General features: G+C 32.0%; 3 protein-coding genes and 1 long non-coding RNA gene across 5 annotated transcripts; 1 reads left to right on the top strand and 3 right to left on the bottom strand.

The window, feature by feature from the left end:
• Positions 1 to 11,614: 11,614 nt before the first annotated feature.
• LOC132758104 (uncharacterized) lies at positions 11,615 to 15,754 on the bottom strand (the record flags this gene model as incomplete). Its single annotated transcript, XM_060749613.1, has 2 exons — positions 15,659 to 15,754; positions 11,615 to 11,908 (listed from the first exon to the last, which is right to left on the bottom strand). Coding segments are annotated over exons 1-2 (312 nt in total), but the record flags the coding sequence as incomplete, so codon positions are not given.
• Positions 15,755 to 22,261: 6,507 nt separating this feature from the next.
• Positions 22,262 to 62,679, bottom strand: LOC132758106 (chitin synthase chs-2-like). Of its 2 annotated transcripts, XM_060749614.1 has the most exons (23): positions 62,575 to 62,679; positions 60,591 to 60,651; positions 37,584 to 37,703; positions 36,742 to 36,929; positions 36,035 to 36,488; positions 34,579 to 35,631; positions 34,085 to 34,254; positions 33,665 to 33,744; positions 33,056 to 33,164; positions 32,746 to 32,899; positions 32,178 to 32,388; positions 31,551 to 31,751; positions 30,857 to 31,021; positions 29,650 to 29,882; positions 28,935 to 29,099; positions 28,208 to 28,393; positions 27,579 to 27,747; positions 26,721 to 26,891; positions 26,040 to 26,320; positions 25,005 to 25,251; positions 24,494 to 24,603; positions 23,881 to 24,070; positions 22,262 to 23,445 (listed from the first exon to the last, which is right to left on the bottom strand). In XM_060749614.1, the coding sequence occupies exons 1-23, from the start codon at positions 62,589 to 62,591 to the stop codon at positions 22,643 to 22,645; spliced, it is 5,538 nt and encodes a 1,845-aa protein (XP_060605597.1). In that variant the 5' UTR covers positions 62,592 to 62,679; the 3' UTR covers positions 22,262 to 22,642. The 2 variants fall into 2 exon arrangements, with proteins under 2 accessions (XP_060605597.1, XP_060605598.1); XM_060749615.1 differs by lacking the exons at positions 60,591 to 60,651; positions 62,575 to 62,679 and adding an exon at positions 46,818 to 47,054.
• Positions 62,680 to 77,711: 15,032 nt separating this feature from the next.
• LOC132758103 (uncharacterized) lies at positions 77,712 to 92,407 on the bottom strand. The gene is made up of 14 exons (XM_060749612.1): positions 91,937 to 92,407; positions 91,317 to 91,460; positions 90,126 to 90,227; positions 89,033 to 89,590; positions 88,213 to 88,392; positions 86,458 to 86,583; positions 85,988 to 86,104; positions 82,700 to 82,930; positions 82,088 to 82,231; positions 80,775 to 80,876; positions 79,625 to 80,182; positions 78,806 to 78,985; positions 78,189 to 78,314; positions 77,712 to 77,839 (listed from the first exon to the last, which is right to left on the bottom strand). Exons 1-14 carry the CDS (start codon positions 92,139 to 92,141, stop codon positions 77,712 to 77,714), a joined length of 2,901 nt encoding a protein of 966 aa, XP_060605595.1. The 5' UTR covers positions 92,142 to 92,407.
• A 15,309-nt stretch (positions 92,408 to 107,716) lies between these two features.
• On the top strand, positions 107,717 to 108,469 carry LOC132758107 (uncharacterized). Its single transcript, XR_009629536.1, has 2 exons — positions 107,717 to 107,820; positions 108,267 to 108,469. It is a non-coding gene; the product is annotated as an uncharacterized LOC132758107 (long non-coding RNA).
• The last annotated feature ends 34,947 nt before the right edge of the window (positions 108,470 to 143,416 follow it).

The raw sequence follows: 143,416 nt of genomic DNA, 5'->3' as shown, positions 1-143,416 counted from the left end.
TTATTGAAAATAACGGGAATTACAATCAGCCCGAGCTTTAAGGTATTTTTGTATTTTGTATTTTTATTTCACTCACTATTCTTGCAAAGTATGTATAGAGCTACATGATCACATTTCTTAGATCAAAAGAGAAATCTGAGGAAAAAAGAATGAAGAAGAATGTCAGACTGGGTTGATGCAAAACTGTTGCAATGAATGAGCTGTTTATATTAAATCTAAATAATTTACTTAAAAATACTTTTTATTTATCAACACAACAATAAAGGTACTTTGGTTGCATTTGTACAATGGGTGATACAAAAAAAATCCCGACACGACGTTTACACACTGCAAAATGGTATGTGTTTTCAAAAATAAAGTGTTTTCAGAAACAAAATACTCAAACAATTAAATATCTATTCTTTATACTTGAATTTATTGTGTTTTTTATTGATTTATTGATGAATTTACTGATTGAGATCCTTTTTGCAACCGATTTAGAATGTTAATTCACAAGCTCATGATTTGAATGTCAAGATGTTAATCTCAGATCATAATTCATACTTATCTATTATCACTTATGATCAAAAAAGATTTTTGTTTAACATCAAAGCATGAACAGTAGCATGAATTTGATCGTTTGCAATGATATCATTAGACCACCTAGAACACTTGGATAATTATAAATTACATCATGTAAATGAACTTTAAATATCATTTACAAACACATTAAACCAAGGAGAGAAGGGACTTCTCAGAGTAAATGAGTCTCAGAGCTTTAAAAGCGTACCAGTTAACGATATACATACCCCACACCGACCAAGAAAACTATTTGACGGTACTTAAAACTGAATATGTATTAAAACTGATTTTAATAAATCGCTCAAATGTTGGCGAAATAGGATTGTAAGAATTAATATCAGGGAAGTTAGTACTACGCTTCATTTATTTAATTGGGTTATTACCCTCGAACGTATGCTTATTGCTTGTTGTTTACCAGTGTATTGAAGTTGTTTTGGACAATGATATAAATGGAAATGCTGAGGATAACATAAATTATGATGCAGATGTTAAAGGATGGTACTTATGACAAAATTCTTAGAAATTTCAATTTTAAAAGGTGTATATTCCGTAATTCCTTTACCTATATCTCCAAATTTATCCAAATACAATATTATAAACTTAAAACGATTGTGATTTAAGACCAACCCTCCAAACGAACTCCAAAATAATTGTTAATGTTTCGTAACCTGTTTCACGATAGATATTGTAAAAACCATACACCTTACAGGAAGCTCTGGGAATGCTTTAAACAGGTGTTTACAAGAATATTCATGATGGTGGTTTAACTCGTTAAATCGTTTAGTTCAAGAGTGTGTGATACTGATCAATTTAGAAATGTTAATAAGTGGACCATGATGGTAATTCACCAGTATTAATACGAAAATTTAGATAAAAAATAAATTGAAAATTTTAACTATTTCATCATTTAATCATTTCTATGATGATACTGGTATATACTTAATCCGACCAGAAGTTGTAATATCGAGATGATGAGTATAGGAAAACGTTCATCAACCAATAACTGTCATGTTTTATGACTAATTGGATTTATTTGAACAATTTCGGTAAATGGTTTCTTAAAATGTCATTTCTAGTAATTGATATTGAAATCAGCAAAGAGAAGTTTTGCAAGTTATTCCTTAAAATTATCAAAATCGAACCAACAGTTTTGAAAAGAAGATGTGTTTTTCTTTTAAAAATGAGAAAGCAATATACTTTTACAACGTTGAAAGTAAAGTACCTAATATATCCAAAATGTTTAGATTTCAAAAAAAGAAAAACAACAGTTATACTGTAAACAAAATGTTCGTTGCTGTTTTATACTCTTAATTTAAAAAAAAATTACCTACGTTTTACACAAGAATATGTATCGTTTCTATACTTTTCAAATCAGTTGTTGTTTACATTTCAAATTAATTACAATGTACTATATGTTTATCATAACGTTTTATCCACCAATAAAGATTTCCACATCAAAGAAAGAATAGTTAGATCTTTTGTAATGATATTAGCAGACCACCTTGAACATACTTTACACATCACTACCTTTGGCCGCGAGTATTACTTGCGTCATATCTACATCTAAAGGTAAATGAACTGACGAGCGTTTCACAATCATTCCGTAAGTTTTACGTGCCTTTTACGTGAATTTGAACTTAGGCAAAACTGTTGCGTTTCACTAAGCAGAACGCATCGTAGACAATTTACGGTAACCGACTCTTAAATAGGAGGTAAAAATCGCTCCCGGATGTTTTAAATTAAGTCGTTTGTTAAAGCTGTCAGAATGGAAGAGAATTGGACAAAGGGTTAGGCCAAGGCTTTACTAAATGGCTATAACAAGCATTTTGCCGATATAGAAAGCAAGTTGTGATTCAGCTTTGTCACCATGTCAGCCATGTTTGTTTTCACTGAGTCGATCCAAAATGAAAGGAGGCAAAAATTCATATAGCAACAAAGCTCACAATATAAAGTGATGAACAATTTGCAAATACACATCCAGGTCTATGTTTTAAGGATTATAAACAAAAATAAAAATGTAAACAATAAGAATATTTACGTTGAATGTGCTTATTTTCTGAAGACCAAGAAAAATCTTTTGCAAAGTTTTATGCGCATTACATGAATGGCAAAATCCAGTTTAATGTCTGTTAATGCTATTTGTTGCAGCAAATACGAAAAAAACTTGCAAATACTTAAAAACATGTAATCAGGCACTAGGCAAATTGGAAGTAAGCATAATATCAAGTCACATTTTGACAACGGGCGGCGCTGTATTCAAGAAGTTGTATTTTTTCTTAATTTGCATAATTAATTGTCGGAAAAAATACCGAAAATATCCAACTTTTAAAAACCTATATATAATCTATGTATAAAGAACTAACAATAGTTACTTCCACTTTTTAAATTTACGATTTGTCTTGGTGGCCACAAGGAACATTTTATTTATCAACAGGGTATTGAAAAAACAAGCAAACAAACAAAAACACTTCACCCTTCAAGACACTTCACCCCTCAAGCAAGACACTTCACCCCCTCAAGCAGGACACTTCACCCCTCAAGACACTTCATCCCCTCAATATTAGTAAGACACTTCATCTCTCAACCCTTATTAATTCTATAGTAAATATTTCAATAACAAATATGCCTTTCATAATTATGTTAACTTTCTTTACTTTTTTAATCTGGCAATTTTAAGTATATTAATAACATTTAAACATAATTATAACACGAAAGACAATTTGTTACATGCATTTTACAATATGAAACTTTTAATTGATAACAACATGAAAGACAATTTGAAGATCATAGACGAGGGTTGATCTACATGTATATATTCGCGGACACACTCAAAATTTTTTTTTTCGCATGCGGCGTTTGTACGGCATAGGGTTGCTATGGCGATAATATAATCAACAAAATGAAAAATATAAAAATCACAATATATTTGTAATTGTATTAAATTCGTCTCCTTAATAGCGAAAATTTTTAATAATATCTTGATTAATTATTGAGTTATTATTAGCGTCCGCGAATAAATTAATCAACCCTCGTACATATGGAGACAACAAATGAATAAACATATAGACCTTGCTCTATATAACTGATATATAAATACTAGTATATGTGACTTTAAACATGAACAGTTAACTATATCAAGGGACAACTTGTCAAATAAAGAACAAAGGAAGTATAAAAAGAATTAAAATATCATCACACATATAATACATGTAATTGTATATATATCATGTAAGCTTGTATATGACTCTTTTGAGAGTTAATTTGAAAAATAAAGATTCTTCTTCTTCTATATCTTGGAAAAAGTATACCTTTAAATGAGTTATAAAATTATTTATTAAGTAGTATTATTATATCATTGTTTTAAACAGTAATCCTTTCGTTGCAATTTTAGAATTATGATAACAAAAATAGTTTTGCAAACAAATGTACATTTAATAATGACCACATTGATGTACTCTTTCAAAAACACCATTGTGGTAGCCCTTTGTAAGAAAAATTAAAAACAACAACAATATTTCTTTTTTATTAGGTCTACCTAAATATATATCTATAATAGTTATACATATGTATAATCAAAAATATATTAAAACAATGAATGTTTTGATCACCATTGATTACAAACACAAAATCAAAAGATTAGGGGTGAAGCGTTTCAATCAGATTTCATAAAGAGGAGTGAAGTGTCTGAGGGGTGAACTGTCTGTTAATCTGTGTAACAAAGGGAAACAACTGACGGAAAATAACACGGATAAATTAATGTCGGTATAGTGCCGGAGTTTCCGTAATCATTCGTGAAAAGACCCAAAGTATCAAAATATGACGTTGACAAATTATGCGTACTTACAACTTGTTTACTGTCATGCTGTGTTGTCACATTGTATTTTTTTCTGCGATAATTGTATAGGCAAGTCGCATGTTATTGTTATGAAATCTATTAATAGTAACAAATTGCTGATAACACATACATGTAACTTTCGGGCGGTTGGCAAAAAATATGGCGGCTAGTAAAATGCAAAATATAGTAATTTTATATTTATAATAAGAAACTTATTTTTTATGAAACAGCTTAGTATTTTAAATCATTAGAAAGGTCATTTCACTCATAATTTATAAATTAAAAAATAAATTTACCAAACTCATTCATATTTTCTCGGTAAAGAGTTAAACTTGGTTATAGAAAACTATGGAAATAACAGTTGAAAAAAAGCTGAGCTTTCTTCTTTAAAAGCAAAAAATGAAAACTCGCTTATATTTCAAAAATATGAATGTAAATTACTTTCAAATGATATAAGAATCTAAAAAATCAATCCACAAATAAAAAAGTTATTAGAATTTAAAAATTCTGCGGCTTTATAATACATATAACTATTGGTTCTTCTTGCCAACCAGTATATCTGCTAAATTCTGGTAGCAGGTGCTTGTGATGTCATCAGTCAACTTGCCTATAGGGCCCGAGCATTTAAAATTTTAAACAGGAGTGTCATGGAGTAAATTGTAACAGTCATCAGGCACTGTGTAATTTTTATCTAAATAACATTCAATAGTTATCACTGTATTGAGCTTTTAATGAACCGTGCATCAACAAATTATTGCTATACAATCAATAGTATGCGGTAACTATCCGAAATTTTGACAGTTCTTTCGGATGATGATATTATTAATTAATAAGCAATATTATCATCATAATATCATCATAAAATATGCGATAAAAACATATTTTATCTACTTCCCGTAATAATCCTTCTTGTCTAGCTTGCTTAATAGCCGCTAGTAAAATAAGTAGCATTCTTGAAGTCACCTGACCAATCTACAAGGGAAACAACTACAGAAAAACGGCGGAAAAATCAAGCTAGATTTGTCGCCCTATTGTATCTATGATAATACCGATTGTACAAATTATTCGCGTTATAGGCGGCACAGGGAAACTTCTATTTGAAAATGAGATGATATCATCTTCAAAATAATAAAAAAATAGATCACGATCTAAATAAAAAAATAAATAATTACATGAATAATAATAATAATAATAATAATAATAATAATAATAATAATAAAATTAAAAATTAAAAATAATACATGTAATAATAATAAACAACTGTAAAGAATGACTTTGTGATATGCCGTTCCCTAACTAGATGTGTCGCCTTGTGAACAGTATAGCTGTCACTTATGTATTTTCGTCTTAAATATAGGTTATTCCTGAATGTTCAGGATTAATTAAACTGTTATATAATAAAATCAAATACCATGGAAAAGTTTTACACTGACAGATCAAATGTAGGACTCTGTGATGGATTCTTAAACTCAATGAAAAAAGCTTACAGACCAAATTTGAAGTCAATCAAACTTTTAGTGATCAAGTTATACTTGGCTAAGCCAATTAAGTAAGAAAATTAACATTGAAAGAAGCATGCATACCAAGTTTGGAGTCAATCCAACTTATAGTGACTGAATTATGCTTCGGACAAGCCTTAGGAGACGCCGACGACGACAAAAGTAACCCCTATACGTCGCCTTTTTCAAGGCGACACAATAAACCGTGTGCTAATCAATAAAAATTCATTTCACATAATTTCAAAATAATTCATAAAAACAAAGAAATACATTAACTTTACAATTCATGCTTAACTTTACCGTTTGACTTATTCACTTTTCTGTTTCCAAAGAAGAACACATGAAGTGTATCCAAAAAAGAAAATATTAAGTTGTAAACATCGTATCAATACGTCATACAAAAGAAACCCACACAGAACCAGTAATAACTGGCTTGTTCTACCGGATGATGTTATTATTCATTTAATGGATACATGCTTACAACAATATTATTATAATAATATCATCATTATATATACGATCAAAACATATTTTATCTACTTCCCTCAATAATCCTTTAAGTCATGCTTGCTAAATAATATAATCGCTATTAAATAAATCTAAAATGAATTTGTAGCGTCCTTGAACTTAGTTTGTTGTATTACAAGGGAAACAACTAAAGAAAAACGCCGGAAATATCAAGCTAGATTTGTCGCCTTCTTGTATCTATTATGGTATTTGTGTTTACAATTTTCTTTGTTTTATCATTTAATCCTTGAGTTTCTATTTACTACTATCGGAAACAAGATTACGAAAATATCTTCTAGATTTTCATTACGTTATGTAATCTGAAGTAGCATAGAGATCGGCAATCACGATTCGCTTCATAAACATTTGCTGCGAGTCGTTGATTCACAACAGTTGGTTTAAGTGCTTTATTTAACTAGATTTATTTTTTACCTTTTGATTTTGTTTTCAGTTAAAGGCACATTATTCCTTAAAAAGTGCATTATTCCTAAAAAAGTGCTTTCATTTTTATTTCTGAAATATTGTTTTGTTTTTCGGTAATTTGTTACAGTTTCAAAATAAATAAATAAATAAATAAATAAATAAATAAACAAACAAACAAACAAACAACAAACAAAAATACTCATTTGCTTCTTTTGCTCTGTTTGCAATTTGTATAACTGCAGTGAATTAGTATTTTGTCTTGAAGTCAAAATACTACTTTTGTTATAGTTTGCTCATTTAACGACACATTATTGCATGTTTTGCCTGCTTTCTTCAGTTGTTAAACTACAAACATGCTCTAAATGTATTAATTAAACAATATCAAGCACATATTTGAGATTTCTAAGATATGGATTACAGAGGAATAACGAGCCTTTAATAGGATGAAAGCATAATAAGTCGGAATGATATATAGAAATATGAAGTATAAAACATACTAGGGCATATGCTGAAACGTACACTTAATAAACTTTGTGTGCAGTTTTGTACTGCATACAAATATGTTAGGTAAAAAAATACATGTGCTACGTAAAAATTAACATTTTCAAGGTATTTATATACTAACAACATCTTTCTCATCAATTTTAAGGGTTCATAAAAAATGTCGTATTTTTTAATATCTACTGGATAGTCAAGTGTGAAGAATTCAACCTTATTTCTTAATTAATACGAGTATTAAGACTGATACTAGGATTATTTCACCAGCTAACGATACACAATAGGTTAAACTTATCAATGAGCGAACAAAAACCTCATAGTAGCTCATTTCCTTATAGATACAATAATTAAGGTTAAGAAAAATGATCTCCGTAATAGAAATAATTAGAAAATGTTCACCTTTTACTTTCTATAATGAAAACTTATACTTGGCCTTAGTGTAATGCTAATTACAGATATCTGACGGGATATAATAACTTTTTGACGGGCTCTCTCTCATATATTTATGATAAATATAATATCATTATAAATGTTCAGTTATAACAATGATTATGCACCGATATGTAGACTATGATCCTATATGTAGAAATTAGGGGTGTGATATACAGAACACTGAAATTATTTATACATACATATGGGTTTCCTTCCAACACTTTTTATTTTTTAAAACAGAATTTGTTATTTTTATACAACAATTTTTTTATATACATGATAAATAAGTTTAAAAATAATACAAATATTTTTTTTTAAACATTATCCAAAACATTATCAGAAATATATTTCTAAAAAACATCCAGTTATGTACATGAACTGTTAAATTCGGTCGTATATTTTTAAGGAATTCGTTTTGTAACTTAAAATATTGATACTTCTTCATTTGTACAACACACTATATAATTTATCTTATAAGACCGTAAGATTTTACGTACATGTCCTTAAATTGTAGGTCATAAATAGCTAATTAGAAGCAATTTTAAAACGGGATGGTTATAACATTATATATCTAAAGCATGTTAGGAACTGACTTAAAAATAATTCATGGATAATGATAACGAATTGACCTTTTAAAGTAAATGACCTGTGTGCAGGAGTTATCTGGCAAGTTATCCTTCATGAGCACATTTGTTTTGCGCAGAGCTACGAAAGACCGGTAGGGCCATTTCATCTTTATGAGTTCCCGATATCATCTTCAAGAATTCACAATTTTAACTTCGTGAAATCACGTTTTCAATATAAGGAATTCACGAACTCACGGTTTCAGCTTCAGGAATTCCCGATTTCAACTTCACGAATTCACGATTTTAACTTTAAGAATTTATGATTTCAACTACAAGAATTCACGATTTCAACTTCATGATTTTACGATTTAAACTGCATGAAATGAAGATGAAATCAGGAATTCATGAAGATGAAATCGGGAAGTCATGAAGTTGGAATGTCCCCACCGGTCTTTCGTATGGAGCTTATTGATTATTGGCATACAGAACCTTTGTTAAAGGCGGCACAGGGAAATGAGATGATACCATCTTTTATCAGATTGTACAAATCTAAAATTATTCCTCTTTATGGGCGATACCGTTCTATCACAAATTATGTAGCAAAACTATCCGTTCACGAAATATTCGTGGCAGAGGCGGGCGTCTCTTACAGTCGAACAATAATACGGCAACCATATTTACGTACTGCACGTGCAATTAACGCCAGCGTAAGTGAGCGTAACTTTACGTTAAAACTTACGCAAATGCGTAACTAAGAAAGTTTAGTGAAACGCAAATAAATACGTAAGTTCTACTAACGAAAAAAGTTACGTTCAAACTCAAGTTACTATATCACGTTACTGCGATTATAGTGAAACGCTCGCCATTTATTATACTGTCTTAAACAGAAGAAACAGATATCTCTTGAACTGTTGATAAACAACATATTGGACCAAACATGATTAATATAGATCTTAGGAAATTAAGAATATAATGGTTAATTGTCTTAAACTGTAAATGTGTTGAAAGTTTCTGGCTTGTAACATTGTATGAGGGTTGTGCGAGACTGTGGCTATATCTAAAATAGTAATGAAAATCAATATAATAATAATAATAATAATAATAATAATAATAATAATAATAATAATAATAATAGAAAATAATAATAATAATAATAAACAGCTCTAAGAAAGACTTTGTGATGTGCCGTTCCCCACCCATTTTTATGAACTGTTGTTTAAAATAAACTGTGTGCTAATCATTAAAATCTCATAAAGATAACTTTTAATTCATGTGTAACTAAACTGTTAGATTAATTCATTTTTCTGTATCCAGAGAAGAACATATTAAGTTGTAAACATTGTATCAATAGGGCACACGTAAGTTGCAATCGCAACTTTTCGGCCTTTTCTGTAAGTCTTCGGATAAAGACCTCGAACACAATAGTATGAATGCACAGAACGAATACGGTATTTCGGTCTAACCTACACTAAAAACCTAAACATGTAAACAAATATTAATTTAATGCTACGAGTTGTTGACAAGTTTATTTTTGATATATCAAGCAAAAGTCCACCTAAAATATATGTAATTGAATTCATAGATACAAAAGCAAACAATACATTTGCATTATTTATGTATTTATTATTATGGTGGTAGAAACCGAAAGTACAAAAAGCCAACGTGTTGACATTTAGCCGGATTTGTTTAAAATTGTACATCAGTGAGCATATTTGAATAAAAAAATTGTTGCCATTTTTCTATCATATGTGTACCGAAACAGACACTACATTTCCATTGGATGTCAAATAAATTCATTCGATTTACATAATCGAAGATTACACTCTCATCTACTTTCAATCAAAATTCAAGTTTTTTCAAGTTTCAAGTTCTTTTTTTTCAACTAGGCCCATATGTGCATCAGTGTTTTCACAAACAAATGAGCATTAACAACAAAATAATACAAATGTGTAAAAACAGCTTGTAGACAAGCTAATTTGCATGATAAATACGAAAATAAGACTAGAGATACTTTATGTATGACTTATAGAGATAAGAGACTAGATAGGGATAAAATACTAGTAACATAATGCAACAGCAACATGAAAATTCCTGACCAAAAACACAACTGAAGTGACAAGGTACCATGGTGTAACCACAACATGGGGCCCATGAAACCCCATATTGTAACCACGCCATGCCCGTATAATTAGTTCCATCGACATTTAAGTGCTTACTTTGCAGTACTTTTTTCATGAGTAGTCTATATCAGATATGCCTGTTAGGAGCATACAGTGTTGGGCCCTATGAGTAGTTTGGTTTTTACTTATGCATAAACTTTACAGATAACCCTAGTAACATAAGAAAGTGGCTATAACTGTAAATATGATTGAGCTATGATGATAATAATGATAATGATGTTGTTGCTGTTGTTGTTGTTGTCGGCGGTGATAATAATGATGATGATGTTGTTATTGTTGTTGTTTTTGATGATGATGATGATGATGATGATGATGATAATGCTGCTGCTCCTGCTGCTGATGATGATGAAGATGATGATGATGAAGATGATGATGATGATGATGATGATGATGATAATGATGATGTTGATGATGATAACGACGATGAAAGAAGAAAAAGATGACGATGATTGTAGATTTTATGGCCAAGGTTATTATGTTTTGAATAATATTTTAGTTCAATTTTTATATTATAGCACCTGTACATACATGTACACACTACAAATGTATTTTAATTGACCCAATATCAGCCATGTTTACATATAAATACATTTTTTCATAGTAAAGAGACTTTACTATTGAAAACGTGTCAGAGTTAAATCAATAAATTAAAATTGCACAGTGGAGTACAAACTGGAGTACAGGTATTAGTTACCCGCACTCATTGTCTGTCTAGAGCATGCTCGTTGATTGGCTCATTAATTTTGAAGTTTACTTATTGCGACGACAGAGCGAGAGATAACGAAAGAAAAGTCATATTCAGATGCTCGTATATTGATCAGACTTTTCTGGAGTTTAATATTATGACGACAGGGAACGTGTTTTCATTTTTCCTCGAACAAATCAGATAGCCTCGTGCTTCGATGCTCTTTCTATTACTAAAAAACCCGCCAACGAACTCGTGTGTTCATACCGTATATTTGTTACAAAAACTCCATTATAATGACGACGTGATAACAAAGATCTTTACAGCAATGTATCTTTTATATTTGATGTAACGGAATAAATAGTAGCATATCAATATTAGGGACACTTTATTCCATTGGTTATAAAAAAAATAAAAAAATAACTCACATGAATATCTCTGATCCTTTCATCAAGTCTTTTCATTTCGGCCACCACTTTATTATACTCTTCTTCAGTTCGCAGTATTCTATCATCTTTCGACACAAATTGCGATGGTAACACTTTTGATGACGAAACATTTGTATCACTTCCAACGATGCTTTTAGAAAGCTGTTTTGAATCACCATTTCTTCTGCCATGACAACATCTATATACCGAATTTGTAGGCAAGGTAGGCGGGTATCTTACATTACGGTGACTTGCCGCACGAAGTAGGTATCGAACCTGAGTCCGTGATGCCGCCTGAAAAACAATATTTTAAAAAATACTATATTTTTTATAGATTTCCTTCTATTGTGCTTTCCTCGATGGGCAATTCGATCAGCAGACTTAAGCCGGTGCTAGGGGGTGCGTGAACGGTAATTTGCACTACCCAATACCGTCCATGAACAGGCTCAATCAAACCGAGCCTGCAACATTTTAAATTTTCAATTTTGTCGTTTCGTACGTTCTTTATGTATACTTTATTTCTCTCTATTTTTTAAAAAAAACTTTATGTGTTATTTATTTGAACAACTGTTTTACATACAACAAACCGTTTTATAAAATTGTACTTTAAATGTGAATTGGTCTATAATGGAAGATCTGTTATACCATGAATAATTACTGCAAAATAATCATACATTGAAGTGCTTGGCAAGTGTGAGACGCATGATTCGATATTTCATATATTCATATAGCAAATAATAGAATATTCTAGAACAAAATATTATTACTAGTATTCATCATATTGTAGACATACCAGAACGAATCAAACATCAACACTAGTGTAACGCATTTTCCTAGAACCATAGATACATTATAATCAAGCTATATATCAGTTGCAAAAGATGTTGTTTGAATTCAAATAATAAATAGAAATAAATAAGAAAGAAAAAAATACTTCAAAAATACTAGTATGGGATCTATGTAGTAGCAACTTGAATGAAAAGTGAATTACTAATGAACGAAGTCATTGCTAAATGGATAAAAATCAACTTAATATTGCAGGTTCCGAATATTGTTGAATTCTGTTTACATACACTATTTATGTGTGTTGAATAACACAGACATTCTATGTTACAACTCTTAAGAAGAAACATTATGGAAACAATGTAAATGTGTTGTTGATAAATTAAAAAAATAGATTTTTATGTTAAAGCTTTTTATCCTTCAAGAATGAATACTTTAAATTAAAAGAATAGCAACAAAATGTTGACATTTTCATTAATTAAAATTGACAATATGCCGATCCAAGGATGCAAAGATGTTGAAAAAGCGAAAGTAAAAAACAAAACTAAAAAGTTTCCTTTCAATTTTATAATTTACTTCGCGAGAATGATAAAAAACTTTCGTGGCCCAATAAAATTTAAGTAAATATCTATTGGAGTTTGCCTGTAACGTTCAATTCATTAAAGTATGGGGCAGTCTTTTTATATTTTAGGCTTATTTATTTTTTATCCTTAACATTTTCCAATCTTAACTGTTAGTCAATCACCATTTTTACAGTCAATCTTTAACAATTTATAGTCGGCTCAGCTAAAACTGACAATGAAATTGGCATGAGCATAATGTTGCGTTTACAATAATTGTTGTATTATGTAATATTTGATTACTTAGAAAAATCATTAATATATTTGCTACGTGAATCGAAAAATCATTTTCAAACATACTGTATCTTACTTGAGATTTAAATCATGATCTAAATTTTTCAACAGTTGACTTTCCAGGATGCGGCTCTTGGATTTTTCAAGCAATATAACCACTCGCCATTGTTTAAGCTCTTGAAATATGTGTAGAAACTGAACACATATATATTATAGATTATATAGATATCATTTACATATGCTATGATTTTTAAAAATAATAGTGTGAAGATATATACATGTACATGTATAATATAAATGTATAAAAAACGATAACTTTACGATACTTCGATTATGCATAAATAGACTTCCGTTTTAAACTATCCTGTAACAGAGATAATTGGCCAAATTTTCTTTTATATTTTCATCACATGAGTGGTTCAAAGTGAAGGATTTTAACATACCTTTTGATAACATACACTTGTTTCATAGTTGCTATTTCATTTCATAGATATCAATTATTTCATACGGATGATTTGAAATATTAAAGTGATATAATGCTCATTTTTTCACTGTCAAGTAGAGCTGAATTCACATATTTTTAAAGATTGGCTGTTATTAAAAACAATCAAATTTAAACAAATTTAAAACATTATTATCTTGCACCCAGAGTAGCATTTTTAACAAAACCTCAAGATTTATATATTTAGCTAATGTTTAAAGTGTTAAAAGCCATATGTAATGATCTTATTGCATTTGTATCATTTTTAATGAGTTAAATTTATTATTATAGCTTATTAACTAATTCCTGTATTGTGCTGATACTGAGAAATAATCTAAATGAATTGTATATGACTAATATCATTTATTTCCGTATCAGTTATTAAATGCATGTACATGTATTGTCTACAACTGTAACTTTGTAATAAAATACTTTTCTCAATTGTATATTCAATCCGCCATACAGTAGTGTATTGGCAATGAACATTGTACATGATGCCAAATAAAATATTGAAATTGTTATAATGGTGAATGACCCACAGTTTATATTGGAAACTGTTTGGAATAGAATATAAATCTGGCTTTTAATTAAAATGATTGCCCCACTATTTTTTATAAACTGAACATTAGCAGTAAATTCCGATGGATAATTACAGCAATGTCCCTGGCCCACGTGAGCTATTTATCTTTCGCGCGGAGTGCTTTATAAGATTGAAAGGAATAATGTTAAAATGTAAACTTATTTTGACTTTCATCTGGTCACTTACTTTATACCCTTGAATGGGCACAATACTTTAACAATAGTTCTGTTCACTATTTTCATAACAGTTATTTATCACCAATAGAAAAAGTAGGGGTAAATCTATGACTATTTTGGTAAGCAACATTTGTCTATTTTAAACAATTTCATAACATCATGTACAAATAAAAATAATCACAATAAATTCATGAACAAATTTGATTGGGTTTATAAATGTCTTCCCCTATAAGTCTACATTTATTCCAACGTCAGTACTTTCAAATCTTTTCAGCTAAAATTACCTATGAACAAAAAAAAAAAACAAAAAAAAAACAGTGACACAAGTTTGCATATAAAAGTTTTTAAATAAAATAAAAGTTAAACACTCATACTTAACTCAAGATAAAATTGTATTAATAAAATGTAAATATCAGCATTAAAAACATTATCAATACAATATCTTATAATAAAATAAGCTTTAGACAAGTTTGGCGACGTGCTTGTCTAGTATGTGTGTTTCGATGAAATTATTTTTTTACTGTACTTATTCTCAAGTATTGAATTATGCTTCTTCAATATGTTCAATCATAAAAAGATGCGTCATTTCTCTTCCCAAATCAAACGGCAAACATTTAAACTATATTTTATGCTACATTTTTTGTTTGTATGACAGATCAAATGTCTAAAAAAAAATCCGTTTTTATCAGATCGATTTAAAAATGAATAATGTATGAATTTGACAATATTCTCACTTAATATTTTCTTCCATATCTAAGGTTACACAGATTAAGTCTAAAGAGGGATATTTCTTTCAGGGGTCTTTTTATCTTTTACTGTGATATTTATGAAATTAATCTCAAGTATTATACAGTATGTTTAAAAATGATTTTGATTCACCTGACAAAATATTTAAGATTAAACATTATCAAAGTTAAAACATTGAAATGAAATTGAATTGTCTTAACACCAGGTATCGATTTTTTCCATCATTTATTTATTTATCTATCTATTTATTTATTTATTTATCTATTTATTTATTTATTCAATTATTTATTCATATAAACTTAACGCAAACTATAGTATATTAATATTCCATTTTATCGTTAGAAAAGTGTAAGACTATTTTTTCATTATATAATTATTTCATTTTATTGTGTATATTTAATCATAATTATATAAACGACAAACCTTAAAGAATTTATCCATTTCTAACGTTTACAGTCATAACTTCTCTTTTCCTAAACTTTCTGCTTCCTTTTATAGGTAGAAGCCGAACATGCATTGTTGACAAAAGAAAAAAACCAACAAAAAACAATTAAAACAAAAATGGAAATTACCTCATACTTTTCAAACAATTTGATTCGTTTTTTTTAAACAATTACCCTTCCCGACAACCTGATAACATTGACATATGTTCGATATCTTTATTAAAGTAGGTTTAACATTTATTGTGACCATAAATAGAGGATATTGAATGAAGTTCAATACTGAATTTATTGCACGAGTTGAATAAAATTATATTATGCGAGCCTCTGGCTCTCATAAGATTATTCTATTCAAAGAGTTCAATAAATTCAGTAATGACCTTACACGGATTTAATATTCTTTTTATCACACACCCAAAATAAAGACCGTTTAAAAAGTGAAATAAGAGTCATTTGTCATTGACGAACCTATTGTATAGCGCGTCTTTACAACGGTAATGACGTCAGGTCAAAATATATGCACTGCCGTGCAATACCATTTTTACGGAGTCGCAAAATCGGCAGGGGAGTGTACAATTAATACACGTACATGATGAAACAGAATACATTTAGCTAGCTTTTAATGAACTCATACCAGAAATTAATATAATGGTTCACATTAGAATAAAGTCATTAAAAAAGTAATCGGATTAATGAAAGCCTTACAACACATCGCATCGATACATTTAGACTTCCTTAGCTTAGTATTAAAACAAAAAAGAAGAATTTTATCTTTCACAAATATATCACTAGATTAAAACAAACACGATGGTTATGGAAGACAATAGCTACAATTTCTTCATTTACATCAAACTTGTTACCTTCATAAGGTATATTGTGCTACCTTAAACTGATATTCGCTTTTCAAAGCCACAGCCCCTTAGCAGTGGGTGTCTATAAAGAAAAGTAGATTTATCATTCGTTAAAGGATGCTAATATAATAATATACTACGTCCATCAAAACGTAACAATAAACCAGAATACTAATTCGGTTTCGACATTTAATTGGAGACATTTGTTGTTGTTGCACCATAAATGTGCTAACATAAAAGCGAACGATGCAGATCCGATATAATCGAACATGTTTATGAACAGAAAAGTCACAACTCATTCCATAATGAAACATTGGTTTAAAATTTGTATATAAGTTTTGCAAAAAGCTAATAAAATTGCTTAATTAAAATAACTACATTTGTTTTCAACCTATCATTTTTATAATAAACACGGGTATACGTTTTCATATGTTTATATGTTTAACGCTTTAATTGCTTATCTAAATGCTTTAATCTACATTAACCGACAAAGATGCACTCGGAGGTCTCTATCGCATGAAGTGCAAATCATATTGTCTGGCAGGATGCCGAGAGCATTGCACTGTTACCCGGAGAGCCACGGGCCCGTATCTAGCAGATTATTTTATTACATCGAGATAAGTACATATTAAATTAAAAGCTGACCTCAGCTACCAAAAATGTAAGCTTGTTTTTATAAATGTTCAAAGTCATCAGACGCACCTAGATGAAATTTTAATTCTTGAATAAATAAACTTAATTTAAATATCTGTTTTTTATTATATTAATTGGACAATAACTTCATATTATCATATCAAAACAAAATATTATAGATATGATTTCAAATTATACAACAAATGTATCAGTTATTACGTTTTTTATCATCATTATTATTAATGTTTTGATATATTTAACAACCTTGATATCGTCACCTTAGTGCAATAACTTGGTTACTCCTATTAAATTCAGAGGGACTTAACCTGTTACAGCGCTAAAGTGACGAATTATGTGGTATAATATGCGTTGTACAGAATCGAATTTTTAACCAATGTTTTTCAAAGCTATAAATAGACCATAACGTGATAATGAAGCTAAATTCTAAATTTGGAACTCTGTAAAATGTTTATAAAATTAATACTTATCAGTTGAACTTTCAACTTCGTAATATTTATTAACTAATGTTATACCAGCTATATAGTTAATTGAGTACGTGTATTATCATTAAGCAATGTCGTCCGTGTCCGGGTGGTTAAGGTCGTTAACTTCAGGTCCCATAGCTCTTAGTGCACTCGGTTCGAATCTCAACAGGAACCTAGAAATATTTCATGCGAAGAAACTATCCGGCTAGCTTACAGATCGTCGATGGTTCTTTTCAGGTGCGTTCTCCTGCGTGTCGGAAAGACGGGCACTTATGGACTTCCTCCGCTAGAAAAGCTGAAAAGATCAAGAGAATGTCTGTATCACTTAAAACACAAAAAGAAAGAAGGGTTTCGTGGCTATCCCGGCATTTGTGATCAACTGTATTTTTGCTAACTTTTCTTTTACCTGTGATATCAAAATAATCATGACCACGCAAGTAATATTTTAAACCTTTCCTAAGTGTTATGTTTTACTTGTTAATATTTAACACATATGCTGTAACTATTTTTTAAAAGAATGAAATTACATTTATTTGCTGATATTTTTACATGGCATACGATAGTAATGTATGTGAAAGTACTCAATTTATGTAAAACTTTCTATGTAATTAATTGTAATGTTCTTATGTAAACTTTTTTCACAAAATCATTTTATTTTTCATGAAGACATTGAGCCTTTGGTTACATGGCAGGTTTGTTGAAACTTGAGTACAGCTCAAGTCGGTGCTAGGCGACGGGAGACGTGTTACCGTATTTCATTAACTCTGTGCAGAATCAATCTAACCGAGTCTGCAGGATTTATGTAAATTTGTTGTGATAAATGCTTCCGAGAGATCACCCTTTTCCCAGATTATTTTAACGTCTCAACCTTATTTTGTGTGTGCATCTTTACAGGGAAAGAAACACTTCGACAAAAAATTCCAATATCATCATATACGTACTTATATCATCATACTAAGACACATACACATGGACTGCGTTTCACAAAAGTCTTAATTTATTAAGATTGGTGGCGGCTGTAAAAAGTCTCCCCGTACATTAAATCAAAGATATTATATTTTCGATCCTTGAAGAATGTCTAGCACGACATTGTTGTTGTATATATATGTTATGCAATAATTTTAGTTTCTTCTATATGGCCTACTTCAACTTGGGTGGTTCCAGTATTCTTACTTGAATACTGTATAATCACCCTTAGGATATGTTGCCTGCTTTTTAAATTTGTCTTTTGACGTCTTCTCTGTGATATGCAGGCTTCATAGCCTCAGATCCCCTCTCCAAATTCCATTTTATTTAGTTCCGCCCATTGTTTTCTCGTTTAGGAGACACACATTCTTTAACTTGGGGACCATATCATGGAATGGTACTACTGTGTCACATTGAAGGTTCGATGATAACCGTCGTATGTTTCTAAATTTGAAATTTCACCATTTTCGTGTTTAAAAGTTGAATTCTGCTTAAGCCGGTGCTAGGAGGTATGGACGGTAGCTTGCCTTTTCCATTACCGTCCATGAACAAGCTCAATCAAACCGAGCCTGCAACATTCTCAATTTTGCCGTGTTTGGCTTTCTTTAGGGATTCTGTTTTTCCCTATTTTTTAAGTGAATCCCAGTCCTCGGACAGAAAACTTTAGGACTTATTTAAGCCAATTTCAATCAATGTTTTTTACCTTCAGTCAAATACTAGTACTGTAGACTATACTTATATGCATGTATAATTCACTTCATTTTCTCAAACAAATTAAGAAATTCAATAACATACCATTTTTTTCTTAATATGTTATTGGTCACCTGTATTGCTATTCAGAATAAAAAAAGTTATAAAATAAGAGTGAAAAGTTAAGACGTTTTCTTTGGAACGCAAAATTGTCTTACTTCAGACTTTGTATAACATGCAGCTCTGTTTTATCTTCGCATAACTGTTACACAATGACCATTTGACGATGCATAATACTCTTTTGTACCATATATGATTAATTGTTTATTGATTGCACCAGCATACTTTTTCGATTTTGTTTTGTTATTATTATTTATTTGCTTTCTTGCCCTATGTAAGCTGTGGAAATCGGCATCAAAAAGGTAAGGATATTAAGATAAATCTCTCTCTTATTTGGTCATATGCTAATGGTGGCCCCGACAGTTTAGTCTGGCATTAATGCCGTCATATTCTTTAGTTTACTCGGTAAACATATTTATTTCCCGAATATATACAATATTAATACATAATACAATTATAATACAAGTCAAAGGAAAGGATAAAAATGAAAAGATATAGTCATATAAAGAGTCTGTGCCATGTTCTGTGGATGGAGATTTGTGCACATTTAAATCATATTCGAAGCATTTTGTACATACATACTCGAATATTTTAACAAAACAGCATTAGCTTCAAGTGCTGTGTAGCAGCTGTAAAATGTTGCCCCGCACTTCACTTCAGTGTCGTTATATTTTTTTCTGGTCCTTCGGGATCATTGATGCAATCACCAATAAGTGTTGAGAATTGAGTACCGCTCAAGGCGGTGCTAGGGGGCGTGAGGGTTGTTGCACGTATTCATTATCACTCATGTACACACTCAAGAAAACCGAGTCTACAATTTTCATGATATTTTGTTGTGATTAATGCTTCCGAGGGATCACTTTGTTTCCAGATTTTTAGATTGAAAGAAAACAAACAAAACTTAATATAATAAATTTAATATGATATCAATTAATATAACAGGTGTCTTTACAAACATATATTATTTGTTATAAGCTGAAAAAAAGTTTTCTTATGAAATATTCGTTACTGAAGGCAAGTACATGTACTTCTTATTATATAATATATCTTATTAATCATAAGAAAGGAAATAACGATATAAAAGTTAAAAGCTTATTCTTTCAAAGTGTGAACCAACCATTTTCATCAAGTATAACAATATTCAAAGTTTCAAATGTTCTTTTAAACGGCAAGCATTCTGTCTTTCCTAAAAAGCAGATATCTATATATATTAGCGGAATTAACATCAATCTGTTTCATTGATAATATAAATATGCTTAGCCTCTCTATAGTTATATTATATGCAAACATAATTTTTAGTTTCCAGATAACTTTTCAATCTTTCGAAGCATTTTATGTCTATCTACAATGTAGTTACAAAATGTTCTTGAAAATCTTGAAAAAAGCACATACATAATTATGTTCTCATCTCAACATATTCCTGACCCCTGACTTACGTAAATAATTGAGCAGAAATTAATGTGTTAATCATATCTGGTATAATTCTAATAAAACTCCAAAATATACTCGTATTTCTGTCATAAAGACACCACTCAGTCTGTTTTCTTTTCATTCTTCCTTTTTCATAAAATGTATCTTTTTCTAGTAGCAAATGCATATCGACACATAAGTGCATTAATTTGTAAACTCTTATTGTTTCAAAAGCAGGAGAAACTCCGTTAATGCACTAATGTGACGATAAATTAAGTTCAAGCAGAAAGAATTTCAGAAAATGTCTTAAACAATGATCAATTTAAAAAAACACATCAGGAAATTATGATATTGCTAAGAAATGGATTTGCATACAGTATTATTTGTCATAAATTTAATAGTGTGACGGACTATACATACACAGTTCATCACAGTTTTTTTTCAAGTAACAAACAACAACAATAATTGAACACTTATTTTGTACAGTAATATCAACAGCATCCCGATCAGTTTAACTAAATTCTATAATCTATACATAATTAGTGCATAACTTTATTATTTTAAGAAGCCATAAAAATATAAACAAAAAATATACATAATAAAAACTCTCCTCATACGTGAAGAAGTATCTAATATAGTTTTGTGAATGAAATGTTTGAACAAGTACGGTTTCCAGTTACTACTAATTGTTCTTATTGATAAATTAATTGCATATGGATAATCATATTATAATTGATCAAGATGCATTTTACAATGCTGTTAAAAAAATATTCATCAAAATTGGAAATCGCATTCCGGTTTTTTTCAATCTTTTAAAATCGTAATTTGTTTAATATATCCAAAGAGTGTTCTAAAGATTCACATTTATTTTGAAAATCATTTTGAATTATGAACCATTTCAACTTATTTGGCACCAATATATCAAAAAGTAATTGTATTATCCCCCCTTTTTTAAAGGTAACTCTTGTCCTTTTTGTACTTCTATACTCTCTATTTCATAAATGTAAAGGAAAGCAATTGCATTGTTGACATCAATAGAAAACGAAGTTTATATACATATGGTTACCCTGTAATTTATTTACAAATATAACAGTTAATATAAATAATAACATCAATAAAATAAACATCAGTGGTTTGATACACTTCTAGTTCAAGCGAAATTATGCCAATTTTTTCATGGGCAATTTGAGCTGAATTGACTATATCTTTCAAAAGATTGTTATAATATTAATTGACCAACAGTTGATGTTGGAAAATGTTTAGGCTAACATATATATCTGATGATTGTCTCTCTCTTTTTTATAATCTGAACGTTACCGGTAAATTCCAATATATATTTACAGAAATTATCTAGGGACACATGTGTAAGTTATCGTTCATACGAAGTAAACTGTAACATCTTATTTTGACTTTCATCTGTCCACCCGCTATATACCCTTGGATGGGCATAAAATCACTTAAAGTAAGTTTTCGAAATAAATACATGAAGATCACAATTCCATGTACTCGATATGTACAGCACTGGCACTAAATGTTTCAGTCACCCAGATGAAAATCATCGATTTTATACCGTTTTGTTCAGTCAAGACTAGATCACACATAATAAAATCGTTCACAGATGCAACCAAAACGATATTTTCTCTTTCTTGCCAATCATATTCATAATCAGTATTGAGCAATGAATAAGATCACATGCATTCATATTGCAAAACAGAAAAACCACATGTTCATCTCAAACACTGACCTGCAGCAGATAAAATGACGTCTTCTTATAATTCAGTCTAAAAATTGGAAAAATACAACGGTTTGTTATCAACTACTTTCATTCACAATGAAAACGTCATCCGGCGCAGGCACGCTTCTACTCCCTGCCTCTCGGAAATTTGTACCTATATATTCATGATTGTTGCTGAAGGTAACCGAAGCTGCCCGAGATGTCGAACCTGCCTCAGACGGGTCAGAAATATCTGACTCCGATTCTATAGAGTTTGCACGTGCATCTTCCTCGCTAATTCTTGGCGTTATTGAAGAATGAGGTCTATTAAATTCAGGGGCCTTTGGAATTTGCAACAATGGTTCTGACCTTCTCGACAGGTTATTTGTACTCATGTCTGACTTGTGACGCATTTGCACAGTATTATCATAAACATCCACTGGAATGTTTGTTTGATTGACTCTCTTCTTTGGGTTGATTATAATTTCGTCTTCCTCATCATCGGCAATTATATTAAGCTGTGAAGCACCAGCAAAACTTGCTCGTTTCGGTAAACTCCGGACTTTGACTTCATCTTGAGTCACCGTCTCAAAGGAACTGGCCCTGCTTAATCTATTTCTCCATGGAAGTGAACTGCGCTTGTCTTCTTCACCAATAGTGTTTAGACTGGTTCTAGATTGTGTCAGCACGTCCCTTACAAGATGGAGCCAAGAATCCACTTTATTCATAGAGTTGTCTCCCCCGTTTCGATTGCTGCGGGAAATCTTCTGCCATTTTGTTTCAATGGCTTCAGCTTTTTTCAGAACCTTATCTTTATCATGCTGGATAGAATTAATGGCTCGCATTGCCCTCTTACTCTTTCGTTTGTTACCACTACTTCCTTGTCTTCTTGCAAGCCTCCCTGTAAACATATTCAATTAAATTAATTATTTAGTGCATTCTGTAGTTTGTTTTAATAATGTCATTTTACAATATTGAGAAAACAATGACTGACACTTTTTTCTTTTATTTTAAAAGTAAGCCACATTAATGGGAGGAAATGTTAGAAGTTTTGATTGGGTGAATATCTACTAGGAAGACCAACTTGTTAAACAATGTTACACCATTTTAAAATTTCGCTTAAAACTTACCAAATTCTTTTGCTTTTGCAAAGAAAGACATGCCAATAAAAAAAGCATATTCGATAGTTTAAATCAATGCACTTAGTCAATGAACATAAAATGAATTTAAAAAAAATTGACGTTTGTTAATAATATATTTTTAGCAGATTCTGTCTTATTTGCGTACGTTTTAATCATTGTGCTGAAAATATTCAATGTTGAAAACGTCTACTTACCATGGCTATGAGAACTGCTTTCACTGACTCTCTCTTTCCGTAAGTCGTTGGCAAGGTCCATAAAATTCTTCATAAACTTACTGCCAAGATTACCACCAGCTGGGACTTCACCTTGATGCTGTTGCTGCTGCCGCTTACGTTTTGTTATCCTTATCACAGTTTTTCGTCTCTTCATCTTTGGTGAGTCGTCCTTTGAAAAATAATTGTTATCATTAGCAATACATTCTCATTGTAAACTGTGCGTTTGTATATTGATATTATGTCACTGGTCACTTATGTTTATGCAAATCAGCTCTTTCATGAAATCTGTTTAGTCGAGGCAAATTCTGTAAATTACGAGTATGTCGATATTTTCGATCCTACTTTTTAGTTGATAAAGTTCCTCCATTTTCAGGAGATTCTTTTACACTTCTAGTAAGGCGTTTGCATAACTAATTAAAGTAGAGTAGATCGTTTCGCATATGTAAAGCATGAGACTATCAAATTATCTGTAAATATGTCGGAAAAAACTTGTTACTCATGTATCCCATGAATCTATTCAAAGTATGCATTCGAAATCACCTTAAATCGTCCAAGAAAAGGTTAGATTATGTGTGTAATTAACGGCAAGTACCTGCGTTATACTGCTATCTTCATCAACATCACTACTGGCTGTGGTAGTTACAGACATTTTATCATCTTCGTCATCCATTTGTTGCATCTCTTTTACAAGAGCTATTTTACCTGTTACGTTAGAATAAATATCTTAAATATGGACAACTTTACAAAATGACTTGTATATGACGCTTTTGTACATAAATGACGGGAGTGTACAGCTTCCATGTTAAGCATCAACATACCTTGCAGTTTTGTTTTTTTGTATTTGTTTTCTTATGCGTTTATCGATGATTGAGAAGGAGATAATATTGATGAGAAATATTGATAGAGTTTGAATTAATCTTCTTAAAATAAGATGCAATACTTAATGTGTATAAATTATGTCTCCAGATTTATCATTAATCTCCCCTATAAATTGAATTTTAAAACAAGTTGGTGGTTTACTTTGTCACTTTCGAATCTTCTCGATAAATACATTAAAATAATGAGTTTCATGTTAAAATGTCAAATGTAGTTAAAGTACTAACTTGCTATGTCCATGGAATTTATTTCACTTGTATTTGGTTTCATACAGTTAATTTCTGTAGAACTGATAATATGTAGAGCCGTTCCCAGACGATGGAAGAACATTGACACAAATTGTATCACCAAAACTATCCCATAGAAGAACATGAAGAGCAGGGAGATGGGTTCTAATGTCAACTGGCGACCGTTTGTAGCTTTGCATGGCAGCGGTATGCTCAGACCGTGTCCTTCTTTTACTGCGTTTGTATACTGAAATAATTCATATATATAATAAATGAATGTGTATCAAGAATGATTTTCTTTTCAGAGTAAGTTATAAAAATGAAAGAAAATGCATTCGTTGTTTTAAATTTTGCAAAAGATTCAATATTTCACAATGTATAAGTGTAAGAGTTAAAAGACTCAGTCAAACCGAGTCTGCAATTTTCAAGTAATTTCGTTGTGATTAATGCTTCCGAAGGAATCACTTTGTTTCCAGATTTTTATATGCCTCAATTTCAGTTTATGTGAAGACATGGTTTGTTTAAATCTAGTTTTGACTCTAGCAGTATAAACTTTTGTATAATATTCAGTAATTGTTTTACAAATGAATATAAAAATTAAAAATGGCTATTTTTAAACATGCAAATATGTTAACTAAAACATACAAATGTACTTTTGATATGAAAGGAAATGTACATAACTGTAAGAAGTATCAAGTCGGACATATATACTGGTCGGATTTAAAAAAAGAGTGAAACTTAAAAGTAGTGTTGGGGCACCAAAGTATATACTGTATTACGGTATATACTGAACAAGGCGCGCGCTTAAATGATTAAATGCTAAAAATCTCCACTTTTCATTTCCCGAAATGCAGTTGAAGACTTCTTACACATCTCTTCACACCAATATATATACAATCTGAATGAAAGATGTAAGAATCGGAGAAAAAAGCGACAATTTTGTACTTTGTTATCACGATTTCGGCAAGCGCTTGGAGGTACTGCTCCAACATTGTAGTGAGTTAAATCTTTTAAAATATTGTTTCAAACACGTACCTGGAGTGTAAATATTATCACAATAAACAATCCATTCAGCATGAAAAACATTAGACTCATTTTGTTACGGAGCTCTATCAAATCGTGTTGCACTTTCTTCTGTTGTGCTTCGTTTTTCTCGAGCGGAAGCAGGTACTTCTTAATCAAATCCTTCCAGAATGTTTTCTCGTCGTTACCAATGTAACGTGTTCGGCCTTTACCGAGGTCAGCGTCATCCAACCATTTAGGTGTATTTTCATCTTCGTGTGATACCAGCGTTGGTTTGTATAATGGGTTTGTTACTGAAAATATGAAAATCAAATGTTCTTTTTAAAATGGAAAAATGAAACAATATACTAATCTTATACTTGTAAATCAGTCTTTTCATATGTTCTACGTATCTTACAAAAGTAAAATGAAGAAAAATTGCGACTTTGAGACAAACCATACAATTATTTTAAAAGCAGAAGCAACCATTATTCTATTACTATTTGTCTTGTTCATTTACATATTTTATTGCTGAAATTATTTGTAAGGTGAAAAGCTTGACTCTTTCAATTCGGGTAGTGGTATTTAAAGTGCTATTAACCTATTTACTGTACAGGAATGTTATTGAATAATTCCAATTCTATACATGATTGTATGGACAAGACTTTCCATGTGACTTCAAAATAGAAATTGAGATCCGAACTTCAACTATACCTTCATATTCGTTTCCAACAGCAATATCCTTTTCACTCTTTGAACTCTCTTTTCTTCTTCTTAGACCATCAGTGTTATCTTCTTTTATTGTTTCGAAGGTTACACTCACCCCTTCATCACCTGACACATCTTTTTCACAATAAGTTTGGACATCTAAACCATCCTGTGGACCTTTGAAACAGAAAAAAATCAATATGTAAAAGTTATTTTTTTAATAACTCGAAAGGATGTTAAGAATTTCGATAAACGAACTATTCCATAGGGCTAAAACTTATTTTATTTGATGCTTTCCGATTAAAATTCTTTACTTTCTTTTCAATCTCGTGTCAAGTATGGTCAGTTCATATTATGACCTTAGTAGAAGACTAAACAGTATATTACTCATCCATTATCTCACAATATCACAAGCTATATATTTTTGGCCCAAGCCCATCTAAAATCAGTTTGAATTCCTGTAAAACTTACAGGAAAGAACTGAATATTATTAGAATTTTCATTGGCCATTTAAAATTACAAATTGAAATCTGGGAATCTCATTGGTCATTCTAAACTAATATGTATAGTTCTTGCCATTCTAAAATAAGATATTAAGGATAGTTCTTAAATAAAATGTGTACATGATAGTTTTTGCCATTCTAAAAAATGTTAAGAATAGTTTTAGAATAAAACGTACAGGTATTCCAGTTAACTAGTTTTAGTTCGATCGAGTATCTTACTTAAAGATATTTCAAGTTATCAAATAAAGATATTATACAAATATGGATTTTTAAGCTAGTGAATATGATGCCATTTCAAAGCTAGATTATATCATAAAAGATTATATATCATTAATATCTCGTTAACACAATATGTATTTACCAGTCACTGCTCGTTCGATCGTCTCTAATTTTTCAAGAACCATTTCAAACTTCTTCTCGTTGACGTCTTGTTTGGGTTTTGGACAACATATACAACGGAACAGGTTCCCGAAAGAAAATCCATAATCGCTATCTAGCTCTTCATCTCTGGTGAACTTCTGGAGGAGTGACTGAAGGAGAAGAGAACATTTGGTTACATTCTCTGATATTTCTCTCTAAAGAACTTACAGTTATAATTGCCCTTATGTTTCAACATCAGACGATAAAGTAAATGTAAAGCATTGTATAAGACAATATGCCTATAAAATTATACTAAGAATAAGTACGAATTTTCAATATCAATTTAAGAATGCTAAATTTTATGCAGATATTCGATATTATTATGCTAGACATGTTTAAATTTTCGATACTGGTTCAAATACTTAATTTCTTGCAGCTTACTGGAAAAAAATCTGTCATTTGTGTCTTAACCTTTCAAAATTTAAATTTTTATATAAAACTTTCGGTAAAATTTTCGTAAATAAATGCTTCCGGAAATAAAAACATGGCCGTTGAAACTTGGGACATATAACTTCAAAAATCGTTGTAACCATTATCATATAGTGACGATACGATCTGACAATATCTAACCTGTATTTTACTATCCGGTTTCTTGGCAGCTGGTGCTGGTTTCTCGTTCGGGTTTGCGGCTGTTGCAGACTCTCTGGTTCCCCAGGAAACCACATGCATGTTGCAAATGGAATAAATCATCAGTAACATTGACATGCTTGGAACAGCCAGGAAGTACAGGGCGCCATGAAGTAAGCAGTAAAACTCCTATGAAAATGCATTTGTGTTTATTTATAGAACATGGAACAAAGAACAAGTGCATATATGTGTGAAAACAAGATACACAGCAGTTATCATAATAATTATCCGGATTCAGTACACACGTTTATATTGACATAAGGCTAACAGTGAAGAAAATGACGATTTGGAAAAAGAGAATATTGAATTAAATAGAAATTGTGTGATATAAAAGAAATTATGCCGGTTAAAATTAAAGCTGCGAAAAGTATATTATAATACTAATATTGCTCTTCTTTACATTAACTTTCATAGGATATTCATAATGTTTTCCTATTCTTGATAAATCAGTTCAAGACTCTTATTACTCTATTTAATATTTATTTTTCTTTCTCAAAACAAAGGGACCTCGTGGTATTATGCATTCATTATACGATTTGGAAAGGTTATATGGAAGATTATTACAGTTGTAGCCTTTGTCTAGCGACTTACACTCGTTAATACCAAGTCTAATAAATTGCACAAATCTTTATAACTTTTATAACTAACAATAAACTTGAGATCAACTGACCTGTGGATGAAGGATTGCTGAGATGATGAATACACCTAGTAAGAAGAACAAGAATATAGCAGTAGGTGAGCAGAGACCTTCTAGAATCATGTTTAGCCCAAGACCTACCACCACAATCATCATACATAGGGCATAAGCGACGGATAATATTTCTGCAAACCGTAACTGAAATGAAACAAAATCAAATGTGTTACCAAAGTGACTGTTAATATATTAGTTATTCGATTGTTGATATTTGAATTGCAACCACGTTAGCACTGACAGAGGAAGATTAAATTAGTGAAATAAAATTTAATGAGTTGCAGCTTTACGTTAGTCCAGTAACTTAAGAATTGCTAGCCGCGTGGGTTCAAATCAAGCAAGGGACAAATCGTTGTTAGCTTAAGTAAGGAATTTTACACTTCATGCTCAGTATTGGTGGGATCGAGGAACGAGTCCTATTGTGTTTCTATAAGCTACACAATCTGACTAAGGATTTCTGTATATAATGGTGGCTGATTTGTGCCATGCCGTACTTTCGCTATTGCTACTTGAGGCAAGGGAGGTAAAAATTTAAACAAATCGATAACTATCTATACCGTTACATTCTGCTGTCAACAGCAAATGGACAATTTTAATTAAGCATCTCTTTGAAGCCTCGGAGGTCATTTTATTTTTATTACTTTGTCGGTAAAATTGAAAAGAACAAATTTAGATTTCCGTTGTGAAAACATACCTGCCATTTTGAATCACAGAAGAAACAGGCAAGGAGAAATAACGCTATTGGTACAGTGTTAATCGCCAGTGACGCCATCAAATCAAGTGCCGGGAACGCTGTGTTAAGCGCCCCGGTGATCAGGAGGAAAATGGTGGCCGGAGTGAGCAGAGATGAGCAGAAAAGAAGCATCTGGTAGGCAATATATAGCAGCGAGATGTTTTCATTAAGTTTTACAACGTTTCTCCAGTCACCTACAAGAAAAGACACAAGAAAGTTAGAAATTTTAAAAAATAAATGCATTTGCAATGGATATATATTATGTGCAAAATTCTATTATATTCAAATTATATCATGTAAAGGAGTGTTCATTATTCATTTAAAACTTAGATATGATGATTTCACATATAGTGTATATGCGTGTTAAGTTAAAGGTAAAGTTTTATATATTTTTTCATATTTTTTCAGGTCGATAGCGCTGGAAGGTATAAGCTTATAGAAACAATTTCAAATCCGTTTCTTGATCCAAAAACAAACTAGTGTTAAGCAATAAGTGTGAAAATATTCTGGAAACAAAGTGATCCCTCGGAAGCATTAATCACAACAAAATTACATAAGAATTGCAGACTCGGTTTGATTGAGTCTGTACATGAGAGATAATGAATAAGTGCAACATCCCTCACGCCCCCTAGCACCGGCTTGAGCGGTACTCAATTCTCAACACTTAATAATGCTGGCATCAATGATCCCGAAGGACCAGAAAATATAACAACACTGAAGTGAAGTACAGGGCAACTTTTTTACAGCTGCCACACGGCACTTGACACCTGCTGTTGTGAAGTACAAAATTCTGGAAACAAAGTGATCCCTCGGAAGCATTAATCACAACAAAATTACATAAAAATTGCAGATTCGGTTTGATTGAGTCTGTACATGAGAGATAATGAATAAGTGCAACATCCCTCACGCCCCCTAGCACCGGCTTGAGCGGTACTCAATTCTCAACACTTAATTATGCTGGCATCAATGATCCCGAAGGACCAGAAAATATAACAACATTTGCTTAACGAAACAAAGACTTGTCAAAGATAGTGTTTTACTACAAGTTAGGTTACTAGTTCGACGCGTTAACCACTCAGCTAAGCCGCCGTATCTTATCAATTGTTCATTCTCTGATGCTAGTTAGTTCAAATATGTTATTACAAATAATGGCCTTAAATTATATTACCAAGAAGATCCATTATGTTTGCCATTGTGGAAGGTGACCATCGCCGACGTTGATTATAAAACTCTTCGAAACCTTCCGGGGCATAGGTCAAAGCATCGGCAGCGGCACAGTACTCTACACGGTATCCTTGTTGTAGTAGAAGTGTACACAGCCATCTGTCCTCACCTTTATAAATCATACAGTTTTAACAATTTAAATACTGTGAAAAATAAATGGTCTATCTCTGCGTATTTAATAGGCAAATATCTCATACACAATTGTCAATATCTTTATATAAGAAATGTGTCAGTATTTAAATTCAATCAGTTAATAGTTTTTAAAATATATGTCAGTATTTTATAAAAATGAAATGATATTTAAGTTCCTCAACAACAAATAAAAAGAGCTGACAATGTCTTGTGAGAATCGGTCAATATTTTATAAAGAAATCCAAAAATAGTTGTGACTTTTCTGCCTGTCATTATATATTTTTAGAGCAAAAAGTGTAAAGTGTCAATCATAACATAAGTATCTTAATTTACTTAAGCCTTAAGGATTTCAAATATACTGGTTGATCTTTAAAAGGTACAGTTTTTGTATGTAGCTGAAATATAATTATGCTGAAGCTTTCTTATATCTACCGATGTAGTTCTATAATGGACCATTTTTATAGATTATAGAAAACATTTTTCAACCGAAATAACATTTTAATTACCTTGATCATACTGCACATAATGTTTCGCTTGCGATGACATAGTTGCATATTTTCCCATTACATTGTCGTCCATGAGTGAAGAACCGCGGAATAAACTGAAACATCCGGGACTGCAAAGTACGCAGCCAATCATGTGTTCCGTTGCTTTTTGTAACCAATGGCTGATAGCGTATTCAAATTTCTGGTACCAAATCATCGGACCTATTGAATATGCAAAAAATGTTTCATTTCATGCTCTGTAATAACAGTGTAACGCCTGTCCTCCCATTCACGATCAGCGAAAATATTATTTATAGATAAAATGGTAATTTTTTTTTCACCGGTGGATAATATACAGAAGAGAATGTCTTTAAGACAATCGTCTTTCCAAATTTCCCTTTAAAATTTCAGGCATTATTTTGTTGGTTGGTTTTTACGTCTCAAGAACACAGTAGAGGTCATATTGGCGACTTTCCACCTTTCCCGGTGGAGGAAGACCTACGTAAATTATTATTTCCGTAAGCCCGCTACATAGCTTCCTCACATGATGGGATTCAAACCTTAATTATTCGGCAACTGAGGCTTATTTATTATCAATTGATTGGTAATGAACAACAGTAACTGTCGACATGACATCATTTTACTTACCCATTCCGATTGGATGAATACGTCCACAAGCCGCGCCAACTTTATCATTCCTTTTCATTCTGTCGACAAGGACCTGTACTGCCGACGGTTTAAAGTCAACATCACCGTCAAGTGTAAGGATGAATGTATTGTCAGCAAGTGCTTGTTTTCTACGGGCATCTAAGTTCTGACCGACAAGTCTGTGGCCGAGAAGGTAGTACATGTACATAACCTACAAAAACAACAAGAAGACTGAATTAGAAATTTCAGTACCATCTGTTTTTTTATATTTAATTACTTAATTAAAGATTTTTTTCTATTGTTTTGCTTCTGTTTTGTAACCCTAAATATACTTTTCTTAATATACTAAATGAATTTAACAGACTTGAACTTTCAATCTGGACAGAACCATTTATCATTTTCGGGGAATTTCAAAAACTGTTCTGACTGAAAAGCGAAAAGTTATAGGCCGTAATACGATGAAATGGATGTGTTGGCTAATCTTGGTCACATTTTGTCGCTTGTAAAGAATCAGTTTCTACCAGCAAACTTAGGGTTAGATGACATAAAGGTTTTAAATGGTTCATACCTGGCTCCATCGTTTCTTGATTCGAATCTTTGTTTTGTCTTTCAGATGAGCGACAAGCTTGTTACCACCAAGCAAGGTCCACTCCAGTCTACCTCCATATGGGGTCGGATAACGTGTAGGCGGGGCTATTCGCATCGGTACTCGGTGAACCTTACTGTAAAAAGCATTCAAAATTGACTTCGTAATAAGTTAAAACTCGTTAAAAGATTCATATATTTATGTGTTTATTGTACTTCATATGTGAAGGAAATCTGAAGAAATTGAAATCGTAAGAAATAAATAGAAATGGTGGAGACTTCAAAATGGTTACCTAGCAGCTTTATCGATTGTTATGACGAGTTGTTTGACGAAACTGTTGACGTAATACTCGTATGTCTCCTCGTCGTGAGGCTCGTAGGCGTCGTCGAAAAACACGTGCGCTAAAATTTTAAATTTAGAAATTTGATTTCATATGATTGATATATATGACCATTAAAAAACATTGAAAATGCATGTATTTCACAAAGCAGAGTATATCTTTAATAGAAATGTTACATGGATATTTAAAATATATGTAATAATAAATTTACTATAAGCAGCCATTATAGTTTATATTTATATTAAAAGTTAATGTACATGTTAAAAGTAATCATTGTTGCAAAAAAATTTTTTGTTAAGGGCTTAATCTAATGTTGCTAGAACTTGTTGCCCAACACATTTACTTTTTGATATATACTTGTCATATGTATAATATTTGACATGTATTTGATGCAATAAAATATGTTTAAACTAAAAAGCCACTTTGGCGCACTAATAGCATCAGGTCACTTATTTAAATGTTGAATGTGATATTGATAACTTTTAGAAAGAAATCTGATCTCGGATTAAGCATATAGGGACTGAAACGGAAAGTTTGTTATATTACAGATTTTTTATTTACCCTCAAATTCGTAGTAATCTGGATCTACCACATCGAAAAATCTCTGAGCGTTCTTTCTGGCACACTGATCGTCATCCATTCTGATTACGAAATAAAAATTAAACATAAATAAAATATAGACTTATTTAAATAAAAATATAGACTTTTCGATGTTGTTTATTTGTTTGAAATTTATTCAGCTATTAAAAATGGTACACAACATGTATAAAAACGAACATAGTACAAGCCAATCTTGCAAAGTAGGCCTTATTTTACAAAATAATTGTTTATAAGTTATCGTAAGCAAATTAAAAAGTTCCAAAAAAAGCTCGTCAATCAGAAACTTCTACTCTTTTCAAAGTACACTTTACACGGTTTTAATTTTATTACTAAAATCGCGCAATTTGTCTAGGCTTTTGTGATTTTCATTAAAACTAATACCTGAAAATAGACGTCAGCATTTGTAACATTTCTTTTTCAGTCTCGTGCCACATTGTTGCACATACATAAATCATCGGAGCTGGTTCCCGCCTCTCCGGGTCACGTGGGGTCATCGGTAGGTGGGTGGGGTACGGACCATTCAACTTCGCAAATTCCGCAGCTTTGCGTTTCTAGAAAATTTCGATTGATTATTTACATAATGATAGATACATTCATCATCGTAGAAACCAAATGGTGTCGTTATGAACAACAGAAAAAGCAGAAAGTTCCCGCAGAAAAAACGGAATATCAAAAACTTTCTTGGCATACGAATTATGTCTGTAACATCAGCACATGTCCCTTTAATTTCAGTGCGCAATTTTTCACCAAACAAACAGACATAGTTATTACATACCTTATGATAGATAGAAACGTTAGAAATGGAAACAATTGACAGTTGTCAATCATACAAATAGAGCCATACAAAAATTCTAAAAATAAGTTTTCATTCTTACTTTATCTATACTCAGCCCACGGCCTCTGTCATGATCGTCACGGCGCCTGTTTAGCATCATTGACTGTTCCAACATCACCCCACAGTACAAGGGCTGGACAAACAGCCTTTCGGTCTGTACAAGTCTCTCTACACGTGGCATCCAAATATGGAAAGTGACCCACATAAAGGACAGCCACCATAGAAACGAAACCGGAAGAAAGTAGCCAGAATACAGCGTTTCGAGGAAACCTCGCGAAATCCCGTTAATGTCACATGTCCAGTATAAATATGGCGGCAAAAATGGGTTTGTTGATTGATCAACGTTCCAAGCTTCGCAATTGGCAATAAATAGACCAGCTATTACTGGAGCAGCAATCATTAATGGAAGCGAAAAGCTGACGACCTGGAGCATGACTTTGCATGCAATTTTCGAAAACTGGTAGCACATTAAACACGAAACAATTTGAATAAGTGCGATCCAATATGGCTCTGTGTGAAAGGCGTCTGAATCCACGTTATTTCCAGATGGGTTTACAAGATGAGGGCAATCCTGTGCGAAATCGATATCAAAGTACAACACACTTAGACACGATTTATTTCCTGCTGTCATCATTACGGTCATCAAAGCAAGTGTCAAAATTATTTTCCATATGCTAGCAAAAATGTATATCTTAGTGCGCATGCGTCGAACTTTATGTTTGAATTCCCTTAGTCTCATTCCAAGAGTTCCCATCTTCGTGAAACGATTTATATAATTTTCCCACCATCCTACCGATATCAGCAATAAAGAAGCTGGAATTGTCCATGTAAGATCCGAATTGTCATGGTCGATTAAATTCTTGATAGGCCAAAGAACGAGAATCGATATTTGAACTACGAGCGCCATGACGTCAGCAGCGACGACATAGAATTTACGACCTTCTTCTCTCTGCGTATCAAACATTTTAAGCAATGCTGGAATCACGCCCACGCCAAATGTAAGAACTAGTCCACGCAGTGGATCTATTGCCGGCAGCACGTAGAACGCGAACATGCTCATCCCGGCTGTGTGAAGTGTTTCTATGGCAAGAACCTGGAATTATAGTTTAAAGAATCCCGTCCGTTATTCATAAAAAGTTAAATAAATAAATAAATAAACTACGTATGTCACTTCAAAATATATTCAAATTTTACATGTATATAGCTTATATACACAGATAGATTTCCTTTAATGTACAAAGACTATATAATTCCACTTAAAAATTATTTTCTTATAGGGACAAACTATTAACGCAATTTTGATGTTTTTTTATGTTTTTCTTTGTTGTGTTTCTTTGACAACAATAGGCGATATGTTTGAGTTTTGTTATAGGTGTATTGCACACTAATTGAATAATGTGTTTCTAGCTATTATTAAGGGAAAACATTCATCCATTTGCAACGCCGAAACTATGGATATAATTAACTATATACTGTTTGAAAAGCAACAATCTTACCAGAAACATAACTCTTGGCGTTGGATTTCGAGTTTTCTTGAAACACATTCTCCAGAAGCATTTTCCAAACGTAAATAGATGCGGAGAACACACTACTAAAAATAGCGCCCACAGCCATCTCGCTTGAACGCTTGGAGACGGGTGAAAAGCCTCTGTCTTAACACGATCAGCAGGTACCCGCCTGCATGACGTCACACCCGTTTCCGACATAAACGTACAGTCTAAAGTCACATTTGAATACACATTTGAAGTGATAAGAAATAGTGTACTTTTGCTGAGCATTGTGAAAGCAAGAATTGAGAGTGTTAAGAACATGCTCACTACAATTTTGATTGATTTAAGGCAAACATTATAACGTTCATCATTTATTCCGCGATGCTTGGTTCTGTTTACAACTCTAAACACATCCCAGGACTTCAAGGTGGCTGTCTTATCCGAGTCTGAAGGGATGTTGCTATCGAAAAGAAAATATAAAGAAGAATAAGAAAAATCTCAAACCTAATATTAATTTCTTTCAGCATTTTAAAACATGAAAAAACAATGTTCTTGTAAGATAAATGATATTTGTTTCCATAGTTTATTTTCTAATTTATTAATTTGTTTTTGATTTTTATTTGAGGTTTGAATGAGGTTTTTATTTTTCGACGTATTTCAAAATCTACACATTAGATGACACCATACATTACAAACTTTAAAAACAAACGAACCTCTTATCGCCACGGTCCTGCTTTCGTGGCATTCTGGGTATACTGTCAGTGATGTCATAGCTACTTCTTTTCTTGCTATTTATAGTATCATCTTTATTATTGTCGCTACTGGTTTCACTCCACGTGTTACCGTTTACCTGTAGTCTGTCTATTGTGTCAAAGGCGGGATTTGTAACACCTTCTTCCATCTAGAATTACATTCAATAATATCGATATTAATTATATACTTTTTAATGAAATATTGAGAAATATTGATGAAATAAAATGAGTATTTTCATTTTCTGTATTTTCACTGTAAAAATTTATTTTTCTGCAGTAAAACATATTTTCGGTGTTTTCACTGGTGTCCAGCCGGACTACTTTCTTCTAGATTCAGCCAATACACAAAAGTTAAAGGGACGTCTTTCAAATTGTAATGTCAAAAATAGATAAATGTATGTAATTATAGAAAATTCAAGATTTTTTTCTATAAATACATAATTTATTTTCGTCTGTGCGAATTATCAAATCAAGTCCAATACTCTTCAAGAAATTCTAACAAGGTTGATTTGAGTTTTGTTTAGTACAAAGTATAAACCTATGAAGAATTTATTCATTGGTTATGAAGAATTTTGACAAGTTTTATGCGCATAGTAGCCGTGCATAGTAGATAAAAGAATCTGGAAACAAAGTGATCCCTCGGAACATTAATCACAACAAAATTACAAGAGAACTTACAAGAAATTACAAGAGTCACAATTATTCAACAATAATCGAAGTTTTAACTTATTACGCAATATCTTTCGCATCTTCTCGGCTCTTTCCGACAAACTTCGGATAAGATCGACGAAATATATACTTACAGCGATATTGTCCCTATAGCCGTCCTTCAATATAGGGTCGGTCTCACCCACGCTTATAACCGGAAGTGGAATCATACGTTTTACTGTAGGTGGCGAAAGGTTTGTGTCCGGTAACTTGTCCTGGAAAATAAATAAATAATGATTTTGACTTTTATGCTGTAAAATATTAAATATTGTTATATGCCATGTTGTTTTACAATTGTATAACCTGATGAAAAATAATAAAGATTTATCTATTTATCTACTTCAGAAGAAGGATATTCATTTCATTGGTTTAACGTGTCTTTTTTTATATTTTTTATTCTGTTTCCTTTTCCCCCGCTATTACATTTTATATTGTATTTGTATTAATGTAAACTAATATTTTCCCCCGAAAAATGCATCTTTTATCTTTATTATTCTTAGTAATTGACAGATTCCGCAATGATGGTAATGTATCTGATTGTGTCAGTTTCTATAGCGTTTATTTCTTTATTTCTTTTCTTTTTATTCCCTGTTATCGCTACTGCCACTCGTGAAATATTTATTTTCATACCACTCGATTTAAATAGATATTGTATTTATAGAAATAAAACTTGCATTTTATGTTTATTGTATACATTTTTTTCTTCTTTTTTTTGACATTACAATTTGAAAGACTTCCCTTAAATTGTGGGTATTCACTGAATTTAGAAGCAAAACGTCAGTTAAAATACGGAAGATGTGTTTCACTGCAGTGAAAAATATTTTTTATTTACAAATTTTACAGTGAAAATACGGAAATGAAAATACGCATTTTACTTCATCAATATTTCCTAATATTTCATTTTCAAGTATAGACCTAATTGATTTGATTTAGTGGCATAACAGAGAGCAGGAATACTTTTGATATTTTGCTAACAGCCGTCTATACCAGACTTTACATCCAGTATAATATCTTTGTATATTGTAATATTGCAATATGTACATATATAACGTAACATAAAATATAACTTAAATAATAACTTGCGTTATGATATGTATATCATATAAAATTAATTGAAATTGATCTATATCATTTTAAAGCAATCTTAATATAGATAAACATTGACTAGGTTTTGGTTTTGGGTGTCTTGGGGAGGCGGGGCGCCGGGGCAGTAAGGGGCACCGTGAATTTGAAAGAATCTTCTTCCGTAATGAAAATTGGCTCTTGTCACATGCAAAGTCTATATTTGCAGTAAAAAAATGTTAATATGTCACAAAAGAGATAAATATAGCCGGTTATTTTATGTCTAGACATCTTAATGAATCTCACTTATGACTTCTTGTTCATTTTTACATATGAAACTTTCCCTTCTTGACGGCAAAAATTGGAAAAAGAAACTTCCCTTGTTTGAACAACGAGTATCAGCGCGGTCACATTCCACAGTATCTAAATTAATTAATTTGTGCTAATCCAAAAATAATGCTAGCGAGCCTGATAAAGATGCGAGTTTAAAGGGGTCGTCACGATAGGTTACCAGATAAAACGACAAGGTACATTTATTTCCCAACACGCCTATACTTAAAACAATGCAATTAAGATACCAGCCATTTTGAAATTGGCCTCTTATATGAAAAATAACATGGCGGATGTTTTAAAAATCCATTTACATCTATGATATTCTTTTTTGTGCATGTACATAATTATTTTGTAAATCAAAACTTGACTTTGTTAATATTATTGTAACTACCTTTATTGTGTTGTATTGAATAAAATATGCATACCACACACTGGGTTTATCTTGTTAGGTGTAACCAACAAAACAATCGCACCTAACTTCGTGTGAGCCAACATTATCCCTGATTTACCAATCACTGTTTCACATAGTAAGTATAATAATATAATATACGAATGTTATAATATGTTGATAATGAATCATTTTATGTTATCAATATCCGTCATTGTATTGTATTATATTGTATTGTATTGTATCGTATTGTATCGTATCGTATCGTATCGAATCGTATCGTATCGTATCGTATTGTATCGTATTGTTCTGTACTGTAATGTACTTGAGACGTTGTGATTATATTTTGTGTCAGATCAAGGATGTATTATCCTTAACCATACTGTTTTTTATATGTGGATTTGGAAATAGAATAACCTACTTCTTTTTTTTATATTATATTAAAATAAATCTAATCAGACCACACGTTGAATGAATTTATATCTACATTATTTTATTTAAACCTATTGAATAAGTAACTGCCAATCCATTTGAGTCACTCTCCCCACCCACCCCGCAACTCTCACAACCCACCCTAAATCTTAGTCACAGTCCCCAGTAACCAACCCCTTTTTTAGTCTCTCTCCCTTCCTGCCTAATTTTTAAGTTAATACATCACAATAGTTGCCAATAATGCTATCCGATTCAATCAAGAACAATATTTCGTTTTCAACGTACACGTCGCAAATAAGAAATAACAGTTCTTTGTTTGTTTTGGTTATATGGCGCCGAAACAGGATAGATGATTTTGGCTAACCTCGGGTGTTACATACTTAAAGCAACACCATGGGTCAAAACTACCTCACCTGCTGAAGAGACTCCAATAATTCGAAACCTAGTTAAACAGCTGCTGCAATTCTGATGCCTCAACCCTTAAAGGCAAACCCTCAAGCCAAATGTGTAAAGAAAAAATAGTGGATAAACATTAAATAAAATAAAAGATATCAACTTACGAAACTGTAAAAATCTTCCATTTCCATTTCAAAAGCCATTATATAATTATTACTTTTATTTAAAATACACAAAATGTCTTCGCTTTATAACATCATATGCCGGTAGTACATATATTTGCTTTTATGTCTTAAGTCCAAAATGTTTAATCAAATGTAATTATTTATGATAAGCTGAAACACTTGACTTAATCTGTCATTAATTTTTAATTCCGAAAACCTTTTATACAAATCGACTTCTTTTTCCTGTAACGCCCCCGTTTTTTTCATTAACTAGTTACCCTTTATCAGTATGTATAATGACGTCATCAATCTATCAAGGCGTAAAATAATTCAACAACCAAACCCCCACCCCCCCCCCCGTCCCCCCACCTCCCCCCCGTTCCCCCCCGCCCGGTATCCCCCACCCTACCGCATGTACCCCGCACCCCCCCCTCCCCCCACCACCGCCCACCTCCCCCCCCCCCCAGCCCCCCCCACCCCCCCCCCCCCCCCACACACCCCCCGTATACCCGGAGTCCCGCCCCCCGTTCAACCCCCCCCCCCCCCGTTACCAGCCCACCCACCCACCCCCCCCCCCCAGTCCTTCACCCGCCCTCCGCCGCCCCCACCCACCCCGCAACACCACCCCCGGTCCGCTCCCCCCACCCCCGTATCCCCTCCGCCCCCCCTACCCCATCCACCGTCGCCCACCCCCCCCTCAACCACCCCCGCTACCACCCCCCCCCCCCCACCCCCCCCACCCAACCCCCCCCCCCCCGCTCCCGCCCACCACCCACGATTCCCCACCTCCCACCCACCCACGTCCACGTATAGTTATGCAATTTGTTTTAGGGTATGTCCTGTGTAAATAAAGTGATTCTGCATTACTATTTATATTCACTTTTGTTTAAAGTACATAACATTTTTATTTTCTGTTGAAATATTTTGTCATATTTTTTTAAAAATAAAAAATGATCACACGGGGATCACAAGCTCAGTTTACATGAACTTATATGTATAGTTGAGACCTACCGTTACAGCTAGAAATATTTATATAAAAATGTTTTAAAATGAGAACACTTCTGCAGGTGTTTTTTTTTAAAGTTTCACAACTTCCATATTTAATGTTAAATTCAGCTTAACCGGTGCTTGGGGCTTGAACGGCACGTTGAAGGCGTTCGTGAGATAGATATTTATTTATTTATTCCAGTCTCATCTATATACAATATAATATAAAATACATGTATATAGCCATTCTATAAGAATTATAAGAGACTAAACATCTAAAACACTATATCATACATGGTAAAACCAATATTAAGATTATACATTACCAGTGTTAGACAGCTTAAAATATTAAAATCATGTTTGTACAAATGATAGCCAAATGGTAACATAGTATTTTGAGTGACACTAAAATAACATGCTAGCTAACATTAAAACGTCAAACACTGGAATATTTCATCTGTACAATTTTAAAAATTGTATGTCATGTAATATAATTGTTGCAATTACTAATATTTTTTACTATCATAATGGTAAAACCAATATTAAAGATTAAACATTACCAGTGTTAGACAGCCTAAAATATTAAAATCATGTTTTGTATAAATGATAGCCAAATGGTGACATAGTACTTTTGAGTGACTCCAAATAACATGCTAGCCAACATTAAAACGTAAAACACTGAAATATTTCATCTGTACATTTTTAAAATTGTTGTCATATAATAAAATTGTTGCAATTACTAAATATTATTACAGTTTAAAATTTTACTATATAAAATATTATTTCTAATTTTTAATATATCACAGCAGGATTTTTGCGAGGATTCTAACCATGTCTGGGTGAGAGAACATGAATACAAATTTATCATTATCGGACATATCATAAAAACTATTGTCTACAGATTGAGCTTTTTCATAAATGACATCACGTATTTGATTATATAGCGGGCCACTGTAATAAAACATGCATTTCAATAAACTCTTCACAAAATGGACATACTCTTTCAGCTACTGGCATGTTAGTATAACGCCCAGTTTCAATTCTTAGCGGCGCAACACCACACCTGAATTTGGATAGCGCAGACCTATGACAATATGGTAATTGCAGTTTACAATATAGCTCAGTATCATAGCTACTCTTAAACAATCTGTATGTCCTTAGCTTATTGTGGTTAGTGCCATTTACGCCTGTATATCTATTCAAATCAGTTTGCCATTGAACAATATGACTATTCATCAATGCAGTGCATACATCATTCAACATCTTATTTTTATCAAAAGGAAGCATAGTATACATATCTAAATCTATTGAACACAATTTATCTCTTACAATGAATGGCCAATTTTTACATCTATTATTACCTTTATTAACTGACCAATTAAAAATTTTCTTATTAATCCTACAATCATTATATAATAAACATCTATGCCAATGGTTACATACAGATTTCCACTGGTCAATAATAATTGGTTTCCAACCCATGTCACCTTGGACTGCAACAATAGGTGTGTATTTACCAGTACCAAGAAAGAACCTCATTGCTCTGTGATGAACGGCATTGACACAAGAAAAAGATTTAGTACCCCATACTGCTGAAGCATACGTGATGACTGGTACCACACAAGAATAGTACAACTTTGTATAAACATCATAAGGTAGTCCACCAAACGATTTGTACTTAGCAATGAGGAGCCCAAGGGCACGTCCAGCACATTGAGCAACTATTTTAGATGTTATGTTATAATCTAGGTGCTCGGTTAAAGCTAAACCAAGGTACATATATCTAGAAGCATATTCAATTTTACAGTTTCCACAGTTAAAAACAAAACATGACTTAGGAATTGAATTTGGTCTAAAGTGTACAACTTTACTTTTACTAACATTGATAGATGTGTCTTTTTGTGATTTTTTCGGACATATGAGAAATAAAAGAATGTTTGTATTTTTTAAAATTAATATAACGCTTTACCTATCAAACGTACGTAATGACAGAATTGGATAGTTTTTATCATCATCGGGAAACGTTGTAGTCTCAGTTATTTTAACAATTATTTACATGTACGGATCTCTTAAGAATCTTTTCTTAATCATCAAAAGGAATTTATAGATTCTATACTTTAACAGCAATAGATACAGTTACAAACGTATTTACATTATATAAAGATATAAAAATAATTTGCATCTGAATTGTTGATTCTTTGAATTTGTTTAATAAAATCAACGCATCATAGTCACGGAAGATAAAAAACACGCTGAAGATTACAAATGGAATCTTACTCGACCCGAATGTACCTTGACATGCGACTTAAAGTGTCGGTAATATTACCAACATCCTGCTCTTTTCCCACCCTTTACAGTCCTAATACCTCTCTAACTATAATATATGCATGTGACGTTAATTTGTTACTTATATACGGAAATGATTGTAATGCTTATTTTAAATCATTTGGGTTTTTTTTGTTAACAATGTCTGATATAGACAATCCAAACATATCTAACATAGATTTGAAACAACAAAAAAAAATCAAAGTTCTGTTTTAAAACTAAATTATTTAGGGTCATTTAGTTAATGTCAAGGAATACACGCCGTTTAAATTTTTTCCTTCGCCGACAGTTGTAACATATAACTTTATTTCAAACGCTCACCCATTTCTGCTTTGTTAACATGCATCCTTGTAGCCAAAGGAATTTAGTATTTAAATAAATGAATAAATAAACTTTGAATAAACTTTCCTATCTTATTAAAACAGACCCATATGTGTTTTTCCTCGTTTGACACAAGGACTTTGGAACTTTTATGTTTTGCATTTTGCAAAGTTATCTAAAGTAAAAAAAAATCTTTGTCCAAGAACAGATTCACTTTTATATTAAAAAAGAGAAAATTGAGATCTGCTGACATGCTTTTTAACCGATAGTTCTATGTTTTCCATTTGTATGTATGGGCTTGAATCCGGCTACTTACGACGGGGTTAAATTCTTCTTTACTGTATGGAGACAAAAAAAAAACAACACAAAAATCAAAAAACTTATTTATCAAAGTTAGGCAAAAGAGTACGAAACATACGAACACGTACGGCAGAGAACCTGACCCATTTGGTTCATTTAAAAATAAAATAGCCATTCGACAATTTTGAAAGTTGACATCTTTTTACTTTCTTGTTAAATTGTTGCATATATACGAAAACCACTGTCCCCATCTGTTTGTTTCTTATATTACTGTCATATAGATATAATCATTCTGTTTTATATTTTAACAAACGTATAGCGCATAGCATAGAGACATAATAACGCAGCAATTTTAAAACATGAAATATACCCTAACTTGTATAATCGCATAATTCTAAATCTATCTCTTTTTGTATAAGATCAAAGATTTTCACATTTACAGTTTATTGTAAATGACTGAAACGGATAACGCTCACATATTTCAAGGTACGAAATATTGTATAGTTAATTATTTTGGTAATTCCACTTCTAAGGCATCGGCATTTCAACAGACATTACGGCTTTGTCTTTGTGCATCGGGCTCCTGATATAAATGTATTGTCTCCCTTGATAGTTATTTCATCTGGCTATTTAACATCGCGTATAATAGCGCCGGGGATAGTGCTCGTTCAAATTCCAATGACGTAAAGAATTGGAATCACTTGATTTAGAAAATCAGAAACGTCAAAAATAGAATTGGAAGCAAAATTTTGATTATAAGGCACACTTGCTTCAATTATTTTATTTTCGTATGGTCATATTTTCAATAGCGATGTCGAAACGCAATTTTATTTTAACCCATACCCCTTCGTTTCTAATGAAATTATTTTTATTTTGTTTATTCTGGCGTCTATCAAAATATATTTTGATTAAAATTTGCATGTTCACCTGTGTAAAACACGGATATAAAACATGAACAAGCGTATTCAAAAGGGAAGCAACGCCTTAATTTGTTTAAGTATCTTTGTCACGGACACGTTTTCTGCATGACATGCATTTATAAACAGATAAATGTACGTGTCATTTTCCAATAACTACTTAAAGTAACATTATGCCTATCTTAGGGAATGGAGTGAGTGAACAGGTGAAGGTCAAAACAAGTTTACAATTTGCCATAATTCCTTTCAACTCTATAATTTACTTCACAAAAATATTAATAACTCATGTGACCCAAGAAGATTTGGGCAGTCTTTTTTATATTTTAGGCAGATTTATATTTTATCCTAAACATTTCCCAATATTAACAGTTGATCAGTCCCCTTCATAACAGCATGAAGTCAATTCAGCTCTTGAAAGTTGACAGTAAAAAAATGAGCATTATGTCATTTTAAATGGGTATACAACTACGATTATGAACATTTTTATACCAAGATGAATTAGCAATTGATAATGAACATTTTCATATCACAACACTTGCACATGATTTTAAGTTTCTGGCAAGTTTAAAGAAGGAAGGGATATATCAATGAAATGCGATATTACGAAAATCATATAGATATACAATAATGTATTACAATTAATTTATATACTAAAGAAGAGAAAGCGCACGTTTTAACACTGGACGTTATCATTTTTACAGTTTTTATCATTTTTTGCTTCGTTTGTTTTAATATAATTTTTAAAATTACAATGTAAATAAAAGCAAAAAAACAATACATTTTATACCTGATGTATTGACATTTTTTCTTCAAATATAAGCGAAACTTTTGTTTTAATAAAACGATGTTTTTTTGCTTTTCAATGGATGCTAAAATTGCAATGAAATATCCATTATGCCTATATTTTTGCCATGCAAGCTAACGATCCCAAATACACTCTAAACAGTTATATAAATGATTTGAATGTATTATTTATTGATGAAAAATCTTTGCATGATCGTATATTTGTCGAATCGTATATATTCGGTTTCTTTTATATCGACATTCATTTGTTATTGATACATATAAACACAAACTAATTACATATAACGGACGCAATGCCGTGAATATAAATATAATATATAAAGTATATAATATATAAAGTATATAATAAAGAAACAACATGCAATTGTGAGTATACAACGTTTGCGGCTAATGATGTTTTGCAAACGAACTAATAAAATCTTTGTAAGAATATATTCGTTTTATTCTGTCTTTTTCACCCTTCCTTAACTTGTTGAAGATTGCAAGAAACTTTTGCATTTTCCAATACAATCTGTTATTATTTTAAATATCGGTACACAATTTCAAATTATGAAACGTATCGGTCAACTTTTGTTCGCATTAATCATATCTGAATATTGATCTTGTATAATAATTTAAAATCTATGCAAATTACCCATTAAAAACTTTAATTTACAAAATTAATTATAATTTGTTTCTTATAATTATTTAGAAAATGCATTGATATTTAGTTATAGATTTTTAAAAATAAGATAATTCTATTAAACAACTCTTAAAAGATCAATCTAAATTAGAATTAAATTGTGCAATGTTCTTGCACTTTCTTTATAACTTGATCGATTTATTACGTTTTGTTTTCTTAATTATAATGAATGATTATTTTAAAATGATTTATTATGTTATAATAATATAATTTCTCACGTGAATAAGTCCGTCGTATATTTTCCGGAGTCTATCAGGCGTAGGAACCAGCAATGCTACATCCATAATTGCAAAACTGTAGCCAGGAGCATATAAAAATATCACCGATAAAAAAATAACAGTCACTTTTGATAATAGAATTCATTATAGTTATAATTACCGTTGACCTTATTAGCTTAAATCTATGAATTTCAATTAGTCAAAGGCTCATGACATCAAAGAAGATCTAGTTAAGGGAAAGTCGAGCGGAGTTTTGCATCGTTGTGCGCATTCGACAGGATGAAATAATTACGTTTCTGTAACGACTAATGGCCTCTTGTTTACATTTCATCAAAACTTGGATGGAAACTCGGATGGGGCGGCCAAAGGATGTAGAACTTGTAGGTGGGTTTAGGTATGTACCGCGCTTTTTTTAAAGATAGCGACCATAAGTAATCAAATGAAGTATATGACCCATGTGCTAGAGAATTTATGCCTTATACAAACATTTAAACCATGATTTAATAATAATATATATAAAACATTTTGAGGTGACGAAAGGGAGAATAAAGATCAAAGAAAACTTTGTGATGGGAATGTCTTAAGCTGTCAAGCTATACTGTCATAGTGTATATATATAATTATATATAGTCAATTTGTTTGAGGGGTTGAGAAATAAGCATCAGTGACTAATAACATTAATATCTTTATTATCAATTATGATGACACAATAAAATTGTGTATGGTTATGAATTGCACAATCGGAAGGTCTTTTTCATTTCTTTTTCATTTGCAGTCTTTAAGACAAAAAATGAGACATGCAGCATGCTTGATATCAGCATCTAGAAACAGTGTATAATTTTTGTTATTATTATTATTATGGCGAGTATAATTTCTTTATTATGCTACTGTCTTTTACGGGCGTCCATTGCCGAGGCCGTTGACTTTAAGCCAATTGCCCATTTCCCCTGAGGGTTTATATTCTGCCAGTGATTTTGAATTTTTACATGTAAGGACAACTTATCCAGCTTTTTTATGAAATTAGTATAAGTATCTGATTTTACTTGGGTGAACGATGCCAGGAATATTGCACGGATGGGCAACTGAGGTCTTTACCCACTAGAAAGTTGAAAATCGCCACATGACCATAGTAGTGTCTAACAAGCTTTTGTACCATATACGTGGGGAAAAAAGACGATATTGCAATATAACCATTTTTAATAAAGCTTAAATGAACTTTTAAGGAAGTAAAGGTTACATTTATTATCATTTAATTTTTTACACTCTTTTTTTTAACAAAACGTGTGAATACTTTATTAGTCAATCAATCATATGAGATAAAACAAAATGAAATTTCAGATTTTTTTTGTGAGTGGAATTTTGTTGGTTTTAAAAAGGAGTATTTGTGGTTTAAATGTTTCGCATTCTAAAGCACATTGATAAGAAACGGTTTGAACAAACGCCCAAGTGAAGTTTTCATATCATTATTACGTCAGATGACAAACTTAATCAGTATTTGTTTATACATTTTGATACGTAAATTTGTGAAAGGGAAACATAACAAGCATGTTTGCTACTGTGACGTAGAAGGGTCATAACAAAATTTTCAACGAAAGAGATGGTCTGTTGTAGCGGTCATGCGCAATGGGCTGGAAAAGGTGTGGGTATATAACATATTCAAAAATAATGAAAGAGATTATGTCCAGTTTATATATAAGGAAACATTTCATTAAAACATATTTTTATAGAAGGCCTAATGTAATGAAGTTTATAGAGCTTTTAAAACGTGATAATTGTGTTACTGCTGTAAATCTGGGAAAATTCATATGCATTTGTAAAAGAAAGACTACTGTAAATCTGTATTTATCTTTTGTGATAGAAACGTAAAAATTGTTTGAACCTTATTGGATCACTTGACAAATATATGTTTGTGTATATATGTAAAATGTATGACAAAAACTGTACTGTTTACGTCAATAAAATTTTATGTCTGTCTGTCTGTCTGTCTGTAACATCTAAATGATTTAAAGAAATCACGGGATGCCTTTAATCAGTTGCATGCTTGTGTTTTTTTTTGTCAAGAAATAAGTCTAAGCAAAGAACTTAAATTATTAACGATTAATGCTTTGTAAAGTTCCAATCATCGATAAACCTTTCAGAAAAAAACAATTGGATTTTCTTTAATTTTTAAACTCTTTCAAAATATGACAATAGGAATATGAAAACAACGTGACTGTACATTTTGAAAAATGTTCACAGTGTAATATTAAATTTTGCCATATTTAGTGTACTGTCTTTGGATTTTTTAAGTGCTGCATTTATTTTTATCACACGTATGAATACCAAAAAAAAGCGATGAGTTTTTGTGTTGGCACGTTTTTAAAGCATTAAGACAACAATTAAAATAGTTTCACACACTTTAGTTATAAACAGATCATTTGTTAAACAAATTAAAATAGTTGATGATACCAGTAGAAGCTTTAAAGGTCTTCAAAAGAAATAAAGGGTTAAGACTCTAGTGATATTTAGAAAAACAAAAATATTTCTTATGAAATGCCATGTTTGTACGGATATACTTTGTCAACTCTACCTGGTCACCTCTAGGTGATTAGTGCTACGCAAAACTGACCTTTGGCGACTCGTATTTAAGTAAAAATATATAGATAGGGACGTGTTTATTTCGCAATACTTGTCCACAATAAGCCTCCGGTTAAGGACGTAAATGAATTGACAAATTACTTAAGAATTGTTCAGTTATCATTAAATTCCGCTTACTCTTTTACACTGGTGATTTGTTTTGAAGCAGAGTAATTTGTTTGTTGTACGTATCATTTGAACAAACAAATGGACGCGCTGTTAAACGTATTAAAATGTGCGTACATGTGAACCAAAATGTGTCTTGTGACAGTCTTGATTGTTATGACATTAAATGACGCACCGTTTAGTTTTACCGGGAAGTCATATGCTTAACATCTATTTTTAGTAACACTACAAAAAATTAAAACACGAACTTAACGTAACAATATGGTAAATGACAAAAACAAAAAACTTGTACGCCCTTTTAAAGATGGTAGTTTTTTAAAATAAAATGGGCATGTTTCATGAGAAAATCCCTCCCTATCCTTTGGAACAGTCTTTGATTATATTCAATTTGTGACCTACAGATGCAAATGTATAATTAATTTTGTACCTTGCTTTGGTTATACAAATGACTCCATTGAGTTTTATTTTGACATAGAGGGAAATATTTCTTTACGATGTGTGCACTTATTGACGTAGTTGGATCATCAGCTTTTGTGAACAGATTCAAATCATTGCTCATTCCCTTTCTCCAGAATAATCACTTCATAGTGCAACATCACCGAAATTTAAAAAGCATTTTATATACGCAATAATCTCAAATTGGCCGTTGACACACGCACAAAGCTTATTTCATATTTTAAGACTTTCAAACCTCAGTGTTCAGACTAAAATGGATCTTTCTTTATGTGAATTGCTTTCTCCCTTTACGATACATGAATATTTTTTAATTGAAAATCTTTCATAATTACTAACAATATAATTCAAATGATTATGTTTATTTATATGCACGCAATTATTTGACGTGTAAAGTCCTTAACAAACTAATCATACTGATTAAGATCCGGGAATTTTAACAAGAGCGTTGGATGTGAAATAATTTCTGATGAAGGTAGCAAAATGTAAGCAAAGTAGTATTGCGAGACATAGGCAACATTTTCATTTCTTAGTTTTGAATTCATTTTATCTGTTAATGTCCTGAAAATAAATAACTAGGCAGTCACAGGAACGAAACTTTTCTTATTATAAAAAATAAAATGGTGGTTTCCTAATTTGACCCGCGTAGAACGTTAAGATTTCACAATAGTTGTCACAGTGAACTCTGGAAACGTTTAAAAACATGTCAAATGAATGACTTAGGCTTGTTTCAATCGTACATTATCCAAAATATATGTAATTGTAATTTCCAGGGTTTTAAAATTTCTCAGTGATTCTGTTGGCGTCTAAACGTTCAAAATATATAGATATATTTACGCTCCAAACCAAAAATATATAGAATTTATACAGAAATTCATGCTAGGACTTTAAAAAATTGTCATTTTAGCATGATTTGAGTACATAAGATCATTTTAATATTAATTTGCCTGAGTATCCTTTTACTTCCATACAAAATACTTAATCACAACAAATTTACTGATTAACTAATTTTCAAAATGCAGAAGAAGAAAAGCATTACTCGTTTATATAGTCCATGAGTTACTACTATTAGGACACACAAATTGAAAGCAGTGCTCATCTTTGTGGCATACTGTATTTTTAATTTATGATTTTTCATTCGTTTTGATGTTTTTTTTAATCAATTCATCCATTTTATCTTAATTAATTAATTAATTAATTAATTAATTAATCTTTACTTACATTTTTATTTATCTTTACTTTTCTATTTTAGTTATATTTAATTATTCATTTATTTATTTTTTTGGGCGCGGGGGGAGGGTGCAAAATCTTGTAAAATTTCTTACTATCCGGTTATCCATTTACTTATCAACAAACAACGTGTGCTATTGAAAGCATATCATCTGATCGTTTATGATATAAATTTAATCATTATATCAAAAACCGCAAATACTTTTCATTCTCGGTATTTAAACCGCAGATTTGACATTTGGCAAACATGTGATAAAACCTAATAAAAAAGGTAAAAAAAAGGAAATAAATTGATATAAAAGATCAAAATATGAAATGAAATAAAAAATGACAATAATAGAGAGAAACGCTGGATATCCGATAATTCTGGTAGAATCATTTAGAATAAGGGGATAAGATAATAAAACACGGTTCGATTTAAGTAATTACCAAGTTTAAAGAGTTGAATGTTATTTTAGTATCGAATTGTCAGTTTGTCGTAATAAAAAAATCATATTTAAAGCAGCACGCCTCCAGATTCATGCTTATTTCAATGAAATTTTTGAAAAAGGTATTTGAATGTGTAAAATTGTGAAGTAAAACCCCTGTCACACTAGGGCGGCGTTCTCACAACGTCAAAAGTAAATTCAGAACGCCGAGGTGATCGCAGTAAAGGCCCTGTCACACTAGACTGAGCTTTTACTGCGTTTGCACGGCGTTGTTAAATTCAACAAAGCGCCGCGCGATCGCAAGAAACATCTGATATTTTGATGACATGGAGACGGCACGGCGTCCGCACAGCGATCATGACGTTGCTCCGGAGCTTCAACGGCGTTGCAATGGGTTCTAACGGCGTTTTAATTGGCGATTGTCTGCGTTCGGACTGCGTTCTACTGCGTTCTTTGCGCTTCCACTGCGCCTTCAAAGCGCTTACACGGCGCTCTCGCTGCGCGCACACTGCGCTGAAATCGTACTTCATATACCAGCGATTTTTCACTCTGAATAGTCGTGTACCTGCTGCACCTGCATGCAAGCTAGCAGTATTCCAGCTTTCTGCCGTTCGTCATCCATGGTTGAAAAGACATTTACTTGCAAACACGCTCTATATATACAGTGAAAACCTTCCATTAAGACCACCAAAGGGACTGGACTAAAGTGGTCTTAATAGCGAGTGGTCTTAATTGTGGATATAATTATCGAGGCATATTATTTCATGACCACTCTATTTGAATTATTATATATATAAATATTTTAACAATTATATTATAACCTTCAAATATTACTATAAACTGATGTTACAATAGTGAATTCTAATTTGTCTGAAGATATTTAATAAATAGATTACATTTTCATAGGTTTTGTTTCATGTACATAATTCACGTATTTATTAAGAAATTAATTCATTAAGTTCTTCACCAAATACATGTGCAGAAAATAACATTAAACCAATCTGAAGTTTATTTTCTCACCTTCCTACAATTTTCCAATCATAACAGTTTAAACACATTGTTTCGAGTGTCATGCTTTAGATGATTCAAGCAGATGAATAACAACAAACTTGTTATCTGAATAGGTATTGACTAGAATATCAGTGGTCTCAATAGTAGGGCTAGATAGATAAAACAATGCATTGGGACTGAAACTGGTAATCTAGAAAGTGGAAAAGTGCGATGGTCTTAATTGTGGATCATGTTACCATTAACATAAAGAACAGAAAATTCCGTTCTTTTAAAAAATTGTCTAAATATAGGGTTGGTCTTAATTCATAGGTGGTTTTAAGTAGGGATTCTATTGTACCGTATTCTGCAATTTCAGATGAACGCAGAAGAATCGACTTGAGTGCGCAATGATCGCAGGAACAGTGTCGTAAAGTCGCAGTAGAAGCGTTTAAGAAAACATAAAGCTCCATAAAAAGCCGAACACGCAGTAGTCGCAGTAGAAGCGTTTAAGAAAACATAAAGCTCCATAAAAGAGCCGCACACACGCAGTATAAGCGCAGTAGAAACATTGTACAATCTCCGTACAAGCGTCGCGGCGTTCATCCGGCGATCCTTCTGCGCTTTCACGGCGCTCCTGTTGCGTTGTAGGAAATGCTTCTGAGTTGCTTCGTTCTTACTGCGATCCCACAGCGCTCTTTTCCGAACGCCGAGTGACGGCGTTTGTTTTGAGCATGCTCGGCGTTCTATGCGATGCCACTGCGATGCTGTCGCGATAATGCGGCGATGTTTGCGCGATCTTACTGCGCTAACCTCGGCGTTTTGAATTTTCTTTGGACGCCGTGAGAACGCCGCCCTAGTGTGACAGGGGTTTAAGATCGCAAACATCGCCATAGCATCGCCGCAGCATCGCAGTGGCATCGCATAGAACGCCGACCGACGGCGCGCATTTTGAACATGCTCAAAACAAACGCCGTCACTCGGCGTTCTGATAAGAGCGCAGTGGGATCGCAGTACAGACGCCGTAGCAACTCAGTAGCAACTTCTGCAACGCAACAGGAGCGCGGTGAAAGCGCAGAAGGATCGCCGAATGAACGACATGGTTAGCCACGGCGCTTGTACGGAGACTGTGCGGCGTCTCTTCCGCGCCTATACTGCATATGTACGACGCTTGTACGGAGCTTTATTTTTCTCAAACGCTCTTAAATCGACTTAACGGCACTCTCAAGGCGATTGTACTGCGTTCATCTTATAATGCAGAATGCAGTACAGTAGAATCCGTACTTAAGACCACTCCGGAATTAAGATCAGCCCTTCGGCCAAAATCTATAATTATTGTATGGTTGTTATTTACACATGTACAAATATTCTAAATAAAATATGTTTAAACCAAGATCAGCCCTGTATTAAGATTAATTTTTAAAAGAACGAGATTTTATGTTATTCATGTTAATGGAAGCATGGTCAACAGTCAAGACCACACCACTTATCAATTTTTAAGACCACCAGTTTCAGTTCCAATTCATTGTTTTATTTATCTAACCCCACTATTGAGACTACTGATATTCCAGTTAATACCTATTTAGATCACAAGTTTAATGTTATTCATCTGATTGAATTCTCTAAAGCATGGCACTTGATGAAACAGGGTGTTACAACTGTTACGATTGGAAAATTGTATAAAGGTGAGAAAATAAACTTCAGAGTGGTATAATGTTATTTGCTGCATATTCATTTTGTGAAGAATTAATTTCTTAATTAATAGATTAATTTTGTACATAAAACAAGACCTATGAAGATCAAATTTTTAATATTAAATATCTTTAGACTTAAGTTTTATTATGATTAAATATTTTAACATCAGTTTATAGTAATATTTGAAGGTAATAATATAATTGTTTAAACATGTTTACACATAAAAATTCAAATAGGGTGGTCATGAAATATATATGTCATTATAATTATAGCTATAATTAAGACCATTCGCAATTAAGACAACTGTGACTTTAGTCTAGTCCTTTTGGTGGTCTTCATAGAGGATTTCCACTGTATATATAAAACGTGTTTGCTATATATAAAATGTTACAGTTGCAGCAGGTACATGACTCCTCAGAATGAGTAATCGCTGGTATATGAAGCACGATATAAGCGCAGTGTGAACGCTGCGAGAGCGCCGTGTAAGCGTCGTGAAAGCGTCGTGAAAGCGCAGTGTAAGCGCAAAGAACGCAGTAGAAGCGCAGTGCGAACGCAAACAATCGCCAATTTAAACGCCGTAGGAACGCGTTAAAACGCCGTGGAAGCTCCGTAGTAACGCCATGATCGGCATGAGGACGCTGTGAAGTCTCCATGTTATAAAAAATATCTGATTTTTCTTGCGATCTCGCGGCGCTTTGTTAACTTTAACAACGCCGTGCATACGCAGTAAAAGCGCAGTCTAGTGTGACAGGGCCTTAAGCAAAAGTAAGCAATTTACACATTATCATTGGCAGTTACAAACCAAACAGTCGTCAAAATATGCATAAATAGCCTTTACTGCGTTAGTAACGCAGTAGAAATATAGTTGTAAATACTGAAAAAAAAACAGTCATTAATCGCACATAATATGTTAAATATTACTTGAATCTTGAAACTTATTACTTTTCCTGACATCTTATTACATATTTCTCAAGTTTGATTTTATTGAAATATTTTTACTAATCTGGGGGATGTAGCTTTAAGAACCTTAATCTAAGATGTCATCAGCGGTACAGAATCGGATATGGAAAAATAGCTCTTTGAATGGTGTAGTTTTTCAAGTAATCCCTGGCTTGATTGGCCATTTCTTTTCTTTTTTAGCTGCGTTCTTAAATAAGATACCAGATGTCTTTAAAATTTGCTTATTTCTATATTTTATGTTCACTTAAACAACAAAAAAGCCAATTGTTTTCGTAGAAAAAGAAATCTTGGAATGAGAATTCAACAAAACGCTCCCTTTAATCAGCGCACGATGGCAATTTGTTCAAAACAAAGTTTCATCGACTAAAGACAAACAATTTGATAATTAAACGGACTCCAATGAGGTTTTTTGACATAACAGGACTAGAAATAATTTTTTGTAACGCTTTTCACAAAAAACGGCTAAGAAAAGCACAAAATACAATTTATGTCTGAAATTTTTTTTTTAATTATTCTTTGCATATATTTATGTTTTAAGTGCCCCAGCTGACCAATGTATTGTAAGATATTCAATTTTTTGTGTTTTTTTCCGGCTTTTGGTTCTCAGTGCAGTTCCTTTAATGAGTTTTGTTATGATATAACTTTTCATACAGGTATCATTTTCGCTGTTGTTTCACACTTTATAGTACATTATCATTTAATTTCTCATACGTCTGAAGTGTTTATAGTTTATTTATTATATACTTATGAATAAAATATTGAGAAATATTTATGAAATAAAACGCGTATTTTTATTTTCCGTTTTTTCATTGTAAATATTTATTTTTCACTGCAGTGGAACATATTTTCCGTATTTTCACTGATGATTTGCTGGACTACTTTCTTTTAAATTCAGCCAATGCACAAAATTAAAAGGGAATACTTTCTATTCATAAGGTTAAAAATGAGAAAAGCATATAACCCCCCAGAAAATTAAAGTTTTTTTCTATAAATACAGGAATTATTTTCATTTTGTGGTATGAAAATTATCATATTTCACTCGTGGCTACCGCCGCTCGTGAAATACTTATTTTTATACCACTCAATAAATAAACCCTGTATTATAGAAGAATCTTGATTATCCTCCATGTATTCAATATTTAACATCCAATTGATGGAAAAAAGTAATAATATATAACGATACAGTAAGACAGATCAGTTTGCGCCAGCTATACTTATCAAATGAAGATGACATACTTAAGCGTATCTCCATATCTTGTATACTTAAGACATTATACTCAAATTAATCTCATGTTTGAATGTTTATAATTCTTTGTTTATGTAATTTCAAATACTACGCCCCTTGAAAAAAGTGATAAGTACACTTTCAATTTCTACCCTCGACAGATAACTTAAGATGTGAAAATATTTGATAATCGCATGTACACCGAATGGGCTACGTGAAATGTATCAGGTTAAATTAAAAGCATTAGTGATAATGATACCACTTTTTCCACTAAACATAATTATTTTAATTCATACAGTTCTATGGATTGCATTTATATTATATATTTTAATTAATGTAAACAGCAGCAGCAGCAGCAGCAGCGACAACAACAACAACAACAACAACAACAACAACAACAACAACAAAGATAGTGCGTACTCAACGCAGTCTTCTGAAACAATTTTAGAAAAATGCTGAAAAAGGCTACACTACATGTATGTCCATCAACGTCCCATGATTTAATGATTGAAAAAGGAAGACATTTAAATATTCACAGAAATGAAAGAATATGTTCAAATTGTAATATGAATGTTATAGAAAACGAGTACTAGTACCACTTTCTTTTAGTATGCCAAAAATATACTAACTTAAGAAAAAACTACTTCAATCAATATTTTTACCATTGGCATACTAAGCAAAAAACTTATCTCACTTATGAATTTAGACTCTATTAAAAGTATTTTGAATGTCAGCAAATTTATATACAAAGCTTTCCATATGCAATAATTCTTCTTTATTCCAAAACGAATTTTATTATCATAACCTGATGTTCACTGCTTTGTTTTCTTTTTATCTTTTGTAAGTATTTTAAGTTAATGTAAACACAATGAAATGGATCTCAATATTCTAATTGTTTTACAAAAATGTATTCAATTAACACAATAACTGCTCGTAACAAGAGAAAAATATTCTTTGCAATATGTTTTATTATGGAAATAACACAACAGATAAATGATAATAATGATGAACAATATTGTTAAGGAAAGACTTTAAAAATTAATTATGTTCACTCTGTTAAAAAATAATAATTTAAGATTAATTTGTATAAATCATTTGTATATAATTCTCTGTTAACCATGTACTTGCCCTTATATGTTTGTATTATATATTGAATGGCTATAAATATTGTAACATTTAATGCTGAATAAATATTATGTTATGTTATGTTATGCTATGCTATGCTATGCTATGCTATGCTATGCTATGCTATGCTATGCTATGCTATGCTATGCTATGCTATGCTATGCTATGCTATGCTATGCTATGCTATGTTATGTTATGTTATGCTATGTTTTTACACTTCGAGTAAAATTGCCTTAAAGAATTATCTAACGTCAATATCCATTTATGTTTCTAAACAATATAAAATATCGTAACAATATTATTATATCATCATAAACATTATATCTTAATTAAAGCTTCATTTGATAAAATTTAATCCGGCATTTAAAGAATGTGATAAATTTTACTATACATTTTGTAATTTGAAATCAAAATCAAGACAAAGGGAAGCAATTTTTTTCCGGTAATCTCTAATTAGAAAAATAGATACATGTAGATAAATAAATAAATGAATTGATAAATAAATAAATAAACGATTAAACATTTAACACAAACTGTACTGATTTAGCACCTACATTTACCCACTTTTAGCAAGAAACACATAAGATGCAGAAGTTTTTGAAATGCATCCATTCTGAAGAGCGCTTCATAATATCATGTCTAAGTTTTTTCTTAACATTTGCGGCGATTAGTCCTTTCAACAGAAAACAACAACAAAAATTAACAGCAAAAAAATAATAATAAAAAATAAAACGTAAATGTACTGAATGATTCTGATGTTAAAAGTTTTATAAGTAAGTCTCAAAAATAACATTTTTAACTTTATGCAGATAGAACGCTGTCGGATTGATGTGTCCGAAAGGGGAATAACTCTTTCAGTACTGCCTTTAGCATTTTTCGCTATTATCTGTTTGTATTTGCTTTAATGTTACAAGCCAAGATGCAAACTACTACTGACCTATATATAGTCAGACAAGACGGCCCTATTACTAGTGTTTGTGTACCTTGTATAAAATTTAAACAAATAAAATTGTCAAAAGTTATTACTATTATACCAAAACTTTTAAAGCGCCCTTTTCATTAAGTTATGTTAAAAAAAAGCATTCCGCACGAAGATGCCCTCTGAAAAGCTTGATTCGCAATACATTATAAGAATATTAAATATTTAAAACAGATACAATTAAAGTTTGGATTGACAATTAAGATATTATGAAATTATCAAACCTTAAGTAAGGTCGTAGAAGCGACCTTAGATATATAGAACATAGCCTATATAACAAAATCTATATAAATGAAAGTTTTCAGGGTATGATAGCTATTTAGAATATTTAAATACAATCAACAGCTTCAACGACTCTTTCTTAATATTATCACGTGATGCTTTCTATCACCAGCTCCATTCACTTCTTAAAATTTAGACTCATATTGTTATAATTTTAATAATGTTTTTGTCATTTTTTTTACAAATAAAACTGCAAAAATATTAGAATAACGTAACGTGTTACTTCGAGTAATTTAATTTGAGTACATTAAAAAAAAACATATGATTTAATGTTTAAAACAAATTGAAACAAATCACAGAATGTATTAAAAAACACCGCCCCCTCAAAAATCTTTTATCGACCACAGTGTCAGGGACTGCAGTTGTAATTCTCATACTTCCGTAGATGACAAAAATAAATAAAAAAAAAAAATGAAATGACAGAGGCTCTTATTGGTAAATAGCAATAACATATTTGAATTACTCAGATAAGATTGTGTTCTGTCCGAGTTTAAATCAGATATATCAATTATTAAGTGAGTTATAGTAAATTTCATATGGTAAGAAAGTCATAACTTTTATTTCTTCGTCATATCAAAGGCAAGTGTAACAGAAAAAAAAAATTCAGTTTCCATTTTGATAAATGATACATCATTTTTTTAGAAGAACTACTTATCAATGTTTGGTATATGACTATGCTTATGGATCTACATCCATAAAGTTTTAATTGCAACAAAATGGCCATTTTTCACTCTTTGATAGGCATGTGTGTTATTTCAATTGAGTATATACATAGAAGCTGCTTTACTCTGTTATCTACATATTTGGTCATATCGGAATAACCCCACTAAGACTATATCCTAGGTGTTGAGTAGTCCAAATATGAATCAAATCAGTTTTTGTTATTCATAGTGTAAAATAAATTTACCAACTTTAATTTTTGGGGTTTTAACTGTCCAGGCTTTGTAAGGTAAAGGTCAAAAAAATTCCAAACCCATTATAACCCCCCAACCCCCTTACGGCAAAAAAACCCCCCGTATAGACTTTAAACGTCATTGGGAAATAACCCTATGATAATTGTTTAAAAAACAATTTTAAATTATATTTCATAATGTAATCAGATTTGAATAATTGTAATACATTTTTTTGTGGATATTTATCCCAAACGCAATTTTTCATCAACGAAACAAATTTAATTTTAAAAAAGGCTTTTTTAAAGCTTGGGTTATTTTACTCATCCCTTTCGAAAATTTAGAAATTAAGAACCTAGATATATAAAAAAGTATTTTCAATCATGATGATAATTTGTGTTCCCTTATTTGGTCTATTATAATTCCTGATAGACTTAGTGTCATGTATGACACAAAGCAGGACAGAATCATGTATGTTTGTTGTTGGTGTGAGTTACATAAAAGTTCCGGTACATAGCAGATAATAAATTGTTCAAGAAAAAAAATTATTATTTGTTATATAAATGTCCGTACAAAATCATTTTAAATTTAATCTGCATGTTTTCTCAAGGAGATATGTGAAAAAATATCCAGATGGAACATTTCCATAGCTTTTTTTGTCAATATCTGAAATACTTATGTGCCAATGGCAGACCAATCCACCGAAAAAGACAAATTGTTTCCTTTAAAGAACCAAATGTTTTTTTTTCAAAATAATGATATAAACTTTAACCGTACCTTTTTATCTTTCTCCACTTGCATCTCATTAACCTTATAAACAACATTAAACGTTCCGAACCTGAAATAAATAAATAAATAAATAAATAGATAAATAAATAAATAAATAAATAAATAAATAAATAAATAAATAAATAAATAAATATAAATAGATCGATAAATAAATAAATAAATTTATTAATAGATAGATAAATAAATAAATAAATTTAATTTAATTAATTAAAAAATAAATCAATTAATTAATTAATTCAATGTGTAGGGATTATTACATATACTGGTTACAGGTGATTAAAAGGAAATACATTTAATTTAAAGATATCTATTACAGCCCGACTTTGATGATGAAACCTTGAAGTTTATTAAGCCGCACTTGAGTGTCCGCTTCATAAAACTGACTAGTACTAATACTGTTTGTCGTGACCTAGTTGGGTTCGAATCCATGATCCTTTGGTTGAGTAAGACATCTTAACTATAAGGCTTCTATAAGGCTACCCTTTCCCCGGGTAAGAAAAAAAATTTAAAAAAAGTGTGTACAAAACAACAAAAACAACGTATTGAAAAAAACCCGGGGATTTATTGAATCACAAAACATCAATGTTTTTTTAAATTTTTAACAAAAGACAAAAAGCCTCCTTTATTATGCTTGTTTTAATGAGTTTTTATTCACTTTTAAACAATGATGATAATTAAACAACGTCATAAATATTAATTTGAAAACAGTAAAAATAATAATGAAATGTCTAAAGTCGCGACAAAAAGTGGAACATAAATGATAATTGTTTGATTTGTCATTAAAATTGAAAAGAAAATATCAATACAATTTGTCTTGAAGCAATTGCAGTAGGTGGTATAATTATATATTTATCAATTTAGTTTTAAACAGTCTATTAGACTTTTTGCTAAATCGTTTTAGTATTAAAAGTATTTTTATACTGTATAAATATCAAAGCTGGTCGTACAAACAGATAAGCAAATTTTACTTACATGTAAAAAAATGTGCACTAAAACTCGATGTTTTATTTACAAAACGTAGGTTAACAAGAACAGAGCTTACGAAAAGTAAATAAATATCCCTTGTGACAGATTTTACACCAGCCCGCTCATTTGAAAGCCAAAGATTCCTTCGTTTAACAAATCAGCAACAACATTTCGCTGTCGCCAACATCATTTTTGAGATAAAATGTTTGATAGTGACTTTAATTTTCATAAAGATAACTTTACCCGACTAACACACTAGTTACATAAGATTCTGACATGATGATTAATTAGGAAATTTGACACCTGTGCTTTTATGCTGTGTTTTTTGCTGTCTATTTAAAGAAAAACAGAGACCATAATTTACATAAGTCACTAAATTGCAAAAATAGTTCTTTTATGAAATATTTTTTGTTGTTGTCTTAATATGCGACAGTGCTTTTTAAATTGATGTATATGTAAGAGTTCTGATGAAAGAAACTTATCTAACAATAAATCCGTCGGGCTTCTTATCTTTTTCAAAAATTATGTAAAAACTAAACTGGCAACAATTGTGTAATCGTAAGTTTCAAGTCATACGAATTTGAATACGGCGTTTTACTACATACAAACAATATATCTATTGCGAATCAATAATGTAATAAAAATCCATTGTATTAGATCCAGGGTTTAATCAGTACCTCTTAAACAGTGCATTTTCCTATCTGTATATATACAATATTGCAGATATTGCAATAATTATTACCATCTAATATGATATACCCCCGGTATTAGTTTTAGAAACACATTTTCAAAGAAGAAATAACTATAAAGTTATTGACACTATTATTCTTGAGGTGATCAAATGGTGCACGAAATGTAAAATCAGTTATTAAAAAATAAATTAATAAATTATCAAATAAAATCCAACAAATATGGTGTTACACAATAATCAAATATGCAAATATCTATTATTTTTTAATAAGATAAATCCAAAAAGAATTAACTGATGTTTATTTATAATACATACTCTTTTTGTAGACCCATAACAAAAGATATCCATGCAACACTTTAATTATTACGAGAAGGTAATGAACGCGAGCCGTTGTTGCCGTGAAAACTGCATCCTTCAAAGATAACGGCCTTGTGATTCAGCTAGACAACATCAGTTGACCAAATAACATGGGCGCGATTGTCTCTAAATTAAGACTAGAAGATTAATTGGATGATGGCTAAGTCTTTGTTTGAAATTATGTAGTATCGGCCCATGAAATTTTGTCGGTTTTGTTCACACAGTATAAAAAGAATGTACCTTTGTTTTCTATCGGTATGCATTTTAGAAAGTTGTTTAGGGTATGTTATTGGTTGTACGATGTAAACATAGACGTGATGCATAGATGAATTGTCTTATTGGAATGTAAAGCATAATTTAAAAAAAGAATGTCAAATATAATTATATGTGAGATCTTTGGTGTATTATATTTATCAAAGAAGCAAAAACAAAAAAAAACAAAAAGATAAAAAAAGACAAAACAGTTTAGCGATGAACGAATTCAATCATTTTAATACTTACTTATGTGAACTGGAAAGGGCCACGTGGTAACAACAAAGATAAAGTTTAAGCACTTCATTTGCAAGAAATCTTTGAAGAAACGGGAGTGTATTTAAAGCAAAACAGAGTTTTCTGATAAAACGTCAACAGCTCATAAGAGTAATAGTATAATTCTGCAAATTTACATGGAAAAAAACACAAACAAACAAAAAACAAACAAACTCAAAATACAACAAACAAACAAACAACAACAAAAACAACAAAAACAAAAGCAAAGAAGAGGACAAAATTGACAAGTTAAATGTCGCCGAGAACAGGAAGAGGCTTGGTTTTGTTGACAGTGAAATGTTAGATGCAAACAAACATCCGGCACATGTTTTCTTAAAATTATATTCCATTATAAATGGTATACATGTATCTGTATGGCTTTGAATACGTTCATTACAATCAATCAATTGTTATTGCTCTAGTATCGCAGCCATTAGATAAACTTATATGTTCATAAGTGTATGCACGAGATCATTTCAAAACCACAGGTTTGTTTAATAGACCTATAAATCACTGCTCATCGACAGAAAAAGTAATTTTCAGCAAACATGTAAGTGCATGTGGTACGGGTTCATACTTGGATGGCATTTTTACGCGAATTTAACCCGGTAAGAACTTTTCTGAGTTTAACAGTGTTTGCGTTCGCCGTATAAACTAATATTGAATTAAGTCCTGTTTGATGATGTTACCCCCCGATAATTTTACAGTTTTAGCCCTGAAATGATGTATGTTTATAATTTACGACTTCGTGTCCGAAGTCAAGGAGCGGACACTTCTGCGTAAATAAATCGTAAAATTTCAGTTTTCCATAGATTTCGATACGGTTAAAGGATATATGTTTTGTTTGTATATGCCATTTCCCATATTTTGCAAAAGAAGCACGGAAATTATATAAAAAATACGGCGCCACAGTAAGGGCATTAACACGCGCTCGTGAAAATTTTAATCCTCTCGAGTTCTTCCGCTTGTCTAAAATATATATTTTTGGGGTGTGATTTTTTTTCATTCATATATCCACATTTAAAAAGATTTTAAGAAAAAAAAATTGACCATGCTATTCAAGGCATTAGTAATTTTCATCCAATTATGTGCCGTACCCGAATGAGTGAATGTATAAGTACAGGTATGCGCTGGGTTGTTAGTAAATGGGCAATGTAAAAAATGTAACATTCTTTTTCTTCCGTGTCCATTAAACTGAAGTTTATAATACTTCTTATCATGTGTTTTGATTAATTCAACTTTATTCAAGCCCGTGTTAATATTGGGCATTGGTGTATTTATCAGAAGCCTATACATCTTACGTATCAAATGTATTCCAAATTGACTGAATTAATTAATCAAAATAAAAATATGCTGGGGTTTCAAAAACGTAAAACAAATTAGTCAAACAAAATATGATTTTTGTGAATCAATTAATACAGACAAAATGATGTACATGTTGAAAGATTATATGGCCAAGAATTCTATATAAGGCTTATCATTTATTACATTTGTACATGCTATTCAAGGCTGAGTAATAGAAACTCTGAAATCCTGCTTTAAAGAAAGTGGTTGAAGTTATAAATTGCATTTGTAGGGTCATGATAGTGACTAAATATTTACCATTTCTTCCAACTTTTTATCTTGTTTGGCGATTTTTCGGGAGGATGGTTAGTTTTTTTGGTTGCGTCAATTGTTGCGTTGACTTTTGTTGACAGTGGCTGAACATGGTTCGGGGGAGTGTCTGGCGGACAATTTGTCGTCGGTGTTATCCCATTTAATTTCGTAACTACGGCCGGATCCGCTTTATTACCTTGAGCATCGCTGATGTGGTTATATTTCATGTAGACACCGTTCATGGTGATCTACGCGCTTACACTTCGGTTGAACAATGTATAAACAGCAGATAAAGCGTTTGTTTGATGTCGATGAGAAATTCAGTGAGAACCCATCTACTTATCGGGTACACTCGTCAAGATGGGAGAAGGTGTCACGTGCGTTCCTATGTTGAGGAAAAGAGTAAGTGAACAAATATTAGATCATTATGACATCAAAAGTGCCAAACAATTTACATTACCTAGTTTCATAAAATGATAAACAATTCGAAACGGTTTGTAATATAAATGCTTACTACTCTTTGACATTGTCTGGTTCACTTTATTAACCTAGTTAACCAACCTGACCTAATTAATTCAGTAATTTTCTCAAAGAGATGTAATTTGTTGCAAATTTCTGACGGTTTTGAAATAAAAATGTAACTGCACGTATAATAAAAAGAAAAAGAAAGAAACTGAAAAAGGGCAAATATTTTTGATTTGACTTAACAGATTGTGTCTCCCTACATCAACTTGCAAGGATAAATGGTACTCACACTTCAGAGGGTTTGTTTACAGAGGCATTATGATAAGGATTATTGTCATTAAACATGAATTATATGTAAACATTTTTCTTGCAACCCCGACTCAGACACACCTTTTTTCCAATTCAAAGGGTTAAAAGGTCCTAACGAATTTATGAAAGGTAAAACGTTTTTGTTAGCATTTTAACTATTATCAGATGTAAGCAAAGGTTTGTCTCACTATAGAAAATGTTTCAACAGGAACACTATCAACAAAATTTTTAAAATGTGTTTCGACAGTTTAAATAATAGATTATTTAAAACTTATTTCTTGATTATTCAACCCATATTTGCAAAGCTTTAAGCAATTTAACCCGAGTTGATTTCGAACACTAATACTACGTAATATGTCTGAAATATAAGGGGGAGTCAATCTATGTTGATATTTAAAATACTGATAAAGCACTATGATACCTTTTTGTCAAAAGTTAACCAAACTGAATTTTATTTTAGAAATAGTTGTTAAGGATGGCATTTCAACTGACGTATATAATAATCATAATATTTGCTGAGCATTTTTGCAATTTATTTACATCACTTTTACAAATTCAAGTTTGTTAGTGTACTCCATGTAATACAACAATAATCAAAACAATGTAAAATATAGGCGTTGTAAAACATTCCTTTCATTTCAGAAGATAAAAAAAGACGGTATACGTTTTAATAGAGCAATTTGTTTTTGTAAATTATTACAGACGTGCTTTACTTGTATATTCCACTAAATGAATACGTAATAATGTCCGTTATTTCGTTTGATTTAAAATTTTACCATTTCATGTTTAAATGTTGAATTCTGCTAAAGCCGGTGCTAGGGGGCGTGGGCGGTAGATTGCACTTTACAGTAACGTTCATAAACCGGGTCAATCAAACCGAGCCTGCAACATTTTCAATTTTGCCGTTTTGGACTTTCTTTAGGGATTCTTATTTTCTCTATATTTTAGGCATATAATTTCTATATCTATATGTAATGAAAATTTGGATTTTAATTTCTTTTCTGACCCAATTACCATACGAGTAGTCTTTGCGGATTCATTGCCGAATCATTTTGTTTAGGTCATTTATTCAAATTATCAGCGTGTCATTGTAGAGTTCTCTGAATCACTTTAATGTTTTATCTGGTGAATGCGTAGTAAGATCGTCAGAATATATGTGTATGTTATAGTGTTTTGTATTAAATATCAAGTCATTATCGTAGAAAATGAAAGGTAAATGGCCCAGTATAGATCCCTTAGGGACACCGGATTTAACAGTTCCACTATTTAAATGTTTCCTTTTTGAAAAAAAAAAATATTGGTGCGTTTTTAACATACGTAACAATATGTTGTGTATCCCCCCGGTCAAGATTTTTTTCATTGGTCATTTTTAGTGATTATAAATTTTTTCTCTTGGAATTAGCAAAAATATACAAAGAAAATGTATAGCTGCGTTTAGAAATAAAACAGAAATGAACATCAATGATATTGTAGTGTAAGTGAGAAACTCTGGCCAAGCCAATCTCAAACTGTTAAAGCAAAATTCGAGATCGTAAAAAGTATGTTATATTATTTTTTTTTAACTTGTATATATATATATATATATATATATATATATATATATCCAAAATGTAAAGTTTAAACAATACGGATAAAAATAGCGGGAAAAAAGAATGAAGTGATGCCTTTTCCAGTTTACATTGCAATTGTTTATTAACAAAACTATAATAAATAATTGAAGAGAAATATCAACCGGTTTCACCCGTTAAAGGGATCTTCAAGATAATGACGTTAATAACGTCGCTTGGTAACGACGTCAAAACAGTGTAAAGGGACGTTACTCTTATAACGTTTTAAAGGGACATAATAATAAGCTATAATATTATTGTTATATAAATATCAAAGTTATTTTGAATTCAATTCTGGTTTAAGAACGTTTATTAAAACAGTTTCTTTCATTCTTCTTTTGAATGTGTCTGGTTCTCGCATTTTATAGATTGGCATTATATTAAACTTTGGAGTGATGTCTTTTGCGCAAATGGCAATGTGTCGACTGACTGGTAATAATGCATTGTCTGGATTTCGTATATGTTGGTTGTGTAATGTTACTCGATTTCTTAAATTTGAAGTTTCTCCAATATAATCTTTGGAACAACCATTACATTTCAATGCATAAATTACATTTCTAATGTCGCATGATCCTGAGAATTTTACTTTAAATTCGCGGCCATTCTTGAAATGGTATGTATTTCCTTCTATCATGTGTTTGCACAGGCCGCATTTTAAACTGCTGCATCTTTTTATTTTTATATATCTTATAATTTTATTAAAGTTTATTAATTAGATTTCCTTCATATATGAGCATTGGTTTTAGTTGTTGGAAAAGATGTGTCATTATTGATCCTGTGAAAATACGACTCTTTTTTTATTCGCATGCTTTATTGAAGATGAAAAACAAAATATCAAGGCAATGATCACTTGGTACTTAAGGTCAGTTTAGGTCAGTTTATAAATTCTATAAACTCAAAATGAAAACAAAAACAAAGATAATTTCTAAAAAAAAAAAACGTATTTCATATGCATAAGTAAGTCCTCTAAACATGCAATGGTGATTGAAATTCAGACAAAAAATGCAAAAAAGACGTTAAGAACTAGAAAAATAATATTTAAAAAAAAACGGATTGTGAAATTTTCTAATATTTGAAAAATAAATATCTAATTCAATCTAGAAAAAAATAAAAGAAATGAAAATCCGGAAACAAAGTGATCCCTCGGAAGCATTAATACAACAAAATTACAAGATAATTGCATACTCGATTTGTTCCTATTAGTGATTATAACGATTCATAAAAATACTTTTAACTCATGCAAAATGTCTTGTATTGAAATATACTTTAGTTAAGGTAGGTACGAAGACTGTCCAAATAAGTCGTGGGCAACAGCTATTAAGTTAAAGAAAACAAATGGGGTAAAACTTTCATTGATATTGCACATGCCATTATTGAGTGCACATGCAACAAATCAGCAAGATATCATTTTTATAAATTATAGAACTTCCTAGTAACGCAGTGCGGTCCAAGCGTCATATTCATACTTTATGTGATGTAATGTCACTGTTTCGCATTTTTGAAGTATTTATCTCGTGAAAAGTACAATTCTGACGGTGAGCTACAAACTCAAATGAAGCATAAATAATTTTTCCTCTGAAATTCTTTTTACAGTTTAATATTTCTATTCATGATTGCTCGACAAGGGCGCCAGTTTCACTTCATTTTCGTCACCTGTTATACATTTCTTATAAAAACTGTTAAGCAATGATCCGAGAATATTCTAGTACCTTTCCCAAAAACTTCTTTGATGTCGTTCGCTAGCCCGTTGCCGTATCCATCAAACGTCGCGATCTTAAAGTGTTTTGTTATGAACACTGAACGTTACAATATGATCATTGAAAACAAACAAAAGTTATGCGATTTCGACAAAGTTCAGTATTATCAGACAAACGTTCAACGTCATAGCATTTAGTAGACCTTTTAACGTCATCGGCCATTTACGGTGTTTAAAAGAGAATAGGTTTGTAAAATGTCGAAATTTTGGGTGGTCCGCATACGCACAACTCGAGTCTGTATTTATACTTTAATGTTTCGTTTTCTCTTTTAGTGGCAAAAATAATATATGAGCCGTGTCATAATAAAACCAACATAGTGGGTTTGCGACCAGCATGGATCCAGACCAGCCTGCGCATCCGCGCAGTCTGATCAGGATCCATGCTGTTCGCTTACAAACTCTATAACAAGTAGAGAAACTGATAGCGAACAGCATGGATCCTGATCAGACATCGCAGATACGCAGGCTGGTCTGGATCCATGCTGGTCGGAAACCCATTATGTTGGTTTTGTCGTGACACGGCTCATATGTGTTATTAAGATGAACAAGCACTGCCCCTAAAACAATTTACATGTATATCAATCAGATACCAAGTAAAATATACAAACGTACTGTATAATAAATATTAAAGTGACATTATGCTCATTTATGCATTGTTTAGATGAGATAAATTGAACACATTTTTCAAAAGATTGACTATTATAATGGTGATTGACCAACAGTTGATATTGGAATATGTTTAGGTTAAAATATTAATCTACCGAAAATATAAAAAGGTTCCCCACTCTTATAAGCTTCTCATTGATAAACATGTACATTGTTGTAGGGACAGTGTTTGTATAATCTTTATTTCACATATATTATTTATGCCACAAAAAGAGAAAAACGGACCCCCAAAGAACGCTAAAATCGAAAAAAAAATGTAACTGTTACAGGCTCGGTTTGATTGAGCCTGTTCATGGACGATATTGGAAAGTGCAAGTTACCGCCCATGCTCCCTAGCACCGGCTTAAGAAGAATTCAACATTTAAACATGAAAATGGTGTGGTTTTGGATTTTGAAACATCCGTCGATGTGTTTACAGCGGTTATCATGGAACCTTCAATGTGACATGTTAGTGCTATTCCACAAAAAGCGGATTAGGGTCCCCAAATAAAAGAAAGCGTGTGCCCTAAACGAGAAGATGATGGGCGGAACTGAAAAAAAAAAGATTTTTGAGAGGGGACCAGGCCCCGTGTTCACTAAGAAAAGATCGGGATCAGGATCAAGTGATCCTGATTTTATTTTCATTGTTTTATGTTACTAAAATGAATCTTGTTTTGAAGAATTAAATGGTAAAATGTAAAAAATTGCTGATTTGCAAATAAACCAAACTATTTTTGCAACAAATAAAAAAATAAATACAAAAATATTCGGAACAAAATAAGGATCAATTTTAGGATCAGGGTCAATATTTGGATCAACAGTAAAATGCCCATATGTTGCTTAATTAACAATAAATTAATTATAAAATTTCATAAACTTACTATTGCAAGTACATTTTTATCAAATTAATATTAGAATGATATGTAAACCACGAGGATAAACAATGAAAACTATTAGATTTTAAATTTGATCCTGATCTTGATCCTGATCCTTAAATCTTTGTGAACACCAGAGGAAATGAAGCCTTCATATCAAAAGACAAATTTAAAAAGCAGGCACCATATCTAAAGGTTGATATACAGTAGGAATATTGGAACCAGCAAAGTTGAAAAGGTCAAATATTAAAAAAAACGTACGCTTGACAATGCCTGATGATGTAATGAACAAACTAAAATAGTAGAAACTTCCTATATTTTCAATCAATGTTTGACGTCACTGGGTCCATGAGACGCGCAAGGGCAATATTTCAAACAAGTTTTATTAACGCTTATTTTATGTTGCGGGCTTGATATTTTTTTTATATTTTCCACATCAGCAAATTACTATAGCTCCAGTTTAAAATCGTATAAGTATGTTAAGATACACATGAACATTAAAATAAAATGTAAACAAAGTAATAAAATTATCATAATGTCTTAAGTATCATGTGGTGATAACACAAGTTCATGGTAGCATTGGAATTGAATGATATTTGCAAACGATTATTCCAGAAATCTATTTTTTGATTTGAAAGTTATAAATTAAAAAGAAAATATAATTAATATATAGATTGTGCGTCCAATGACATTTTGTATGTATTTGTATGAAAAAATAATAGAACGTTGATTGTTAAAAAGTAAAACACACACATTTTATAAATTCTTAATATTAAAGGGATTCATTATTTTATCTTTCGATATATTAGAATCCACACACATATAAATCATCCAGAAATAATCATTTCTTTACATTAATCAATTGATTGCCTTTGAACGGTATTACAAAATAAAAATTAAAGAATGAAACGTATACTCATATTTTTATATATCTCATTAAACAATACATTAAATACTACTTTATTAAGTAAAAGTAGCTTATAAAATAATAGTTGTCCTTGTCCCAAAAGAAAGCCCAACACAACACTACTGAAAATGTTGCAGGCTCGGTTTGATTACGCCTGTTCATGGGAAGGTACTTTATAGTGCAAGTTACCGTCCACGCCCTCTAGCACCGTCTTTAGCAAAGTTCAACATTTAAACATGAAAATGGTGATATTTGAATTTAGAAACACCCGCAGATGTGTTCATACGGCTAGTTTGTGTATGCAAGCTTGATAATGTAAATTCATTCCCATAATAGTATCTTAAGTTTAAAAAAGAACAAAGTAATCTGCCAACAGCAAAGGTTGTCTGCTCAAACAAAACAATAAGTTTATTATCACAATGGCTTAACATTATCACCCTATCATTCATTGTGAGTTTATATAATTCAATGTGTATGGTTTATTGCGAGCACAATTTCCGGTGACTATATGATTTATTTTAAACTAATTTAATTTCACTTGCACCATGTCTTGATGTAGGCACGTTTATATCCACTGTGATTTTGCTTCAGGAAATAACTGATTGCTCTTTCTTTTTCATAACAGATAAAAAAAAATAAACGATAATTTTATGATGCTTATCTCTTATATTTTTATGTATCTCATGACGCTACAGAGAAACAAAATGTACATAAACTACTTCTTTTAATTAGATAAATGATTTCAATATACAAAGGAATAATGTGGTTCATCATAAAAACCAGATACAAGATCTATGTCTTGATACATAGCCATGCAAAACAGCTTTATACTCGTATGTGAAGGTTAGCAAAAAAATAGTTTAAACAAATTCTCTGAAATCTTGAAACAAAACTATTTGAGGAAACACCATTCTTAAAATTGACAAAAATTAAAACATTTTATAAATGATTTGCTCCACTTAAACATTGCTTGAATTACCTTTTATTTTTAAGTTTATGTTACTATTTTTATCTTTCTTCATGATACACCGTCACGTGTATATTTTTTCTAATCTATTTTAACTGATATGAAAAAATAGTAAGATCAATACAAAAACCATAAGGCTTTTTATGATAAAAAGAGACAATCTTACCCTTTATTTTCTTTGATTCTGGCTTTTCCCAGATTTGCGGCTCTTCTGATGAGACCTAAATACACTTTTCTTGTTTATTCCTTTTGAAAAACGGACACCCTAAATATTGTAATTTACATCCTATAAAAAGTGAGAACCCAAGTAAGCATTAAGAATGATAAATGCAATAACATGACACTCGAAACGATGTAGTTTAGAAATACATTGTCGTCACAATCCGGTTAATCTTTTGCCTTCACACTTTTTTCCTCTATTTGTTATCGCCGTTCATTTCTTTTTAACAATTTAGTCTGATTGTGGCAGTAACACGCGAAATGCCTAGGAAGCAATTAGTTGTAGCGACAATATCTTGGACTTCTTTAAGAGAAAGTCATATCCAAGATATTTACATGCAAATTGAGTAGTCAATTAAGGAGCATTAATGGTTCACACTTAGTTCAGTTATTAAATGATAAAGTGGGGTATATAGGTCACACCCGCATATTTTATCTTTTATGTTTGAATGTTTGCATGTCATGTAATGAGTCATATCTTAATGCTTGAATTAATTATAAACATTTATTAAAAGTTAAATGGTCTTAGTATAAATGGTTGACGACCGCCGGCAAACATCGCGGTGCAGCTTTGTATAAAGAACATACGAACGCCTACATTGTCCATTGATGATCGACATTGCATTTGTGCATAGTGATAAGCAAAGTTGTTAAAATCTATCGACGGCTTTGATGAATTTAAACGAGTAACACAGAATCACTAAAGCAAACAAAAAACGGCAAATTTAAAATTAAAAATACATGTATACTAGACTCGGTTGATTCAAGCTGCTCATGGACGGTAGTGGTAAATGCAACCAACCGTCCACGCCCTCTAGCACCGGCTCGAAGTATATCAAGTATAATCGCTATTGTATACATTTTAATCAATTCATATCGATTTGGTCTGCTAAAAATATATTGATTTAATGTAATATAATACTAATCGATTGCCTATGGGCACTGTATCTAAAATATGAGCTTTGAATCTAATAATACCCAGTTTATTATCTATATACTTATAGCCGCTTATATGTTAGAAACACCTTAAAGATCCTGTATGTTTTGTGATTGATATTGTTACTGTGTGTATACCACATTTGCAAAAAATTATATATGTATATAATTATGCAAATAAAACAATTTTCAAACATCGAAGAATATGTAAAATGTGTACTGCAAATATTTGTGTACATTATATTTAATCAATAAATTACATGCATTCATTTCTTATTGGAAAATTTGACTTACAACTTATAAAAAATAAATTTCTAATTACTTCCCCTTATTTACATGAAATATTAAATTGGGTAAAATCTTTATAAATAATGCTTATTGGAACTTACAATATTAACAAATCTTAATTTGAGCATCATATTTATGAAATAAAACCATGAAAAAATTGTATTACAGGATCTTTAATTTATTGCAAACGTAACCTAAGAATAAATCTATTTTTGCCACTCAGGTAAACGATTTATTGATATCAATATTTATTTCTATATTATAAAAAGTATGCACATGTGTACTTTATTATTTACAACGTATCACATAAATTGAAATAAATTTATATCAATTATACTTACAATACATATGCTTGAGAAAATGCAATCTTCAACTTTAGAGAAAATTCCGATATTAATTTTTAAAACATTGCACGGATTAACTTACAACTCTCATTGTATTTTACACGACAAAATAGTTACAAAATACGATATAATTTGACGTGGTATAATATATCAACTAGTCGGAAATGCATTTATATCTTATTTATTTAAGGATGCAAACTATCTAAAGATTTTCGTAACCATAACTTAACGTCACATTTGAGCTCTAAATTTGTTTAGGGAGAGTAACTTTTAGATAGCGGCTGGTGATAGAACGGTACGTAAGCTAACATGTAGTAGATATGATTATATTATATGATATAATTCGAACAGATTACTTTTCTTTGTATATATTTATAGTAATAACTTTCATAGAATATATGCCAAGCAAAGCGGGTAGTTGAAAATGTTTACTTTCTAAATTATTTGTGACATCTTTGAAGATGAGTGAAGATGAGTGAAAGAACTTTTAATTTCAGAGATTCGGTATTCTTTTGTAAATCGAATAGTTTTTGAAGTTTTTGACAGTTTTTTCTATACACCAGTGCGAATTGTGCTCTCGTTTAATTTCAAACTATTTGGAACAGCACATTGGCAAAATTCATAAATATTTGAATGCATTCAGGGACGCAAATCGTTTGTTATATCAACAAACAAGAGCCTGGAATTTAGTCTGCGTAAATACGACCCAGAAAATTTGTTTTGTTTGATTTAGTCTTATTGAATAATGAAAATGCATAAAATCAAAGAAAGGGTACTGGTAAACACTTTCAAATATTTCAAGTATGTTCCATGATGACTGCCGTATGAACACATCTCCGGATGTTTCTAAAATCAAAATTTCACTATAACGATGATTAAATGTTGAATTCTCCTTTAGCCGGTGTTAGGGGGCGTGAGCGGTTACTTGCACTTCCAAGTAACGTCCATGAACAGGTTCAGTCAAACCGAGTCTGCAACATTTTCATTTTTGTCGTGTTGGGTTTTCTTTAGGGATTCTGTTTCTCTCTATAATGATTTTGATTATGTGAATGAAGAATGGTTTGTTTTTTAAACTTCATTGATACAAACTCATAATAGTGTTCTAAATTCAGATAAATCATTTCACACTCAGCATGTGACAATCGACTACCCCACGATGATCGTGCATGAATCAAAACATATGCAATTTGTGAACCTGCAATCGTTCTATCCAACTTTATTTGGGGCTACGATGACTGGCAAATCAACGTAAGATACCCGCTGCAAAGAAACTTGCAATTAAACTTGCAAGTCAATTATACGAGATGACAATGAAAATTAGCCCGATCTTTGTTTGCCTAGTGTTTTCCGTTCAAACAAACGAAATGAAAACAAGCATGAATACAAAGAACAAATGTCTTTGGATGCAGAGCAATGTTAAACACAACACCGCCCGGAAATTAAAGAGTATACCAAATAATTATTGTAAGTTTCCTTTGCTGTATTTATGTAACCTTCAACAAAACTAGTGAAAACTGGAATCCTGTTTCTTATTGTAATTTTTTCAAGTGATAACACACAGAAACAAATGTTTTGCCGAAACTACATTACATTTCCACTTAAAAACAGAACGACATTTGTTGTCAAGGAAAGAATGCAGTAAAGACTTCAATGAAACAATTTCTTGGTGTATAAATTAATTCAGGATTGTTTGTGGTTTAAAACATAAGATTTTGAACTTTCGTAAGAGAATTATTGACTTCAACTACTTAATGTTGTCTTTTAATTATTGCCAGAATGCCTACGTAGTATTTTCTTTAATTTATGTAACGATATTATTTATTTGAAGTGTATGTACGGCAGTAGCAAATTGAAATAGTCCTGGCTTGCCATCTGTTGTTTAATAAAAAAAGTACTGAAGAAAGTCAAGGCATCTTTGTACTTTATATTAAATGCACACTTGGAATGAATTAAGTTAATAATAATTTATGATCGTGTTGGTCGGTCTCTTCGTAGTAGTTTATTTATCTCAATATTTTTCACATTTAAAACACAATCGTCATATTGTGCCCTTTGGGGGGTTTTATGTTGGGACGCCGGGGGTTTTATGGCGGTATATATTTTCTCTTGCTATTTAATAGTTAGACGTTATTGAAGACAGCTTATTTCAAATATTTTTTTTCATATTTAGGTCTTCTCATTGGAATTAAAGTAAAGGAAAGACTGAATGTGATAATGACATTTAACTAACATTTAAAAAACTTCATACTTAAAATCATAGAAAGAAATCAATTTCGTTTTTGATTTAATTAACTAAATAAATACTTATTATATATTTCATTACAAATATTTATTACCCAAGACTTGTATGTAAGGTTCATAGTTTGATTTAAAGAAAGGCAAGGAAATCATAATTGTAGTCGGAATAGCGTGTCTATGTAGTCCATTTTATCGAAATTAATTGTGGTTTTATGTCCAATAAATGTTTATGTATATTTTGTTTCGTTGGGTGTAATGTCGCACTAACATGTTGGAGGTCATATGGCAACTTTCCATCATTACTGGTGAAAGAATAAGGAATAAAACTAGAATATAACAAAGTTATGATGATGCATTTTCACTGCACAGTTCGGGTAATCAGCAAAAGAAAAACAACATCAACATCAACAACAACAAGATTTTTTCGTGCGATTTCTCTATATATTATATCTCGCTTTCTCGCTCATGTCTTTCTTTCTTTCATATATATATAAAAACAAAACAAAAAACACAGTCAATGAGTAAACTTATTTAGTTATTTGCCAACCGGTTTCTCTTATGATCATCAGGGCAAATGTGACGTCGTCGCATAGTAACGACGGCGTTTTTGTGTACACATGTGTACGCATAATCTAAAACTAATAACGTCATAATATAGTATTAAGTTTTGGATTAAAAACATCAATAAAATAGCGTTCTTTACATAACCTAGCTGAAACGTTTATACTGTGAAATTTATAAAATGGGAAAATACAAAACCGGTTTCTCTTATGATCATCAGGGTAAATGCACAGTTAATGTTATAATAGTATAATTCTCTATGCCATTGCAACTTCATTTATTACAAAAACAAAATAAATTATTTCTACATTATTATAATTCGTTATTAATTTTCCGCGCGGTTACGTCATTTTATCGTTTTCTATCGTAAATATAAGCATACTTCTTTGTAGCATTATTAATATTGATTAGAAAATGTCTAGTTTGTAACAAGATAAGTCTTTGCCGCCATTTCTTTATAACAATAAGAATATAAAATATCAATTACCTTCATTTTATGTCATTTAATTCTGATGCAACTTCAATTGTCATTATGTGTTCTTCAGACCATCCAAATTTGAATTTATAATACAATACATGCAAGGTGTAAAATTGATTATATAACTCTAGACTCTGTACAATTGTGATCTATGTAATATTTAAGGTTATATATGTATGAAATTATACAACACACTCTTTTCAATAAATTTAGATTGTGAACCCTTTTTATATAGGCCTGTGTAATATTAGGTATAATGTAGTAAGCGAACAAATACATGTTGTTCGTCACTAAACTATTCAACGTCATTTCCGGTCGTTCCATTAAAAGCAATATTTTGATACATTGCACCGGGAAAATGGCTTATTGGTCAATTTCAGGATGAATTTTCTCCTTTCTTTTTAATAACTTTCAGCAAAAGTATGACGAGGCCAGCAACAAACAGCTCGGATCCGGCTACAACGAACGTGACGTCATAATTGCCTGTTTTGTCAAACAAAAGACCTTTAAACAGAAAATACTATGTATAAGTAACAATTCATGATCATTTTTTTACATATATATCATCTGATTTTTAAATATATCTTGTTATTTAACGAGACAAAATCTACTAGACTTTTATAGAAGTTAACACAATAAGGCAAAGTTTGAAACATTAAAACGTCGCTCCGAATTTTAAAATTTGAATGTTGTTGTATTTTTATTATTTTTGAAAACAAATGAGAGCTATTAATTCACGATTATGTTTCACTGTCCACTCAAATCAGGCATGAAATACTAAACTTTCAAATTTTTGCCTTCGTACTTCTCCATTTTTCAAGATTTTTGAGATAAAACAAAAAAGTTTATATACCTCCTATAGGGGTAAACGCTAACGCAGATAGTCCAACTGCAAAAAAGTATAAACCAAAGGTCTTTGCAATCATTGCAGGCGAGAACAGTTCGGCAAGCACAAGAGGGCATGTTGTAATATAACCACCTAAAACAATAAGATTTATATATTTGAAACAAGCTATCTAGGAAAAATACTTACATAACAATATTTTACAATTCTTGTGATTTTATAGATGGGAACTCATAAAAGGGGCTTAAACGGTAAAACTGAATATGTCACCGGCTTAGTTTGATTGAGGGTGGACAATACGGAAACTTTGAAAGCTCCCCTAGCATCTGCATAATCAGTATACAAAATGTAAACATTGTAATAGCGCAAATGTGTAAATATGGTGATGAATATTGAACCTTCAATATGACGTTAGCACCATTTTACAAGGGTCACAAGTAAAAGAATTTGACTGAGCGTGGTCATGGATGGTATTGGGTAGAGCAAGTAGGCTTCCACGACCCCTAGGACCGGCTTTAACTGTTAAACACAAAAATGGTGAAATTTTGAATTTAGAAACATCCGGCAACACCAATAAGTTTACAATAATGACAACCTAACGTTTGATAATAAAATAGCAGTCGTACCTATGAAAAATCCATATAGTACCGTCCCAATCAAACGTGTATTGAAGGAAGTCAGCAGGAATGTTATTACTATGGAAATACCTGCCGCAACCAGTAGTCCAAACACCATCAATATTATACTAAAGTTTACCCGATCAGCCAATAAACCGAAGACAATTCTTCCAAAACTTCCTGCAATCCCTTGAAAATATAAAATGAAAAATACACAAAAACAAATTTATTTCTTTGTACAGTATATTATCAAAGTGTTTTAAAACAATCGTTTGTCAAATAATTATGTAATATGTACAATGGTTAGACAACTGAGTTAGCAACTCACCACACCAATCATATAAGGACAATGTCATCAGATTCAGTGAACTAAGCAGTGAATTAATGTTATATTTACGTACAATAACAAAGACCTATTGTGTAACGTATCAGTGTCAAAATATAATGATAATTTTACACAGTGCATATCCATATCGGTACCCTCTTCGCAAAGTCTTCTTAAACGGTACTCTCTTTGCTCATGTAGAGGTCATTCTTTGCTAATTGTGAATGCTACAAAACATTGAGATATTATGTAGGATACTGGTGCATCCCCCAGAATTGTTTTCAGCAGAGAATTACCTATACATGAGCAAAGAGGGTCCCGTAGATTTCTCAAATAAGCCACCCACCGATATGGATGAGTTGTGTTTAATACATCACAAATAACAACATTTCGGTCGGGTTCAATATTAAAGCATCCTAAGATATCTAAACAGTCTTTATTATGTATTTGTTGCGAATTTACGCTGTCCCTTAGATTTAAATATTTATAAAATAATAGCTCACCAATTGACGACGCGAGCCATGACGCTTCAAACTTTGACATTCCTGATTCGACAGCACTATCGGCGGTCATGTGTACTACCACAGAAAATGCTAGATGTACGATGATAGTAGATAAAATAAATATCCAAAACCTCATATCGGTTAGAAGTTTAGTGTCAAAATAGTCTTTGAATAAATACTTAAGGCACGGATTGCGTATGATACAAGATTGTTTAGTACGTTCTTTTTTCTTGTGATGCGCTGTACCAGAGTGGTTTGTTGATCTTTCATTTATGCGATTATTGTCAATACAGTCTACTACTCTGTCCACATCATTTCTATGCGCACAGTTGTCGTCTATGCTTCGTACATTATCTGATTCGCTATCACTTATTATGGAAAATATCGTCATTTGAGACGCCAGAATTTCACTTTGGTCATCTTTTGTCGGTGGAAGAAGGAGAAGAACAAATACCAGACATTGAAGACATATCCCCGATTGAATCAAAACAGTTCCTCTCCAACCATATTCGTGTATGAGAATACGATATACCTGATTAAAAGCAAATGATCCTACACCTATATCAAAATAATGTCTGTTTTATTCAACTCAGTATCATATTTTCAATTAAAATACAACGCAATTTCATTTTTAACATTACAAATCATAACCAACATTGTATAGCACAGTCAAATATTTTTTTTGCATTTAAATACGATACTAAGCAGTTTGAAGTCATTGATAATAAATATTGCACACTATAAGAACAATTAACAATTAAGTCTCATTTAGAGGTGATTTTGTTATATATGTTTCTTTAAAAATTTTCAATAAATCATTTTCTTTTTGTGGATATTTTACGACTATCTTGTAAACTATTAGAACCAAAGAATGACTTAGGGTATTCAAGACAATTATCTGGGTGTTAAGGCAACTAAATACTCAAAGATTTAAAAGCTGCATTGAGTAGAGAGACGTTTTTTTTTCATGGAAAAATCTGTCATTTTTATATTCATTCAATCGACAGCAAAACATTTATGTAAAATACGACTTGATCATTTTAAATTCAAAAATAGTAACGGGCAATGATCATCATTCTGGATTATTACAAAATGTCTGCTTTTCATTTCTTTACGAATTTCAAATATTTTATTATAGAAAAAGGCTAACCTGATCCACATAATGCTATTCCACAAGCTATGCCTCTGTATTTAGAAAAGTAGTGTACATTTATTATATTTGCTGTCATGTAAACAAGTCCTAGGCCAGCACCTATAGACAAAATGATTTAAATATATTTTCACGAACACACTAGATCAATAAAAATAAGAATACATTTATATATTCATTTGAAGATATTACACAATACGAAAATGGCTTTGAATTATTGTTTTCTTCTCAATTCTCAAGTTTAAGAAGGATAACTCTGTCATAAAGCATCGGACCAAAGCCAAATTCGAATTTGACTTGTATTTTCTGGTTAAATACCTGCACATGTGATTTCAACCTTATACAAACAAATGCGTTGAAATTACATTTTTTTTCAATAACGTTGTTCATAATCATTGAAACATAACCAAACTCAAACTTAACCTTCTTATTCCTATGATGTTTCTATTTGTCAAATTTGTATTTAATCTGTACAACTGTTGGGAATATAATGGAGGGAATCAAACACTTCTTCAAGAGGCATTACTTTGTCAGAAGTCATCGGACCCTAGCCAAATTTGATCTTGACCTGCACATCCCTATGATGTATCCATATGTAAAATTTGAATGCGTGTGACTATTGACAAGATAATGAACGGAAACTGATAATTGACGGAACACTGGAACGATATATGCCCCGGACATTTTATGGCGAATGCATGAAAAGTATGTTTACAGGCGCATAAAAACATCTCTAACATACTACAATAACACATTTTTCTTTGTTTTGCAAATCAAGAACAATCTTGTGAACAATCCTATTTTTTACAAAAGATATCTAAGCTAAAAGTGAATAAAGCTATATATCTGTAGAGTTCATATTGTTTTACTTTTGACAAAGAATAATTCCAAATTTCCTGTATAAATGAAATATGTCAAAGATTGTCCAAAAAAACTTATTGCGCATACAAGAACTGAAATAGTTGCTTTTAATCAAAAACCTTACTGAAAAAAATAAAACACATACACACACACTCACATGCACGCACGCGCACTCACACACTCACACGCACGTACGCACGCACCAACGCACACGCACACACAAACACACACACACACACATAATGTTTTTTTTTCGAAACATTTTATTCTGTTTAGATAAACTATACATATGTGTTCTAATTAAGAAAGACATTCTATGCCACAGCTCTTTCAGGAATCTACCAAAGGGATTTCGAAAGAAAAATTCAACATTTTTTTACCATTATTCATGAATTTTATATAACAATATGCATATTAAGATAAGGGTTTATACCTTTTAGAATTTTACTTACCTCCAAGGCAACCATATGAAAAATATAGGAAATATAGGCTGGTAGCGAAGTAACTGATAAATAAACCTGAACATGATACAAAACTTCCAATTATCGCGGTAGTGCGATAACCATATTTATTACATAGACCACCACCAAAAGGACCTGCAGTTAGACAAATTATTTCCGATTAAATAAAGCTTTTGTTTTTCTAAATTTGAATATTAAAAAAAATAAAGCACTAGCCGAGGATATATTTTCAAAGAATTGAGAACAAAAGTGAGTCCTTTTAAACCTCTATAAATTATTCCATAAATAAGTAATTATATTTCTATTATAACGGAATCTCATTCGCTCAACCTTTAATTGTTTCCAGGGATTTGGTCTGGAAAGTCAGTTCAAGAATTTTAAAATGCATACGGCGATTTTTGAGACTTGTCTCTGCTATAACTGACTGGTGCATCTGTACACATTCTATCAGAAACGAGTGGACATCCGAGTAGAAGCATCAACCTTCCGTGTGCTAATAGAATAGTCATTTCACATGTCAAATGCTGAAGAATTGTAACAAAGGTCTGGTATTTCTTCAAAAACATTAACAAAAACTTCTTAATTGATTTAGTTCATACTCACCGCTGAAACCGCCAAAACCTATCAAAATAGACCCTATAATTGCACTAGTAGCACGATCTTTGTTGAACTCTTCTAGTAGCTCTACCATTAATATTCCAAACGAAAACAAGATACCATCTGTTATGGTAATAAGACAGAATGAAGACCAGATTATTATTACTCCATATCCCTTATCTATACCCCTATTTGTGAGATCACACTTCATTGCCGCTAAAAATGACTTAAAGAATCAAAATAGCTTTAAACAGATGTGCACGATTCGATTTAATATATATTCGCTTTGTATTATTCCTTTCTGTATCCAAACATTAGCGTATGATGGTAAATTAAGTCATGAGACGCAACTGGTACGAGTATTATGTCCTCTTTGTAATAAGTGATTTACATTTTTATACACTTAATACATTCAACTTCTTTAAACCCTCGTCAATTTACCAATCTTTATGAGAGAAAAAAATATAAAATTTGCGTAGAGAGCGTGACATCTCTTACTTAAGCTCTAAATTGCTATAATTTTGATAACCCGCTGGTGTGTTAAAGTAAGTAGAGCGCATAAGTTTTAGAGTATTAAATCACTCGACCTTTGATCTGATCTTTTAATTTATCGGTTATAAACACAACAAGTAATATAATAGTTGTAAATACCAAGCTATAATAAGACCTTTGGACCATGTCAAGGTTAACAAAGCATACACTTGCTTAAATACACGTTCATTTATATTAACTTTTTGAATGACAATAGTCTCACAAAAGTTAAATGGTTTAAAGCTTTAGCTTATGAAATATTTTATCAAATTTATCAGCAATACTAGTAAATAAACATAAACAACAAGATTATATTTGCTCTTTAATGTCAAATGAGTTGTTGTATTGAATGTATCTGTTATTGTTTGATTTTATTAACCTGTCATTAAATACTGATTATACAGTCCATTAAATTTATTTCGATGTAATTGTTACACTAACCGTTTTAGCGCAATACGGTAAACTACGGGATCGAGAGCACGTAAGCCCGTGTTTCATTTTATTCATAACTACATGTATTTTCAACATAATTGAAACTATGATTTTTTTTGTTTTTTTTTAATCTGTCTTGCACTTATTTTAGTCAAGTCTTTACACTTTTGAAATAACATGGTTTTTAAATGCATTTATTTGGATTAAACTCAATAAATTTCATTTCAATGGTGCCGTAAAATACAAAATGTGAGTTCGTGAAGTAGAAATCGAGAATTCATGAAGCTGAAATCGGAAATTCATGAAGTTGAAATGTCCCCATCTTTTAAATTTTACAAATTTACGACAGTGCAATAGGATATACATGTATGTATAAAGTGACATTATGCTTATTCTTTATTGTCAAGTTGAACTGAATTGAATGTATATCTAAAAAATTGTCTGTAATAATGGTGATTAACCACAAAGTAGATAAAATCTAAATCTGCGTAAAAAATAAAAAAGAATGCAGCAATATTCTCTGAGTGCTGTATTACTGAATTTACCAATACAGATAAATAATCTGTCATTATATAGTAAACATTAACTGAATGTTTTCCTGTTTTTAAGTTTTTGTTCATCTAGGCGGTCATTAGATAGACCTCTACTCTGACCTATGCATTTGAACTAAATTAAGGAATTTATTTCCTAGAGATTTACGAAAAGTTCGTTTTACGATTCCAACTAGTATTTCGTATGCTCCTCTTATCCACGGAGCTAATTCCACAAAGAATTTTTGCTTGATTCTAGCATTGGCTTCGTAAGATTGCACTTCATGGCTTTGACACACATTTCGCCATATACTATTTATTGTTTGACTTGCTGCCTTGAATTGAGATGCATTATCGCTAATAATTTCTGAAGGTGTTCCTCTTTGAGATATAAATCGTTTGAACCCCAGTTAGAATATCTCCGTAGACATATCTTGTTCAAGTTCCAAATATATAGCTCTGATAAGGAGACATGTAAAAAGGCACACCAATACTTTTTTCCGTCCGTCTTTTGATTTTATCGACAGCGGACTAAATAGTCAAGTGTAATTTTAAGAAAGGAAGTGCTTCCTGAACTATGGAAGGTGGCAATGGTGGAAAATGCAGGTATCGTGTATGGCCCGCCTTGCATTTCATCGTCTCTATCATAGGCTATTCAAATGTATCAGACTTTGACATCTTCAATCTCTTTATCTTTTATACCATTGATCGTCGATTTTCATCAATGGCGACTTCTGAGCCTCGGTAAGTTTATTATTTTAATAAATTAAGGTGAAAACGTTTCCTAAATCTATACTAAACATAGTCTTATGGATTCGAGAATATTGTTTGAATTTTGTGAAAATTGCAAATGCAGCTTTAATGAGTATATATGAATGTGTCACAATATATGTTTGTTATCAAATGGTTGCAAATGACTTTTTCTTAGGAAAAGAAAGCAACCAATTAACTGATTGCGGTTGAGCACAGGATGTTTCATTTTTATCACATCATTTGCGATGACAAGTTTCCAACGAAATCAAGTACAAAAGTGTGATGACGTCCTTGTTACAGCCCCATAACATACACTTTAACCAAACATGCTCAGAATTCGCGAGCTCGCAATGAAATACATGTAGATGATTTTCATTGCAAGCCATTGTTTTCATGCGTAAAACAAAATCTCAATTGAATTGTTTTAAAAATGAGATTTGTAATTTATATGCATAGTACTAGAGCAAAAAAATAAAACAATGGAAACAATTTTAATATGATTTGTTTTCAGCTACTAACAACTTAACAATTGCCACTTTAATTATGACAAAAACAAAACTGTTTCTACACTTACTCTAGTTAAAGTCGTAACGTCGTTTTATCGTATTCTATCGTACATGTACATATACGCTAAATATTTTAGTATTAATACACAAATTTTTTTCGCCATTTTTTATAACAATTTAGTTGTACTACGAAAATAGAATAAGAATATAAAAAAAATCATTTCCAATTTATTATACAATATTGCAGGATAAACTATTAATTATTTAACTCTAGACTCCGTACAAATGTGATCTATTTAATATTTAAGGTTATAAATGTATGAAATAATACAACACACTCCTTTCAATAAATCTAGATTGTAAACCCTTTTCATTTTGGCCTGTGTAATATTAAGTATACTGTAGGCCGCTTATTATCTAATAAACAAATACATGTAGTTCGTCACTAAAATCTTCAACGTCATTTCCGGTCGTTCCATGAAAAGCAATATTTTGATACATTGCACCGGGAAAATGGCTTATTGGTCAATTTCAGGATGAATTTTCTCCTTTCTTTTTAATAACTTTCAGCAAAAGTATGACGAGGCCAGCAACAATCAGCTCGGATCCGGCTACAACGAACGTGACGTCATAATTGCCAGTTTTGTCAAACAAGAGACCTTAAAACAGAAAAATGCTATGTATAAGTAACAATTCATGATCAATTTTTTAAAATATATAACATCTGATTTTCAAATACATCTTGTAATTTAAGGAGACAAAATCTTCTAGACTTTGATAGAAACACAATAAGGCAAAGTTTGAAACAATAAAACGTCGATCCGAACTTTAAAATTTGAACAATGCTGTTGTATTTTTATTATTTTTGGAAACAAATGAGAGCTTTTAATTCTACGATTATGTTTCACTGTCCACTCAAACCGAGCATGTAATATTAAACTTTCAAATTTTTATCCATATACTTCTCCATTTTTCAAGATTTTTGAGATAAAACAAAAAAAAATTTATATACCTCCTATAGGGGTAAACGCTAACGCAGATAGTCCAACTGCAAAAAAGTATAAACCAAAGGTCTTTTCAATCATTGCAGGCGAGAACAGTTCGACAAGTACAAGAGGGCATGTTGTAACATGACCACCTAGAAAAATAAAAATTTATGAATTTGAAACAAGCGTTTCTAGGAAAAATACGTTCATAACAATATTTTACATCTTGTGATTTTCTATAATTATATATATATATATATCTTTCAAAAAGCATCTTTGTTCAGAATTCTCAAATATAGATGGGAAATCATAAAAGAGGCTTAAACGGTAAAACTGAAAATGTTACCGGCTTTGTTTGATTAAGAGTGGCCATGGACAATATGGAGAACTTGAAAGCTCCCCTAGCATCGGCATAATCAGTATACAAAATATAAACATTGTAAAAGCGCATATGTGTAAATATGGTGATGATCATTGAACCTTCAATATGACACGTTAGTGCCATTTCACAAGCGTTACAAGTATTTGAATGAGCGTGTTCATGGATGGTATTGGGAAGAGCAAGTAGGCTTCAACGACCCCTAGGACCGTCTCAATCATTTAAACACATAAATGGTGAAATTTTGAATTTAAAAACATTCGGTAACACCACTTAGTTTACAATAATGACAACCTAACGTTTGATCATAAACTAGAAATGTGTCTATAGGACAGGGGTGCCCCCACACGCCACTTTTTTGTCAGTCTTATGACATTAGGTCAAATATGTTTTGGGCTACATGTGCAACAAGTTGGAAACTAAAAATAGTTTACTAAGTCAAGGGCATGAACTTTACAAATACTGAATAAATCCACAAGCAAACCCCAAGGTGCATAAGTACATGGCTGACCAACATTCTTGTAAACTTTCAGACCTATAGGTCAAATATGTTTTGAGTTATGCATGAACAAGTTAGAAATTGCAAATTTATACTAAGTCAAAGGCAATAACTCTAACAAAACTGAAAAAATCCACATGCAAAACCCCAGGTGCATAGCTTCACGGTGATGTTGATCATTATTCCTGTAAAGGGCAAGAACTCTAAAAATACTAAACAAATCCACATAAAAATACTCAGATGCACAACTACACATACTGGGCAACATTCCTGTAAAGCTTTCTGACTCTAGGTAAAATACTTTTTGAGCTACATGTGACACAAGTTAAAAATTGCAAATATTTACTAAGTCAAGGGCAAAAACTCTAACAAAACAGAATAAATCCACAAGCGAAATCCCAGGAGCATAACTAAACATGCTGAGTAACATTCTCGTAAGGTTTCATCAATCTAGATCAAATATTTTTTTGAGTTACTTGCGACACAAGTTGAAAATCGAAAATGTTTAAAAAGTCATGGGCAATTACTTTAAAAATACGAGACATATCCACACGAAAATAATAAGGTGCACAATTACACATACTGATCAACATTTCTATTAAGTTTCATGATACTATGTCAAATACTTTTTTAGTTACGTGCGACACAAGTTGAAAGTTGTCAATGTTTACAAAGTCAAGGGCAATAACTCTTAAAAAATACTAAATATATCCACACGAAAATACCCAGGTGCACAACTACACATGCTGATCAACATTTCTATAAAATTTCATGACTCTAGGTCAAATACTTTTTTTAGCTACGTGCAACACTAAAGAGAACGGACGGACGGACTGATGGACGGACGGACAAGGGTAAATCTAAATCCCACCCCTAAAGTGGGGGCACAAAAAGCAGTCGAACCTATGAAAAATCCGTATAGTACCGTCCCAATCAAGCGTGTATTGAAGGAAGTCAGCAGGAATGTTATTCCTATGCAAATACCTGCCGCAACCAGTAGTCCAAACACTATCAATATTATACTAAAGTTTACCCGATCAGCCAATAAACCGAAGACAATTCTTCCAAAACTTCCTGCAATCCCTAGAAATAAAAAAAAATGATATTGAAAAAAATGTCTTTGTATAGTATATAATCCAAGTGTAATTTTTTTTTTCAAAAAACTATCCTTTGTTGAGTTATTATGGTTTATGTACAATAGAAAGACAACGGAGTTAGCAACTCCCCACAGCAACCAAAATAGGACAATGTATCCAAATTCAGTGAACTAAGCAGAATTAAGGTTATATTTTCGTATGATAACAAGGACCTATTCTGTAATTATCAATGTTTCATTTTTTCACACTGTGCATATCCATATGATACCCACTTCGCAAAGTCTTCTAAAACGGTACCTTCTTTGCTCATGTAGAGGTCATTTTTTGCTGATTATGAATGTTACAAAACATTAAGATATTATGTAAGATATTGGTACATCCCCCAGAATTGTTTTCAGCAGAGAATTACCTGTACATGAGCAAAGAGGGTTACCGCAGATTTCTCAAATAGGGCACCCATCGATATGGATATGAGTCGTGTTTAATACATCACAAATAACAACATTCAGTCGGGTTCAATATACAGTAGAGGCATCCTAAGATATCTAAACAATCTTTATTATGTATTTATTGCGAATTTACTTTGTCCCCTAGATTTAAATATAATTAATGAAATAAAAGCTCACCAATTGACGACGCGAGCCATGACGCTTCAAACTTTGACATTCCTGATTCTACAGCACTGTCAGCAGTCATGTGTACTACCACAGAAAATGCTAGATGTACGATGATAGTGGATAAGATAAATATCCAAAATCTCATATCGGTTAGAAGTTTAGTGTCAAAATATTCTTTGAAAAAATACTTGAGGCACGGATTGTGCATTATACAAGATTGTTTAGTACGTTCTTTTTCTTTGTGATGCTCTGTACTAGAGTTGTTTGTTGATCTTTCATTTATGCGATTATTGTCAATACTGTCTACTTCTCTGTCCACATCATTTTCATGTGCACAGTTGTCCACTTTTCTACAAACATTATCTGATTCGCCATCACTTATTATGGAAACTATCGTCATTTGAGACGCAAGAGTTTCACTTTTGTCATCCTTTGTCGGTGGAAGAAGAAAAAGAACAAATACCAGACATTGAAGACATATCCCCGACTGAATCAAAACAGTTCCTCTCCAACCATATTCGTGTATGAGAATACGATATACCTGATTAAAAGCAAATGATCCTACACCTATATCAAAAGAATGTGTGTTTTATTCGATTTATAACATTTCAAGTCATAACCAACATTGTATAACACAATTTTAACACAAAGTTTAATAGATACTATGCAGCTTAGAGTCATTGATAATAAATAATGCACACTAAAATAACAATTAAGTCTCTGTTAGAGGTGATTTTCTTCAATACGTTTCTTTAAAAATTTTGATTAATCATTTTCTTTTTGTGAATATTTTACGAATATCTTGTAAACTATTAGAACCAAAGAATGAGTTAAGGGTATTCAAGACAATTATCTGGGCGTAAAGGCAACTAAATAATCAAAGATTTAAAGGCTGCATTGAGCAAAGAGACGATTTTTTCATGGAATAATCTGCCATTCTTATATTCATTCAATCGACAGCAAAACATCTATGTAAAATTCGACTGGATCATTTAAAATTCAAAAATAGTAACGAGCAATGATTATCATTCTGGATTATTACAAAATGTCTGTTCTTCTTTTTTTACAAATTTTAAATATTTCATTATAAAAAAAGTCTTACCTGATCCACATAATGCTATTCCACAAGCTAAGCCTCTGTATTTAGAAAAGTAGTGTACATTTATTACATTTGCTGTCATGTAAACAAGTCCTAGGCCAGCACCTATATTACAGACAAAATGATTTAAATATATTTTCACGAAAACACTAGATCAATAAACATAAGGATACATTTATATATTGAAGATATTACAAAATACGAAAACGATATGATATTATTATTTTCTTAACAAACTTCTTAAGTTCAAGAAGGATAACTCTGTCAAAAAGTATCGGACCAAAACAAAATGACTTGTATTTTTTGGTAAAAAACTGGTACATGCGATTTCAACCTTATACAAACAAACGTGCGGACATTTAATTTTGTCAACATTCAAGAAGGATAACTTTGTTCAAAATCATTGAATCTATTTGTCAAATTTGTATTGAATTCTAATATTAAGGAGGGAACAAAAAATGTTCAAGGGGCATAACTCTGTCAGAAGTCATCGGACCATAACAAAATTCGAACTTGACCTACACATCCCTATGATGTATTCATATGTAAAATTTGAATGTGTGCGACTATTGCCAAGATAATGTACGATAACTGATAATTGACGGAACACTGAAACACTAAATTGCCCGGCCCGGCCATTCTAAGGCGAGTGGATGAAAAGTATTCTTACAGGCGCATAAAATCATCTCTAATTAAAGATATCCTAATGTGTCAATATACTACTTCAATAACACGTTCATCTTTATTGTTTGCAAATAAAGAACAATCTTTTGAAAAATCCTATTTTTATAAAAGATATCTTAGCTAGTACATTTTGTATTATTTTTGGCAAGGAATAATTCCAAATTCGTGTATGAATGAAATATGTCATATATTTTCCTAAAGAGTCAATTGCGCATGCAAGAAACGAAATCGTTCCTGATAATGAAAACATGACTAAACAAATTACACACACACATAACGTTCTATTTTTCCGAAACATTTTATTCTGTTTACGCATGAAATAAATGTTTGGTTGACGTAAACTATACATATTTGTTCTAATTAAAAAATACAATCTATACCACAGCTCTTTCAAGAATCTACCAAAGGGATGTCGAAAGAAAAACTCAACATATTTTTACCATGATTCATAAATTTTATATAAAAATGCATATTAAGATAAGGGTTTATACCCTTTAGAATTTTACTTACCTCCAAGGCAACCGTATGAGAAATATAGGAAATATAGGCTGGTGGCGAAGTAACTGATAAATAAACCTGTACACGATACAAAACTTCCAACTATCGCGGTAGTGCGATAACCATATTTATTACATAGACCACCACCAAAAGGACCTGCAGTGAGACGAATTATTTTTTATTAAATCCAGCTTTTGTTTTTCTAAATTTGAATATTAAAAAAAATAAATGCACTATAGAAGCCGAGGATACATCTTCAAAGAATTGAGAACAAAAGTGAGTCATTTTAAACTTCTATAAATTATTCCATAAAAAAGAAATTATATATTTGTTATAACGGAATCTCATTCGCTCAACGTTTGTTTCCAGGGATTTGGTCTGGAAAGTCAGTTCGAGAATTTTAAAGTGCATACGGCGATTTTTGAGACTTGTCTCAGCTATAACTGACTGGTGCATCTGTGTACATTCTATCAGAAACGAGTGGACACCCGAGTAGAAGCATCAACCTTCCGTATGTTGATAGCATGGACATTTAACATGTCAAATGCTGAAGTAATTTGAACAAAGGTATGGTATATCTTCAAAAACATTAATTTAACAAAAACTTCTTAATTGTTTTAGTTCATACTCACCGCTAAAACCGCAAAAACCTATCAAAATGGACCCTATAATTGCACTAGTAGCACGATCTTTGTTGAATTCTTCTATTAGCTCTACCATTAATATTCCAAACGAAAACAAGATACCATCTGTTATGGTAATAAGACAGAATGAAGAACATACTATTATTATTCCATAACCCCTATCTATACTCCTATTTGTGAGATCACACTTCATCGCCGATAAGAAGGGGTTACAGAATCAAATAGGTGTACACAGATGTGCACGATTCGATTGAATCAACACTTTGTATTATTTCGGTGAGTATCCAAACATTAGCGTATGATGATAAATTAAATCATGAGACAAAACTAGTACGAGAATATCCTCTTTGTACTTAGTGATTAACATTTTTTATACACTTAATACATTCAACTTTTTTAAACCCTCGTCAATTTACCAATCTTTATGAGAGAGTAAAAAAAAATACGTAGAGAGCGTGACATCTGTATCATAAAAAATAAACTTAAGCTCTAAATTGCTATAATTTTGATAACTCGCTGATGTGTAAAATAAGTAGAGGGCATATGTTTTAGAGAAAATCGTATTAAACCACTCGACTTTTGATCTGATATTTTAATTATCGGTTGTAAACATAACAAGTAATATGATACTTGTAAAATACCGACCTATAATAAGATTTTTAGACCATGTCAAGGCTAACTAACCATATACTTGCTTCAAAATATTTTCATTATTATTTAATTATTTAATGACAATAGTCTCACAAAGGTTAAAGGGTGTAAAGCTTTAGCTTATGAAATATTTTATAAAATTTACCAGCTGCACTAGTAAATAAACATAAACAACAAGATAATATTTGTTTGTTTGTTTGTTTTGGGTTTTACATCGACACAGTATATGTCATATCGCGACGTTCCAGCTTTACTGGTGAAGGAAGACCTCAGGTGCCATTATTTCAGGCACGAACGGGCACCTGGGTAGAACCACCGACGTTCCGTAAACTAGCTGGATAGCATTCTCACTTGAAAGAATCCAAAGTCCCTGTCGGGATTAGAACTCACAGCGGTGAGGGGCAAGTGGTTTGAAGTCAACGACCTGAACCACTCGGCCACGGACGCGCCCATTATATTTGCTCTTTAATGTCAAATGACTTGTTGTATTGTATTCCTGTTATTGTTTGATTTTATTAGCCTGTCAATTGCATACTGATACTGTGGTCAATGAACACAACTGATAAATTTTCGGTAAAATTTCGTGAAATGTGCGAAGTAAGATGTAATTTCATTAAATTTGTTTTGATGTAATAGTTATACTGACCGTTATAACGCAATACTACGGGATTGAGAACACGTAAGCCCGTATTTCTTTTTATTCATAACTATATGCATTTTCGACTTGATAATTGAACCTTGATTTTTTATGTATTTCATTTTTTTATTATGTTTTGCACTTTTTTTTAGTAAAGTCTTTAGTAAAGACTTTTGAAATAATATGGCTTTTAAATGCATTTGGATTATACTCAATAAATTTCATTTCAGTTGTGCCGTAAATAACAATACAAAACGACAAAAAATCAGGGTTTCTAAGTTGCTTCCTATCGATGTAGGCAATTTATGAGCACTTTATTAAAATATACTCAAAAATAAAGAAAGAATAGGGGAAAAAACAACAAACAAACAATTGGCAAAAGAATGGATTGAACCACAGAACACTCATATATTAGGTAACGCCATAACATATCGTGCTATAGCGTACGTGACAGTCACATTATTAAGCTAGTGTGAATTCTTTAAAGGAATAGGAATGGATAGATTGATGTATGTCTAATATAAATTTTTATCATTTCAAAAGAGGTACCATGACAGTTTTTCTGTTGACATCAACCGCATAACTGAGAAATTCGTGTTTTTTAAGACACTAGATTTTACTTGAGAAATACGTTCATGGGCGCCGCCATTTTGCGTTTTCTCACTCTCGCAAAACAGACGATACCGAAATTATGACGTATTACACCCACTTCCGGTATAGGTGTACACGCTTGAAAAACTGAAGTATATCTTGATGAAGAACTTATTAATTTTATTACGTACATAATATGTTATTTATGAAAACATCATATTAAACTGAATTGCTTTATTTATCACTTGAAGACGCCGCGACATTAATTAACATTCGCCGATTTTCAAGCTTGCTGATGATCCCTGACCACATGATTAAAGCAATGACTGCTTTATTTTCATAGATAAACTATTTAATTTATTTGGTCAATTTAATTTAATTTGGGTACTATGAGAAACTCCTTCATTGACAATAAATCCTTTTGCTTTGTACTTAATTTTCGCTGTATATTAAATATTAATCATCGTATACGGACAGAGCCGAATTGAGATCGAATAATTAATTGAGAGCTAAAATGATAGAGAGATAGTTTATTCATATAAGACTTGAAAAAATACACATAGTCACAAAAAACATACATTCAAATAAAATTAAACATCACGTCATCATCAAAGTGCCGAATCAAGATCGAGTATTTAAATGAGAGCTATAGTGTATTCAAAATTGACAGGTCAATAAATCAGACTATAATAAACACATGGATATGATACGCAACCAGGATAAAATGACCCATATAAATTAAATTTATTTGGCTATTGTAAAGTGACAATATGCCATTCAATGGTTTTATAATATATACGCTCCCTTCGAAGCTCAGTGAATACCTTCATGTTACTTCACTTTTGTGCAAAGAATTTATTACCACTACTGTACAGGTCATTCTGCAAGACTTATCCTATAAAAGATGTCAATGTCAATTTTTTGCTTGATTTTGTGTTTTTAGTGAAGAACGAAAACTTCTTTTTCATTCATTTTGGTACAAAATTATACCGTCTTGTGTGACTTACTACAGCTGCATTTCAATTTTCACACAATTCTAACAATGTTCTCGAAAACCATAACACGTAGAACACTGCACTTGGCATTTATATTTAAAGAAATTACCGTGCATATGATAAGCTATATCTAGTTTAGATATAGGAAACGTTTTCATCTAAATTTATAAAAATAATGAACTTAACGAGGCTCAGAAGTCGTTATTATTCGTTTGTATTACTACTATACAAAGTCACTTGATCCCCTGAGTGGTTCAGCTAGAAGCGTTATGAAAATCGACGATCAAGGGTATAAAGGATAAAGAGATTGAAGATGTACAGAGCTTGTTCAATTTGTATAGCCTTAGATAAACACGAGTACACGCACATGCACGTATGAATATAATTTCGGACTTATAGACCACCGAAAAGTCATTCTGCAAGGTAAGACCCCGGTCACATATTCACTGAAGACGACTACGGAAGAGCTACGGACTAATTCTGGCATCGTTCGTAGCTACCCGTACTGGTCAGTAGCTCTCCGTATTGTAACCGTAATCAATCGTAGTCGTCCTTGTATATCCGTATTGATCCTTGACAATTTTTGAACATGCACACAAATATTCTACGGAAAAGCAACCGTAGCGTATTCCTACTAGTCCGTAATAAATCGTACTGGTCCGTACGAAAACCGTTCTAGTCCATGCTGATTCGTAGGCCCCAACATTTAAAGGATTTCCACGGTTTGATACGGAGAACTACGTATTTGTACAGTTAACCTACGTATAAGCTACGGTTTTAATACGAATAAATACGGCATTGTCACGGAAAGACACGAGCGTAATACGTTTTACTACGGAGAGGCAGGAATTAGCACGGTCTTTTACGGTTTATTGCGTTGCAACACGAAACGGTAGGGAATGGTATGGTCCACCACTGTTTAATACGGATAAATTGAGTATCATGTCATTGTTCAAGGGTATGAATACTACCTTCTTGTTAAAAACAGACATATTTACGTTTTCATGTTACGAACATAATCATGAACATTCAATAACAGATATTTGCCATTAACTGGCTACAACTGTATATTGAAATGCCTCAGAATGCGGAGGTAGTGGTCGAGCTGCTTGATGACATGCATAGAGGTACAAAATATATTAATATGGTAATACAATGCATTAGTAATAGAATAACATTTAAGGTTGCATATTTTACAAAACATTGGATCGTGAGATTGGAGTAAATATGTTCATAAAACGAAGTGATTCATAAGCCCTTGAGTGATACTGAGATTAATTTACAAGCTTTTTACATATTATATCCTTAAACATAAACATTCACAATAATTAATGCAATTGTTAAATGAACAGCCAATTTCTAAAAAAAAATAAAAGCAGTATTGATTAATGATTACATATTTAATCAGGTAAGAGCTGACAGAGAAGTTGGTGGGCTAGAGATTGGCTTTAACGAAGCCTCCTTCATTGCCAGTATGAGGCTCTCATGTCCGAACTAGTTGCTGAGGCTCCGGCGTCCTACAAGAAATTCACTAGGATCGGACGTGATATGTCCCGGGGGTGGGTAGCGATGAGGCCGAATTCTCTCCGCCAGAATCATTGAACTCTGCAGTTCGTTTTCTAGATGTTCTTTTCTTGTGAAGCATTTTGAAAATGAGCATGCAAGAGGTCATGGACGGATATAATAGGTCCGTATAGATTCGTGGCGATTCGTTCTTCTCCGTATCAGACCGTACTTAATCGTTCTAACCCGTGCTTATACCGTAGCAGACCGTAGTGAATCCGCGGTTCTTTTGTCCTGATTCGTGTCGCTCCGTATCAAACCGCGTCGGTCCGTAACAATCATTGTCTCTCCTGGGTTTTACCCACATTTTGGCGGTTAATCCGTCGAACTGCGTACTCATACCGTTGTGTTTCCGTACTGGAACCGTAGCGGACTACTGAATTTTACTTTTCCGTAGGAATCCGTGAACGATTAGACCGTAGCTCTTCCGTGGCGTTGTCCGTGAATATGTTACCGGGGCATAAAGAACATAAATGGGCAAAACATTGAGGAATACAATGCGCCAAACGGGGGTGGGGGTGAGCTGGCGACAGAGGTTTTCTTCCGCATTTTTACTGTGGAAATAAAATTATAAAGTGATTTATACTAATTTTTTTATGCAAATTTTAGCTGACTTTACTATGCACCATTTATAGTTCAATTGAACATCACACGTACAACCTGAAGGATATTCTTTTAAAATCCGAGTCCCATGATGTACTTATTATTCACGTGAGGTACAATAAAAAAATGAAAATATGGCAATGACTTTTACCTGTGCAATCACCATTTATACTTCTATTATATGGATAATATGTCGCTTAAAATTCCGACAAAATTAGATAACAAAAATTGTAATGCTTCTACTCTTTGGTACAACTCTTTCGTAAATAAAAAAGATAACAGTTAAGACCATATATTCTTTAAATATGCAGGTTACAAGCATTGTCGCTTCATTGACTCGGTACCCTTAGAAGTGAGTATTCTATCATAGTTTTAGAAACTTCTCTTACAGCGGCATGTCTCCCGACTCATGCTAATTTTTACGGAAATGTATTTAAAAGTAAAATATTGTGAAATGAACAAAGAAAGTAAATAACACATTGCAAACGGCACTTACAATCCACATAAATTACCAAAAAGAGGTCAAAATAAACATAAATACCTCTTACTGTGTTAGTAACGCAGTAGAAACATAGTATTTTAAACTGCAAAATCGGTCATTAATCGCACATAACATGTAAATTATTGATTAAATATTGAATCTTTTTACATTGCATATTGGTAATGGACAAAAGACTTATCAAACGCATTACATAATGACAAATGTGAAACATAAAAGTTTTACACTTAGATTAAAGAAAATAAAATGAAAAATAAACAGTCATCAAAAACTCCAAAAAAAAATAGAACAATATTTGATGAAAAAACATTTAGCAATATGGAAATACATTATAAAATGACCAAGATGTGACCAGTGTGCTTCCAGCAGTTGAATGACAAATGTTTTGTCGCCTGTAAACATATAAAATGATAAAATGAACACTTTGTGAATTTGCACACTGTCAACGTCAATGTATAACAAATACTCGTAAATACAATACTTCGTGTGATTTATTATGACAATTTGTTAAACGAACAACTCCTCCATATGACACAACTGAAGGGCAGAGAGCTGTTATTTTTATACACTTATTTGAAGTAATTGTGTTCTGGTAAATATAACAATGTTTACTAAAGTTTAATTTATGATGACACTCTGATATAGAACAACTCCTGCACAGGACAGATCTAAAAGGCAGAACGCTGCTTATAAATCTTTCTTATACACTTATTTGTAGTAATTGTGTTCTGGTTAATATAACAATTTTTACCAAAGCGACGCCATTAAGTGAACAATAAACATTTAAAAACAACTTAAAACATTCGTTCATGGTTAAAACATGATCAAAGAGTAAACATAAAGCATGCGAATTAGTGAAAAATATCTGGCAAAATGGAGACACATAAACGTTAATGAAAACAAGTAAAAATACATAATTATATGGAAATTGTAATTCGGTCCGATTTAGGTTGTTCATGAGATATAATGTAAATGTACAGCATCTATGAATGAAATATAGCCAATAATAATAAACAATAAACACTAAAATGAATGTAACAAGGATTATAATATTTACAAAAATATATATCTAAAGGTTTGGAAAAACTATTGCCAAATAAAATATTCTTTGATCAGATATTGAAAACTAAAATCGGCAAGTAGTATAAAAATATCATGTGAATTATGCATATTGCTAATCAAAAATGCATGTAAAACAAATCATGTTGCGGCGATTATGAAATGAAAGTCTCATATATTTATATTAAAGTGGATACTAGTATCAAATTCGTTCAACCATAAAAAGGAGTAAACTTAAATATATTAATCATTCTTACTATATTATTAAATCTCTCTTGTACAGGATATCATCGAATATACGTTTAATCAAATCGAAAGTAAAATTAAATTTAAAGACATTTTGATTAAATGAGACAATTGATACACCCCTTGTTTTAATCTTCAGATAAATCCTTCTTTTTTGTAACAAATAGGCATAAATACGATATTAGATTTTAAATTAATAAACTCAAACAGTAATAATAATAATAATAATAATGATGATGATTATAATAATAATAATAATAATAATAATATAATAATAATAATAATAATAATAATAAAAATAATAATAATGATAATTATTATAATAATAATAATAAAAAAAAATATTTGTCATAGATATATTTATACATAATAATAATTTAGTTTTTTAAAACTTAAAATATTGATAAATATCCATTTGAACATTGTATTTATGATATAAAACCATAAAAAATTGTGTAACAGGATCTTTAATACATCATTTTTTTAATTTTCAGCATAAATAATAATAATAATAATAATAATAATAATAATAATAAAAATATAAATAATAACAATAATGATAATGATAATAATAAAAACAAAATATCGGAATAAGATAATCAAAAGGAATAATTAGATGGACAATTAGCCTTTAAGCGTTTCTGCACAGTTAATAAATTATACAGAACGGCAAAGAGTCACCATGTTTTGCCACCATCATCGCTCAAACGACAATTGACATGACACATATTCCAATGATGTGGTGACATCTGCGTTCTGAAGACATGGTCAGTATGTATATATAACCCTGTATGTTCTCATATTTTTCATCATATTTACCTTGCGAAAGAGATGTAAGTACCTATTTGTTTAAATTTCCTACTTCTCAGAACCTTTTTTATTTTATATTTTAAGAACTTTTTGAGGGTTGCACAATTTGTTGTTTATTTACTTTAATCAGTCATCAGCAGATAAAATTAATTTCAGCTCTCCGTGAACTTAAATTTTATATTCGACGATAGACAACAAACAGTTTTCCACCTTTTTTTTTAGATTTTAACGGACCCAAAACTTATCACATGGCGATAAAATGCACGCATTGCTACAATGACGAACAATTGCATAAATGTAATAGTGTGAGCTTGCTTTAACCAAAAGTGTGTGCTTTTAAATGTGTCTTTTGACGTCTTGTCTGTGATATGCAGGCTTTATAACGTCAGATCATCTTTCAAAATTTCATTTTTTTAGTTCCGTCCATTGTTTTCTCGTTGAGGGCAAACACATTCGTTTACTTAGGGACCATACGCCGCTTGTCATGGAATGGCACTAGTGTGTTATATTGAAGATTCCATGTTATCCGCTGTATGAACATATCTAAGGATGCACTTAATTCAAAATTTAACCAGTTAATCTTAGTTGTTGAATTCTGCTTAAGCCGGTGTTAGGGGCATGAACGGTAACTTGCACTTTCCAGTACCGTCCATGAACAGGCTTAATCAAACCGAGCCTGCAACATTTTCAACTTTGTCGTGTAAGGCTTTCTTTAGGGATTATGTTTTTCTCTGTTTCATTTACTACCAGTATAGAGCAGATCTGTAAGCTGACTAAGTTTAAATTTTCATCTTGTTATCTCAAAAATATTCAGTTGGCAATTCCATAAATGGAATATTGACAAGTCCGTGTAATAATAATAAATACAAAATAAAAATAACAGGATATACGTTAATAAAGACTATTATCAAGTTAAATTTATGATATCTTTGACATTATGATACCGCAATAAATAGAAAATATTTACTTGAATGTAATGTTTGTCAAAAATCTTTCCTAGATATGTTTTTTCTTTCTAAATTGCTAATACAAGATGAACAAAGATTTCAGAATCTTCCAGATAATGTTGGTATTATTATGTGAATATGTATTCAAAACAATTTGTTTAGTCAGGTTTACATATATTTTATTTTTGTTTATAAATGGCTATAAGCTTGCTTATGGGATTACTACAGAATCCATTTCTGGAACCAACCAGTACTAAGCAATGAGTTTAAGAAACAACTGTTTGTCACTGACGGAATTTAAGCCAACATGACCAGCAATTCTTTCGAGCTTACCATATATTGTTTAATTACATGTAGAACGAGTACCTTACCAGTATTGGTAACGTTCAAGACCATTAATAAATTAATAATCAATATGTTTTGCTTTTCCAGAAGCGAAGACTTTACGATGCTTAAAATTGGAATCCTTCTCCTTGCCTTGGTGTCGATCACCTTTGCGAAAAATGTCGTCCGTAAGTATATTTGTCTCAATAGAAGACAGCGTGGACATAGATGATGTTTGTAAAACATGTTAGGTTCATTAAAGATTCTTGTATTTATTATTCATGTTTTGTATTTTGGCCTGATAATGATAATAGGTTGATAATGATAGATTGACACCAGATTGTAAGAGGTTCAGCAGCATAAGCTAACGAACTAATACAGTTAGAAGTAAAGTATACTTTTCATTCCTGATATTACTTACATTTCATAGTATGATTATTCTGCTTTAAACTTTTGAATGCCTGAACAAAATTAAGTCTTAAACGATCAAAACTGTTATTTGGGAACAGTTGTGATTTTGTTTGTAATCAGTCCGTATCACGAAACATGAATGGCTTTTCTTAAAATAGAAATAGACCAAGACATATCTTATTAATAATGAACAAAGCCTCGAGACGATGATTACAAATTCATTATGTTATGTTAAATTTTATCCAATATTATAAATTTTAACATACATTTTGATTTTACTTACGTTATGAAGACACTTGTCTCTGTTGAATCAATGTTCAGGTTTTTTGTTCTTCATATATTTTAACAGAATGTCAAGATGTTGCACAGTCTTCGCCTTGCAGAGACAGCATGAAGGCAACTGTTTGGACATACCGCAATAGGAATAAAAAATGTGTGAAACTTACCGGCTGCTACAAAGGCAAAAACGTCTTCACAACTGAAGCAAAATGTAAAGCTGGATGCGGAATTAAATAAGTCGTATTGATCTAAGAAATATTTATTACCTAATTCATTCAATTAATGAATTATACAATAACACTCTATGAAATATACTCAATAATTAATATTTAAAGAAATGAAAATGTATTCAAGATACGGTGAAATAAAAACTAAAACGCTCCTAATACGTCTTTTTGATGTTTTTCATAACATTTATATACCGTTTTTAACCAATGCTTTTATCCATAAAGCGGATTAGAAAATTCACCTACCTACCACACAAACAAAATCGATGTTAAAACTGATGGAAACTTGATAATAACGAATGATGCACATATAGGCTTCCAATATTCCTACTTGAATAATGTTGAATCACCCTTAGGATATGTTGGCACACGCTTTTTATTACTTGGGGACCATACGCCGCTTTTCATGGAATGGCACGGAAGTGTCACATTGAAGGTTCCATGATAACCGCCGTATGAACACATCTGCGGATGTTTCTAAATTCAAAATTGTACTATTTCATGTTTAAATGTTGAATTCTGCTTAAGCCGGTGCTAGGGGGCGTGGACGGTAACTTGCACTTTCCAGTACCGTCCATGAACAGGTTCAATCAAACCGAGCCTGCAACATTTTCAATTTTGCCGTGTTGGGCTTTCTTTAGGGATTCTGTATTTATCTATTTTGCAACAACCGTAAGTGAAAAGTAATGTTAAATATTGCGTTATTCGATAGTATTACGTAATCAACCGCATTCAATTCAGGTAAGTTAACTGATATTTATTTTTGAAATTATTCTTATAATTATTTTGTTGGTTTTACGTCGCACCAACACAGTATAGGTCACATGACCATTTTACTGGTAAAGAATGATCTTACGTGCCACAAAAACGGGCACATGAGTAGAACCACAGTCGTTCCGTAAGCAAGGTGGATAGCTTCCATAACATAAAAGAATTCAAAGTCCCTGTCGGGGTTCAAAACCCACAGCGAAGAGGGGCAAGTTGTTCGAAGTAAACGATCGTAACCACTCGGTCAACAACGCCTTCTGGTTTTAAATTATAAGATTGTATCTTAAAAAGGTATTGAAAATACACACTAAATGGATGGTTAACTTGTTTTACAATACAATCCTGCCACTATGAGATAAAATTGACACAATACCTTAACAACCCATTTCATATTTGAAAGTGGGATAGGAATGCTACATTATTTTCATTATCCCTCATGTACAGCCTCTGTCAAACTGTTCCTGTAATTTTGTTGTTATTAATGCTTACGAGAAATCACACTTTCTCCAGATTTTTGAATCATCTTAAACAAGAGAAAGATCAACCAGCAGGCATGTTGGCCATTTAAATTTATGTTAATTTACTCTGTTGTATGTTTTAATAAATCTGCGATATTCAAACATATTTATAGTGTCAAGTTGCAACTACCTCTCGTTCCAATATACATAATTCATTAAAGTTCTTAGAACTGCATTATCTATTTTAGGAAACACATTAATTAATCTCAAAGGAGCTTTGCATTTTCTAATTAAGCCAGCATCCGGAATATGATGACATCCGTAACATTCTGTAAATAACCTACTTTCCGTGATTTTCATTAAAATAACCAGTATCAATCGTAGTATCAAACATGATTTATGAATAGATTCAATTAAATCTGTCTAGGCATTCAATATCAAGTGGATCAAACAGCCAGTTATATATTTTTCTTTGGTTTCGTATGGGTAATATTTCGATATTAAATTACGGTAAGTTATATTTTCATTTAGCATTTTTCAATTGCAAGCGTAAAAAGTGGCAACTTCGTTTATTACCTCGGGATTATGTCGTTGACAGCATTATGCTCATCTCGGTAATAATTGCACACAAATGAGTTATTTTTTAAAGTGCGCAATTCGTCCCCAGCGGGGGAGTGAGAATTGAAAGGTAGGTAGGGTCGATGTACGCTCCCTTCGCAGCTGACTGAATAAACTTATGTTACTTGAGCGGTAATGAAACATTCGGCCGATGCGCAGTGAAGTAGGGTCGATGTAACGTGACAATTTTAAAGCACCCTGTCCCCTTATATTAAAAAAACAGTGTGATATACAGGAAAAACAGATTGATGTTGACAGAATATTCAGGACTTCCAGTGAAAAGGCAGTACAATGTCAAATTCAAATTTTAAAATCAGGCAAAGAAAAGGTATATCTGATACTAAACTGATTCTATAATAAAGCTATTTACACAGATAACCGCACTTAAAACACAAATTGTTTTACTTTACAACTTGTTGTCACTGTCAACACAAAAAATCAGTACCATAATAGTACGTATCACATATACATTCACAAATTTTAATTAGAAGTAATTACGAAACAGTTAAGATAAAACGTTTAGAAATAGAATATCGATGATGTTTAAAACTTGTTATCACACGCAATCATAATGCATTATTAAATACAACCACCACCGCTCTGCAATAAAAATCCAATCAAATCAGTGTATGCTAGAAAATAACTGAGCACAATATTCTAGATGTGAATTACGCTGTCAACAATAAGTAGTATTTTTTTCTTTACTTAAAGCCTTGCAATATGCGTGATATTTACCAACTCCTCCTTTACCGTTAATTGTAGTAGTTATAGAAGCAGAACATGTATCATGATTAAAGTATCATTGACCTTATTATAAATGCAAATACAATAAAATACAGAAGAAAAAGGAAAAGTAGAACCCTAAAGATCACCCAAAGCGACAAAATTGAAAATGTTTCAGGCTCGGTTTGAATAAGCATGTCTATGAACAGTCCTGGAAAAAGCAAGATCCATGCCCTTATCATCGGTTAAAGCACAATTCTTCATTTAATCATAGTAATGGTGAAATTTTGAATTTAGAAACATCCACAGATGAAACATGTTTTGATGAATCTTATCGTTTTGGAGGGTTTGATGCAGCAATACAAACACACACAGGCAGTATAGGAGGAGTGACAACTAGTCTAATGGCAAGAGAAGATAAACGATAATGACTATAAAAACATTTTTCCACATTGTTATCTTTCGGTTCTATTTATTATGGAAGTAGAATACAATTTCTGTTTTGGTGTGCTACTTTAAAACAGACTAAGTACAAGCAGCAATGAGTTTCATTGCCATATTAAAAGATATTCTCTGGTGTTCATGTATAAGAGTAGGTGTTAGATGCGAATTAACAATTCGTATAGCTACTTTTGAAATCGCCTTAACATTTTAAAGTGAGCATATCTTTTTTACATTTATTTTTATTAATATGCTATTGTGTCAGTAAGGATTGCTGGCTATAGAACACAAGGAGAAACATCATGTTATGTTAAATAATAAAAAAAAACTTTTTTTATTTCAGGCGTCTTATTTTGAGTTTTCTGTGCAACTTTTGATTATAAAAGCCTTGAAAAATATAAATCGCCAACATAATTTGATTTGTTCTTAGTTCTTTAATGTAAATTTGTTTTAGAAATTATCACTTGTAAGGTATACAGTATACTTGCTTCACTATTGTTTCAGGTTCCGTGTAAATGAGTCTGTTCGTGGTAATTGCAAGCTAGCCCCCACCCCACAAAGAACCGGCTTAAGCAAAATTTAACATTAAACATTAACTGGTTAACTCTTAAATTTCATAAAATCTTTTTTTTTTCATATTGCTGGTATCATATACCTTTCAATGTGGCAGGTTGGTACCATCGGCATATGGTTCCCAAGTAATTTAATGCATGTTCCCTAAACGAGAACACAATGGGCGAAGCTAAATAAAATGAAATTCTGAACAGAGGTTCAGCGGTTTTGAAGTCTGCATCTTACAAATAAGCTGAAAAAGACATAATTAAAAAGTACGCAACATAATAAACAAAATTATGATTTATGAACTTCCGGTACACCAACCGAGCACATTATTCTACTGCTACCAATAAGAATGAAAATACAATGAGAAATTAAAGATTAATTTTAATCAAAGATTTCATTTTTTTTCCAAAAAGTAATTGTTAATGATTTGTAGTCATCAATATATAACTTTATATAATTGTATTTCATAACTAGAACCACGAATTATTAGCTGTGACAGCAGTTTAATGACAAAGTTATAGTCATATCAATCTAACCTTGTGCCAGATGTGAAACTTGTACAGCCAAAAGTCAAATATTGTTTTATTTTATAGTTTTAGACTTTTATTCAGATATACATACATCACAACAACAGGTGTCAAGTGCAAGTGTGTCAGTCGTAAAATGTTGCTTGTCCCGTACTTCAAATCAGTGTTGTTATATTTTTCTGGTCCTTCGGATAATTGAATCAAGCAATTTTGGAATGTTAAGAATTGAGAACCGTTCAAGCCAGTGCAATGAACTTGAGGTATATTGCCCTTTTTCATTACCCCTCATGCGCAGAATCGAGCAAACGGAGTCTGCAATTTTCATGTAATTTTGCTGTTTTAGTGCTTTCAAATAATCACTTTATTCCTGATAGTTTTACCTTCATTCAATCTGCATTGATTATGATTTCATGTAATTATTGAAATGTTTAATAAAAAACTTTTTAAATAATATTTAAAAAAAACACCACTAATGAGTGAATCAATAAATTATCTCAAAGGGAAATAACAAAACAGAATTCTAATTTCTGTAACCATGGAATCTTCAACAACAAAAAATAACACCATTATCGTATAAAAATAAATATCCCAAAAATGTGCAAATCACATCAACACATTTCTATGTCTGAACAAAATGCATCGCTAATAAAAAAAAAGATACAATTGCAATGTCATGAAAATATCACATAGATGCCACAAAGTAAAAGATATTTTCACAAAAGGTAATTTACATCTTAAATTTAACTAATCATAGTCATACGTTTTCTTAAATTTATCATGTACATCTTAAATAAACCTAAATATATCATATTTTAAATTATACGTTTTCATTATTAATTGATTATGTATTATATTGGAAATTATATAAAAGTTCTAAGTAAAAAAACTAAGCATATTGATTCGTTTCTTACATTTTATACATGTATAAGCTTTACACTTTTAAACAAGTTTATTTTACATAAAATGAATTTATAAATGTATTTATTTCTTATAGACACTTTCCAGTCTAGATTTACTTTATCACCGACTTAGCATGGCGGTTGATATCTGATAATTGAAAAAAAATCCTTCCTAAATTAATAATATAACAAATTAGATGGGGAAAAATACCTGCTAGGCCCAATTTACAATGAACTATGATAAAATGTCGCATTTTGTTACTACAATCACTCACATAAAAAAACGTTTGAAGATTTTAATGATATGGTAACATTTGCATCAGACTAAATGCATATATAATATGTATATAGTAACAATTTTTAAACGTATTATGTCATTATCGTCATTTCTGCCAGACAGTGAGTTAGTAAGTACCTCATTTTTTATTGTTACTTTAGGTTATTTCTTTTTATAATAAGCACAATGTGCAGGTAAAATTGAGAAAAATAAAATCCTTAAAGAACGCACAAAACAAGATTGAGAATTGTGCAGGTTCGACTTGATTGAGCCTGTTCGTGGACGGTAATGGAAAATGCTACCGTACACGCGGTAAACCGCTTTTTATCATCATAATAAGAGCATAATGTATCGTTTATACTGACAATTGCCGAGCATAGTTTCATATTTGTTTGACACTGTGATTTATAGAATTTATACATATAAGTGGCAAATATAGAACAGCAGGAAGACTGTATTAATATTTAATCAAAATATATGTCTAGGCTTGGTTAAAAAATAGACTAAATATTTGGAAATTACAGCTTAGATATTAAAATTTTGGTATTGAATTATCTTCAGAAAAAATTGTTTTTGATCGTGTAAAATGTTTTACAAATAGTGTGTTTAAAAAAGTTGTAACATTGTAAGCATGCAAATTAAAAATACTTGTGCTTTAATTTTAGATACTCTTACAACTTTGTCATTTAGAAGCCAAGTGTCCACAATGCTGAAAATTGGGCTAATTCTTCTTGCTTTGGTGTCAATCATCTTTGCTCGTAAGTCAATATATTTGACAAAATCAAAAGAAAAGAATATTTGGCACCCCCTGTAAAGCTTACTAACTTCTTAATAATTTTTATGATCGAATGTTTGAGCTTTTTATAATGACCTGAAAATATGTGAATTGAAAGCGATATAACAGTAGAAATATGCACGTGATTAATTTAAAAAACGTATAAACATGTTATTTTTAATTGAAGTGTACGTGTTTAATTAAGAAAATGTATAAATACTAGTAATTGAAATAATAAAGCTTAACGAGATTGCATGGCAGTTGAAGTGACATTATGCGTAAAATATTTTTATTTCATAAATTTGTTTGAAATCTAGTAAATTCTTCCTGAATATGTTTTATTTTATTAAGTGAATTTATATTTTGGAAGATGCATTCGCTATTACATGTCACTTTAAGGTGTAAATTATAAATATCTATTTTCAACAGAATGTGAACATGTGTCTCCTTATTCCCCTTGCAAGAGCGGCTACATTGCAACCGTTTGGACATATCATCCAAATAAAGGGAGGTGTTACGAGACTACTGGTTGTTACAAAAACAAGAGTGGGACCTATACAACCAAGAAAAAATGTGAAGAAGCATGTAGATAAATTCAATTGAAATAAGAAAATAAACATATTTGGATCGTTTTTATCTTGTTCGCGTCGTTTCAATTATTTTCAATGTTTTTGCCTTTTAAAATCACTTAATTTAACTAGTGTGTGTTGCAATCCCGCCCGGGACATTGAAGTCTTTCAGATAAGGAAACTATCTGGCTAGCGTATCAGTGGACCCATGTTTCCACGTGTACCCAGGAACCTGCCTGAAATTATTTACGGAGAGACACTCGAATAGCTTGATATTCGTCATATGACATTTAAAAATTGTCAGTGTGATTTTAAGTGCGACACAAAAATATATATCACTAAACGAACTCGTTAAGCTGTAAAAAGATACCTACCTTTCCAACAAGTTCGAGCTAGAAAAAAAGCTTATATGCATGATTTTAATCACACTGATTTGTTTGTAAGTCATCAGTGTAAATATTGGCTACAAATGGTGACAATGATATTTATAATGATTGAAACGAAAAAAATCTGGAATAGGTTGATCCCTTGTAAGAATTAATCTCAAAAAATAAAAAGTAGATGAAAATTGCAAACTGGGTTTGATTGAGCCTGTACATGAGGGAGAATGAAAATGTGCAACATCCCTTCCCCAGCATCGAATTGAGCAGTACGCAGTTTCAACACATAAAAGTGCTGGAATCAATTACCCCGAAGTGAAGTACGGGGTAACCTTTTATATATATATATCTGCCACATGCACATGACGCCAATATCGGCCATATACAAATACGAACTATTATCATAATGCAAATGAATTTCTTGAATTCTAATTGGCTTAAACATTTTGTAGTCGATAGCGCGCAGATAGGCCAATATAACAATGTGTTTCTACAAGTTTTCCCACTTTAATGACTGTATAAATTACTTTATATTCATCAGCCTTCGCAAAGCGGTTAAACACCTGACGTCATCTTTTACGTGCGCCCTTTGCGCAACGTGCTACATTTTCTTATGACTTGTCAATTTGCTTTATTATGAATTAACTAAACAATTTTTGTTTGAATATAGCCTTGCTTACATAAATATAGCCCTCGGCTCGCCTCGAGTCATATTTATCTTTATCACATAAACCGCGGCACAGGAGTGTAATAAAGCCATTTTAAAAAAACGATATTACACTAGTGTAATAACACTTTGACGTGACGTTATTTGCGCTATATAGAAACATAGCGTTAGAGCGCGCTTATGTTAGCGTTACACTATAAACGCGCCATTGAAAAATAACTCTTTACAGTTTACTGTTCTTATTTTATATATGTGATAAAAAGAATATTTTATTTGTGTAGATTCAATACTAAATTTATTGAACGAGTTGAATAAAACAATATTATGCTCGCCAGAGGCTCGCATAATATGATTTATATATGATTTTGTTCAACTCGTTCAATAAATTTAGTATTAAACTACACTCATTTAATATCCTCTATTTATCGGTCAGCAACTTGTACGACTAGTATACATGATAAAAACAAACAACAATATGCAGTGAGGGCACTATATACTTAACTTCAACAAAGCAGTCTCAAAATAGTTCTTGTCATTTGCTTTAAGTATTATTAATATCCAACATTAGCATGAGTATATAAATGAAACAAAAGTACTTCATACTGTAAATGCACAGTAACTTGTAAAGTATTCATTAAATGTAACAAAGTTGTTTTGCCATTTTAAAGCTTTACAATTTCTATTTGAGTTTCTTCTTTAATTACTTCATTTTTTGTTTTACATAAAACTCGTGTAAAGCATAACAATTATTCAAAACTAATCTGGATCAGCAACTGATATAGAGTATTTCAATTTCATGTTTACACAAATATTCAAAGTTACGAATTCTGTCTTCCGGATGTTTATTTAATCAGAGCTTGAAAATTTACTGGCAAGATAAATCAATGTTGTAATTAAAATAAACAACGCTTTTATAAATAATCAGGACACATAAATATTAGGAACCGTCGGAAATATAGTGTATGCTCTGGTAAGTGGTGAAATGAAACATTATGTTTAAAAGTCAGAACAAGCGTGTTCACAAAAAACATGTTTGAAGTCTCATTTATAGCTATCAAAAAAAAAAAAACAGGGATATTTCTAGGAGTACTATATTTGTTACGATTCTTGTAATGAGATGCTGTTACAAAGTGTTGGTTTTATGTTGTTTTTTCCTTTAAATCAGAATCTGTTTCTTACTTCCGTTTTTGAAATTAAAACTCGCCATTGATTAGGCACACGGAAAGCGTTGTACCATTCTTTTTCAGTGCAGTAATATAAATTTAAATGATAATGTTGTATAACACTCATTCCTTATCGATTTGTACTAAATCCAGGATATAAATGGTTAGATTTTTGAAATACCGAAAATTGTGATAAAGGACATCCCGGAAAAGACCTATCTATTACGACATTGGCCGAATTTGTTAGAATTTATTGGCGTGAAAGCAATACAGTAAGACTACCTTAAGTTGGTCAAAGCTTTAACATGTCAAAGATGACTTACGTTCAAGTAGGCCTGCAAACTCAGTTACCAAGGCAAACTTTGCTGCTGTTATAGTAGAGCGGAATGCACGATAATCAGTAAAGTTGACAGCTTGCGGAACTGGCATATTATAAATAAGTATTCGTGCTTGCGCGAGGCGGGTACCCCATTTGCTCGCAGAGAAGCGAAATAAACAACGCCTAATTAAGTGTTTCCAAGAACTTCTGAAAACATTCAAAGACTGTGAAAGTTGGAAGCCAAGCGAAAAGTCGAGAATTATAAGTGAAAATGGCGGTGGCGCGGAGCGAATACACGCTACTAAGCGGGGACGCGGGGCGAAGTTTTATTTATATAACTTCGCCCCGCGCCCCCCGCTTATAAGCGTGTTTTCGTTCCGCGCACCGCCATTTTAACTGGTTAATTCTCGACTTTACGCTTGGCGGGATCGCGGGGCGAAAACACGAATGGCACAAATCAGCCATCAAACAAGTGCTTTTTTTCAGTTTGCTATTTTTCTATTCAAAATCGATTCCATTTCTAGATCAATATTGAATTATCAGTTAAAAAGCATTAATTATATTAAACCTCAATTAATGATAGATGAAATAGATTAATGTGCTATGCCTTTCAAGGCAGGACGTTAATAAGGATGCAAAATACACATAAACCGGATGTAACATATAAGAGATGTCAAAGCGCAACGGGAGACGGATATTTCCCTCAGCTTTAATCTTTGAATCACCTTAATTAATGCCTTTGATTAGGAGGATATCCAGATATGATATTGTATTGAAAGATTCCAGTTCATCAGTTACGTCTTCACGATGTGGCCACATTGAGGATTTTTAAGTTATACGACATTAATTTGCAATTGGTGTATCCCACATTAAGGACGACAAAGAATAACGGATGCCATGCAAATACTGTATACGCGAATATTTCCGCTTATCGAAAAGTTAGCAAATTTAAAATTCCAGCCGTTTTGTGTGAGGAAATATTAGCGAATCGTAAAAAGGGTAGACTTTAATGATATGGTGGTTGATATTTACGCTAGACGAAATTTTAGCGATTTTCGTCAATTCGCGAAATTCGCAAACATTTCCGCGTCAGTAACTTAACGACTTTTTTGGCATTACTATGGCAGGGTCTGTTTAGAGACTTTGACCTGTAAGTTTTTGTTGTTTTTTTTTACCTTCAGGCAAATTGTTACCGAACAATGTCTTTACACTCCTTCAAAATAAAATCACTTTATGTTGACCTTCGCTTAGTCATCATAATTATAATCATTATGTCCATTCTTTTTATTTCTAATCACACTTTGGATTGCATTTATAAAGACAAAAGTGTCTTTGCTTTGCTTTTATTCCAGCAACATTTCTCATTATCTCATTATCTTGTTTTAAGATATTACACAAAATAGAGAAAAACAGAATCTCTTAAGAAAGTCCAACATGGCAAAATTGAAAATGTTGCAGGCTCGGTTTGATTGAGCCTGTTTATGGACGGTCATGGAAAGTGCCAGTTACCGTCCACACCTCTAGCACCGGCTTTAGCAGAATTCAACATTTAAACACGAAAATGGTGAAATTTTGAATTAAGAATCATCCACAGAAGTATTCATACGGCGGGTATCATGAAACCTTCAATGTGACACAGTAGTACCATTCAATGAAAAGCGGCGTATGGTCCCCCAATAAAAGAATGCGTTTTCTCAAAACGAGAGAACAATTGGCGGAACTAAAGCAAATGGAATTTTGGAAGGGGATCTGAGGTTATAAAGTACATAAAGTAATATTAATTTTGTAAAATTATATCAACATGTAGTATATGTTTTGAAACTGATATGACAGTTAATAAACAAAATTCGGAATCAGAAAGATATAAAGATAACATTTTTAACGCCAAAATTTCATTATATTTGTGTACTTCTGTTTGAAATATGTTAGATACGCAAGTAAAAATATAAGAGTGTCACAATTTTTAACCAGAAGCTACTAACCACGTCTCTTCCGATAGAGCGATAAAAAAATCTTTTAATTAATAAATGTTCATGTCATAACCCGCAAGAACTAATCAGATGGGTATGATTTAAGAATATTCTTGGGATATCAGATTTTAATGTAGTCATCATCCTGTGCGTCTCTATTTCATTTTTTGTCAATAGATTAATTAAATGTATTACCCATTGCATTAATTATGTATATAATATTTTTAGGTCAGGTTTAGTATATTTTTGTCATATTATTATAGTAAAAACAGTATTGCTCTCTGTTCTGGTTCTTCCTTTAAAACGTAGACAATCGTTGTTTCATGGTTTTCTTATGCTTATACATTTAAAAAATAGTTTCCGAAAAATGTTCAAGGATGGAACTGGGAAGTGCAAGTTTCCGTCTACGCCCCAAGCACCAACTTAAACAGAATTCAATATTTTAAAAATATAAATGGTGATATTTGGAATTTTAGAAACTTCAGCTTTATGTCCATATGGCGATTATCATGGAATCTTCAATGAGCCGTGATATTGATTCAAAATAGACAAATGACACCTTAGTAACTGAATCTTGTAACACATAACCGCAATGAAAGTATTGTCGGAGATTTTTTTTCTAAATGTTCTTGTCTGGAACGTTGACGTTGCCATATAAAGTATCATGTCGATTAGTAGATTTAATATCTTTAATCAATATGATCACACAGTTATAATTAAACCCTAAAGGCTATAACAAGAACAATGAATCTGTCGAGCATATTGGATGCCTGTTGTGACATAGACTTTTTAATCATATCGATGCGTGGTGTGACATAAATATTTTTTAATTAGAGTTATCCAATATTTATTGTGTCCTAACGGAAGCGACTGGATTAGAAGCTTCTGGTAGGCATCGTGAAACCTCTATAATATTTTTACTTTCATATCAACCACATTAACAATATAAGAACACAATACAATATCTCATTTGTCTACTCATATGGTAGTGTTTTCTATGTTTGTTTACCAAATACATGTTCATGTACTTATTTTCGAACATGGTATCATGTATTATTATTATTCAAACACGACCCGCATTTTCCCTATTGAACATAGAAGCACCAAAAGTGTGTGTTATTATGTTATAAAATTACTGTTTGACATTCTATATTTTGACACGTGACATAATTATTATACACGTGACGAAACCACTAAACATGTGACGCGCTGACAATAAGTACGGAAACAAATCAGGCGCAATTTAGCTAATTATCATGTACGACAGCATTTATTTGTTGAGAATCGAAATAATATATCCAAATCGGTGTTTTATTGCTTGATAACATCACTGTTTGTCGTTCGGATGCGCATCATTATATCACTCGGGCTGCGCCCTCGTGAGCAATAAAGTCACATTTTGGGATATATTATTTCTTAAATAAATGTGAATAATTTGACAATAGAAATACGTTCTAAATGTTATCAGAAATTTTTTTTTAAAATTTAAATGTTTTTTGTAAAAAAAGCATCTAGGAACAATTTCGAATTGCTATAAAAGCTACGATGTGTTAATGGATGCAATAATCACCAAAGTTTCGAATTTATAAGTACATGATGTTTGCGTCTTTTATTTCCCCTTTATTGAACTTTTTATATGATCCATACCAAATTATGCTCATTTACAAAATATCTTCACCGAGTGGGTCTTTTCTTCTGATTAAAATTATTAAAAGAGTTTAATTAAAGTGATAAAGCAAGAGAATGGGCCGAGTATTTTCTTAATTTTCTTCAAAGAGTTTAATAAATTAAATATGGAAAGACACTAATGTAAGAGTTCTCTTATCACATAAACTAAGTAAGCCTTTAAAATGCAAAAATGAATATTATTAACAAGACTAAATGATAATTAGATATGAAGTAATTAATTTAGTTAAAAATACGTTATAAAGTAATATAGATTCCCTCGTGCTCTTTCAATACACGTTTTTAACTTGTGTCTTTATTTAATTGAGTTTTTATTAAATTAAATTAAAACACGCAATATTTCAATCGTAGCATGAAGATATCTAGAAAGGAAGCAATGAAAAGAACAATATAACATTCAGATTCCGACTCCTTCCTAGAAATCTTGTAAAAGTGCAACATCTCTTACGCCCCTAGCACCGGCTAAAACGGTATTCAGTCTTCAACACTAAGGTGCTGGAATCAATGACCCGAAAAATAACTGACATATATCAGCTTGAAAATATTAAAAAATACGTATAATTGTCACGTCTAGATTTGTGACGTCACAACATAAGCAATGTGATATATGTATATGAGCCTTCTGTAAGCCGCTGTTGCTTTCAATGTTTATTTTGTATATTATTGGTGGAAAATACTGGTACGATAAGTATGATAAGTGTTAACATGACAACACTCGCTTTGGATTTGATTGAGCAATGGATATACTAGTAAATAACATATCTTCTATTGAACAGGTTTGAAATCCCTTGATTGAAGTTAATATTTGTCATGAAAGCGTTGATATATAGAAATAGATCTCCAGAGGCAGTAGAAAATGCAAGATATTCGCTTTAAGATTGGTTTGATCAGGAGTCAGTGAGTATAATCACTTAGCCCAGTTTGTGTATTAAAGTTGTATTACTTTCCTCTGTTACACTGCTGCACCGTGTTTTATGTGATAAAATATCTTTTAACCAGTTACTTACATTTCATTATTTCATTAGTTATTTATAATAACTTGATAAAAATAAGGATATCATGAATTTATATACTTGTACATGTATGTGCTTAATGCATCCATATACGTTTAATCTACAAAACATTCAAACTTTCAAGAAATGGCCAATCGGATTCCCGTAAATTATTAGTGATTTAAGAATCATGATATGTTATACGACCCTATATAACCGGTTGTTTGTATATATAACGCGAGCCACTAGGCGAGGATTATATTGCAAACCACTATTTAATACGGGTATATAACTAATTTTTAGAGGAAAACGTTGATTGCACAGAAGGCGTGTATATAGTTTATATGAAAGTCATAGTTATCCAATAAAGCGACCTAACAAACGTGCAAGTGTTTTAATTGTTCGCATAATTTAACAAGCATAACACGATAATTGCTGCACATCATATATTAATTTTTACGTGCAGTATCATTTGATGGTTCGCATAATTGTTTAACTTAATAACAAGATAACTGTTGCATATCTAATCTTATTTTTCATGTTCTTTAATTGCAATTGCCGTTATTAAATTTTAGAGGTGAAGACATGCATTATAGGCGAAAAAATGGTGAAAAATACTGCAAAATCGGTAATTATCGCACATAACAAGGAAATTATATTACTTTTATCATGATTTTCTTTTCACAGAATTTCAGTACATTTTTGTATGCAGCATGCAGCTTTAAATCTATTTTAATGTCTGCAGATATGTTAACAGCACTGCTAGGTAGAGGGAAATATAGGTAGAGGGAGATAAACATGCAACCCTCACTTCATTTAACCTTTCACTCGACATATATGCACCAATAGCTTTCGTCATGTGGCGTAAATTCGTGTCAACTTCTTTTTTGACATGTCATGACATCATTGTATCTTTGTATGCTAGCCATTCTTCCTATTACTATACAAAAAATCAATATGTCTGATCAGAAAACAGTGCAAAACATTTCTATCAATACTTTTTACTTTGTTTCTTGTTTGCTTAATTTATAAGATATGGGTAGCTATTCGTTGCAAGTGTTCATTCTTGCCGTGTTGTGATTGTTGACACAAGTGTCAACAACGTTCTTTGACCGTTTTTTTAATAGAAACGCTGGAAGACCTGTATTCGTGCTTAAAACATGTTTAATGGAATCATATAGCAGACGTTTGGAAAGAAAGAGATCTTATCAATAGGACACGGAAATTGATTTTTATAACATAGCAAGGTAATTGGTAGTTTAGACTAACGAGTACACACGACCTTTATATTTTAAGTACAGCGTATTTGCATAATGGATATACTGCTTTTATCAACAGATAATATATTGTTTTTTATTATGCTACTTTAAATTGAATATATCATTAAGAGTCCCAAATAATCTTCATTTAACAGAGTTTATTCATTTTAAGGAATTTTTGACTATAATGATTGTTTTATAAAGTTATTCACATTTTCGGATTGCACTGTAAGATAAATGCGTTATTCGTGTCTTTTATAAACAAGCCAGAGGCCTAATCCTTAATTATAGTTTTAGATTAAAATTTGATCGGCATTGCATACTTTCAAAATTATGGGTATGCAATAGTTTCCATATGAACGTTTTCAGGGTTTGCATACAAATATATGAACTAAGTTAATATTAAATGAGTGTAGATAAGCTTGCAGCATTTATCAATGCTATTGACAAAATATGCCAATTATCTGCTTCTCATTTACTGCATTTTTACAGTAAAAACGGCACAATTCAAAGATACCACACCCAATTCAACGCAATCAGACATAAGATCAAATTCAAAGAAATCATACATTAGATCCAATTCGAAGAAATCAGCCATCAGACCTAATTCAAAGAAATCAGATATAAGACCCAGTTCAAAGAAATAAGGACAACGCAAACACGAATGCGTTTGATATTCATATTACATTAATTTAATGATCGCAATAATTTTGTGCACCAGACCAAAAAAAACATTGCTTAATTGCTTATAGACCAGCTTTAATGATAGACTTTATATCTCATAATCAGAGAAGTCAATAATCGTCAAGCATATGTTATTTATTTGATTATGAATATCAAGCCAATGATATTCAGAGCCGAGAATCTAAATAAAGACTTTTGTTTCAATACGAACCAATCATCTTCGACAAAGACATTATTGTCACTGAACCGTGTCACTTACCACGTGACATTTGCGTTTTCCGTCAATTCAAACAGACAGTTTTCCAATATCTGATATTAGAGTTTGCCCGGTAAATGTTGTAATGAAGTGTGAAATTTACTTGATGCTGGATTGATCAGTTCCCATTCATAGTAAGTGCACCTTTGTTTATATTAGAACAACTGTATAGTATTTGCTATTGATGACATACATTGTAAAACATGATGAGACTTGCGATAAAAGTGAATCTACTTGAATCCTTCCAGGATAGTGAATGATCTTAGAAGTAGATTTCGATAACCATTTAAGTGGAAATTTAGTATTTCGTAACCAAAACAAGAGCCGCACTTGATTTATCCAGTCTAAATAGTGTAATGATCACATTAATGTTCGTAATGCTGACAATCAATTTACTTTGTTGCTTATAGTTTATAGTATATCAGGCATTATTCAATAATGCAGTATATAGTATTACATAAAATATTAAGCATTAAGGATAAATATAAGTATGATAAGCACACGACATAGTCTGACTAATTCAAGTTAGGTTGTAACGTTGGCTTTTTTAAAATTCTAATCTATTATTATTTCATGAGAAGAAAACCTCCATAAAAGGCCAAATATGTTTCATAAATTACATAAGCCATATGTCTTTTTTCTTTTCAAAACTAAAGGTAAATATGACATGACAAAATGGTATATTGTGGGCATATTTGTTTTTTCTTAATTTCAAATCATCTCCTTGGTGCCAAGCTCTTGCAATTAAATCTAAAGGCCACGAACAGGCTCAACTGCCACATTTTTAATTTTGCCGTGTTTGGCTTCCTCTAGGAATTCTGTTTTTGTTTTCTCTATTTTAATTCTTCATTAGCAATGAAAACTTCAAACTAAATTCAATTATACACATGTGCCTTTCTATTGTAAACTTTACTTTAAGTATGATAGCTACTTTGATCTCTGAAGCCTATTAGATATCACAAACTGATAGTTCACTTTAATGGCAATTACGAATTACCAAGTGCTTGTTTAATGAATTAGAATAATCTGTCTGTGAACGATGCCATTGATTAAACTTCTGAACAATTTAATCGATTAGATATCCTTAATTCTTTGAGCGCCGGCAAAACCTAAAAGGCAGACACATGGAACTCTGTGTGCATTCTTGACGTTATTTAATGGTTTATTTATTACATTAAATGCTTTTTAAGAAGTTAATGACTTATTTTACTGTGAATACCTGTGTAACGAATCTGTTAGCTTTCTTTTGTTCAAAGATCAGTACCAGTATCAATTGATATTGTGGTTTAATACTTATACCATTTACCACGTTTATTTTTTGTTTTATTTCAGGTGCTAATCACCAACCAATTTAAAGTTGTAGCTTCTGTCATTGTTCATGTTTGAATGAAAGAATTTTGTGCTGTACTCCAATTATTGTTTGACACCTACGGACAAATTACAATTTTTTTATGAATTATTGCTGAGTCGACGAAATCGAAACTAGCGGGAATAATTCTGGCAGATGTGTTTCTATCGCAGCATGTAAACGCTTTAAAACAATGCATCGTTTACTACTTACAAATTGATTTAAATTTTCCAATACGTTTGATACGTTTAATTAAATACCGGTAAAAATAACTGATCATTTTACCGATATTGGGTTTTCCCGCAAACAAAGAAAGTATTAAACGCTATAAAAGACGGATAATACTATTCCAATTACCAATGATTCGAATTTTAATTTAACAAGTTCATGTAAACTATTTGGTCATTATTGGACACGTTGATTGATTTCTATTTCATTAGTTGCTTTTCTGCTTTTGAATTGTTACTTTAAGATGTGTAGCTAAATGTTTTTGAAAGGAATGTTCAACTTCAAAGTGATTAAATCAAATTCTATTTAAAGAAGAATGACATTTATTAAGTATACTCGTAAGTACAAAAGTTAATCTCAAACTTGGTGTATCAAAATCCACAAATACTTTGTTTGATACTCCCGGATTAAATATATTATGGTATACAAATTAAATGCACTTCAATCTAGATGTTTCATAAGTGCACAGATACTCTCTGATTTTATGTATCATAAGATAGTATTTCTTTATTTCAGTCTCATCTTTACACGTATACATAAAATTACATATAAAACGTAAAACACAAACATAAAATACATGAAAAGCCATTCTAAAAGAATTACAAGAGAGTATTTGTTTTACCTCTAAGAGAGACAACTTCACAGACCATATCACAGCAGTTTACTGCTTTATGGACTGAGGGGTTTTCCCCCTAGCTACACACGTTTCATATAATCATTATCATTCATTAAAAGGTTGTTGTATTTAAAACAAAATATGACCTCAATATATTCAAACTATTGCATGTTTTTCCAATAGAAGCCTTCTTCTTATAATATGGTAAGAAGACAAATTGACCATTATAAATTATATAACCTTGGAAACTATGTCATTTATTACACTTGATACTTTACAATCTCAAAATATTACTAACTTCAGTATATCAACGATTTGTTTTTTTCAACATTATTTACATGAAGATCTATTTTATCCATACAATATATTGGCTTAATCAATGGATGTTTTATACAGAAGCAACATATATTTGTCCAATATGTAATAAATATGGCCATTAAAACTAAAGTCAATTAATGACATTTTTAAAACGATATCCTGCCAAATAAAGTTTACTAAGACTGTTTTTTTTATAAATTGTTATACTGTCCAAGGACTATATACACTATAAAACATTATTCACTTTTGAAAAATTGATAACAATGTGAGTATTCATCTTAAAACCTTCATTTCAGTAAAAACATTTACCAATTATTCTTTTATATACAATGTACATATTTTAAATTAAAATAAAAACATATAAAAAAAACACATCAGAAAAAGGAAAAAGAGAGCAATTTGTATGTTCTTATATGTAAAGGAAAGTTACCCTTCTCTTAAGTATGTCAAAGCAGGTTTTGGCAATATACCGTACACAACTCGTGTTTGAGAATATAAAAGTAAACTTCTCCATAGTTGTCATTGTGAAAAATTGCGGGTTTTTGACACTCACTTTTTCAAATAGATCTACACGAATATCTTCATACATAAAACATTCCATTACAGTATGAAATTATTTCTACCTTGTCATTACAAAATGACAAAGCCTTTCATTTACTGGTAGGCGTTCATATCTACCTGTCTCTATTCTTAGTGGTGCAGTTCCACATCTGAACTTAGCAAAAGCGGACCTGTGGCAACGCGGAAGTATGATTTTGCAATATTCCTCAGTTCCAAAAGTTGTCTTAAACTGTCTATATGTGCGCAGTTTGTTGCCACCGACCCCGCTCCTACTTCTTTCAGATGTAAAATTAACATTCCACTTTGCAATAAAACTTTGCATTGTTCTAGATTGAACTTTTTCTAACATACCTTTTGTTAATACCATATTATCAATATTACAAAATTCTGTACATTCAAGATCATTAAAAATTTGTTTTGTTCTGAAACACCAGTTTTTACATCTTGTACTACCATCTGAATTAGCATACATAAAAACTTTGTATTTTGTTCTAGACCTAGGCATCATACATTGTCTGTGCCAAAAATTAGAAACACTTATCATCTGTCTACATATCGCCTATCAGGGCTGCTGACGGAGAGAAACGGGATTCCCCTAAGAAAAGACACATAGCACGGTGTTGAATTGAGTCAATTCAGGAAAACGATTTGTTTCCCCATACAGCTGCTCCTTATGCTACCACAGACCAAACCAACGAGTCAAATAACTTAGTAAAGACATTGTAAGGCATTCCCCCTAGAGACTTGTATTTAGCTATTAAGAGACCTAAAGCTCGGCTGGCTGACTGAGCAAGAAACTTTGCTGTGACAGAGTAGTCTAAATTCTCTAGAAGTGTTAAACCTAAATATACATATTTTGGAACACATTCAAGATTATCTGGTCCACATTTAAAGACAAAATTGGTCATATTTACATGATTTGGTCTAAAATGCATTACATTGCTCTTTGTCGCATTAATTTTATATAAGAGGCGCGTGACCATTCATACAGAGCATCTAACATACTTTGAAAATCTTCCTCAGCAATGAAAACAATGTCATCAGCATAAAGAAGTACACACAACTTTTCTTCGTTTCCAATGTCAACACCTAAGCCTAATGCCTTTAGTCTCACAGCAAGATCGTTAACATAGAAATTGAAAAGAATTGGTGACAAGCCACAGCCCTGACGAAGGCCGTTATTTACTTTAAACCAGTTTGTATGCAAAGTGTTTACCCGTACACAAGCTGTTACATTAGAATAAATAGATGTTACAGCTAAGAAAATTTTACCATTAACACCAACAATAGCTAATTTCTTCCACAGAATGTCCCTATTGACGGAGTCGTATGCCTTGCTAAAATCTATGTATGCTTCAAATGTTGATTGCTTGGATTTCAAACGTGTTTCAACAATATTGGTCAAGGTTGACAATTGGTCAATTGTACTACGACGTTTCCGAAAACCATTTTGTTCATCGTCAAGCTTGGCATTCGACTCTGCCCATGTTGACAAACGTTGGTTGAGAATAATACAATACAGTTTGTACATTGTATTGGCTATTGCAATACCCCTGTATGACATAGGGTCTTTCCTATCCTGAGTATTGGACTTTGGGATCGGGTTGATGATACACTTTTCCCAATCAGAAGGAACCATACCTTTGGAATAACAAATATTAAAAAGAATTTGGAGACAAGAGACTGAGGCGTCATTTCTAAATACCTCATACGGCAAGGCATCTATCCCACTAGCCTTGTTATTTTTGGCCCGCTTAATAGCATTCCTGACTTCTAAAACATCAATCTCCCTTTCAAATTCTAAACATGTGTTTTGTCCAGGAGGTGTATCATCAGCCCGGTCTACCTGTACAAGATTGTTTCTTATATTATTATTAACATTATAAAAATTCTCAAAAGATGTTTTCCATTTATCAAGTACAGATGGAATATCGAATACTAAATCTCCATCATCATTTACAATTTGCATAGGAATAGTTTTGGATTTATGAGAAACAACACCAACTCTCCCAATATTTTTCCTGCGGGTCTTTTCCAACCTCATTTAAAAGACTGTTTTGTAAATTGTACCAAAAATACCTTTTAGCCTTCTGTACAGCCCTACTAAAATTCTTCCTTTCCTGGCAGTAGGTCTGTCTCAGACGTTTCTTATTTTGGACATTTGGTGCATTTACAATACAGTCTTTCAGCATGTTCAGCATAACATACATTATTCCAATTAGCAGTAAGGTCATCAGACCACCATGGTTTATAGCATTTTCTACCTTTATTATCCCCCGCCGAAAAGGCGGCGGGGGAAATAGAAATAGTCTCCGTCCGTCCGACCTTCCGTCCGTCCTTCCGTCCGACATTTTTGTCCGGAGCATATCTCTAAAAGTATTTGAGTTATCAACTTGAAACTTCATAGGTGGAATGACCTTATTGAGGAGGAGTGCAGTGCACAAGAATGATAACTCTACCCTGCATAATTTTTGAGTTATTGCCCTTTGTTATTTTTCAAAATTGATTTTTGTCCAGAGCATAACTCCAAAAGCCTATGAGATATCAACATGAAACTTCATAGGTGCATATATCTCACTCAGGAGGTGTGCAGTGCACAAGAATGATAACTCTACCTTTCATAATTTTTGAGTTATTGCCCTTAATTATTTTTCATACCTAATTTTTCACCCGAGTTGAGCATAACTCAAAAGTGTTTGAGATGTCAACATGAAATGTCATAGGTGGATAGATTTTATTGAGGAGGAATGCTGTGCACAAGAATGATAACTCTTCCCTGTACAATTTTTGAGTTATTGCCCTTTGTTCTTTTTCATACTATGTTTTTGTCCGGAGCTTATCTCAAAAAGTATTTGAGGTATCAACTTGAAACTTCATAGGTGGATGAATCTCATAGAGGAAGAGTGCAGTGCACAAGAACGATAACTCTACCCTGCATAATTGTTTAGTTATTGCCCTTTTTTATTTTTCAAAATTAAGTTTTGTCCAGAGCATAACTCAAAATGCCTTTGAGATATCATTATGAAACTTCATAGGTGCATAGATCTCACTCAGGAGGTGTGCAGTGCACAAGAATGATAACTCTACCTTTTATAATTTTTGAGTTATTGCCCTTTATTATTTTTCATACTTAATTTTTCAATTCAATTTTTTTTCTCAAAAAGTATTTGAGGTATCAACTTGAAACTTCATAGGTGGATAGATTTTACTGAGGAGGGATGCAGCACACAAGAATGATAACCTACCATGCATTATTTTTCAGTTATTGCCCTTTGTTATTTTCAGCCATCAGTATTCACATAGGTTTCAAATCTGTAATCACTATAGCCATCAGTTTTCATTACCAAAAGACCTCTTAAAATGGAATTATTCTGCTCTACTACATATACATTCTTCCAATGAGCAAACACATACGGCGGGGGATGGCCATGTTGACATGGCTCTTGTTGTTATTTGAATTAAGAGTCTTTTGTTTCATCCTAGGCAGCTTAACAAACATTTCATTTTTAATGTATTGACATAACTCAACATATGCTGTATCTATATCAGATTGAGCCTGTAAACAGGCTTCTAGAGTAAAAATACAGTTATGTAATATATTTATCACATTTTGTTCATTACATAAGAACACAAATTGCTCCTAAACTTGGTGTATCATAAGTGCGCAATTACTCTCCGATATAAGTATCATAGGTGCACCATTACTCCCTGATTAAATGAATCATAAGTACAAAAGTTACTCTCAAACTTGATGGTTCTTTAGTGCACAATTACTTGCTGATTAAATGCATCACAAGTAAACAAATTACTCTCAAACTTGGAGTATCATAAATGAACAAATACTTTTTGAGTATATGTATCATAAGTGAACAAATTACTCATAACTTGGTGTATCATAAATGCACAAATACTGTTTGATTAAATGCAGATTTAATGCATCGCAAGTATACAAATTACTCTCAGACTTGGTGTATCATAAATGCACAAATACTTTTGATAATATGTATCATAAGTGGACAAATTACTCTCAATCTAGATGTTTGATAAGTGCACAAATACTCTCTGATTTTATGTATCAAGAAAAAAAAACAACAAACAAACCTAAAAATAAAAAAAAGAAACAAAAAAAAAAAAAGAAACAACAAAAAAACCCAGCTAAATACGTGTATTAAGCACACAAAGTTGAAAATTAAACTTTATTTGGAGAAGGCTAAAACAAACTTTATTTAAATAAGGCTAAAACATGCATTGATACACACAAACAAATGAATTACAAGACATGAATAATTAAAGCAAGATAAAAATTGATAATTATTCTAATTGATAATTGTTCTAACAAGCATTGTTTCAGGAGAAAGAATGTCAAACTTATCAAAAAGAAGAAGGAAACACGTAATTATCAGAATATTATAAACTTACAAATAGACTTTTGCAGCTTACTCTGACACGGACAGTTGACATCTGATAACGAACAAATGTTGCGGGGAATTTCTCAAAATGGTTGTAAACTAAGAAGAGTCAAAATTCAGAACATTTAACTTTCTCATCTATCCATGGGCGTATCGGGAATTACAATATTTCTAGTGATAAAGAGAAAAACACGTTATTATTTACATAACATTTATTTCTTGCTTTCCAGTGTTTTATTGTAATATATCAGATGATTATATTCTTTTTGATTAACTTGTTGTATGCCAGCTGGTTTTCTCTGATCAGTGCTACTAGTGGCCTTTTTCTACCCCTACCCCAGCCATTGTTGTTCTCTCCGGCATGTTGATCCACGTTTGCCGGCCTTGGAGCGGCAGTCACGGTAGCCGGTCTTGTAACGGCAGACACGGTTGCCGGTCTTGGAGCGGCAGCCACGGTTGTCGGTCTTGGAGCCGCAGCCACGGTTGCCGGTCTTGGAGAGGCAGCCACGGTTACCGGTCTTGGAGAGACAGCCACGGTTACCGGTCTCGGAGAGGCAGCCACGGTTGCCGGTCTTGGAGAGGCAGTCACTGTTACCGGTCTTGGAGAGGCAGAGTTACCGCTCTCGGAGCAGGTCCGGGTTGTTGGTCAATCGTTTCAAAGTGATATGTATTTTTACGAAACATATTCATTGATTTTTACAGCAGTCACTATTTTATAGTATAATATTGATTTTTTATAAAACTGTATACTTGGATATTTTATCGCATTTATTTTTCAGGAGTTTTATTATTTCTATAGCCGAAACATAATTTTCAACATTTATTTCCATTTTATTGAACATAAATCATTTCCATTATTTCACTTGTCCTTGGTTTGTAAAATTCTTTTCTTTAATATACACGGTGTATATACATGTATATGTTTATAGTTGTTGATGGCATATAGTAAATAAATATTATTACCTCACCGCACCGCACTTTACCTTACCGTACAGGACCTTACCGTATTGTACAGTACCGTATTGTACAGTACTGTACAGATAATACAGGAGTAATTGTTCATATTGAGAGTCGCTTCCACATAAATGATGCACAGCAGTATGCATTGATGACAAATATTGGTCCAGCAGATGAACTTGATTCCCCTAGCTAAACATTCTAGAAGATAAGATATATCCTAACAGGTATCCGATCATTACATGATATACGTCTGCCAAACTGTCGCGAAAACGAGGCCAAGAGCTACGAAAATGTAATAAATACAAGCAATTATCATAGTATTGCAAGCAATCCATAAGTCCCCTACCGGTAAGAGCCCAAGCAACATTCTGAAGGGCCATTGGCCATTCACTTAGGTTCCTACTTTAAGAAAATTTGTTGAAAAAGTTCTTTAAAAGTGATCACAGGAAACAGTTTTTATGTACAGACAGACGGACTGAAGGACACTCTATAAAGTTATTTTTTAAACATCCCTGTTATCAAAATATAACATTTTTAAAATCCTATCATGATTGAAGAAGTTGGAGTAAAAATGAACAATTTCTCAAAAAAAAAGTCTAAGTTCAAAAGGGGCTTAATTCTGGAAATAGTCTTGCTAGAGTATTGAACACTCACAAATGTTGAGTGACTATAAGAAACATTTATATGAAGTTTGAAGTAGATACATTCAGAAAAAGAAGTTATTAAAAAAAACAATGTTTTTTTCATGAAAATTTTAAGTTCAAGGGAGGTAATTCTGATAAACTTTGTGCTAGAGTTGTAAACCTTGTCACATATGATGTGGTTGATCATGCCAACTTATATTTAAAGTTTGAAGAAAATACCTTAAGAAATAAAGAACTTATAGTGAAAAAACTTAAAAACTAGAATCAGAAATCTTGAAATTCAGTCTATTTGTTGCCATAGCAACCAGAATTTTCAACATAGGAAGATAAAAAAGGATGTGCATAATTTCCATACTGCCATCTACCCATATGTCAAGTTTCATAAACATATTTTCAGTACTTTTTGTGTTATCACTGGATCCAGGTTATGTGTAAAATTTGCCATATTTTCAGTCTATTTGTTGCCATAGCAACCAGAATTTTCAACATAGGAAGAAAAGAAAAAGACTTGCATAATCTACATACTGCCATCTATCCATATATCAAGTTTCATAAAAATATTTTCAGTACTTTTTGCGTCATCGCGGGATCCAGGTTATGTGTAAAATTTGCCATATTTTCAGTCTATTTGTTGCCATAGCAACCAGAATTTTCAACATAGGAAGAAAAGAAAAGGACGTGCATAATCTCCATACTGCCATCTATCCATATATCAAGTTTCATTAAAATATTTTCAGTACTTTTTGCGTTATCGCGGGATCCAGTTTTGTGGACGGACGGACTGACGGACGGACAGACGGACGGACTGACGGACAGACGGACAGACGGACGGAGGGTAAACCTAAAGTCCCCTCCGGTAAACCGGTAGGGGACTAATAATAGGTATGTAAAATTATACAACATGTAATTTCCCAACTCAAGTCTAACTGTGCTTTAAGCTCGGTGTGAAGACATTTTTAAGTTACACTGTAATGATATGTGCCGGACTTGTTTGCAGACGGAAAGAAATTGGTTTGAACTATTATCATAAATTTGAAAACTGGATTGTTTATTATCATTTACTTATCCTTTAACTTTAAATTATATACAGTATTATTATTTTGAGAAAACCCCTGTAAATTATCAGTAATCCTTCGTCCGATGTCCGCATTGGAGTAAGCTGCAAAAGTCTAATAAGAAAACTCAAAAGACACGTGTAACATACAGTCGACTCTCGTTATCTCGAAGTCATCGGGACCGTCCAAAAAATATCGAGATAACGAAATGTCGAGATAAACATATTAGGGTTTGAATAAGGCAGAAACTGATTTTTACAAAAGACATGTGCATACCTTATGTCAAATAAACTATGATATCCCCATGTCTTGTTTTCATAGGCCTAGTCAATATTTAACAAAGTAACATTAGCGGATGTTTACCAGCGGAAATACGGGTTTCTGTGATAAAAACACATCGTGAGGTTTACTCAGTAATACACCAATATAGTGAAAACATTGTTTTCAGGATGGTTGATCCGGATATCCTCCCGGTTTATTTATCGGGTCTTTTTCGATGTTGTTCGACCGCTGATTTATTTGGTTGTGATGTTGTGAAACAATATTGCAACGATAGCGTTTATATACTTTCACAATTTCATTTACATTAAAAGTCATGATGAATTGATACAGTGTTCGAATTTTATAAAGAACGTACAATTCACTCATTTTGGACATAAGTCAATCAACACGCTAAATCTAGATTAACTTTTATATAAAAAAAAGCTAAACATGTTACAAACATAATCATCATTATGACACGCGCTATTGAGCAATTATCGTCTAGTTTGTGTTTTTTACACGTCTGAAGGGAACAGACGAAAGAAAACTATTAGTCGAGATAAACCAAGGATATTAGTGTGAAAATTGGGGCTGAAATTGTACTCGAGATACTGAAAATATAGAAATAAAAATATCGAGATAAACAAATATTTCCAATATAGATAAAGAAGGAAGAAAATCGGGACTTTCATAATTTATAAAAAAGAATAAATGGACCCGTGGTGCATAAGAATAATCGAACAAGTAATAAATGAATAAAAAAGAATAACCTAACACGTGTGAAGCATATGAAAAGAAATTAACACGTGTAAAAACATATAAAAAGAATAATCTAACAAGTGTAAAAACATATAAAAAGAATAATCTCACACGTGTGAAACATATAAAAAGAATAATTTAAAACATGTTACACGTATCAACAGAGTGAGAAAAAGAACAGAACAGAACTACACAGTAAGGCGAGAAAGGTAGTAATTGGACAAACTAAAGATTACGTGTCAACCGAAACTAGTGACATGTTACACACGGTGTTTCAAATAAGCATTACTCTATAAAAGTATCGTAACAACACCAAATTAACTCAGTGGATTAACGCTATTAAATCCGATCCACCAATAACATTCTACATGCGCATGCGCGATATAGGATTTGCTGTTTTATGACCCTCGTCTCTTTAAAATTTGAGATAACCGGAAAAAAAACCGGGTATTTGAATAAAGTTGTATCTATATTAATCTTGTATCTTTTTAAATATTTCATTAATTTCCTGCGACAGTATAGTCACTCTATTAATGATCAATTCTCTGTCGCTTTCTCGTATATGATTACCAAATGTTTGAGAAAATTTATCAGGATGCCAACGAATCTGCTGCTGACGAACATAGTTCTTATATTCTGGTGGTGGTAATTCCAAATGATCAAATAGAACACTTTTGTCGTCTGCTGTAGCGTTTTCACTAGGCCATGGAATGTCACTGTACGCCAAAATCACGTGTTCATCATTTTCTAGTTCTAGCACTTTATTGTCAAATTGTTCGAAATGCTTTATTCTCCTATTTTTTATCTCATCACTTCTCATTTTAGCGAACACATTTTGAAAGTTTTTTTGATTTGCTCTAAACTGCTCATCAAACATATCTTGCTCACGAGCGCGCTCCTCCGCCTTTGAAGTACTTTCCGGTGGTGGCCTGTATCTAGGTTTCTCTCTCCTTTCTTTTCCACTAGACGGGTCAGAATGTTCGGAATCTGGGTTAAATGCTAAATGTGAAATGAAAATCTTAAGTCTTCGGAAGAAAAAAAAAAGTAATAGATTTTTCAACTGATAAAACCGTAAGATTGCTTTCATTAAAAATCTCCAATTTGATTAATTTAAAATACCATCTCTAGATAGAGAGATAGATTTATTACGGCAAAGGAAGCATATACAAAGTTGACAATATAACATAGGATAAAATAATGAGCATTATTAAATACTATATCACATACGAGAAAACTATGACATGCTGATAACACAAAAAAGGGCAAAAAAGCTCTTATTTCCATTGTGGTTCTTTGTATTGGCGGCATGACATAGAGAGGCAGACCTAAATATAATCATGTTTAAAAATACTAATAAATCATAAAAATGTATATCACAGTCAAATCGCGGGCTTAGCGCAAAACGGTTGTAACTCAATTTAAGCAAATTTTACAGGAGCATGAAAAAACTTTTTAAAACTTTTGTTAATGAATAAAAATGTTTTATATTAGGAAAATATATACATTTTAGTTAAGGAATTAGAAACGAAATAATAAAAAAGAAGCAAATTATTTTTGAAAAAGGATATTTGAATAAGTTCAAGTTACAACCGTTTTACAAATAAAATTTTGATAATTTGTTACATATTTTTTTGTGCAAAAGGGAAGTATCTCAAGTTACAACTGTTTTCCGCACAAATTTTGAGCAAATTTAATTATTTTCTTTGTGCAAAATGGAAGTATCTCAAACTCATATCTTTTTTATAGGATTTAATAATTGGATAAAATAAAACATTACTTCTAAATCACATAAAATATATGTAGCCATTATAAAATAAGATTATAAAATAAGTGCAAGTCATGTTTTGAATGATGAAATAATGAAAGTAAGAATAATAAGTAATAAGTTTGAAGAGAATTAATGTCCTAAATAGAGAATAATATAGCCTATACCACTTTATTTAAAAATATATTAAGGGATAAGCTGAAATTATTTTTTGATGGTTAATTATAAATGCTATTCTATAGAATGGTATAAATGCTATCTTAGACACATGTACATGTATTTCAAAATAAAAAGTAAGATTTAGCCACCCTTTCAGCTGCTGGGCATTTAATCCTTACCCCAATTGATATTATAATATTATGGACTTCAATTTTAGCAAAATCATTCAAAGTCTTTTAGATTTCAAAATGTTTTAAAGGATAATTACGCTGGCTCTGATCTTTACTGGTTGCATGATGAAATGTGAGGCACCATTAGCAGGTTTAGAGTTTAAGCTGTAACATTTGAAAAATATTTGTTTGGAAATATGACAGAGACACCATTACAACTGTGAATACAAGGTCCTCATAATGAATCTTGACTTAAAGCTACAGTCTCACAGACATCCCGGCAAAGCCCCGATAGATGTCCGGGGTGATCCGGGAACGACCAGGGCTCTACGGGGAACAATCGGGTTACATCCGTAACTCTGCCCGCAACGTTTGGGATGATCCAGGAACATCCGGCATTCGACCCCGGAAAGAATAAAATATTTAATATCACCAGGGTGGTCCAGGATGATCCAGGAAGTAAAGCTTTGCATGCTTCATCCTTAGCTCTGCCGAGAATGACCGGGGTTACACCTGGGAAGCACCGTAGCTCTGCCGGCACAAACCGGAGATGATCTGGGGTATGATATAGCCAGTAGAGCTACGATAGAGCCCTGGTGAATGCTGGCAAAGCCCCGTGAATGCCGGCAGAGCCATGGAGGATGATGATGGAGCTACGGTTGATCCTGGTAGCGCCCCGGCAAAGCCCAGTTCATTTCAAAAGAATCACTACAATTTGCGATGATTGCACTTGTTTGTATTAAAACCCTTCCCATTTCCCTTCTTTTCAGTCTTGCATAAGGATTTTTCAGAAAATCATCATGAATTACTGTTCTGGAACAAAATAGATATTATATTAAATAAAAATTATGTATCAATGTTATCATTTTCGCGCGTTTTCAATCTACCGGGGGTCTGCCGGGATCGTCCTGGGTCTGCTGGGACTCTGGCTGGATCGCCCGGGGCTCTTCAGGGAACAACCGGGGAAGCACCGGCATGAACCGTAGCTTCACCTGGGCTCTGTCTGGATGGTCCGGAGCGCATCCTGGTTGGTTAGTTGGGAATTACGGTAGTGCTGCAAGGGTTAGTGTGACCGCAACAATAATTTTACCCAGGATTGTCCCAAATCATCCCAGATCTTACCATGTTGATCCTGGGCTCTGCCGGGAGTAAGTGAGACCACAGCTAAAAATTGATGGGTGCTGATAAATCAATTTCTACTTGTTATACCTTTCAATTTCAGTTATAATATCAATTACATGTTCTTTATCCTTCTAGGAAGTTCATAAAATCTTAGAATACCTTTACATTACCTCAGCCCACTGACCAGTTCACATTAAATTTGCAGAAGTTGTACATTCTATATCCAAAAAAAATTTTCTTTTACTTCTGGGCATATTTTGGTTGGTAATATTGTCCAACAATATTGTCCTTGATCTTCATTTACTTTCATAAAGGTCATTGAATAAACACTTGTATCAAACAAATATATTGATATATTTGTTATCTTCACATGTCAGTAAGGTGAGGTATATTTGTATAGATGCCGGACTACTGATCTGAAGGTCTCTGGTTTGATTCCTAACCAACACCACGTTATGAAGTCACACTTCTTGTGTTTTTGTTTTTTTTTTACTTAATTATTCATTTGAAATTGTTTTAATATATCTACTTTTAGGATAACTTTTAAGTAGTGTTGTGTTTCCTTTTGATTTATCAAGATGTTTTCGTAAGTACTCAGACATACAGACGTTGGACAATCGCAAGTTTTTCTCTAGAACGCATATTTTTCAATGGTTTCTTGGTGACATTATGCAAATGTATATGCTTTAGCGCATACACGCTACAGATGTAGTTAATAAAAAAGTACACAGATAGTATAAACACAAAAAAAAAAAAATGATTTGCACGAGTTATTAGAGAAGGGCAATTTTAAAATTAAAAGAAATAAAGTGGCTGAACCAGGATTCGAATCTACGAGTTTATAATGTCTATAATGTCTTGAAGCAATGTCTTACTGCTTGCGCTAAGAGGAATTCTTAATTAAGATCATTTAACAACTGGTTATATTATTAATTTTAAAGATTGTTGACAGGTTATATGGCCCTATATAAACGGTTGTTTGTAAATATAACCCGAGCCGCTAGGCGAGGGTTATATTGCAAACAGCCGTTTATATACGGCCATATTACCTGTCAACAATCTTTATAACAAATTTATAATACAGCAAGCATTATTTTTTAGAGAAAAAAGTAAGATGTTTTTATGAATCGACAGCAGCCGTGTATATAAAACTATATAAACGTCACGATTATCCAATGAAAAGCGACGTTACAAACGTGCAGTATTATAAACATTCATAAAGATTTAAAAGTAGATCAAAAGTTTACCGAATTTACTGGCTATAGGGTCAAATGAAGAGTGCATGGTCAATATGGTTGGAAAAAAACATACCCCTGTCAAAAGTCAATCAAATCAATCAATTAATCAATCAATATACCGTTACTAAAATTGAGCAGTCCACAGTACAGAACCTGAACTGAGTGCACAGGTGTTCAGGCTGGCCTAGATCTATACTTGTGTCAAGAACTGATCATTTTCTGTTCCAAAATGTCAAGGGTTAAAGACTTCATAGATTGTCATAACAAACTAATTCCGGAATTAAAACTGGATTTTTATAATATTTAAACATGGTCCTATTCAAATTTGGTCTTTACTATATTTGAGATATAGAGTTTATAATATGGACTTCTTTTAGGCAAATTCTACATTGTATGTGGAAAGAAGCTTTTAAAAGGCTTCATATTATACATTTTTAAGGTATGTTATTGAAATTTCCATGTTTCAAGGCAGTGTCATTCTATGGTTCCTTTTTAAGTATGTCATTTGCTTCAATGGTTTGTTTGGGGATTTTAACAATGGCCTAGGTTCCTGCCACTTTGTCCATTCCCTTCTCAGTTTTTCCTCATTGTATTTCAAAGTTTGTCTTTTGTCTGTATAGTTGGAGATTACACCCCCACCTCACTCCCTTCAATTTGGTCTCATATCCCCTTCCGTTCTTTTATCTTTAATTATACTTTTATGATATACTATAGTAATTTTCTAAACCATTCACAATAATAAAATGGTTTAAGCAGAGACATAGATAACATGTTATCTATGTCTCTGGTTTTAGAGCATGTAAGATGCTTGTAACATGAAGAAAATGGTGATAAATGTTACATAATTTGTCATAAAAGTAGCAAAATGTAATCAAAGCACTGGCAGTATTGACTTCCACAAAGAATACTAGTTCACTGTAACTGTACTTATTTCAAAATTGCAAAAGATGAAAAAGATTGTTCGGAGTAACTTTCTTGATAAGAACACTAAAATTTTGAAGCTTTTGAGAAATAAAAATAAAAGCATATCTGAAGCGGTATGGGTCTGAGCTAGTTGGCCTTGACATACCTTCCATGAACAGACTTTGTGCCTGCAACAATTTCAGTTTTGCTACTTTGAGCATAAACTGAAGATATTCTGAATTAAATCTACATGTACTTGCATTAATTTTCAAAATATGGAAACGTTTGTCTGCCCTGTAAATATAAATGTGGCGCTAATTTTCGATCCAAAAGAGCCTAAATCTGTCCACCTTGTCATTTTATAAACTGTATGTGTTATTGGGGTAGGTGGGGGGGGGGGGCAATGGGAAATATGGACATTTGTCCTTCAATATTTGAAAGTTATTTCATTTACTTGATATCAAACAATTGCTGATTGTTGTGGCTGTGGATCTTTTTCATTTATTGGAATTAATTTATGAGATTGAACTATAGTGTAATAGTACATTTAAATATATTTCATGAAGATAATATGTGATAATATAAAATCACAATTTAGTTGTTTTTTTTTACCAATATTTAAGGTCTATTTAGATATATCAAAACAAAAAATCTTTTCTACTGTCTTTATATCCTCCTTTTCATGTGATGATTCAAATAAGACAAACAGAATGCTAATTTACTTCCATTGCACTATCAGAATTTTCAGCGCAAAAAGGTTGTAACTTGAGATACAACCATTTTGCGCTGAAAATTAAGAGCAATTTGAGATACAACCTTTTGACAAATATTAATTTAACTTGTTAATTTTCAGAATCCATTTAAAATACTTACTGAGGATATGCATAACCACAAAATACATTGAAAATGTTAAAAATGTTATTTTGTGGAAAAACGTGAGTTACAACCGTTTTGCGCTAAGCCCACAAAATCTTGAGTTAATGATACTCCTATTTACAGCTGGGATTTAAAACACATTACTAAAATTTTAAAAAAGATAAATAGCAGACAATTTAAAATCCTGAGCCGAAATATGTAAAAGCATAGTAAAAAAATATTAATAAGATGACTTTTGATGGCAACCTTAAAACTTTGTAACCTGTTGATCTCCGTTAACTCTACAGGTAAATCATTCCATAATTTAATACCAGAGAAAGCAAAGGATTTAGAACCCTGACCTTTGACCTTAGGTAGACAATACCCACCCTTTTGACTAAGTCTTGTACTATAATTATGTACGGAATTTTGCGAAATAAAGTGTTCAGACATGTAATCCGGTGACAGGCCATTTTGTATCACAACATTATCTGTTCAACTCGTCTGTGGACCGGTAACCAGTTAAGGGACTTAAAGTGGGATGGGTCAATATGGTCTCTGGAATCCAAGTCAAGTACAAATCTCATTATTTTGTTTTGACAAGTTTGTAACTTATTTTTGAAAGACTGTGCCAAGCTATTATACCAAACACAGCATGCGTAATCATAGTGACACTGAATAAGAGACATAACCAGAAGTTTCTTGATATGCTGAGTAAGAAACTCTTTCTTGCGATAAAGAAATTTTAACCGGGAGTTGGCCTTCTTAAGAACAGACTCGGCCATGGCGAAAAATGACAGATTTTGGTCTATAGTAATCCCAAGATACTTGATAGATGAAGTTGATTCAATGGATGTACCAGAACAGGTAATATGCAGGTTAGATTGTGACCTAAGCTTTTGCCTGGACCCAAATAAAATTGACTCGGTTTTACGACAACTTATTGTCCACTAACCATTGGCTGACCAATTCCATATCATCTGTCAATGCCTTTTCAACAACAGATAAACTTTTACCAGATACACGGATACAAGAATCATCAGCATACAAAAGCAATTTATTTTTGACCACAGCTGACATATCGTTTACATAAATTAAAAAGAGAAGGGGTCCAAGGATTGAGCCCTGAGGAACACCACATGTTATTTTGGAATTGGAAGAGTAAGTACCAGAGACTTCTACAAGCTGCTGTCTATCTGATAAATATGATTTGAACCAATTTAGGACGTCAATACTAAGGCCTGATGCTTGCAGTTTCAATAAGAGAATGGAATGGTCGACTGTGTCAAACGCTTTCTGCAAATCCAGCAGCACCATACCAACAACATTACCTTTATCGTTTTCATACCTGATAATGTCTGTAAGGTGAATCAGACAAGTATCAGTAGAGAAGCCACTCCTGAAACCTGATTGAAATTTATACAGCAGATCTTTATCCTTAAAATAAGCTTCAACCTGGTCACAAACCACCTTTTCAAGGATTTTAGATACAGCATTTAAAATGGACACAGGCCAGTTATTACCAACAGACAATTTGTCGTTCTTTTTATAGAGGGGAACAACTCTTGCAGATTTAAGATCATCAGGGACTTGACCTTGGATAAGGGATAAGTTTATGATATGGGCTAATGGACTAGCAATAACTGGGGTAATTTCTTACTGAGAGGTTAAAGTAATTGATTTAAACGACTTCTCCCTGACTGCTGTGGAGTCTAATCTAGCACTGGACGACGCTCTGATACAGGGAGGTAAGAAGAAACAAGGGAGGTAATCGAATACAATGAAGGTTTAATGGCACAAGGGAGGTAATCGAAAACAATAAAGGTAAAATGACACAAGGGAGGTAATCGAATACAATGAAGGTTATATGACACAAGGGAGATAATCGGCTAAAATGAAGGTTAAATGACACAAGGGAGGTAATCGAATACAATGAAGGTTAAAAGACACAAAGGAGGAAATCAGACACAAGGGAGGTTATCGAATACAATGAGGGTTAAATGACACAAGGGAGGTGATCGAATACAATGAAAGTTATATGACACAAGGGAGGTAATCGAAAACAATGAACGTTAAATGACACAGGGGAGGTAATCGAATACAATGAAGACTAAAAGACACAAGGGAGGTAATCAGATACAAAGGAAGTAATCGAATACAATTAAGGTTAAATGACACAAGGGAGGTAATCGAATACAATGAAGGTTAAAAGACACAAGGGAGGTAATCGGATACAATGAAGGTTTAAAGACACAAGGGAGGTAATCGAAAACAATGAAAGTTAAAAGACACAAGGGAGGTAATCGGATACAAAGGAGGTAATTGAATACAATGAAGGTCTAAAGATACAAAGTAGGTAATCGAATACAATGAATGTTTAAAGACACAAAGGAGGTAATCGGATACAAGGGAGGCAACGGAATACAATGAAGATTAAAATACACAAGGCAGGCAATCGAATACAATGAAGGTTAAATGACACACGTTAAATATCGGATACAAGAGAGGTAAGCGACTACATAATCACTCAAATTTGTCCTTGTAAAGGAGACATGTGCATTGCTAGGAACTTCTAATTTGGCGACCTTTTCGACCGTTTGTCTACCACGAATCAAACGTAGAATATGGACATTTATGAAGTTTAATGATGACAACGACTTCAGCATAAAATGGTTGTTATTGAAAGTGAAAAACCAAAACAAAAATTGCACTTACTGTTTTGAGCATACTTGTTCAAAACATACATCATTAAAGAATAAATGATGCAAACTGCACATATTGCCAGCGGGACCTTCAATATTGTAAAAAAACAACAACAACAGATAAAATAGCTAGAAGTAAACAAATAGTTTTCTGTTGAGGCAAAATGCGTAAAAAATAATTTCCTTTGAAGATTATCCAAATTATTTGAGGTACATTTCAAAACGCTCATCGTAATATACATAGAAATATTAATATGTTTTTATCGAATAGCGTATCAAAAAAAACCAGTTAAAATGAATATCGCAAAGATAAAAACTTGCATCAAAATAACAAAGACAAACATGGGAAATTTTCGTCATAAAATGGAATTATGATTACATTGCAATTGAGTAAAATAAGCCAAATGTAGTCTGAAAATGGTAACAATTTCTATTTTTCAAAGCACTACGTGGGACTGTCATGTGGAAGTCAAATCGACATCGGTTACTTCAATATTGATTTTCAGTTGATCCTAATGTGCACTTAACTCCATATGTGGCAGCGAAAAATGGCATTCAATGTGCAAGTTTTAACTACTTTTTATTCAATTTTGTTTTGTTTATTGTTGTTGTTGTTGTTATTCTTCTTCTTGTTTTGTGACATTTCGTATGCATTTCATATACTTAACATCGGAACGCGCAACGTAAAGAACATCTTCACAAAGGCTGAATTTCTTTTGTTCATTAAAATTATTAGAAAATGTAATGATTACACTGTAAATGAGTTTTAGCTGCCACAAAATAAGTTTGAGTGCATGCATAGAAGAACGTAAAAACGCAGTTTTTTATTTTATTATTATTTTTTTTTACCAATGATCAATTTTGAGATCCATAAGTAGCTCAAGTCCCCGCCCCTTCCCCATTTCCACCCGCCAATCACCGTGAAAGGTTTTAAGTCGGGTAAAATAAAACATTGCATAAGTACTTACAAATAGCCATGTCTTAGCAATATGATGTTGGTCTTTAGGTTTAGGCATTTTATACCGATCTGAAAATAAGAAACAGCAAAGGTGATCTTAAAGCAGAAATATATAAACTTATATAAAAGTATAACTAAAACTTCCTTTAACTTAAAAGGGACTCCACTTAGGTTTAAAAGCCTAAACAACAGAACATTTGAATTTCTTACATAAATGAGTTTGGGCACTTTAAACAGAAATATAAGCAAAGATAGTTAAGAAATATACTTTGAACTAAATTGAAAATCGTATTTTTATGCTTTTCTTAGGCTGATTTGAGTGAAAAGCGTTTAAACGCTTTTCATTTTAGTCATTTTTGACAATTATTCAGAAACAAAAGAAGTGCACGAATGATCTGAAATGTTGCACAAAGATTAGTGGTCTAATCGAACATCAAATGGTACATTTATCTGGAAAAAATATTTTCAGTCCCATCATGTCAAAAAATCTCAGTGGAGTCCCTTTGATACAAAAAAATGCCTTACATATGTGACGTAAATGTTTCGGTAAGAAATGATTCCGACAGACTGTAAACGCTCTGATCACATCATAATTCACATAGTTTAGAGATTGAAGCTAAGATAAAAAATATCAATGTGCTTTTTTTCGAATTCCCCACTGAATAAGCTTATAATGTCAACCAAGAAGTCTTATGTTTGTCCTCTCTCAACGTACTGTTGGCAGAAACTAATGGCCGCATCGTTTCAGTTTGATTAAAGAACTGCGATCAATGCGCGCATGCGTGATATAATGTTTTAACATATTTCTGTTTTCAACTAGGGAACGGCCTAATGTTCAACGGTCGATAAAAAGTTTGCGAGTTGACTAGAAGTTTAATTAACCCAAGTCATTTGCCATTGACATGTATATTTTTATCAATCTCATAGCAATATACAAAGGCAGTCTAGAAATATTGTACTGAAAGTCAATGTCAAGGCCAGATCAAATTTTAATGAATGTGTAAGTTGATTTTCCCGTTCACGATTTCTGATAACAAGCACATTCTCGGAGCTGAAAATTGGCTGAACTCTTGAACTTACGTATAAAAAGATATGCAACATATAACAATTTATCGCATCTACTCGGCTTTTTCCGTCAAACTTCGACCGGAACTCGAACGCAAAAGTATGAGTTCACAGAACGTATACAGTGTATAGGTCTTACTTATGCTAAAAACTAAATAATAAATGCAAACATACATTAATTTAAATGCTGGGAAATAAGTTGACTTAAGTTTATTTAATTATATCGTGTAAAGGTTCGCCTTAAGTGCAAAGAACATGATTAATGTTTGTAGAAACAGAGGGTGCTGGGCGATATTTTTAATTAATTTATAATTGTATGTCAATTTACAATTCTGTAAATGTCTCTGATTGTCAAACATATATTTACCGTATGATGCCAATAAATACATTCCTTACTCATTATACAAAGATTGCACCCTTTGGTTTTTCTTTACATCTGAAGTCACGAGAAAGAACTTCTTTCAATCCACATTAAATCCGAGGTTACTATGAATATTAATCGAGGAGTACCGATTGTAAATAACAATAGAAGCACAGTATTACCTTTTCCTTGGCACCTTGTCCCAACGTAACCATCTTTACATATACATCTGTATTTACCGACATCTTCATAGCATGACCCTCCATTCTGACAAGGATTTGAAGCGCATTCATCTATGTCTACAAAAATAGGCGACTTGATAAAAGACAGCATGCTAGGACTTTTTGAGGTGGGGTTGTTGGTAGTTTAGGCAATAAACTACGTAAAATATACAAGAGCACAATTCAGCCACCGCATCGTTTATGGTCAGTCTGTAAAGCAGTTACCAGTACTTGTTGCCTTCACTTTCGCAAGGAACTGATAACTCCTGTACATGACAGGGCAGAGGTGCAGTTGGATTGACCATAGAACGGATTAATATTCATGATCAATCACAACAAAAGTGATCGGCACCGTCCGAGAATCGAACTCGGATCCCCCGAGTCACTGTCCAACGCTGTACCTATTGAGCTAACCGGGCAGTACGCACGGAATGTGTTTAAGTAAATTTGGTTTATAACTATAATTTACAATAATTAAACTAATTATTCTAGAGTAAACTAGATACATGTACATTGTATTTATTAATTTGGAAAATGGGAAGCAGAATATATTGAACGAGATGACCATTACGGTGAAGCATAACTCATGTGATTTTTTTTTTTACTCTTCCTGAATTAAAATATTTTTAAATTAGTCTTAATTGTTAAATATGCTCCAAAACATTGGGAAAAGCAAATTTACATAAACAATGCTATAAAAGGACCGTCCTCTTAACATAATATTATTAGATATATAAAGTGTAATAAAAGTCCATAAACAATTGAGCAACCATAGAAAAGTAAATCTAAAAGTTATATATAGTTTTAGCTTGAGTAGATCCAACTTAAATCTAAAATAAACTACTTTTAAATTAATGTATACTGTATACTTGTAAACAAAATCTTAATATTTCGCTGAATTGTTAACGTATAATAATTTTCCAACCAGACCATCCAAATTCATGGCGAACAAACCTGTTTCACAACGCTTTCCAGTAAAACCTTTTGGACAAACACATGTAAATCTGTTTTTACCGTCTTTACAAATGCCCCCGTTTGCACATGGATCGGAAGCGCAATCGTCGATTTCTTAAAGTATAAAAAATATCAAACATTGGTTATCAGTTATTATAAAGTTATTTTCACGAAAATTTCATGCAAAATAAAATAATGTAAATGTCGCCAAGGTCACTAAAATGTCAAAGTCAAAAGTCATGAATCGGTAAAGGGGAAAAAATCGGTAAAGGTGAAAAAACGGTAAACTTTAAGGTGAAAAATCGACACAGGTCAAAAATCGGTAAAGGTCAAAAATCGTTACTAAAGCTCAAGTCTGTATCAACACATAGTAGCTTTAGAAGTAATGAAAGTGTTATAAGTGTCGCAGGGTCATATTGATATATTAATGTTTTATGTTATTTGTAAATGTATGTCCCGTATTGTACACCGTAGATTATGTTATTTACATGTCCATGTCATGTAAGTCGTATTTGATACTGTATATATCTTCTGAAGTCCTATATTTGTGTCCTTTTCCTATATTCCATCCATTCATCCTTTTATTCATTTACTCATTCATTCATGTCTTCATTCATTCATTTATTAACAAGTATGTACTAACCATTGGTACGGGCCTCAATCCTAAATATTCTATTTCCGCACTAAGTACCTTCACGCATGCGCACTCCTACTGAAGATTTTCATGGCGCGAGCCAGACTTCGTATTCATTCATAATAAATATTTTCTGAGAGCGTATTTCTGTATTTTTATAGGTAAATATGAATGTCTTTATTGATCCCATACTTGTTATTTACATTTTGCCATTCATGATTTTGTGTCATTTGTCATTATTTTGTATTTGCACTCCTAATGAAGATTTTTATGGCGCGAGCCAGACTTCGTATTCATTCATAATAAATATTTTCTGAGAGCGTATTTCTGTATTTTTATAGCAACACTCAAGCCCAGAACCTCTTAGCAGCACCTTTCCATATCGTCAAGAGTGGACTGCGACATAAGGAAAAACAAAAGTAAATTTTTTATGCCCATGTTCCTCAAAGTTAAAAAAACAACACATATTTATGAAACCACCTTCAAAGTGGACAGTTTGGTAATAGCTTGTATACATTTTAAAACACTAATCTGATTAAAATTGTGCAAGGATTTTCTAAATAATGCACACTTGTTTTCATGTTTGGTGGATAACCATAGTATTACATGTAGCTGTTATTTGGATGTGGCAAATTTCATATCCATTAAGGCATTTTTGGACCATCCCACTTCAGATTATAACCATACAACATGCACTTAAACCATTATTTCATGGTTATAAAAGTTAAGTCTACCATTTCTAAAAAAAGGAAAATTGTACTTGGCCTGACTTTAACTAATTCTGATTGCATTACTCATACCTTCACATCTCTGACCTGTATAACCTTCTTTACAAGCGCACCAATACGTATTGATGCCGTCTACACATTTCCCCTTATTCTTACACGGGTTAGAAGCACATTCGTCAGTTTCTGGATTGAACAACAAGCATTATAACGCTTTAATATAACTGAAACAGTTTGCATAAAATGACATTTATTTAAATCAAGGAGAAAATATTTAACCTGCCAACCGGAAGTAAGCTTTTGCCACTATCATAGAATCAGGTCAGCCTTCTCATCCGTGTATTCCAGATCTGGCTCAAGATAGTTCCAGATTTTTACAATATTTATCTAATTTGCCAATAGTGGCAGTCATTTTGGGGGGTCAATAAATTATATATTATAATTGGTAAAAAATTATAGACATTAATAGAAACTGCGGATTTATTCAGTCTGATTCCTTAATACCTAATACTTAAGGCAAATTATTTGAAATGCATGTAAAAGATTTTTCATGATTTTTTTATGTAGACGATCGAATTTTGAGAGGTTTTTATGCAATACTTCTCCAAAAGAATGTTTTCTATTATCTTTATATTAAAAATAA

Source organism: Ruditapes philippinarum, unplaced genomic scaffold, assembly GCF_026571515.1.
Source record: "Ruditapes philippinarum isolate M1 unplaced genomic scaffold, ASM2657151v2 ctg1416_1_1_1_1, whole genome shotgun sequence".
Lineage (NCBI taxonomy): Eukaryota > Metazoa > Mollusca > Bivalvia > Venerida > Veneridae > Ruditapes > Ruditapes philippinarum.
This window is presented reverse-complemented; position numbering and strand designations above follow the sequence as displayed.

Bases quoted from the DNA above. Each gene is read 5' to 3' on its own strand.
- LOC132758106 (XM_060749614.1), bottom strand. The intron at 37,704-60,590 runs GTACGGTTAAAG...TTTATTTTCCAG, and splicing joins AAGTGGAGAAAGATAAAAAG to GACAAGTTACCGGACACAAA. The intron at 36,489-36,741 runs GTTCGTTTGTTT...TCTTTTCGATAG, and splicing joins CAGGACCGTGGCGATAAGAG to CAACATCCCTTCAGACTCGG.
- LOC132758103 (XM_060749612.1), bottom strand. From the start codon at position 92,141: ATGAAGTGTGATCTCACAAATAGGAGTATAGATAGGGGTTATGGAATA. The intron at 86,584-88,212 runs GTTCGACTGCTT...TTATTTTTCTAG, and splicing joins ACTATACGGATTTTTCATAG to GTGGTCATGTTACAACATGC. The intron at 86,105-86,457 runs GTATATAAATTT...TTCTGTTTTAAG, and splicing joins AGCGTTTACCCCTATAGGAG to GTCTCTTGTTTGACAAAACT.